Source organism: Phyllobates terribilis, unplaced genomic scaffold (assembly GCF_046119375.1).
Source record: "Phyllobates terribilis strain yellow unplaced genomic scaffold, ASM4611937v1 Scaffold_9__5_contigs__length_417890890, whole genome shotgun sequence".
NCBI lineage: Eukaryota > Metazoa > Chordata > Amphibia > Anura > Dendrobatidae > Phyllobates > Phyllobates terribilis.
The window spans coordinates 182,653,899-182,798,077 of NW_027362769.1; the positions used below are offsets into that span (position 1 = coordinate 182,653,899).

Consider the following 144,179-nt stretch of genomic DNA (forward strand, 5'->3'; position numbering starts at 1 on the left):
GAGGTGATTGACAGGATGATTGCAGCGTTTGTCGCAGAGCTCAGATACCGCCGTAGCTGCTATATCGGGCTCCACAGACAGATGCATCTCAGCAGATGATTCATAATGGAAGAAGCTTCTGCAATCTTCAAGAAAGAATAAACTGGAAACTCTGTGACTCCTGCGACTCGCTAAGTCCATGTTCACACGTTCAGTATCTGGTCAGTATTTTACATCAGTATTTTTAAGCCAAAACCAGGTGAGGAACAATCGGAGGTAAAGTATAACAGAAACTCGTCACCAATTCTGCATTTATCACCCACTCCTGGTTTTGACTTATAAATACTGATGTAAAATACTGACCGAATACTGAACGTGTGAACGTGGCTTAAGTCTTGTTGGATTTTTCTGACTCTGCTCTAACGCTCCAGCAGAGGTTTCGTCACTTGTATTAATGGGAAATGGCTTTCCGGCAGATACAAAGAACGTTCTGGGCGATCTCCATGTATCTATTCCAGGGCGGTGAGAATGTGGAGACGTCTCTGGGAGTCACATATCATTACATGTGATTATTTCCGCAGCTCGCTCGTCCTCCTCTGATACGGACGTTACAGAAGCGGATCATCCGTCCCTCGGGGGCTTCACTGTTACATCTGATCGGAATTCATCTTGACGTCTTAACCCTCAGCAAAAGAAAGAAGGAAGATCCTGCGGTGCTGACACAGGATCAGAGATTGTGCTTTTCACAGGTCTCACTCCTGAATCACTAATTAACGGAGAAGGGAAAAGTAACTAGAACTCAGTCCCTGAGGAAAAGACAAACTCACTGTCTATCTATTACCTATCTAAAAACTGCACAAAGAATCATTCCCTCCTGAGCCAGAACCTTGCCACCTGTTCACATGGGCCAATAAATGCATCAGTTTTTTTGTATTGAGCTTGTGTAGTGCTGCTTACTTTTCTTGCTATTTCATGTACCATAGGTTGGACGGTTGGCTCCTATTCCTCCTATTCCTGCAGTTTTGCTTGTTCTCCTCTATCTATCTATCTATCTATCTATCTATCTATCTATCTATCTATCTACCAGATATGGAGAAAAGTATGTGCCCCCACATCCATGAAGTCGCTCCTTTACAGGAATAATGGGTCCCGCTCTTCTGGCAAGGATTTCTAAAAGATTTTGGAGGTGTCTGTGGGGATCTTTGCCCCTTCATTTGACCCTGAACACGTCTCCTCCAGAGCCCAGTGGTGGCAGCTTTACACCACTCCATCGGACCTTCGACATTGTGCTTGGTGATGTACGGCTGCAGGCAGCAGCTCGGTCATGAAGCTCCCGGCGGGGGGCGCAGTGTTTATACCAGAGGAGGTCTGGACTCTGCAGTTATGGGGTCAGCAGATCGGTGGGGACTTTTCTGCTCCTCATCACTCGGCCCCCCGCTCTGTAATGTAACGATCTGGCATTGGTGTGGGATACATAATGTATGGACTTAGTCTAAGCCGAATGTCATTGCAGAAAGTCATAAATAGCCAAAATTAAAAGTGACTGCCATTAAAATGATCTCTGATTGCCTTTTCAATGTAAAAATGAAATCATTTGTCCCTGGATGGAAGCGTTTGAGCTCAGATCTGATTTTCCTTTCTTTGGCGCTTTGCTCTCCGCATTTCCCCGCTGATCTGGCTGCTGCCGGGGATTTTACATCGGTGATACATCATATTAAGCTTTGTTCTAGGAGAAATAGATCCAGACAATTATGTATTTAACAGAATGAACAGGCGCTAAATTATAATTAAAATATTACAGGAGTTTCCCTCCCAGATCCATAAAATGTGTTTATCGCTTGGCATTCATCTTATCTCCTGTGACATTGTTACATTGTAGCCATAAAGAGATCGTTCCGGGGAGGAGATGTATCTGCGAGGAAATACGGCTGCAGCCGCTCGTCTATAAGTAGAAAGTGGCGCAGCCCGGGCTGCCTCGGACAAGGCAAGTAATGCGCCCTAATAATGAAAAAGTAATAATGCCAAATTGTGTCACCCCAAAATAAAACAAGGTTTGTACTCATCTGATCCGATCCCCTCTGGCCTCTTCTGCACACAGAGGAGACGTTCTTGCTCCGCTGCACAGACGCTGATTTCTTGCAGACGTTGCCCTACAGGACGGAGCGTGGTCGGATTTTCTACTTCAGGATCCAACAATACGGACATAATACTGACGCAGATACAGGTCAAAGTGGTGATTAATGAAGATAGGGGGCACCTAAACAGCCGATGGGGGCATGAGTACTGCCCCACATCTTCTGCACTAAAGATATCTTTTTTTTAAGGGTTCAAAATATCAAAAGAAAAAAGTTGTACTTTCTTTAAAAAAAAAATTGCACCCATAAAAATGTCGAGCATGAAGCAATCATCCCTGTGACCTTCTCCACACCACCACCACCACCACCACCACTGCAAGCAAAGACTGGAAATTAGCAGCCATCTTCTTATTGGAATTATTAAACAATTCACATTATACTCCAGAGCTGCATTCGTAATTCTGCAAAAAGAAATCTCCCAGCATTTATTTCCTTCTTGTTCAGTGTCTACACAGATAATGTTCTGGTGATTTGCATGCTGGGAATTGTGGTGTTTATATCAGACACTTTATAGTCATCCGCTACAGGCAAATATCCTCCCATCCTTTTATTATAGGAGCTCCACTAAGCTGTTGTGTCTATCTGCAACCTTGCTGACTGTTTCTAAACCAAATCAACAGCTTCGAAAAATGCGATTAAGATTGTAAGATTAAAAAATATTGATTTCAATGAGGGGGGATGCCACGTTGTTTTTATCATTTATTTATTTATTTAATAATAAAAAGCTGTAGAATAAGCCCCACAGGGTGCAATTTTAAATATGTCGGGGGTTGTGCAATTATATGTCCATCTATTATCTATCTATCAATCTATTTATCTATCTATCTATCTATCCTGTTATCTGTCTTTATAGCATTCACTGCTGTCGAAAAACGCTAGAAAACCGCAGGTGAAAAAATGCAGCAAAACCGCACGTTCTTTCCCTTGTATTTTTCCTGCCAAGAGATGCAGAAATGATGCAGACATTTCTGCATCCAAATACTAAATGTGTGCACTTACCCTAAATGTCTATAAAAACGGACACTCTGAGGAACGCAACCTTCACAACAAGACGTACACAATAGAATTAAAAAGAGGCTTTATAATAATAGGTGAATTCCTTATTTTTACAAACACTTTGCAGTTCCAACCATTTAAGAACTTGAGACAAGACTAGGTCCAAGATGGGCAAGAAGCATGGCGCACCCTCTACTTTATGGTCCCTTTCCTCCTAGGCTCCTGGCTTTATGCATTACCCATAATAGATCTGCGGTGCGCGGACTTGTCATGAAGAATCAGTCTCTTCCAGATTATTGTAAACTTTGCTTTATTTCAGTCATCAAGATGAAATGTGTCTTTGGCGGCTTATTGCCAGGAGCAGCCCCCAGGATGTCTTCCCACCCCACAGTGACCACTGACAAGCAGTGATGAGCGAGCATGCTCGCTACTGCTCGGTACTCGCCCGGATATCTCACTGCTCAAGATGCTCGGCGCTCACCGAGTATTTCTGGGTTGCTCGGCGGGAGCTCGGGTCCCCTCTTTGCATGTTTGCCGCTCTTTACAGAGCCTGCCACTCACTGTAATGCCGCAGCCATGTTGGTTGTGGCATTACAGTGATTGGCTGGCCGCACAGCGTCATCAGGTGTATATCATACCTGGCGCCGCCATGCTTGTCACAGTCACTCCGGATCAGACAGTGTAGGGAGAGCTGCTGTTGCATCAGGGAGAGATTTGCTCGTTTCTAGGTAGTGTAGGTGTACAGACTATATTAGAGTCACATATCCATCTCAACAAACAGTCCTTCTGAGGACTAATCCATCTGCAGAGATATCAGGCAGGCAGTGTATATAGACAGGCAGGCAGGGTATATAGGCAGGCAGGCAGTGTATATAGGCAGGCAGGCAGTGTATATAGGCAGGCAGTGTATATAGCAGACTGCAGTGCATATAGCACAAGAGGCTCCATTCCAGTTCTGCCTCCTGCTGCTGTTAGATATTTCTATACAGAGGCCCAGGTCTCAGGGGCCAGGAATACTTTTCTTTGGATCTTAATCCTCATTATTTGCTTAAAAACCAATCCAGAGAACACCGTTTTTCTGCGCCATTTGCTTGTTGGCACTGCAGAATACAACCAGGTCCTTTCCATATTACAGCGCTAAAAATCCAGCTATTTAAAACTGTGGTTTGTCCGTCACACGGATCACATATAAGTTCGCTCCAAATTCAGCCATTTGTAGTGAGCGTGGAAGATACTGTCCTCCATTTAAAATGGGCAAGGCACGTGGCAAGGGACGGGAAACTGGACGTGATGGTGATGGTGCATGCAGAGGCCGAGGCCATGGGCAAGCTGAAATTGTGCAACAACAAACACCCACATCTTCTCGCTCGACCTTCCTGTCCCAATTCCCAGGGGAACGCAGAACACCACTATTGAACCCAGAGCAGTGTCAAAAGGTTGCTGGTGGGATAGCAGATAATGCTTCCAGTCACTTAGCCACCACCATCACCACCCTCTCTTCCACACGGTCAAGTCTCAGTAGCTGCTAGTCTGGACCGCATATTCCTCACCCTGATCCTCCTTCCAACCCACCATGCCGAGTACCCAGAGACAACTGATCCCACACTTGGACACTCCGAAGAACTGTTCACTTTTCCATTTATGGGTTCGGGCCTTTTGCCCAGTCCACTTGAAGCGGGGCAAGAGGAGATCGCATGTAGCGATGCCCAAATATTTGAACAGCCACAATACCACGAAGGCGATGTTGGGAAAGTGTCACAAGTCAGAGGTGGACAATGATGAGACACAATTGCCAGAAAGTCAGTAGGAGGACCAGGGTGCGGAAGTGGAAGACGAGGTGGTGGATGACATAGTAACTGACCCAACCTGGCAGGAGGACATGCAGAGCAAGGACAGCAGCACACAGTGGGGGAGGGAGCCTGAGCACCACAAAAGGCAGGAAGAAGCAGTGTGGTGGCCGCAGACAGTAGGAAGGCAACCGTTCCCCGTAACACCAACACGAAGGAAGTGGCCAGTACAACTGTTAGGTCTTCCTAAGTCTGGTTGTTTTTTAAAGACTCTGCCGATAACCCCAAAAAGCCATTTGCACCACCTGCCAGGCCAGCATTAACAGGGGTAGCAAAACTAGCAGCCTGATCACCACCAGCATGATCAGGCATATGGGAGCAAAGTACCCGACTTTGTGTGCCGAACACCAGGGTCCAGGAACAGTGTCTGTGGGTGGCACCATTGCTTCTTCCGCTGTTGTGCATGCAAGCCGATCCCCTGTCCAATGTGCATGCAAAAACGCCTCCTGCCCTGCACCTGTCGTTGCACACTCTCAAGTAGCAGCATCAGGAAGCACGTCCACGTCCTTTTCCCAGCGCAGCGTTCAGTTGTCCATACCCCAGTCCTTGGAACGCAAGCGCAAATACGCAGCCAAAGCCCCACAGGCCACACTAATAAATTCCCACATTTCGAGACTTCTTGCGCCCAAAATGTTTCCTTTTAGGATCATGGAGACGGAAGCATTCCGCAAACTGATGGCGGAGGCCGTCCCTCGGTATTCGATCCCCAGCCGCCACTATTTTTCCCAGTGTGCCGTCCCCGCAGTTACTGGGAAAGTCCACCTAACCACTGACATGTGGACAAGTACTTGTGGGCAGGGATGGTACATCTCTCCGACGGTACACTGGGTTAACATAGTGGAAGCCGGGACCCAGTCAGACCTTGGGACGGAACACGTCCTCCTGATGTCAAGGATTGTGGGCCCTAGGTCAATCAGGGTTGCCCCCATGGTCTACAGCTCCTGCACCTCATCCTCCTCAGCCTCCTCCTCCTCTTCAGCCTCCATCTCTGAAATGACCACATCAGTCACAAGCTGGAAGTTCTGCAGCACTGCCTCGGCCAAGCGGCAACAGGCTGTGCTGAAGCTAATATGCTTAGGAGACAAACCGCACAATGCTGAAGAGTTGTGGACAGCTCTGAAAGAGCAGGCAGATCTGTGGCTGAGACCGCTGAACCTACAGTCAGGCATGGTCATGTGTGACAATGGCCGGAACCTGGTGGTGGCTATGAGGTGAAGCGAGCTCACACACGTACCATGCCTGACCCATGTGCTTAACCTCGTGGTTCAGTGGTTCAGCGGTTTTTCAAGTCCTGCCTGGAGCTGCCGGATCTGCTTGTGTGCCCATTTTAGAAAGTCATTTACAGCTTCTGCCGCCCTTGCAGTGTTTCAGCAGCGTTTGCAGCTTCCGGCTCACAGACTAGTGTGTGATGTCCCCACGCATTGGAACTCTACACTGCAGATGTTGGGAAGGATTTTGAGCAGAAGAGGGTAGTTGTTCAGTACCAGCATCAACAAGGCCATCAGTATTCATTTCAGGCACCACACATAAGACCTCAAGAGTGGACATGGATGTCAGACATATGTACCATCCTCCAAAACTTTGAGGACTCCACCAAGATGGTGAGCGGCGATGACGCCATAATTAGCATCACCATCCCGCTTCTCTGTCTTCTGAAACGCTCTCTGCTCACAATCAAAGAGGATGCATTGCAGGCGGAGCACGATGAGATGGAGCAAGGAACCATACAGGGTGATTACACACAGCCCAGCCTCATCTCATCCCAACGTGGATTGGGTAACAATGAGGAAGAGGAGGAGGAGGAAGGACAGGAGCTAGTTTCCTATGCTACAGACGGTACTACCTGCACAGCTGTCATACTGTCTGTTCAGCGTGGATGGCCAGAGGACAAAGAGGAGGAGGAGGAGAGCATGGTCAGTCATCCTCTTCGTGAGGACACGGAAGTCTTGCCTGTTAGTAGTCTGGCACACATGGCTGAATTTATGTTACGCTGCCTTTCCCATGACCCTCGCGTTCTCAAAATTTTGTGTGACAGTCATTATTGGTTGGTTACACTTCTAGACCCACGCTACAAGAAAAACTTTACATCTCTTATTCCTGAGGCGGACAGGTCTACAAAAAGGGGGCTGTACCAGAAGGCCCGTGTTGTGGAACCATTAAAAAAATTCCCATCTGAAAACGCTGGCGGCAGAGGGCACACTTCGTTGGACAGCAAAGGAGTACAGGCGAGAGAGACACAACTTCAATCCAGCAGAGGCAGGGGAACACTGTCAAAGTTCTGGGAGAGTTTTCTCAGACCCTCCCATCGCCCAGGCCCTGAGGCGCAGGGTACTCTCACAAGGAGTGCAAAGTTTGGGAAGATGGTTAGGAAGTACCTTGCCGACCGTACCAAGGTCCTCCGTGATTCCTCTGTGTCTTATAATTATTGGGTATCCAAGCTGGATACGTGGAATGAACTGGCTCTCTACGCCTTGGAGGTCCTGGCCTGCCCTGCCGCCAGCGTTTTATCAGAGCGGGTTTTTAGTGCCGCTGGTGGAATTATAACTGATAAGCGCATCCGCCTGTCAACTGAAAATGCTGACAGGCTGACTCTTATAAAAATGAACAAGGGCTGGATTGGGCCAGACTTCTCAACACCACCGAATGATAGCAGCGTAACATAAACTCAAATCCAGTGTCTTTTCTTGAGAGGTGTATTCCCATGCACCTTTTCACATCCACACATGGGTATACGCTTCCTGATTTTGGATATTTGCTCTTGTCCTCTTCCTTCTCCTCATCCTCCACCGCGATATCACCAGGGTGACCGTGGTCCGTGATGCAACACCCACATAATTTTTTAAAGGGTGTTTATGATGCCCGGAAAAAAAAAATTTTATACAGTATGTTCATGTATGCTCCCCAGGGGTAAATGTTTGTCAGCCCATACACTTAGTGCATGGGCATTACAAGTATAGGAGGCCCTCTCCTTTCTAATGGGAACATTTTTTTATGAGGCCTTCCTCTATTTCTCTTCCAAGGGGCATTGGAGTTCCTCCCAATTTTTGGCAGCCCTTTCATTCACTACATAGGCAGACACAATGGGAGACCGACTATCTAATAATGGGAACATTGTTTTCAGGAGGCCCTCCTCTAAGGCTCTTCAAAGGGGTATTGGGGTACGTCCAAATTTTCAAAGAGGTATTAGGATGTGTCTAAATTTTGGGCAGACCTGCCACTCATTGCATACACAATAACAGTATAGGAGACCCACTCTTTAGTAATGAGAACAATAAAACATAGCCGGCTGATGACTCTCTAAGAATAGTGAGGGCCGACTGCTGGCTCTTTAAGAATAATAAAGGCCGCCTGATGGCCCTATAAAAATAGGCTTTGTGACTTTCAGAGTCCCTCCTTTATAAATGAAACACGATGTGTCTGATGATGTGTCACACACCACATGGGCAGATAAGGTTGTAAAATGTTAAAATGACATTTCCCGGTGAAGGCATTTGTCTTGGTTGAAAGAAATGCAAAAGTGCAAAAACGCATCAAAAATGCTACATGTGAACATAGCCCAAGGTGTGGAGGAGTATTTTGTTTAGGGTTATTTATTTTGCCTTATATACAAGTCATTACCCTGGAAAGGATGTTCCTTAACATATTTCCCAGGAAAATCCATTTTGATTTAGTTTTTGTATGTTTTATTGTGAGTCCGTAAAAGTGGTGTAATACTCTGACAACGTTGTTGACAGCAGTGACCTGGGAGTCAGAAATGCTTCCAGGGGTCTTCCCCATGCTGTCCCCATGTCATTTGAGCACTGTTCCCATCGATTTGGGTAATTTTTAGGCCTCTGCAGACCACCGGGGGGAGCCGCCTGAAAAATGTTCGAGTTTCCCATAGACTTACATTGGGCTCGTTGCTCGGGTCGAGCACCCGAGTATTCCAATGTGCTCGACCCGAGCATCGAGCACCCAAGCATTTTATTGCTCGCCCATCACTACTGACAAGTTACATCTAATTATGGAGCATAATTCAGGATTCTCCTTCACATTCAGTCTGTTCCCAGTGCAGCACAAATGGTGGTGGGATAAGGGCTATTATCTTATATCCCGCCGCCTCTGGAGGATGAGATGGAGGGAATCTGCAATTTACCATCTGCTATACAGGGCCATTAAATAACTCACTGCGCAGTAATACAGCCTGAGTCTATTCTGTATCACAGGAAGGTAAGCAGGAGACATGGAGGCCCCCATGCTGGAAAAGACGAGTTTCTGGAGGGAGTGTGCTGAAACGATTACAGGAAAATCTTGAAGAAACAATGTTTTTCTTCTAGTAATTTGCTCAAACTTCCTCCGTGTTTTGCTCAATGCCCAAATTCAGTCTTTTCCATAAAACTGTTTAAGATGTTGCAAAAGTTTTGCACAACTGGTAGTTGTTGTGTTAAAATGTTCCAACTTTTGCTGTTTTTGTAGCACCGATTTTTTAAAAATCGGACGTGCTTTCGTAGGAAGGAGACATGGCCAAGCAGTGACAAGAAATTCATCATAACTTACACCTCAAAATGGTCTAAAAAAATGACAGAGATGTTCTGCCAAACAACCCCGGTCCAGCTGTCTTCTATGGTTCGGTCACAGGGCCAACGTCAGTCTCTTCTGTATCCCCTGCGCTGACTACACTGCAAGATCATGGCGTCACATCTAGTCAATGCTGTTGCTGCTAAAGATGCCAAAAACACTGAGGATGCCAAGTGACGACCAAACCAGTGTGCAGACGGAAGGAGACAACCGGACTGGAGAGGGGCTGCCTGGACAGGTGAGGAACAGGAGAGTATAGATGTATATTCAATTAAAAAAAAAGAGATGGACAGGCACATCCAACAATGAAAAATCTTCAAGCTTTATTCCAAATACATATCTTTAAAAATCCATACACCGATGATGTGGTTCAGGAACCGCTCTGATGCGTTTCTGGCGCCTACTGCACCCTTAGTCATTGAGCATGCGCTATGGATGTGCCTGTACACCTCTTTTTTGCATTGGATATTTCTGGTCAGTCGGCAGCAATCCGGAAAATTAAGACAGGTGTGTCCTAAATGTGAGAACAATAGAAATTTTCTCTTCCGTTTTTATATTGATGTATATTATTTTTTACATTTTTATATGCGTTTATTATTCTTTGGGGTCTGAATGTTTAATTAAATATTTATTTAGAATCAAATAGATCTGATGGAATTTAGAATTTTCTGGCCAAATTCAATCAAACTGTTGAAGGACAGCAAGAAGAACAAATAAATCAATCTTGGAACAAACCAAGCCAGGCATGTCACTGGAAGCGAGGATCACCAAGCTACGACTGTGGACACATCATATGAAGAGAGCGATCACTGGAGAAGGACATGATGGTGGGAAGAATAGAAGGAACAAGTCAAGAGGAAGACCAGCAACCCGATGGCTCAATACTATCCAGATAACGGCGGAGAAGACCCTGGTGACCGATCGATCTTCATAGAGAGTGTTCATCCATCAAGTCGCCATGGCTCCAGATCGCGACGAAGACCATTAAATAAGTTTAAAAAAATGTGTTGCTCACTATTTATTAGTAATTAACACGAGTGCTTGTTATGCTTCATAGTGGTTACAATATGGCGGATTCCTATTATTTTTAGAAATGTTACACCTAAAGAAAAAATAAATAAATAAGTAAACAGGAAAATAAATAAATATAAAGAACCCAAGCTCCTCACTGCCTCAATCATCTACGACAGACAGATGTCACTTAGCAGCACTTCAGTTCATTCCAGGAAAATAGTCTAACACTTCACTAAAAGCTCATCTGCGAGAAGACTTGACACCAGCTCTGTTTTATGGCAAACATGAGTCACATCATCATTTACACTCAGATTCCATTTTTCTCCTTGTTTATAGAGATGGCCGCTCCTTGGTAACCTCCGCAGCTTACTGAATAAATTCCCAGATGCGGTGATAACAGCGGTGACGGTGTCATCTCAGAAAATGGAATGGAAAAGAGTAAAATAATATAAAGAATGGAATATCAGATGACATGGTAAGAGATGCTGAGGATCGGATTGTGTCAGTGTCAAGAGATAAACAGATAAGACCATGATTCAGGGACTCGCTGGATGGAAAATGAATCACGTAAGTAGCAAGTTGTCAACTCGCACTGAAAACAAAGTAACAATTTACTGAATACAACACTGAAGCAAACAAACAATATTCCTTTTTCCATTCTGACATTTTCCAATTGTTCTTCTGGTCGTTTTACAATTTAGTTCAAGAAGCAAAAACCTAAAGAAACCGGAAAAAATAAAAGCAATAAAGTGGATGAAGGCACAATGTGAATGTCTACAACACGTCAAAATTCAGTGGGGAAAATAAGTATTTGATCCACTGCCGATTTTGCAAGTGTTCCCACCTACAAAGAATGGGGAGGTCTGCAACTTGTATCGTAGGTCGCTTCAACTGTGAGAGACAGAATCTAAAAATAAAAAACAGAAAATCACATTGTAGGATTGTTACATAATTAATTTACATTTTATTGCATGAAATAAGTATTTGATACAATAGAAAAACAGAACTTAATAACTTAATATTTGGTCCAGAAACCTTTCTTTGCAATTACAGACATCAGACATTTCCTGTAGCTCTTGACCAGGTTTGCTCACACTGCAGCAGGGATTTTGGCCCCCTCCTCCATACAGATCTTCTCCAGATCTGTACATGACCCCATCCATCCTCCCTTCAATACAGTGCCGTCGTCCTGTCCCCTTTGCAGAAAAACACACCCAAAGTATGATGTTTCCCCCACCATGCTTCACGGTTGGGACAGTGTTCTTGGGGTTGTACTTCTTCTTCCTCCAAACATGGTGAGTGGAGTTGATACCAAAAAGTTCTATTTTGGTCTCATCTGACCACATGACCTTCTCCCATGACTCCTCTGGATCATCAAGATGGTGAACTTCAAACGTACCTGAACATGTACTGGCATGAGCAGGGGGACCTTGCGTGACCTGCAGGATTTTAATCCATGATGGCGTAGTGTGTTACTAATGGTAATGCTTGAGACTGTGGTCCCAGCTCTCTTCAGGTCATTGACCAGTTTCTACCGTGTAGTTCTGGGCTGATTCCGGACCTTTCTCAGAATCATCCATACTATTGATGAACGAGCGTGCTCGTTTAACCCTTTAAACGAGCACACTCAGGTACTCGCCTAGTAGTTTCGGCATGCTCGGCATTTCAGTTTCAGCCGCCGCGGCTGTTACACAGCTGTGACACATGTAGGGATTGCCTGTTTGTCAGTTTCTCAGGCAATCCCTACATGTGTCACAGCTGTGTAACAGCCGCGACACATGCAGCCGCGGCGGCTGAAACTGAAATGCCGAGCACGTCGAAACTACTCGGCAAGTACCCGAGCATGCTCATTTAAAGGGTTAAACAAGCACGCTTGCTCAAGACTAATCCTTACCCCACAAGGCAAGATCCTGCATGGAGCCCCAGACCAAGGAAGATTGACAGTCATCTTTTGTTTATTCCATTTTCTAATAATTGTGCCATCAGTTGTTGCCTTCTCACCAAGTTGCTTGCCTACTGTCATGTAGCCCATCCCAGCCTTGTGCAGGTCTACAATTTTGTCCCTGGTGTCCTTAGACAGCTCTTTGGTCTTGGCCATGGTGGAGAGGTTGGAGTGTGATTGAGTGTGTGGACAGGTGTCTTTTATACAGGTAACGAGTTCAAACAGGTGCAATTATACAGGTAATGAGTGCAGAGTAGGAGGCTGCTTAAAGAAAAACTAACAGGTCTGTGAGGGCCAGAATTCTTGCTGCTTGGTCAGTGATCAAATACTTATTTTCCCCACTGTATATCATACTAAGATATTAGTGAGAATCGCCATTAAGAGGGATGTTATTGGTTGATCGGGATTTACCAGGATGTTAATTTTTGTTTCTTTTTAATGTCTGCACATTTTAACATTAATTTCATAAAGTTTATAATTGTAACATTTGTCTTTCCGTTCTATAACATCACGGAAACGTTTTCTATGCATTAGTGATAATTATGGAAGAGGCAGAACTTCAGTGGAGAGATAAAATCATTTCAGAGTCTTCATTCTATGTAGAAGAAATAACGTAAAATATCTAATTTTATCCCATAAACCTGTTATTATATCTGAGATAATAGGATGTTAATGAGAACAGTCAATGAGGATGAACTCACGGGTTTATTAGAAGCGACCGCGAGGTTAATATCATTTGTGTCAATTGTAATGTGTAACTTTTTACATTGTTACAAGTTTGAAATTGCAACTTTCTGTTCTGTAATAAATCCAGGAAATGTTTTACTTTGTGCTTTTTTTTAATTAAAGGGATTGTCCAGGATTTAAAAAAAGAAAAAAATACATGTCCGCTTGATTAAAAAAAAATGACATCTCTACCTCTGACCGTGGGTTGTGTCTGATATTGTACTGTATTAATGTGAATGTAGTTAACCTGTAATACCACACACAGCCAATGGTCAGGGGTGGCGCCGTTATTGTAAGAAAGATGAAAAACTGATAAGAATAAAATAAATCAGTTTCTATTAGGATTATGTCCCTCATACATATGGCTCTCATGAAACACTATGAGCTACAGTGGGGGAAAAAAGGATTTAGTCAGCCATCAATTGTGCACATCTCCCACTTAATAAGATGAGGTCGGCCTGTAATTAACATCATAGGTCGACCTCAACTATGAGAGACAAAATGAGAAAACAAATCCTGAAAATCACATTGTCTGATTAGGAAAGAAATTTTTTTCAAATTTTGGTGGAAAATAAGTATTTGGTCAATTACAAAAGTTCATCTGAATACTTTGTTATATTTCCATTGTTGGCAATGACAGAGGTGAAACGTTTTCTGTAAGTCTTCACAAGGTTGGCACACGCTGTTGCCGGTATGTCAGCCCATTACTCCATGCAGATCTCCTCTAGAGCATTGATGTTTTGGGACTGTCGCTGGGCAACACGGACTTTCAACTCCCTCCAAAGGTTTTCTATAGGGTTTAGATCTGGAGACTGGCTAGGCCACTCCAGGACCTTGAAATGCTTCTTACGAAGCCGCTCCTTCATTGCCCTGGCGGTGTGCTTGGGATCATTGTCATGCTGAAAGATCCAGCCACGTTTCATCTTCAATGCCCTTGCTAATGGAAGGAGGTTTGTACTCAAAATCTCACGATACATGGCCCCATTCATTCTTTCATATACACGGATCAGTTGTCCTGGACCCTTGGCAGAGAAACAGTCCCAAAGCATGATGTTGCCACCCCTATGCTTCACAGTAGGTATGGTGTTCTTTGGATGCAGCTCAGCATTCTTTCTCCTCCAAACACGACAAGTTGTGTTTCTACCAAACAGTTCTACTTTGGTTTCATCTGACCATATGACATTCTCCCAATACTCTTCTGGATCATCCAAATTCTCTCTGGCAAACTTCAGATGGGCCCGGACATGTAATGACTAGTGTTGAGCATTCCGATACTGAAATATCGGGTATCGGCCGATATTCGCGGTATCGGAATTCCGATACTTAATTCCGATACTTTTACAATATCGAATACCGGAATCGGAAGTTCCCATAATGCCTGCGCTCTGCAGTGTCTCTGAACGATGACAAGCTGGATGGCAGCTCTCAGCTGCGATCCAGCCTGTCATCAGAATGCCATCCCAGCGTGGGAGAATTCTCCTGATCGTTTAAAAGCCGGCGGGCGGTAAAAAGCCGCCGGCTTTTAAACAATCACAGCCCCATTCTGCTTCCCCGCAGCCTCCCACCCCGATCCTCCGCTCCCCTCGCCACCTCCCATCCTGATCGTAAGTTAGGACCGGGCGGGGAGCGCAGCACCAAGGAGCGGGGAGCGAAGGACCCGGGCGGGGAAGCCAGCAGTGAAAAGACTTTCCCGTTCTGTGCTGCGCTTTCCTGCTGGTTATTTCAAATGAACAGCTGAGGTATCAGGTGATGCCGATCAGCTGTTCATTTGAAGTAGCCGCGGTGCCCTCGGAGGGTTCATGTGAGTTCATGCTTGACTGCATTGCATGAACTCACATGAACTTTCCCACGGTCGCACAGGTCAGCCACACCCCCCAGACCATCAGCCCGTCATGATTGGTGTGCGGGGTGTCTGTGCGATGTCTGCGGGTGTGCGCGGTGTCTGTGTGATGTCTGCGGGTGTGTGCGGTGTCTGTGCGATGTCTGCGGGTGTGCGCGGTGTCTGTGCGATGTCTGCGGGTGTGTGCGGTGTCTGTGCGATGTCTGCGGGTGTGTGCGGTGTCTGTGCGATGTGTGCGGGTGTGTGCGTGCAGGCAGACATAGGCCGATGTGACACTACTACTCCCATCGGCCTATGTCTGTCCCCCGTCCACTCGTGCCAGCAGGATCAGCTCGATGGGAGCAGTAGTTCCCATCAGCCTGATCCTGCTATTTAAATTGCCCTACTGTGTCCCCAATAAATGTTAAATACATGTCATTGGTGGCCAGTGGTTGCCTACAATAAATTAGTTTATACATTACCTGTCCCCGCCGATCGCCACCTAAAATAAAGTAAAAAATAAAAAACGACACCTATACTCACCTAGACACCTAATTCCCCGAAGCCATCGATCTCCTGTAATAAAATATAAAATAATAAACCACAACCTTATCCTTACCTCTCCGTAGTAGTCCACGAGTGTCCCACGAAGATCTCCAGTTCAGAGCAGCCACATAGAATGTGACCGCTCTGAACCGCTGCCGCCGCTAGAATGATGGGGCCGTAAAGCAGCCCCGTCATTGCATAAGCGGGTTCGCCGGAGTTCAGGCAGCGCTGCTCCGGTCAGCTCCTTTACGGCCCTGCTGTATCGTGAGAAATTCCCACGGTACAGCAGTGCCGTAAAGTGACTGAATGCACTCCGGTGACCTCAGTCAGGGGCTCCTGCTGCCGGGAGCGGACGTGTTCCCGGCAGCGTGAGCTTACAGCAGCCATGCACAGCTGTCACCATCTCCAGATGTGACAGCTGTGCATGGGAGATCAGCGCAGGAACGTGGACAGGTAACTATTTTTTTTAGTAAACTAAGAATTAAATAAAATGGTGTGTTTTATTTCAAATAAATTATTTTTTTCTGGGTGTAGTGTGTTTTTTCTTTTTAACACTTTGTAGGTTAGTAATGGGGGTGTCCCCATTTTAATAGCTAGTAAAGGCTAGGTATTCAGCTGGGGGCTGATATTAGTAGCCTGGGAAGCTCCGTGGGTATTACCCCCTTCCCAGGCTTCAAACATCTGCCCCAGCCGTCTGCTTAACCTCCGCTAGAGCCTAAAATTATGGGGGATCCCACGCCAATTTTTTTTTAAATAAATCCTTTATTTTAACACTAAATGACATTTGAGGAGTTAATAAAGATGCAGTCCCTAAATTATTATTTATTTTTTAATTAATTTTTCCAAAAAATTTTGACGTGGGCTTCGCCATATTTTTGTATGCCAGCCAGGTACAGCATCCAGCTTCTATGAACGCGCCATTTTCCGGGGCGGCTGCGGACTGCAATTTGCAGCGGGTGGGGCCCAGAAAGCTTGGGCCTCCCTGCGCTGCGGATTACAGCCCCCAGCTGCCTAGTTGTACCTGGCTGGACACACAAATAGGGAGAAGCCCCACGTATTTTTTTTTTTAATTATTTCACGAAATTCATGAAATAATAAAGAAAAAAAGGGCTTCCCTATATTGTTGTGTCCGGCCAGGTACAAATAGGCAGCTGGTGGTTGGGGGCAGCCCGTTCCTGCCTGCTGTACCTGGCTGGACACAAATATAGTGAGAAGCCCCACGTCAATTTTTTTTTAATTATTTCATGAATTTCATGAAATAATTAAAAAAAAAAATACGTGGGGCTTCTCCCTATTTGTGTGTCCAGCCAGGTACAACTAGGCAGCTGGGGGCTGTAATCCGCAGCGCAGGGAGGCCCAAGCTTTCTGGGCCCCACCCGCTGCAAATTGCAGTCCGCAGCCGCCCCGGAAAATGGCGCGTTCATAGAAGCGCCATCTTCTGGCGCTGTACCCAACTCATCCAGGGCCCTGGTGCGGTGGCTCACTGGGTAATAAAGGGGTTAGGGCCAGCTTGGCATTATCAGCTGGCCCTAAGCCCGAAATTCATGGGGTCACGCCAATATTAGACATGACCGCCATGAATTTCTAGTAAAGTATTTAAAAAAAACACAACACCCAGAATAAAGTCCTTTAATTGAAATAAAGACACAATTCTTTATTGTTCTAAATTAAACCATACTTACCATCACGCCCATTCCAGCTGAAGCCAACGATCTCCTGCAATAAAAGAAAAATAATAAAGCAACCTCATCCTTACCTTTCCATGGTTCCCACGATGGCTCCAGCTCTGCTACATCGAGATGACAGGCTGGATCGCAGCAGTCCTTTATTTCAATTAAAGGACTTTATTCTGGGTGTTTGTGTTTTTTTTAACTTTGACTATGGGGTTAGTAATGGGGGTGTCTTATAGACGCCTCTCCATTACTAACCTGGGCTTGATGTCAGCTGGCATTATAAGCTGACATCAACCCCAGCCCTATTACCCCACTGCCACCGCTACAGGGCAGTAGGAAGAGCGAGGCTAAGTGCCAGAATTGGCGCATCCTGTGGATGCGCCATTTCTGGGGCGGCTGACGGCTGGTGTTTCTAGCCTGGGAGGGGGCCAATATTCATGGCACCCTTCCTGGGCTATTAATATCAGCCCCCAGCTGTCTGCCTAGCCTTTGCTAGCTATTAAATTAGGGGGGACACCACGTCATTTTTTTGGGGGGGTCCCCCATTTTAATAGCTAGTAAAGGCTAGGTATTCAGCTGGGGGCTCATATTAGTAGCCTGGGAAGCTCCGTGGGTATTACCCCCTTCCCAGGCTTCAAACATCTGCCCCAGCTGTCTGCTTAACCTCAGCTAGAGACTAAAATTAAGGGGAACCCCACGCCAATTTTTTTTTAAATAAATCCTTTATTTTAACACTAAATGACAAGTACAGTAACCAACACTGTCACTGTGCTTCATATATATGTGACTGACATGTTTCTATCTATCTAATCTATGTATGATTCTCTATTCCTTCTATTCTAAATTGTCGGGTACAGATGCTGAATTGCCGGCCGGCTTTTTTAAAGAGACAGTGCATGAAAACACTATTATTTTTTTAAATAAATCCTTTACACTAAATGACAAGTACAGTAATCAACACTATCACTGTACTTCATATATATGTGACTGACATGTTTCTATCTATCTAATCTATGTGTGAAGCTCTATTCTTTCTGTTATAAATTGTCGGGTACCGGTGTATGCGCTGCTGATGAATTGCCGGCTTTTCGCATAATACATTCTACATTATTCTTAGTTGTTTTACTTCATGTAGAATTAACCTACAAGGAAAGAAAGGGTTTATTTTCATTCCGATATTAGTGTCCCATTGACTTGCATTGGTTTCCGGTATCGGAATCGGAAATATCCGATACTTTTTGGGTATCGGTCCGATCCAATCCGATACGATATTTCCTGATATCGGAAGGTATCGCTCAACACTAGTAATGACTTAATCAGGGGGACACGTCTGGCACTGCAGGATCTGAGTCCCTGGCGGCGTAGTGTGTTACTAATGGTAGCCTGTGTAACGTTGGTCCCAGCTCTCTGCAGGTCATTCACTAGTTCCCCCCGTGTGGTTTTCGGATTTTTGCTCTCCATTCTTGAGATCATTTTGACCCCACGGGGTGAGATCTTGTGTGGAGCCCCAGATCGAGGGAGATTATCAGTGGTCTTGCATGTCTTCCATCCTCTAATTATTGCTCACACAGTTGTTTTCTCACACCAAGCTGCTCGCCTATTGCAGATTCAGTCTTCCCAGCCTGGTGCAGGGCTACAGTTTTGTTTCTGGTGTCCTTCGACAGCTCTTTGGTCTTCACCATGGTGGAGTTTGGAGTGTGACTGTTTGAGGTTGTGGACAGGTGTCTTTTATACAGATAACAAGTTCTAACAGGTGCGAGAACTACAGGTAATGAGTGGAGGACAGAGGAGCCAGTACTACAGGTAATGAGTGGAGGACAGAGGAGCCAGCACTACAGGTAATGAGTGGAGGACAGAGGAGCCAGTACTACAGGTAATGAGTGGAGGACAGAGGAGCCAGTACTACAGGTAATGAGTGGAGGACAGAGGAGCCAGCACTACAGGTAATGAGTGGAGGACAGAGGAGCCAGTACTACAGGTAATGAGTGGAGGACAGAGGAGCCAGTACTACAGGTAATGAGTGGAGGACAGAGGAGCCAGCACTACAGGTAATGAGTGGAGGACAGAGGAGCCAGTACTACAGGTAATGAGTGGAGGACAGAGGAGCCAGTACTACAGGTAATGAGTGGAGGACAGAGGAGCCAGTACTACAGGTAATGAGTGGAGGACAGAGGAGCCAGCACTACAGGTAATGAGTGGAGGACAGAGGAGCCAGCACTACAGGTAATGAGTGGAGGACAGAGGAGCCAGTACTACAGGTAATGAGTGGAGGACAGAGGAGCCACTACTACAGGTAATGAGTGGAGGACAGAGGAGCCAGTACTACAGGTAATGAGTGGAGGACAGAGGAGCCAGTACTACAGGTAATGAGTGGAGGACAGAGGAGCCAGCACTACAGGTAATGAGTGGAGGACAGAGGAGCCAGTACTACAGGTAATGAGTGGAGGACAGAGGAGCCAGTACTACAGGTAATGAGTGGAGGACAGAGGAGCCAGTACTACAGGTAATGAGTGGAGGACAGAGGAGCCAGTACTACAGGTAATGAGTGGAGGACAGAGGAGCCAGTACTACAGGTAATGAGTGGAGGACAGAGGAGCCAGTACTACAGGTAATGAGTGGAGGACAGAGGAGCCAGCACTACAGGTAATGAGTGGAGGACAGAGGAGCCAGTAATACAGGTAATGAGTGGAGGACAGAGGAGCCAGTACTACAGGTAATGAGTGGAGGACAGAGAAGCCAGCACTACAGGTAATGAGTGGAGGACAGAGGAGCCAGTACTACAGGTAATGAGTGGAGGACAGAGGAGCCAGTACTACAGGTAATGAGTGGAGGACAGAGAAGCCAGTACTACAGGTAATGAGTGGAGGACAGAGGAGCCAGTACTACAGGTAATGAGTGGAGGACAGAGGAGCCAGTACTACAGGTAATGAGTGGAGGACAGAGGAGCCAGTACTACAGGTAATGAGTGGAGGACAGAGGAGCCAGTACTACAGGTAATGAGTGGAGGACAGAGGAGCCAGTACTACAGGTAATGAGTGGAGGACAGAGGAGCCAGCACTACAGGTAATGAGTGGAGGACAGAGGAGCCAGTAATACAGGTAATGAGTGGAGGACAGAGGAGCCAGTACTACAGGTAATGAGTGGAGGACAGAGAAGCCAGCACTACAGGTAATGAGTGGAGGACAGAGGAGCCAGTACTACAGGTAATGAGTGGAGGACAGAGGAGCCAGTACTACAGGTAATGAGTGGAGGACAGAGAAGCCAGTACTACAAGTAATGAGTGGAGGACAGAGGAGCCAGTACTACAGGTAATGAGTGGAGGACAGAGGAGCCAGCACTACAGGTAATGAGTGGAGGACAGAGGAGCCAGCACTACAGGTAATGAGTGGAGGACAGAGGAGCCAGTACTACAGGTAATGAGTGGAGGACAGAGGAGCCAGTACTACAGGTAATGAGTGGAGGACAGAGGAGCCAGTACTACAGGTAATGAGTGGAGGACAGAGGAGCCAGTACTACAGGTAATGAGTGGAGGACAGAGGAGCCAGTACTACAGGTAATGAGTGGAGGACAGAGGAGCCAGTACTACAGGTAATGAGTGGAGGACAGAGGAGCCAGCACTACAGGTAATGAGTGGAGGACAGAGGAGCCAGCACTACAGGTAATGAGTGGAGGACAGAGGAGCCAGTACTACAGGTAATGAGTGGAGGACAGAGGAGCCAGTACTACAGGTAATGAGTGGAGGACAGAGGAGCCAGTACTACAGGTAATGAGTGGAGGACAGAGGAGCCAGTACTACAGGTAATGAGTGGAGGACAGAGGAGCCAGCACTACAGGTAATGAGTGGAGGACAGAGGAGCCAGTACTACAGGTAATGAGTGGAGGACAGAGGAGCCAGTACTACAGGTAATGAGTGGAGGACAGAGGAGCCAGTACTACAGGTAATGAGTGGAGGACAGAGGAGCCAGTACTACAGGTAATGAGTGGAGGACAGAGGAGCCAGTACTACAGGTAATGAGTGGAGGACAGAGGAGCCAGTACTACAGGTAATGAGTGGACGACAGAGGAGCCAGTACTACAGGTAATGAGTGGACGACAGAGGAGCCAGTACTACAGGTAATGAGTGGACGACAGAGGAGCCAGTACTACAGGTAATGAGTGGAGGACAGAGGAGCCAGTACTACAGGTAATGAGTGGAGGACAGAGGAGCCAGTACTACAGGTAATGAGTGGAGGACAGAGGAGCCAGTACTACAGGTAATGAGTGGAGGACAGAGGAGCCAGTACTACAGGTAATGAGCGGAGGACAGAGGAGCCAGTACTACAGGTAATGAGCGGAGGACAGAGGAGCCTCTTAAAGAAGAAGTTACAGGTCTGTGAGAGACAGAAATCTCGCTTGTTTGTAATTGACCAAATACTTACTGTATTTTCCACCAAAATTTGAAAAAAAATGTCTTATCCAAATCAGAGAATGTGATTTTCAGGATTTGTTTTATCATTTTGTCTCTCATAGTTGAGGTCTACCTGATGTCAATTACAGGCCTCTGTCATCTTTTTAAATGGGAGAACTTGCACAATTGGTGGCTGACTAAATACTTTTTTTCCCCACTGCATTTGGTGTGGAAAGCAGAAAAAGCGCTCCGGCCAGAGACAGAAGAGCTAAGGCCTATGCGCAGCACTCGGAATTAGACACATTCTTATATAAATTACCTGCAGTTTTTCTTCTGAAATCTTTCTCCTCTCTTAGGGTGTGTGCACACAGAATGATTTTGCGGAGTTTTGAGAAACACCATGTTTTTGAGGAGTTTGCAGTTTTTTAGGAGGATTTGGACAGTTTCTGCTCCAAACAGACTCAGTGTGAACGCATCCTTACCGGAATGTAGTGACAGCAGAATCTAATTTTCTGACCAAATTAAATTATTTAACTCTGGAATGGGGTGAAGCCTTATGTTAAGAACTGGGGGTAATAATCCACTCTTAGCCCCACTCTTTGCACCGGGCCGGATCCACATATATGTAATGTAAATCTGTCTTTTGTATCATATCTCATTTGTGATTCCAGGAGACCGAGATTTGATTATAGCAACAAAATCACCAATGTTTCTCCCGACTGCAGAGATGTGAATTGCCCGGCAGTGCCGATATCCGCACCGGTAACCGCCGCAGTCACTAACCCGGTGATGGAGACCGGTGTAATGAGACGCGTCTGACTGCCGCTTATCCTGCACTAACTGCTTCTTCAGCTCAGCGGAAATCTGATGAAAGTGTAGCAGGACTCAACGAGGGAACGGACGCGGCAATTAACGTTTTTTCCTGAACTGCGGTGATAAAGGATTGTGCGGTACATTAGGTAGCGTCGCTTCTTGGGCTTTCATTGGCCTCGTGGAGGTTCAGCCTCACTGTACAGTCCGTGACAAGGACTGACACATGGTTACGTGCACCTGATCTGCACCATCATCATCATACAGACATAGGTAAACGAGGAAGTCGGTGATGTCATATCCTGACCTTACTAAGGATATTGTGTATATTAAAGGGAGTGCACCAGCCCAAACTGACCGTATATACTAAGCACCTCGTTTTGTAGGGTATATCGCCCCTATTAAACTGCCCATCATCCATTGAGTGCATTACTGTATAGGAGAAATTTGAAAGTGTAACAATAACTTCTTTGTAGCGCCTTAAAAACTCTGTAGAACAGTGGGGGGTCTGGCTGCTGAGACCCCACCAATCTATCAAACCTTAGAGCAGAAATGCTGAGACCCTGTAGACTTCTATAGAGCATGAGCATTACTGTGCATGCGCCTGTGAAGATGATGATCTCTACTGCCCTGTGGTTTGAGGTCTCAGGACCCGGGCCACACTCATCTACAAAGGTCATTCATTGTAACAAAAAAGTTCTGAAGGATTAGTTCTATTTCCAAAAGACTTTGTTCTAAACAAAATAAGTCTTTAGGTTCCTCCATGCTCTTGAGTTTTTTTTAGGGTAGTTTTACTTCTGAAATATCATGTAGTGCTTCAATTTATTTAAAATGAAAAAATAGAAAAATATAGCTAATAGTTTTCTTTAAAACCCCAAACAATTTTGTATCTACAGATCTTCTATATAACTATGTATCTCCATGGTAACAGACTACAGGAAACTAGCTTGTAGTCAGATGCTGAAGTCATATCCCCTTCATTTATCCAAATTTCCTGCAAATTGACTGAACATATGTGACATGTAGCAGTGCCAGAATCACGGGAAGAGATAACTCTGGACATCACTTTCCCATAGGATGATGGCGGCGTCAAGGATGGATTTACACTGGAAAAATTTGCGTTAAATTCTTTTAGGTCCATCCTTAGATTTCACTTTACACAAATTCATTTACATCCTGATCCTATTTCTGTATTTTAATATTTTATGTACAGCCAGTGCAGACAATGATAGGAGGAAAAGGAAAGTTCCTAATTAAACTGCCAGAGCCTCATAAACAATCACCACATGGAATGGCTCTAATGGGACGGGGGACCCCACGGAGGCGCGAGGGTCTACATCACAAGGCACAAATACATTGTGTCACTGGTAGATTAATTGCCCATGTTCTCGGTTTAATACTCCAGACTTTGGTGTTAAATAATTTTCATAGAAGTTGTAAATTCTCCTGCTCAATGAAATGTATAATTGTGCAGTAAAATGTGTGTGTGGCTCCTCGTATTCCGGTCAGATTCCTCCGCTTAATTAAAATATTGTATTCTATTTGTATGGGTCCATTTATCATCACAACTCCGAGGCTCCCGGAGCCAGAAAATCTCTATCTAGAGTATAAGGCTTGGATGAACGTACCGAGACCGGTGTATGGAGAGAGCCGCAGCGCCATCCTTGAGCAGGAAAGGAAATCACTTGTGCTAATTCAACATAAAGATAAATCTTATAGTCAGGAGCTTCAGACTCGATGAAACAAAGACAAATCTGAAGAGTTTAAATGGACGGAATTTCTGCAGAGGTGTAAACAAGAACACACAACATCGGATAGAAAGATACAATGTTTCATCCAATCTATACAAGACAGAACATGATACAATGGACTCTGAGCACAACACATATGGAGGTCCACTCCAAAATCATGGAGGTCCACATTACTCTACTGCAAAATCATGATGCAAAATCCATCAATGCGTTATCTAATACCAACCATAAACCAACTGCGAGCACCGGCCGATACTCTCAGCAGGGATGGACATATCGCCGGTGAAGCCAGTGCAGCTACACCGGGGCCCGGAGGTGGAGGACCGAGGACGCACATTCAGCGGAAATGTAATGCGGTGCAGAGACCCGCCGGCTCCCTGCAGAACAATACATGCTGCCGACCAATCAGAGGCTGGCAGATAATGTCGGCATGGGCATGACTGGGGGTGCATTGCAGTGACGTCACGCGCCATGATGGGGACACCAGAGTCAGCTGCTGGCTCCCGCGCTGGCTGTAGAAGAGGACCCTGCGAGGCGGTGAAGGTGAGCTGTATCATTTGTTTTTAATGTATTACAAAATAGGACACATTATACCAGGATGGGAAACATATATACGAGGATGTGGCACATATATACCTGGATGGGGGACATTATAAGAGGATGGGGGACATGTATACCTGGATGGGGGACATTATAAGTGGATGGGGGACATGTATACCTGGATGGGGGACATTATAAGAGGATGGGGGACATGTATACCTGGATGGGGGACATTATAAGTGGATGGGGGACATGTATACCTGGATGGGGGACATTATAAGAGGATGGGGGACATGTATACCTGGATGGAGGACATTAAAAGAGGATGGGGGACATGTATACCTGGATGGAGGACATTATAAGAGGATGGGGGACATGTATACCTGGATGGGGGACATTATAAGAGGATGGGGGACATGTATACCTGGATGGAGGACATTATAAGAGGATGGGGGACATGTATACCTGGATGGGGGACATTATAAGAGGATGGGGGACATGTATACCTGGATGGGGGACATTATAAGAGGATGGGGGACATGTATATCTGGATGGGGGACATTATAAAAGGATGGGGAACATGTATACCTGGATGGGGGACATTATAAGAGGATGGGGGACATGTATACCTGGAGGGAGGACATTATAAGAGGATGAGAGACATGTATACCTGGATGGGGGACATTATAAGAGGATGGGGGACATGTATACCTGGATGGGGGACATTATAAGAGGATGGGGGACATGTATACCTGGATGGGGGACATTATAAGAGGATGGGGAACATGTATACCTGGATGGGGGACATTATAAGAGGATGGGGGACATGTATACCTGGATGGGGGACATTATAAGAGGATGGAGGACATATATACAAGGATATATACAAGGATGGGAGACATTATAAGAGGAGGGGAGACATTATACCAGGATGGGAAACATATATACAAGGATGGGGGACATTATACCAGGATGTGGGACATATATACCAGGATGAGGCACATTATACCAGGATAGGGCACAGTATAGCAGAATGGGGGACATATATACGAGGATGGGGTACATTATACAAGGATGGGGGACATTATACCAGGATGGGGCACACTATATCAGAATGGGGACATATATACGAGAATGGGGCACAATATACCAGGATGGGGCACATTATAGCAGGATGTGAAGAAAGAGAAATGAAAGAGAAAAGGAAAAAAAGAAGAAATAAAACAAGAAGAAAAGAAAGTGAAGAAAAACAAAGAAGTACATGACGCTGCAGAGGAGAAACAGCAAAAGGTTGAAGAAAATGAAAATAACTAGAAATGGAGGAGAAAATAAAAATGAGAAAGAAGCAGAAGTAAATGAAAAAAAAAAAGATGAAGCAGGAGAAGCAAGAAATGAAAAAATATTTCCAGGGGCAAAATACTATAACAAGATGCTCACAGTCCAGCGCGGCGCTCGCTGCATACGCTGTCTCTTACCTGATCCTTTTAGCTAACGAGATTGCACCTAAAATCACAGTTTTCCATTTACTTGTTTTTTTCTTCTTAATTTGCACCTTCAATGACCTTGTTACCCAAAACCTGTGAATGACAGAGGTTTCACTAAACGTCTCTCTGCCAAGTAAAAAGACTGAGAAGAAAAGAAACATTGTACACAGCGATGTCGGTCTGTAACAAATGAATCTCACTGTAGATAAATGAGGGAAATGACAGGAAGATTCTGTTCATCAGTCAGAACATGGAGTCACCACTGAGATCATCTGACAGATGGACCCGAACTAGATTCAGATCTCTTCAGTTCAAGATTACTTTTAAAATGTTTTGAAGAAGACAACCCAACCATGAAGGGGGACATTGGGTCAGGAAGGATGTTATTAGGTGTCCTACTAAAGACATTGTCTCCTCCTTCAAATGCAAAAGAATTGTGAAAACTAGTAAGTTTGCAATTTACTTAAAGGGGTTTTCCCATTAACGATAGTTTATTTTAATTATTAGATCTTGGAATGATAATCATTTCCACAATTGGATGTGATTAAATAAAATGTTGCTGTGATGAGATAATCTTATAAATGTTCCCTGCTGTGAACTGTGTAATGACTGTGTAATGGCTGTGTCTGACCGTGCAGGGACATGGTCTGATCATACCACAGCTCCTGGACAGGGGAGGACGCAGAAGAATATACAGACAGGACGGCCGGGGAGCGCAGAGGATTCTTTCTGTGAGATAAAACATTTCACTGTCTGTTTTTAAACAATGTTTTACTTCAAAGAAAGAATCAACTGTGATCCCCCGCTATAATGTCTGTGTATTCTTCTGCGTCCTCCCCTGTCCAGGAGATGTGGTATGATCAGACCATGTCCCTGCAGGGTCAGGACACAGCCATTACACAGTACACAGCAGGGACACATGTATAAGATTATCTCAGCACAGGAACATTGTATCTAAACACATCCAATTGTGGAAATTATTATTATTCCAAGATCTATTGACTAAAATGAACTTTTGTTTCTGGGACAACCCCTTTAAAGTAATAATCCTCTACTTCTCAAGAAAGCAAGGATGTAAAATTCTGGACTTTATGGCTATATTCCTAGGTAACTGACTTTCACACGTGGCCACTTTCCTGGGAAAGGAACGCCGAGCTTACCAGCTCTTTTCTATAGAGCACTGCTCTGAAACTGACCGGATTGCTGGGTACGACCAGCTTATGTCCCCCTCTGCTCCTCTTAAGCTTCAGGGGCAGATTGTATTTGCAACATTGGAAAATGCAGAGTTTGGGCAGGAACCACGACCAATGCCGCCAGTCTGCACTGTCAATCTTCAGGAGCGAATAACCCCCCAGCATGCAGGAACGTGTGCTCCTGAAGATAGAAGATGATAAAAACCTCTTTAAGACATTTTTTTTCAGGGGGTGGGGGGGCTAAGTGTTCGGACAGGTGGGGTCCGAGGTGAGAATAATTTTTTCAACCCCTTTAGGATCCAGCACAAACTCAGACGTAGGTAAGTGAATACTAAACCAAACGGATTCAATTAGAAACAAACTGCTCATTTCTAATATATAAATGAATCAATCTCTAACATGTGTACACATATATATATATATATATATATATATATATATATATATATATAGTATTCCAGCTCATAATCATTTTATAACATACATGCAATTCCCTTGCTAACGTCAGTGAATTGCATAGCCCAGCAGAAATTAAAGCCACCTCCATGATTGGCTGAGACCCTCGGGGTCCTATCATATGGGATCTGCCATTGGGACTGCAGTCCATTATTACAGGAAATAGTCTGAAACCTTAAAATGTAAAATTACAGATTCTTCCAAATACGAAAAGTTATTTTACCAAGGACACATCGATTGGATCACCAGGGGCCGCGCCAGCGACAGATGGGAATACGAATGCATTTATTATGTCAAGGTTAGAAGAACTGTGTATGAAGAGCATGAGGACGGTACGAGAGGATGGCATGTGATAATGGACTCATGTCAGCAGTCACTGTTTCCATCTGGGACATTTTTATTCTTCAGAAAACTGAAAACGTAAAGATATAAGGGAAAGAGGAAAAACTGTTAACTCCATAGAAACCAGTACATATTGGCCATCAGAGGATATAAAATGGAGGTCTTATATATGAAGACGGCCGCGGTCATTTACTTATGTCGTCGGAGCAGAGAGCAGATCCTGTGATTGGACATTATCCATGCAGGAGACATCAGGGCGAGATCACAGCTGCGGCTCCTGTCTGAAGGCGGCTGAATTCTCCTCCAAGAAAAGACTTTTCCACTGTAATTATTTATTGTAAGGTTCCTCAGAATTTAGATGTGGACTGCCTCTAAATCTTACCTGTTGTGTTCTGGCATTTATATGACTAGTGCATTTTTCATCAATTTTCTCTTTATGGACAATATATCTGATTTTCATTTGTCTCTGAGCTAGTGGGTGTGGACCAGCAGTTCTGATGTTTTCCATATGTAAGGGGGGCTGACCGGAACGGTCATGCGCCTCTTCCCTCCTTGTGCACGTTGTAATATACTCTGTTTATTATATGTATTTGAACATGCATGTGACAGTTGTCGGACGTGTTAACTACAGGGTCAGTTTAGGTAGACAAGATTGGGGTAGTGCAGAGGCGGGCACTTTAAGATAGGAGATAGTTAAGTTAGTAAATAGTTAAACAATTAGGAGCTGCTCGGTGTGGGAGGAGCAGGATAGTGGAGACTGGGGGAAGTTCCTACTTGAGGGCAGTTGTTGCAGGACCAGGAGAACAGCAGGAGCATGGTCTGTCGAGCAGCAGAGAAACGTCGATCTGTAAATCTGACACAGGCTGTCCCATAGCGTTCGGGACCTACGGTCCACAAGAGGTAGCAGTTAAGCTTCCTCAAAACCTCCCAGAGCGGAGGATTAGTCGGACAGGGATTAGTCCAGAGAAGACTGTGCGGAACTCACAAGGCTGCAAGTGTCTCAAGCATCTCAAAGGCCAAAGCGGCCAACTAAGAAAGGGATAGCTCAGGACGGACGGTAAATTAAGAACATGTGCTGTGTAAAGAACTGCACAACGTAACTGACCATCCTTGTATGCTCTGCTACGTTGAATTGAAAACTGAAAGTAAAGTTGTTTTTTTACAAAAAGGAGTGGAAGTCCTTTAGTGTGCAGGTAGCGGTCCCTGAAGGAAAAGGATCACGGATTGAGAAGACCTGCAACTAAAATGTAAGTGCCATGCATCACAAGCACAACATGGGAAGATTGGGACATTTGTCTTTGTCTAGGAGTCGGGGTGAAGGAACACAGCGTTCCCTCGCCATCACAGTCACCCTAGGTCCCTTACACATACACAGCACACACAGACATGAGGGATTCCTGCTATTCTGTCTCGATGTAGAACATGTCAAGAAGCATGGAGGACATTACACGGCAGTACTGAGCAGGGTAGCTGTGAACCAAGCTCTAGTGTAAAATAAAATACTTACCAGAAAGCAGCAGCATGGATGACAGTTTACAGTATAGTACTGAGCAATGTAGATGCTTATCCTTCTTCTGGGGTTAGACAGAACACTTACTACAAAGCAGCAGGGAGGACATTATACTGCAGTACTGAGCAGTGTAGCTGTGAAGAAAGCTCTAGAGTAGAATAAAACTCTTACTAGAAAGCAGCAACATGGTTGACAATTTACAGTAGTACTGAGTACTTTAGATGTTATTCCGTCTTCTTGGGTCGAATAGAACAGTTACTAGAAAGAAGCAGCATGGAAGTAGCATTATACTGTAGTCGTGAGCAGTGTAGCTGTGAACCATTCTCTAGGGTAAAATAAAATATTCCTCTCCATAGACTTCAATGAGCAGCTGTAATCTGATCCCTCAAAGCAATGGCCTTCAGTTTTCTTTTGAACAGGACGAATTTTAGCTGTTTTGCTTTTCAAAGTTTATATGATTTTTGCAAACTATCTGTTAGTTCAGAAATCCCTATCAAAGTAAGCACAAGTCGTTGTTAGGGAGTCCGGCACTAGGAGGAGCTACGTCTTTGAACACAATGAAAGACCGAAACGCATCTGCATGTCATTTTAACTGGAAAGTGAATTTTTTATGGAACTTATTTAATAAAGACAGGATTTTAAGATTTTTTTTTTATGTTTCCTTAGAGTTTTCATTCCAAAGTAGGATTTGATCAAACAACTCTAAAATGGATTTATTTCTTTATTCACGCAGGAAGTTGATTAAAAATGACATGATTTTATGTGTATAACATTTTAAAATAATAACAATATAACTAATTGGACTATATTATGCGTAACACTTATTAATTAATTCTTTTGTGCTGCTAATATTTTCTATGGTGTTTGTGCTTTATAACTAAAGTAACTTACAGCATGACGTGTGACAGCTGCGGCCTTTGAACTTTGAGCAAATAATAGAATCCCATTCATTCTATTTTCAGCTGACGTAACTTAAAACCTGGCAGCCAGTAAAAAAAGAACCTAAGACATTTCTATTTATGCAAGTCAAGAGCATTTTTTCCAAGCGTCCTAAATTTCTGGAAAATCTTATATTATATTATATGTACTTGGGGAAATATTCAAAGAAATATTAATTATATTTCTATAGTAGTTTACAATGCATTGTTAAATAGGATACAAAAAAATTGGGTTAAATATACTGTATATATATCTATAACTTCATATGTAGAATGTTTGAATTGAACGAATCTGTGACAGTCAGAGTGAAATGTGATGAATGTGAGCAGCTGCTAACTGAATGCTGGGAAAAGAAACGTTTCTTTATGTGAAGGTACAAAAATATACGTAATTCTGAGAAAATTATAATACATAATTAATTATTATCTACATAATATATCTATTTATATTATTAAACACACATCGACCAACATACATAACATCATGGATAGGAGATATAGAAGAGATACAGCTTATACTCCATAACCATGGAAAGTTGCCTACTCAAAAGTAAATACAAAAACTGGAGGAAACTGAGTACATGGCATCAAATAGAAAAAACTTTATTAAGAATAGAAGAGTCACATTAAAAGGATACATGTCTCAAGTACATGTGAGTTGCAGAACATGTCAAGGTAGAAAGGCATATGAAAAAATGGTCATAGTCATGCTTAAGCCAGAAGAAAGTACCTATACAAATAAGTACTCATAAAAAAATCCTGATACAAACACCAAGTCAAAAGGTCTTCCCAAAGCACAAGGCTAGCCAAGTCTCTATAAATAGTAAGACATTGGGGTGGGAGCAAAGAGTATGTTACTCTAAGAGTCAATGGCAATCTGGAAATGCAATGTGTATCTACTATATAACTGTCTTATCCCGTCTGTCTGTCTGTCTGTCCAGGAAATCCCGCGTCGCTAATTGGTCCGGCAGCGGCCAATCAGCGCCGTGGGATTTCAGAAAAAATATGGCGGCCGTTAGCGGGTCATCTGGCGGACGGAGGTCAGCGGCGTTGCAGCCGGGAGATGAGCGCCGCGAGGCGCTCATCTCCCGGCCGGTACCAGCAGAAGGACCCCGACCGCCGGACCCATCTGCGGGACGGAGATGCAGCCGGGAGATGAGCAGCGCAAGGCGCTCATGTCCCGGCCGGTAGCAGCGGAAGGACCACCGGCGCCGCTGACCTCCATGCGGAAGGGAGGACCGGGGAGCGGCGCTGCGGGTCGGGATACTTCTGCTGCGAGCGCCCGCTATGTCCCGGGTTCTCGCAGCGGAAGTACCCGCACAGGCAGCGGCGCTCCCCGGTCCTCACCAAGACGATTCGATGATTGGTCGCGGTCTTAGGACCCGACCAATCACTGATCTTAGCGCAAAAGTTAAATACCGCTGTGCTGATTGGTCGTGGACGCTGCCCGCGACCAATCACCGATTTGGGCGCCAAATTTAAATATCGGCCGCGACCAATCAGTACAGCAGTGGTTAACTTTAGCCGCAAGATCAGTGATTGGTCGCGGGCCAAGACCGCGACCAATCACCGATTTGTGCGGCACATTTAAATAGCGGCCGCGACCAATTGGATGTCAGCGCCGCTCCCCGGTCCTCCCTTCACACCCTTGCCGCATGGATGTCAGCGGCGCTGCCTGTGCAAATACTTCCGCTGCGAGAAGCCGGGACATGAGCGGGCGCTCGCAGCAGAAGTATCCCGACCCGCAGCGCCGCTCCCTGGTCCTACCTTCACACCCTTGCCGCATGGATGTCAGCGGCGCTGCCTGTGCGGATACTTCCGCTGCGAGAAGCCGGGACATGAGCGACTGCTCGCAGCAGAAGTATCCCGACCCGCAGCGCCGCTCCCTGGTCCTACCTTCACACCCTAGCCGCATGGATGTCAGCGGCGCTGCCTGTGCGGATACTTCCGCTGCGAGAAGCCGGGACATGAGCGACTGCTCGCAGCAGAAGTATCCCGACCCGCAGCGCCGCTCCCCGGTCCTCCGTTCACACCCTTGCCGCATGGATGTCAGCGGCGCTGCCTTTGCGGATACTTCCGCTGCAAGAAGCCGGGACATAAGCGGGCGCTCGCAGCAGAAGTATCCCGACCCGCAGCGCCGCTCCCCGGTCCTACCTTCACACCCTTGCCGCATGGATGTCAGCGGCGCTGCCTGTGCGGATACTTCCACTGCGAGAACCTGGGACATGAGCGACTGCTCGCAGCAGAAGTATCCCGACCCGCAGCGCCGCTCCCCGGTCCTCCGTTCACACCCTTGCCGCATGGATGTCAGCGGCGCTGCCTTTGCGGATACTTCCGCTGCAAGAAGCCGGGACATGAGCGGGCGCTCGCAGCAGAAGTATCCCGACCCGCAGCGCCGCTCCCCGGTCCTACCTTCACACCCTTGCCGCATGGATGTCAGCGGCGCTGCCTGTGCGGATACTTCCACTGCGAGAACCTGGGACATGAGCGACTGCTCGCAGCAGAAGTATCCCGACCCGCAGCGCCGCTCCCCGGTCCTCCCTTCACACCCTAGCCGCTGATGTCCCCACAGTATCCGCATGGTGTTACAAAGATCCGGACATTTGTGTTAAAAATCGCTGATTGGTCGCTGGCGGTGCCCGCGACCAATCACCGATTTGGGCGCCAAATTTAAATATCGGCCGCGACCAATCACCGATCTTGGCTCCACATTTAAACACCGCTGTACTGATTGGTCGCGGACACTATTTAAATGTGGCGCCAAAATCGGTGATTGGTCGCGCCCAGCGTCGGCGACCAATCAGCACAGCGGTGTTTAAATGTGGAGCCAAGATCGGTGATTGGTCGCGGCCGATATTTAAATTTGGCGCCCAAATTGGTGCTTGGTCGCGGGCAGCGCCAGCGACCAATCAGCGATTTTTAACACAAATGTCCGGACCTTTGTAACACCATGCGGATACTGTGGGGACATCAGCAGCTAGGGTGTGAAGGGAGGACCGGGGAGCGGCGCTGCGGGTCAGGATACTTCTGCTGCGAGCAGTCGCTCATGTCCCAGGTTCTCGCAGCGGAAGTATTCGCACAGGCGCTCCCCGGTCCTCACTAATACGATTCGCTGTGATCAGTGATCTTGGTGCTAAAGTTAAACACCGCTCTGCTGATTGGTCGCTGCCTCTGCCCCCGACCAATCACCGATTAGGGCGCCACATTTAAATAGCGGCCGGGACCAATCACCGATCTTGCCGCCACATTTAAACACTGCTGTGCTAATTGGTCGCGGACGCCAGCCGCGACAAACCAGCGAGCTTGGCGCCAAATTTAAACAACGCTCTGCTGATTGGTCGCGGCCGGCGACCAATCAGCGATTTTGACGCCAAATTTAAACCCCACTCTGCATCGCTCTGCTGATTGGTCGCGGTCGCCAGCCGCGACCAATCAGCAGTATTGTCGCCAAATTTAAACACCTCTTTGCTGATGGGTCGCGGTCGCGACTAATCAGCGATTTTGGTGGCAAATTTAAACACGCTCTCCATTCCTCACTAACACGGTTCGCTGATTGGTTGCGGCCGCCGCCCATGACCAATCAGCGATTTTGGCGCCAAATTTAAACACCGCTCTGCTGATTGGTCGCGGCCGCCATCCGCGACCAATCAGCGAGATTGGCGCCAAATTTAAACAACACTCTGCTGATTGGTCGAGGCCGGCGACCGCGACCAATCAGCAGAGCGATGCAGAGCGGGGTTTAAATTTGGCCCCAAAGTCGCTGATTAGTCGCGTCTGACGGCCGCGACCAATCAGCAGAGCGTTGTTTAAATTTTGCGCCAAAATCGCTGATTGGTCGCGACCGACGGCCACGACCAATCAGCGATTTTGGTGCCAAATTTAAACACCGCTCTGTATCGCTCTGCTGATTGGTCGCGATCGGCGGCCGCGACCAATCAGCAGTATTGGCGCCAAATTTAAACACCGCTCTGCTGATTGGTCGTAACTAATCAGCGATTTTGGTTCCAACTTTTAACACGCTCTCCAGTCCTCACTAACACGGTTAGCAGATTGGTCGCGGCCGCCGCCCGCGACCAATCACCGATATTGCCGCCAAATTTAAACACCGCTTTGCTGATTGGTCGCGGTTGCCGAACGCGACCAATCAGCGATTTGGGCTCCAAATTTAAACGCCGCTCTGCTAATTGCGCCCCGTCGGCCGCATACCTATTCTACAATACCTGATGCGTTCGAATTGGGCCACCATCTAGTAGTAGTTATATTCTTGTACATAGGGGCAGTATTATAGTAGTTATATTCTTGTACATAGGGAGCAGTATTATAGTAGTTATATTCTTGTACATAGGGACAGTATTATAGTAGTTATATTCTTGTACATAGGGGGCAGTATTATAGTAGTTATATTCTTGTACATAGGGGCAGTATTATAATAGTTATATTCTTGTACATAGGGGACAGTATTATAGTAGTTATATTCTTGTACATAGGGGGCAGTATTATAGTAGTTATATTCTTGTACATAGGGGGCAGTATTATATAAGTTATATTCTTGTACATAGGAGCAGTATTATAGTAGTTATATTCTTGTACATAGGAGCAGTATTATAGTAGTTATATTCCTGTACATAGGGGCAGTATTATAGTAGTTATATTCTTCTACATAGGAGCAGTATTATAGTAGTTATATTCTTGTACATAGGGGGCACTATTATAGTAGTTATATTCTTGTCATAGGAGCAGTATTATAGTAGTTATATTCTTGTATATAGGGGGCAGTATTATAGTAGTTATATTCTTGTACATAGGAGGCAGTATTATAGTAGTTATATTCATGTACATAGCAGCAGTATTATAGTAGTTATATTCTTGTACATAGGGGGCAGTATTATAGTAGTTATATTCTTGTACATAGGAGGCAGTATTATAGTAGTTATATTCTTGTACATAGGGGCTGTATTATAGTAGTTATATTCTTGTACATAGGAGCAGTATTATAGTAGTTATATTCTTGTACATAAGGGGCAGAATTATAGTAGTTATATTCTTGTACATAGGGGGCAATATTATAGTAGTTATATTCTTCTACATAGGAGGCAGTATTATAGTAGTTATATTCTTGTAGATAGGGGCAGTATCATAGTAGTTATATTCTTGTACATAGAGGCAGTATTATAGTAGTTATATTCTTGTACATAGGGAGCAGCATTAGAGTAGTTATATTCATGTACATAGGAGCAGTATTATAGTAGTTATATTCTTGTACATAGGGGGCAGTATTATAGTAGTCATATTCTTGTACATAGGGGCTGTATTATAGTAGTTATATTCTTGTATATAGAGGCAGTATTATAGTAGTTATATTCTTGTACATAGGGGGCAGTATTATAGTAGTTATATTCTTGTATATAGAGGCAGTATTATAGTAGGTATATTCCTGTACATAGGAGCAGTATTATAGTAGTTATATTCTTGTACTTAGGATCAGTATTATAGTAGTTATATTCTTGTACATAGGGGGCAGTATTATAATAGTTATATTCTTGTACATAGGGGGCAGTATTATAGTAGTTATATTCTTGTACATAGGGGGCAGTATTATAGTAGTTATATTCTAGTACATAGGAGCAGTATTATAGTAGTTATATTCTTGTACATAGGGGCAGTATTATAGTAGTTATATTCATGTACATAGCAGCAGTATTATAGTAGTTATATTCTTGTACATAGGGGGCAGTATTATAGTAGTTATATTCTTGTACATAGGGGCTGTATTATAGTAGTTATATTCTTGTACATAGGGGTCAGTATTATAGTAGTTATATTCTTGTACATAGGGGGCAGTATTATAGTAGTTATATTCTTGTACATAGGGGGCAGTATTATAGTAGTTATATTCTTGTACATGGGGGCAGTATTATAGTAGTTATATTCTTGTACATAGGGGCGGTATTATAGTAGTTATATTCTTGTACATGGGGGCAGTATTATAGTAGTTATATTCTTGTACATAGGGGCAGTGTTATAGTAGTTATATTCTTGTACATAGGAGCAGTATTATAGTAGTTATATTCTTGTACATAGGGGCAGTATTATAGTAGTTATATTCTTGTACATAGGGGGCAGTATTATAGTAGTTATATTCTTGTACATAGGAGCAGTATTATAGTAGTTATATTCTTGTACATAGGAGCAGTATTATAGTAGTTATATTCTTGTACAAAGGGGCAGTATTATAGTAGTTATATTCTTGTACATAGGGGCAGTATTATAGTAGTTATATTCTTGTACATAGGGGGCAGTATTATAGTAGTTATATTTTTGTACATAGGGGACAGTATTATAGTAGTTATATTCTTGTACATAGGGGGCAGTATTATAGTAGTTATATTTTTGTACATAGGGGACAGTATTATAGTAGTTATATTCTTGTACATAGGGGCAGTATTATAGTAGTTATATTCTTGTACATAGGAGCAGTATTATAGTAGTTATATTCTTGTACATAGGAGCAGTATTATAGTAGTTATATTCTTGTGCATAGGGGGCAGTATTGTAGTAGTTATATTCTTGTACATAGGAGCAGTATTATAGTAGTTATATTCTTGTACATAGGGGGCAGTATTATAGTAGTTATATTCTTGTACATAGGAGCAGTATTATAGTAGTTATATTCTTGTACATAGGAGCAGTATTATAGTAGTTATATTCTTGTACATAGGAGCAGTATTATAGTAGTTATATTCTTGTACATAGGAGCAGTATTATAGTAGTTATATTCTTGTACATAGGAGCAGTATTATAGTAGTTATATTCTTGTACATAGGAGCAGTATTATAGTAGTTATATTCTTGTACATAGGAGCAGTATTATAGTAGTTATATTCTTGTGCATAGGGGGCAGTATTATAGTAGTTATATTCTTGTACATAGGAGCAGTATTATAGTAGTTATATTCTTGTACATAGGGGCAGTATTATAGTAGTTATATTCTTGTACATAGGAGGCAGTATTATAGTAGTTATATTCTTGTACATAGGGGGCAGTATTATAGTAGTTATATTCTTGTACATAGGGGCAGTATTATAGTAGTTATATTCTTGTACATAGGAGGCAGTATTATAGTAGTTATATTCTTGTACATAGGGGGCAGTATTATAGTAGTTATATTCTTGTACATAGGGGGCAGTATTATAGTAGTTATATTCTTGTACATAGGGGCTGTATTATAGTAGTTATATTCTTGTATATAGAGGCAGTATTATAGTAGTTATATTCTTGTACATAGGGGGCAGTATTATAGTAGTTATATTCTTGTATATAGAGGCAGTATTATAGTAGGTATATTCCTGTACATAGGAGCAGTATTATAGTAGTTATATTCTTGTACTTAGGATCAGTATTATAGTAGTTATATTCTTGTACATAGGGGGCAGTATTATAGTAGTTATATTCTTGTACATAGGGGGCAGTATTATAGTAGTTATATTCTTGTACATAGGGGGCAGTATTATAGTAGTTATATTCTAGTACATAGGAGCAGTATTATAGTAGTTATATTCTTGTACATAGGGGCAGTATTATAGTAGTTATATTCATGTACATAGCAGCAGTATTATAGTAGTTATATTCTTGTACATAGGGGGCAGTATTATAGTAGTTATATTCTTGTACATAGGGGCTGTATTATAGTAGTTATATTCTTGTACATAGGGGTCAGTATTATAGTAGTTATATTCTTGTACATAGGGGGCAGTATTATAGTAGTTATATTCTTGTACATAGGGGGCAGTATTATAGTAGTTATATTCTTGTACATGGGGGCAGTATTATAGTAGTTATATTCTTGTACATAGGGGCGGTATTATAGTAGTTATATTCTTGTACATGGGGGCAGTATTATAGTAGTTATATTCTTGTACATAGGGGCAGTATTATAGTAGTTATATTCTTGTACATAGGAGCAGTATTATAGTAGTTATATTCTTGTACATAGGGGCAGTATTATAGTAGTTATATTCTTGTACATAGGGGGCAGTATTATAGTAGTTATATTCTTGTACATAGGAGCAGTATTATAGTAGTTATATTCTTGTACATAGGAGCAGTATTATAGTAGTTATATTCTTGTACAAAGGGGCAGTATTATAGTAGTTATATTCTTGTACATAGGGGCAGTATTATAGTAGTTATATTCTTGTACATAGGGGGCAGTATTATAGTAGTTATATTTTTGTACATAGGGGACAGTATTATAGTAGTTATATTCTTGTACATAGGGGGCAGTATTATAGTAGTTATATTCTTGTACATAGGAGCAGTATTATAGTAGTTATATTCTTGTACATAGGGGCAGTATTATAGTAGTTATATTCTTGTAAATAGGAGCAGTATTATAGTAGTTATATTCATGTACATAGGGGGCAGTATTATAGTAATTATATTCTTGTACATAGGAGCAGTATTATAGCAGTTATATTCTTGTAAATAGGAGCAGTATTATAGTAGTTATATTCTTGTACATAGGGGGCAGTATTATACTAGTTATATTTTTGTACATAGGAGCAGTATTATAGTAGTTATATACAGTATACAGTTGTCATTATCATCATCATTTATTCTGATATAAATCTGACATCTTACTCTAATAGAATAAATAAAATGAATCTTTTCTGTATCCTTAGATATAATGGAAGGGAGAACCAGAATAAAGTTCTTCGATATTTAGCATTTTGCTTCTCAGTTTAAACTTGAGAATTACGTACATTATTTCAACACCTGTTCAAATGCAAATTCTTAAAATGTGGAAAATGTAATGACTTCTTAAAGCCTGAATCTCCAATCTTTGTAAGCTTCAAGTCCCAGGAGGTCTTAAGATATGCGGATTCCTCACAGTGTGAGCAGAAATACTCGAGATCTTAATAACTGCTTGATCCGTAGGACATAATTTCTACAAAAGTTAGAAACTTAAAATCGTTTCTAAAATGATTTTTGTGCAAATTTACAATGACATTAACACCTTGGTGACATTTCCCGTACATGTATGATGGAAGAAAGTACTGCGAATCTGAGGCCGCTGCTTATACAAGGTCAACTGTTGCAATCATAGTGCAGCAAATTAAACTCTTAGATGTCAATCATGACAATTAAAAAAAAAAATATTAAATATTTTTAAAAATATAACCCTTCCTCCCCACATACACAAATGTAATGGTTTGTATTACCTCCCTTTTTCCCAGAACATAAAAAACTAATTACGGTATAAAAAATAATAAAAAAAATATTGGTCTTATAACCTGAATAGAAGATCAAACCATTAATATATCATATTACTTATCCCATGCTGCGAACTCTGAAACAAAAAAGAATGGCAATGACAAATTCACAGTTTTTCTGTCTCATTGTTGCTGCAAAGGGAACGTCATAAAAACATAACCCAGAAAAACAATAGCGAAATTACATCCTGCCTAAAAAAATTTCCAGGTTTTTCAGTAATTGATGCGGTAATATGATGTTTTATTCACAACAATAACTTATCCCAAAAAAGCTCATTCTCATATAGATATGTCGACAAAAAATAAAAAACTTAGAATTTTCAGAAAGGAAACATAAAAAACAGGGAAAATAAAAAAAATTAATTAATTTCCTAGGGATTAAATTTGTTCTACCACAATTAAAATAAATCCCCTATACATACTGTCACGAACAGCCCTCTGCTGCCCCCTATCGTCAGGACAATTACACAATTGACCGACAATTAACAGAGGAGGCTGTGACTGCTTCCACTAATAGGTCGATTCTTGGGGAACTCACAGTGAGCGTATGGTATATACACCTCCAATTTGAACACATGGGATATATACATACCCCGGTACAGTCTCTGCTAACTTCACAATAACACAAGAAAGATTATTAGCTGCCACCACCAATCATTTTCCTGCTGATTGGATGCCATTTCATGTAGCGTATGGCTTCGAGGCACGGTTTACAGAACAAAAGAAACAGAAGTTTTAAATTAAAATCTCTAAACCTGACGTCACTGCAATGGCTTCAGATTTATGAGGTACTCCAGAAAGAAAACGGACAGGACCCACAGTTAGCGCCACCTCCAAGGACTGACAAGGAGCAAAATTTGGCATTTGCCTTTTATTAACACAAGTTACCTCCCCTCTGGTGACTCATAACAGGGCAGGTCATGGGATGTGGCTTCAGTATCAAAAAATTATGAGATTTCCAACTTCCAGGATATCTCTGCCCCTGGAGGACACAGGCAGTAGATATTATAGTCATCTTCCCTATCACGATTTTATCTGTTCATAGATAGGAAACATGGCATGGCTATTGTCAGCTATCTGTCAATATTAACTTGGGACTGAGAGGCATGTCTTACAGTTATGAAAAAATATTCATGTTCTTCCCCTCTTAGTCCTGAAGTTGAAAATTTATATCACATCAATATCGGATTGATACGGAACTCAATATTCCTATCTGGACAATGGAGCCGGGCTAGCTACCACCGCTTCTTTCATGAACGGAAGCTCATCCTGGAGAACACAATTCTCCTCCCTGGAACAGAGGAGCCCCTGCTTCTTGAATATACAAAATTATTTTCCCGCAATAATCACCTGTCCACGGCAGGGAATCCTGGCTTCAATGGGTGTTTTTATGAATTTATCTTTCTTCCTAGCTACACATAATTTACTCTCTGCCCAATATTTCCAATGTGGTCTATTTCAAAGAGGTTGAAGTGTTAGCTCTTGTCCTACTACCAAAATGGGTTTGGATTGTCAGCTCCTTTTCCTCCTGGAGATGTCTGATGGTTTTTCATTTTTCTATGACACATACGACAGGAGATATCTTATTGATCACTGAGGGTTCGATCTCTGAGATCCCTAGTGATTCCGAGCACAATGCTATGGATCCCAAGGACGGAGCTATGGATCACAAATACGGGGCTACGGATCCTAAGGATGGGGCTATGGATCCCAAGGACAGGGATATGGATCCCTAGAACAGGGCTATGGATCCTAAGGAAGGGGCTATGGATCCCTAGAACAGGGCTATGGATCCTAAGGATGGGCTATAGATCCCTAGAACAGGGCTATGGATCCCAAGGATGGGGCTATGGATCCCAAGGACTGGGCTATGGATCTTAAGGACAGGGCTATGGATCCCAAGGATGAGGCTATGGATCCTAAGGACCGGGCTATGGATCTTAAGGATGGGGCTATGGATTCCTAGAATAGGGCTATGGATCCTAAGGATGGGGCTATGGATCCCAAGGCTGGTGCTATGGATCTTAAGGACAGGTCTATGGATCCCAAGGATGGGGCTATGGATCCTAAAGATGGGGCTATGGATCTTAAGGATGGGGCTATGGATCCCTGGAGCAGGGCTATGGATCCCAAGTACGGGGCTATGGATCCCTAGAACAGTGCTATGGATCCCAAGGCCTGGTTCCTAAGGATGGGGCTATGGATCCCTAGAACAGGGCTATGGATCCCAAGGACGGGGCTCTGTGGAGTCCAGTCTTGAATAGAGCTGACATGTGCATCCTTCACCTCCACTACACACACTGTCTACAGGACTGCCGAAGAAAGCTGAGTACTGCGATATCATTAAGTTAAGGACATGAAGTCAGTGCTGGACATCTGCAGGTGCCTGACATGTCTGAATTATTGCAGTGATTAAGCGGCATTAAATTCTGTTCTTCGGTCTATAAATCATCCTGGAGGCTCACAAGCTGCTTCTATTTATCTGCCAGAATGAACAGCTTCAATCTCCATATAATGTTGGGTAACTCACATCTTTTGCTTTTCTTATATTTCATTGTTCTTGAGTTCAGTTATTCCTTTTACTCTAATGTCCTCCGGAGCTGCATTTGGAATTCTGCTTCTACTTCCCTTTTGTTAGGAATCACAGGTATCTATTTTGAAATGTTAGGGATTGATGTTTTTACATCTACATTGTGTGATATCTGCATCCTTCTATTATATATGTATCCTGCCCTCTGGGTCCTATGATGGACATCGGATAATATGGCTGATGGGCTTCCTGTATTGCTTTTAGGGTTTTTTTGTATTGTCTTGATAGGTTTGTCCATGTGCTTTCGATGGTTTTTGTGTATTATCATGTAATGATATAATAACATTAACTTTTCTCGATACTTTGTGCATTTCGTTTAAGGGAGATGACTTTTAGGTTTATAGAATCGAGGCAGATTTTGACGTTCCCTTTGGTCCTGGCATTGATGAGGTCAACAGTGACGCTGTCCGTGGTGCTGATCCTCGGTTTCTGCAGTTCTCCGGTTGCAGTGAAGCAGAGGGTTCGGTCCTAAATAATGTTTCCACACCTGAATGACTCTAAGAAAAGTGAGTCAGTCTAGTGTTCAACGCTTGATCCTAATGGCATCAGACAGGTATGACAAGAGCTTGTTTAAAGTTCATATCCCATTAGATTTTACCCCGGGACATTATGCATGGATTCTTTATAGACTGACAGTCAGGATTGTACGTTGTATCCGCTCCTCTCCACAGAGAATAATTGTGTGTTCTTCAGACAGAACAATTTCTATGTCGTACGTTTCATCTTCTGATGTAAGACGAGCTGCAGACGGACGTGACCGTTGCCTCCTTACTTGACACTCAGTGGCCCCGGCTAGTGATAACTTTTCAGTAAGAGAAATTAAAGAACTTGGACAACTTATTGAATCCACTGGAAACTAAAACGGTCAATGATCCAATATCTATAAAGCCTGAAAAAACAGCAGTTACATTGTAATATTTCTGCCTCTGTTCTTCATGAAGTATCTCTATGTCATGTACACCCATTATGGAGTATCTCTATGTCATGTATGCCCATCATGGAGTATCTCTATATCATGTACGCCCGTCATGAAGTATCTCTATGTCATGTACGCCCGTCATGGAGTATCTCTATGTCATGTATGCACGTCATGGAGTATCTCTATGTCATGTACGCCCGTCATGGAGTATCTGTATGTCATGTATGCACGTCATGGAGTATCTGTATGTCATGTATGCACGTCATGGAGTATCTGTATGTCATGTACACCCATTATGGAGTATCTCTATGTCATGTACGCCCATCATAGAGTATCTCTATGTCATGTACACCCACCATGGAGTATCTCTATGTCATATACGCTCATCATGGCGTATCTCTATGTCATGTACTCCCATTATGGAGTAGCTCTATGTCATGTACGCCCGTCATGGAGTATCTGTATGTCATGTATGCCCATCATGAAGTATTTCTATGTCATGTACACCCATTATGGAGTATCTCTATGTCATGTACGCCCATCATAGAGTATCTCTATGTCATGTACACCCACCATGGAGTATCTCTATGTCATATACGCTCATCATGGCGTATCTCTATGTCATGTACTCCCATTATGGAGTAGCTCTATGTCATGTACGCCCATCATGAAGGATCTGTATGTCATGTACGCCCGTCACGGAGTATCTCTATGTCATGTACACCTGCCATGGAGTATCTCTATGTCATGTACACCCATTATGGAGTATCTGTATGTCATGTACACCCTTCATGGAGTATCTCTTTGTCATGTACGCCCTTCATGGAGTATCTCTATGTCATGTACATCCGTCATGGATTATCTCTACGTTATGTACGCCCGTCATGAAGTATCTCTATGTCATGTACGCCCATCATGGAGTATCTCTATGTCATGTATGCCCATCATGGAGTATCTCTATGTCATGTATGCCCATCATGGAGTATCTCTATGTCATGTATGCCTATCATAGAGTATCTCTATGTCATGTACGTTCGTCATGAAGTATCTCTATGTCATGTACGCCCATCATGGAGTATCTCTATGTCATGTACGCCCATCATGGAGTATCTCTATGTCATGTACGCCCATCATGGAGTATCTCTATGTCTTGTATGCCCATTATGGAGTATCTCTATGTCATGTACGCCCATCATGAAGTATCTCTATGCCATGTACGATCATCATGGAGTATCGCTATGTCATGTACCCCCATCATGGAGTATTTCTATGTCATGTACGTCCATCATGGAGTTTCTGTATGTCTTGTATACCCATCATGGAGTATCTCTACGCCATGTACGATCATCATGGAGTATCTCTATGTTTTGTACGCCCATTATGGAGTTTCTCTATGTCAAGTAATCACTTCCTTCCTATTGGGTCTGATATTACAGTACATACAAGGGATAGAATAGAAACGTGTGTAAAAAATGTTTCTTTGTATATAGAGTGTGAACTGGGGCCTATGTAGATACATTGTGATTAGTGATGAGCGAGCATGCTCGCCACTGCTCGGTACTCGCCCGAGCATCTCAGTACTCGAGATGCTCTGAGCTCGCCGAGTACTTGCGCGATGCTCGGGCGGGAGCTCGGGTCCCCGTCCTGCATGTCTGGCGCTATTTAGAGCACCAATCATGCAGGGATTGTCTGCAACTCACTGTAATGCCACAGCCATGGTGGTTGTGGCATTACAGTGATTGCCCAAATCGATGGGAACAGTGCCAACAGTGAAATATGAAAAGCCGGCAATTCATCAGCGGCATACACTGGTACCCGACAATTTAGAACAGAAATAATAGAGCATCACACATAGATTAGATAAATAGAAACATGTCAGTCACATATATATGAAGTACAGTGATAGTGTTGGTTACTGTACTTGTCATTTAGTGTTAAAATAAAGGATTTATTAAAAAAAAAATTGGCGTGGGGTTCCCCATAATTTTAGTCTCTAGCGGAGGCTAAGCAGACGGCTGGGGCAGATGTTTGAAGCCTGGGAAGGGGGTAATACCCACGGAGCTTCCCCCAGCAGCAGCACACGGCCTCTACCTCTTCTTTGGCCGGGCCAGCACTGCACCTGTTAACTTCCCTGTGCTGGCCCGGCCGCACCACAGATAGGAGACACGGCCCTGTGTGCGGCTGTGTCTGCTAGTGTGACGTCACGCAGTGCGCGCCCTGCACTGATACTTACCACCGGAGAGGAGCCTGACGACGGGAGCCAGGGGATGGTGAGTGTGTGAGAGTGTGTGTGTGAGAGTGTGTGTGTGATTGAGTGAGTGTGTGTGTGTGTGTGTGTGTGTGCAGGCAGATAACATTGTGTGAGGTCTGTTTATATGTATTTTTGAGTTTCAAATGTGTTTATGCATGTATGTATATGTCTGTATATATTTGTGTGTGCGTGACTACGTGAGGCCTCCCGCTGTCTCTGGGGGGGTGCCATGCGGCCTCCCGCTGTGCATAGATGATGCCGTACGGCCTCCCGCTGTGTATAGATGGCTACGTGCGGCCTCCTGCTGTGTATAGATGGCGCCGTGCGGCCTCCCGCTCTGTATAGATGGCTACGTGCGGCCTCCTGCTGTGTATAGATGGCGCTATGTATAGAAGACGCCGTGCGGCCTACCGCTGTGTATAGATGGCACCGTATGGCCTCCCGCTGTGTATAGATGGCTACGTGCGGCATTCTGCTGTGTATAGATGGTTACGTGCGGCCTCCCGCTGTGTATAGATGGCTACGTTCGGCATCCTGCTGTGTATAGATGGCACTGTACGGCTCCCTGCTGTGTATAGATGGCACTGTGCGGCCTCCTGCTGTGTATAGATGGTGCCGTGCTGCCTCCCGCTGTGTATAGATGGCGCCGTGCGGCCTCCCGCTGTGTATAGATGGCGCCGTGTGGCCTCCTGCTGTGTATAGGTGGCTACGTGCGGCCTCCCGCTGTGTATAGATGGCTACGTGCAGCCTCCCGCTGTATATAGATGGCTACGTGCGGCCTCCCGCTGTATATAGATGGCTACGTGCGGCCTCCCGCTGTATATAGATGGCTACGTGCGGCCTCCTGCTGTGTATAGATGGCTACGTGCAGCCTCCCGCTGTATATAGATGGCTACGTGCAGCCTCCCGCTGTATATAGATGGCTACGTGCGGCCTCCTGCTGTGTATAGATGGCACCGTGCGGCCTCCCGCTGTGTATAGATGGCTACGTGCGGCCTCCTGCTGTGTATAGATGGCACCATGCGGCCTCATGCTGTGTATAGATGGCTACGTGCGGCCCCCTGCTGTGTATAGATGGCTACGTGTGGCCTCCTGCTGTGTATAGATGGCTATTTGCGGCATCCTGCTGTGTATAGATGGCTACGTGCGGCCTCCCCCTTTCTATAGATGTCTAAGTGCAGCCTCCCGCTGTGTTCACATGGTTACGTGCGTCCTCCCGCTGTGTATAGATGGCTACGTGCGGCCTCCCACTGTCTATAGATAGCTACGTGCGGCCTCCCGCTGTGTATACTTGGTTACATGCGGCCTTCCGCTGTGTATAGATGGCTACGTGCGGCCTTCCGCTGTGTATAGATGGCTACGTGCGGCCTTCTGCTGTGTATAGATGGCTATGTGCGGCCTCCTGCTGTGTATAGATGGCTACGTGCGGCCTCCCGCTGTGTATAAATGGTGCCGTGACGCCTCCTGCTGTGTATAGATGGCTACGTGCGGCCTCCTGCTGTGTATAGATGGCACCATGCGGCCTCATGCTGTGTATAGATGGCTACGTGCGGCCCCCTGCTGTGTATAGATGGCTACGTGTGGCCTCCTGCTGTGTATAGATGGCTATTTGCGGCATCCTGCTGTGTATAGATGGCTACGTGCGGCCTCCCCCTTTCTATAGATGTCTAAGTGCAGCCTCCCGCTGTGTTCACATGGTTACGTGCGTCCTCCCGCTGTGTATAGATGGCTACGTGCGGCCTCCCACTGTCTATAGATAGCTACGTGCGGCCTCCCGCTGTGTATACTTGGCTACATGCGGCCTCCCGCTGTGTATAGATGGCTACGTGCGGCCTTCCGCTGTGTATAGATGGCTACGTGCGGCCTTCTGCTGTGTATAGATGGCTATGTGCGGCCTCCTGCTGTGTATAGATGGCTACGTGCGGCCTCCCGCTGTGTATAAATGGTGCCGTGACGCCTCCTGCTGTGTATAGATGGCACCGTGCGGCCTCCTGCTGTGTATAGATGGCTACGTGCGGCCTCCCGCTGTGTATAGATGGCGCCATGCGGCCTCCTGCTGTGTATAGATGGCTACGTGCTGCCTCCCACTGTATATAGATGGTGCCGTGCGGCCTCTTGCTGTATATAGATGGCTATGTGCGGCCTCCCGCTGTGTATAGATGGCGCCGTGCGGCCTCCTGCTGTGTATAGATAGCTACGTGCGGCCTCCCCCTATGTATAGATGGCTACATGCGGCCTCCTGCTGTGTATAGATAGCTACGTGCGGCCTCCAGCCTTGTATAGATGGCTACGTGCAGCCTCCTGCCGTGTATAGATTGCCACGTGTGGCCTCCCGCTGTGTATAGATGGCTACGTGCGGCCTCCTGCTGTGTATAGATGGCGCCGTGCGGCCTCCTGCTGTGTATAGATGGCTACGTGCGGCCTCCCCCTATGTATAGATGGCTACGTGTGGCCTCCCGCTGTGTATAGATGGCTACGTGTGGCCTCCTGCCATGTATAGATGGCTACGTGTGGCCTCCTGCTGTGTATAGATGGCTACGTGCGGCCTCCCGCTGTGTATAGATGGCTACGTGCAGCCTCCCGCTGTATATAGATGGCTACGTGCGGCCTCCCGCTGTATATAGATGGCTACATGTGGCCTCCCGCTGTGTATAGATGGCTACGTGCGGCCTCCTGCTGTGTATAGATGGCTACGTGCAGCCTCCCGCTGTATATAGATGGCTACGTGCAGCCTCCCGATGTATATAGATGGCTACGTGCGGCCTCCCGCTGTGTATAGATGGCTATGTGCGGCCTCCTGCTGTGTATAGATGGCACCGTGCGGCCTCCCGCTGTGTATAGATGGCTACGTGCGGCCTCCTGCTGTGTATAAATGGCACCGTGCGGCCTCCCGCTGTGTATAGATGGCTACGTGCCGCCTCCTGCTGTGTATAGATGGCACCGTGCGGCCTCCTGCTGTGTATAGATGGCTACGTGTGGCCCCCTGCTGTGTATAGATGACTACGTGTGGCCTCCTGCTGTGTATAGATGGCTATGTGCGGCATCCTGCTGTGTATAGATGGCTACTTGCGGCCTCCCCCTTTCTATAGATGTCTAAGTGCAGCCTCCCGCTGTGTTTACATGGTTACGTGCATCCTCCCGCTGTGTATAGATGGCTATGTGTGGCCTCCCACTGTCTATAGATAGCTACGTGCGGCCTCCCGCTGTGTATACTTGGCTACATGCGGCCTCCCGCTGTGTATAGATGGCTACGTGCGGCCTCCCGCTGTGTATAGATGGCTACGTGCGGCCTTCTGCTGTGTATAGATGGCTACATGCGGCCTCCTGCTGTGTATAGATGGCTACGTGCGGCCTCCTGCTGTGTATAGATGGCTACGTGCGGCCTCCCGCTGTGTATAAATGGTGCCGTGACGCCTCCTGCTGTGTATAGATGGCACCGTGCGGCCTCCTGCTGTGTATAGATGGCTACGTGCGGCCTCCCGCTGTGTATAGATGGCGCCATGCGGCCTCCTGCTGTGTATAGATGGCTACGTGCGGCCTCCCGCTGTATATAGATGGTGCCGTGCGGCCTCCTGCTGTATATAGATGGCTATGTGTGGCATCCTGCTGTGTACAGATGGCGCCGTGTGGCCTCCCGCTGTGTATAGATGGCTACGTGCGGCCTCCCCCTATGTATAGATGGCTACATGCGGCCTCCTGCTGTGTATAGATGGCTACGTGCGGCCTGCGGCCTTGTATAGATGGCTACGTGCGGCCTCCTGCCGTGTATAGATGGCCACGTGTGGTCTCCCGCTGTGTATAAATGGCTACGTGCGGCCTCCTGCTGTGTATAGATGGCGCCGTGCGGCCTCCTGCTGTGTATAGATGGCTACGTGCGGCCTCCCCTATGTATAGATGGCTACGTGCGGCCTCCTGCTGTGTATAGATGGCTACGTGCGGCCTCCCGCCTTGTATAGATGGCTACGTGCGGCCTGCTGCCGTGTATAGATGGCTACGTGCGGCCTCCCGCTGTGTATAGATGGATACGTGCAGCCTCCTGCTGTGTATAGATGGCGCCGTGCGGCCTCCTGCTGTGCATAGATGGCTACGCGCGGCCTCCCCCTATGTATAGATGGCTACGTGCGGCCTCCTGCTGTGTATAGATGGCTACGTGCGGCCTCCCGCTATATATAGATGGTGCCGTGCGGCCTCCTGCTGTATATAGATGGCTATGTGCGGCCTCCTGCTGTGTATAGATGGCTACGTGTGTCCTCCTGCCGTGTATAGATGGCTACGTGTGGGCTCCCGCTGTGTATAGATGGCTACGTGTGGCCTCCTGCCATGTATAGATGGCTACGTGCGGCCTCCCGCTGTGTATAGATGGATACGTGCGGCCTCCTGCTGTGTATAGATGGCTACGTGCGGCCTCCTGCCGTGTATAGATGGCTACGTGTGGCCTCCCGCTGTGTATAGATGGCTACGTGTGGCCTCCTGCCGTGTATAGATGGCTACGTGTGGCCTCCTGCTGTGTATAGATCGCTACTTGCGGCCTCCCGCTGTGTATAGATGGCTACATGCAGCCTCCCGCTGTATATAGATGGCTACGTGCGGCCTCCCGCTGTATATAGATGGCTACATGTGGCCTCCCGCTGTGTATAGATGGCTACGTGCGGCCTCCTGCTGTGTACAGATGGCTACGTGCAGCCTCCCGCTGTATATAGATGGCTAAGTGCAGCCTCCCGATGTATATAGATGGCTACGTGCGGCCTCCCGCTGTGTATAGATGGCTATGTGCGGCCGCCTGCTGTGTATAGATGGCACCGTGCGGCCTCCCGCTGTGTATAGATGGCTACGTGCGGCCTCCTGCTGTGTATAAATGGCACCGTGCGGCCTCCCGCTGTGTATAGATGGCTACGTGCCGCCTCCTGCTGTGTATAGATGGCACCGTGCGGCCTCCTGCTGTGTATAGATGGCTACGTGTGGCCCCCTGCTGTGTATAGATGGCTACGTGTGGCCCCCTGCTGTGTATAGATGGCTATGTGCGGCATCCTGCTGTGTATAGATGGCTACTTGCGGCCTCCCCCTTTCTATAGATGTCTAAGTGCAGCCTCCCGCTGTGTTTACATGGTTACGTGCATCCTCCCGCTGTGTATAGATGGCTACATGCAGCCTCCTGCTGTGTATAGATGGCACCGTGCGGCCTCCTGCTGTGTATAGATGGCTACGTGTGGCCCCCTGCTGTGTATAGATGGCTACGTGTGGCCTCCTGCTGTGTATAGATGGCTATGTGTGGCATCCTGCTGTGTATAGATGGCTACATGCGGCCTCCCACTGTCTATAGATAGCTACGTGCGGCCTCCCGCTGTGTATACTTGGCTACATGCGGCCTCCCGCTGTGTATAGATGGCTACGTGCGGCCTCCCGCTGTGTATAGATGGCTACGTGCGGCCTTCTGCTGTGTATAGATGGCTACATGCGGCCTCCTGCTGTGTATAGATGGCTACGTGCGGCCTCCTGCTGTGTATAGATGGCTACGTGCGGCCTCCCGCTGTGTATAAATGGTGCCGTGACGCCTCCTGCTGTGTATAGATGGCACCGTGCGGCCTCCTGCTGTGTATAGATGGCTACATGCGGCCTCCCGCTGTGTATAGATGGCGCCATGCGGCCTCCTGCTGTGTATAGATGGCTACGTGCGGCCTCCCGCTGTATATAGATGGTGCCGTGCGGCCTCCTGCTGTGTATAGATGGCTATGTGTGGCCTCCTGCTGTGTATAGATGGCGCCGTGCGGCCTCCTGCTGTGTATAGATGGCTACGTGCGGCCTCCCCCTATGTATAGATGGCTACATGTGGCCTCCTGCTGTGTATAGATGGCTACGTGCGGCCTGCGGCCTTGTATAGATGGCTACGTGCGGCCTCCTGCCGTGTATAGATGGCCACGTGTGGTCTCCCGCTGTGTATAGATGGCTACGTGCGGCCCCCTGCTGTGTATAGATGGCGCCGTGCGGCCTCCTGCTGTGTATAGATGGCTACGTGCGGCCTCCCCCTATGTATAGATGGCTACGTGCGGCCTCCTGCTGTGTATAGATGGCTACGTGCGGCCTCCCGCCTTGTATAGATGGCTACGTGCGGCCTGCTGCCGTGTATAGATGGCTACGTGTGGCCTCCCGCTGTGTATAGATGGATACGTGCAGCCTCCTGCTGTGTATAGATGGCGCCGTGCGGCCTCCTGCTGTGCATAGATGGCTACGCGCGGCCTCCCCCTATGTATAGATGGCTACGTGCGGCCTCCTGCTGTGTATAGATGGCTACGTGCGGCCTCCCGCTATATATAGATGGTGCCGTGCGGCCTCCTGCTGTGTATAGATGGCTATGTGCAGCCTCCTGCTGTGTATAGATGGCTACGTGTGTCCTCCTGCCGTGTATAGATGGCTACGTGTGGCCTCCCGCTGTGTATAGATGGCTACGTGTGGCCTCCTGTCATGTATAGATGGCTACGTGCGGCCTCCCGCTGTGAATAGATGGCTACGTGTGCTCAATATTGAGTCATACAATTAATGTAAGGCTATGTGTCCACGATGCAGAAATGCTCCGGATTTTTTTTGAGCGTTTCTGCATCTCCCTGGCAGAAAAAACGCATGCGGATTGTACATGCGGGTTGTACATGCGGATTGTACATGCGGATTGTGCATGCGGATTGTACATGCGGATTGTACATGCGGATTGTACATGCGTTTTTCCTGCCAGGGACATGCGGATGTGAAGCGTTCTTCACTTACATTTCCGCATGCGGGTTGACAAGCGATTTTAGCATCACTTGGAAAGTGCTTGATAACTTGGTCACACTATATAAATCCATGCAACCGGCATATATAGTGTGACCGTAAAAGAATGGTAAAAACTAAAAAATAAATATATACTTACCTTCTAATGGCCTGCCGACGTAAGCGGTCGCGTGACCCGTCACATGACTAAATGACGTCACGGCAGGTCCTTTTCAGACCATTGCGAGCTGCCAGGACGCATTGGATAAAGACACCGGGGGCCATCAGAAGGTAAGTATGATATTTATTTTTTATTTTATTCTTTTTTTACAGGTTCTATGGTACCCGGGTCCGGAGGAGAGTCTCCTCTTCTCCACACCCGGGTACCATCCGCACATTGAAACGCATGGATTCCGCATGTACAGATGCAGTGATGCGGATTCCATGTGATCCAATGCAAGTCAATGGCGGTGAAAACGCCGCGCTTCCGCAAAATAATTGGTGGTGCTGCGGATTTTTCCGCAATGATAATCCGCAGCGGAAATTTCTGCAGCATGTGCACAGCACATGCGGATTATCATTGGGGACATGGCAGACCTTCTACCAAGCGTTTTTTAAGCGTTTCTGCAGCGGAATTGCTTAAAAAACGCATAGTGGGCACACAGCCTAAAAAAAATTATTATAATTAATATTGTGCCAAATTAATTTCACGTGAACTATCACATGATCTATCACAGGGGATCATGTGACATGTGATACATCAGGTGTGGGGGGGGGGGCGCGCCTTCTAAACTGCCCGGGGCCCTTGCTGCTCTTAATCCACCCCTGATTGTGATGTATTCGTGGATACATTCCTAGGATACATACAGTCACATGTAAAAGTTTATGCACCCCTGGTCAAAATTACCGTTATTGTGAACAGTGAAGCAAGTTGAAGATGAAATGAACTAAAAGGCCTAAAGTTACAGATCACACATTTCCTTTGTGAGCCATGCTTGTGCAGTGTGTAATTTGTAGCCATGCTTGCGCATTGTCCATCGGCGATCCGCGCATGCGCCGTGACAAGCGGCTCCACACACATGCGCAGTGAAGCTGTGTTTAGTTCCCAGCCTCACTGACTGTATGCACGTGCACTCCCTATTGCGTGCACTGCTCATAGACTGTGACGCGCAGCGGCTCCGGCGCATGTGCACACAGATAGTGAAGCTGAAAAAGAGACAGCAAATATGTTTCTAGTACTATGTGCAAATATCAAATAGGACCCAAAACCATAATATAGGACCAACATGCTGATTGCATAAATATACACAATATATCAATAAGAATATCGATTTTAAAAGTATTACTTACAAAAATATGAACGGAATAACTCCATTAAAGTGATAAGTGTTTCTTTTGAATATAGTAGGTGAAAGGAACTCATGGAATCACCAGGAAGATCCTGAAGAAGAAGGGTCACAGCTGTCCACAAGGGTGAGTACTCAAAAAACGTGCCCCCAAAAAAACGGTCTTTTATGGCTGTTGACACGTTAGAGAAGTGTTGTTGGATCCTACGTCTTAATTCCTGGGTCTTCTGTCCTACATGAATGGCACCATGCTCCTGATTTCCTGTAGACAATGGCCGGACGCGATGCAGCTGACGATGTCTTGTTAATATACACATTTCCCTTTAATTTAAATTTTGCCTTTTTTTGTTGTTTTTTACTGGGAAGATAAAATATCACGACGATCATTACCCTGATAAATATTTTAATTTTGCAGTAAGAGGTCATATAATAAACTCCAGGATTCGGTGCCGACAACAGAGAAAAATCATATCGGCTTATTTGAGCCGGTGATGAACGTAGTGTATTATTCCAGGGCCGCAGGAATGAACGAGACACAAAGTAACAAAACATAAAGTATATTCTAAAACTCGCAGGGTTAAGATTCCTGCAGCCACAGAAAACAAAGAGACGAGAGTCCGAGAGCGACAATATCACCGATAAATAGATCCAAGCGCCCCAGGAATTGCTGCAGTAATGAGGTCCCATCAATCTGCTATTGTAAGCGCGGAGGAAACCTCGAGGAAACCAGGGGTAACTTCAGCCATTAAATCTCACTCCGGCCTCGTTACTTATCTCCATGAATCCAGAACTGATTACATTATACTTTCTTCTCACCATCTTCAGGATTACTGCTTGTAAGTAAATGAAAACATTAATATTCAGATTGAAGATGAAAATCCTCTAGAGACTCAAAACTTCACGCAGCTGTGTTTGTTACAATGTATCAGTGCAGTAAATTGTATTGTACAGACTTTTTAGCTCACAGAAGATCATCCAGCTGTAAAAGGTGAGGATTGTGAGAATTATTACATCTCTACAGGTTTTCATCTCCTGAAGTAGAAATACGAATCTTCTGACATGTGTTTCGTCCAGATTTGCACAATTTGGCCGGTTTATTTGATTTGCTCCAAATTAAATCGGCACAAGTGGAAAGTGTCCCAAAGAGTCGATTATTATATGGTGGAGTCTGAGGAGACTTCAGAGCTAAATACATAGAAGGGAGAGAAGGGGTTAAAAAGTAACACCACTCCTCTATCTTAGACCTGGATCTCAACTTTCTTAGTTCGAGTTAGGCCCAGCCCTCATCTGTCCTAGGCCTGGCCCTCACTGGTCTTCTGCCCATCCCTCACATTTTCTAGGCCCGAAACTCAGCTCTTCTAGGCCCGACCCTCACCTGTTCTAGGCCTGGCCCTCACTTGTCCTCTGCCTGTCCCTCACCTCTTCTGGGCCCAGCCCTCACCTGTCCTGGGCCCAGCCCTCACCTGTCCTGGGCCCTGCTCTCACCTGTCCTGGGCCTGGCCCTCACCTGTCCTGGGCCCAGCCCTCACCTGTCCTGGGCCCGGCCCTCACCTGTCCTGGCCCTCATCTATCCTAGGCCTGGCCCTCACCTATCTTATGCCCGGCCCTCTCCTTTTTCCGGGCCCGGCCCTCACCTGTCCTAGGCCCAACCCTCACCTGTCCTGGGCCCATCCCTCACATGTTCTGGGCCCAGTCCTCCACTATCCTGGACCTGGCCCTCACCTGTCCTGGGCCCTTCTTTCACCTGTTCGGGGCCCGTCCCTTACCTGTTCTGGGCCCGGCGCTCAACTGTCCTGGGTCCAGCCCTCACCAATCCTAGTCCTGGCCCTCACCTATCCTAGGCCTGGCCCTCACCTGTCCTGGCCCTCACCTATCCTAGGCCTGGCCCTCTCCTATCCTAGTCTTGGCCCTCTCCTGTGCCGGGCCCTGCCCTCACCTGTCCTAGGTCTGGCCCTCCCTTGTCCTGTGCCCAACCCTCACCTGTCCTGCGCCGATCCCTCTCCTGTTCTGGGCTCAGTCCTACAATGTCCTGGGCCCGGCCCTCACCTGTCCTGGGTCCGGCCCTCTCCTGTCCTGGGCCTGACCGTCACCTGTCCTGGGTCCAGCCCTCACCTATCCTAGTCCTGGCCTTCACCTATCCTAGGCCTGGCCCTCAGCTGTCCTGGGCCTGGCCCTCACCTGTCCTGGACCCAACCCTCATCTGTCCTCAGCCCGTCCCTCACCGATTCTGGGCCCGTCCCTCACCTGTACTGGGCCCGTCCCTCACCTGTCCTAGGCCTGGTCCTCACCTGTCCTAGGCCCGATCCTCACCTGTACTATGCTTGGCCCTCACCTGTCCTGGCCTTGACCCTCACCTGTCCAGGGCCCGGCCCTCACCTGTTCTGGGGCCATCCCTCACCTGTTCTGGGCCCGGCCCTCACCTGTCCTGGGCCTGACCCTCACCTGTCCTGGGCCTGACACTCACCTGTCATGGGCCCTCACCTGTCCTGGACCCAGCCCTTACCTGTCCTGGGCCCATCTCTCACGAGTTCTGGGCCCAGTCCTCCACTGTCTTGGGCCCAGCCCTCGCCTGTTCTGGGCCCATCCCTCACCTGTCCTGGGCCCGGGCTTCACCTGTCCTAGGCCTGGCCCTCACCTGTACCAGGCCCGACCCTTACCTGTCCTAGGCCCGACCCTCACCTGTTCTGGGCCATCCCTCACCTGTTCTGGGCTGGGCTCTCACATGTCCTGGGCCCGACCCTCACCTGTTTTGGGCCCGGCCCTCACATGTCCTCAGCCTTGCCCTCATCTGTTTTGGGCCCATCCCTCACCTGTTCTGGGCTCGGCCCTCACATGTCCTCAGCCTGGCCCTCATCTGTTTTGGGCCCATCCCTCACCTGTTCTGGGCTCGGCCCTCACATGTCCTCAGCCTGGCCCTCATCTGTTTTGGGCCCGGCCCTCAGATCTCTTGGGCCCATCCCTCACCTGTTCTGGGCCTGGCCCTCACCTGTCCTGCTGCTGCAGGTCTCCTAATCTTTGAGCACTCCCGTCTGGTGCAGGAGCTTGTGATTGCCCACACGTGGTCACTTAGTGCCTGAAGATCCAAAGACCAGCGGCGGGGCATCAAGGAGCTGCTGGTGCAACATAAGGACATGTTGGGGGGCGGACATAGGACAGGTGAATATATAATGTATGTTATTATTTAACACTTTCTCAGCCCTCTATAGAAGTAATCGAAGTTTACACTTTCTGGCCAATATTTTTCTATATTTTTGCAAATAAAATTACAAAGATTTCACATTCACCAGAAACTGAAATATTTGGGAAATTGCATAATGAATTTGAAATTTTACAAATCAATGTGCTCATCTCTAGTCTGGATATAAGGATTCTAGATGGGAATTTATCTAGGGTTTTACACAAGTTTTCAAGCATAAAAAAGTCATCAATTTAACACAGATAACTTTGCACTTGATTGATAGCAGCATTTAAGGGGTTAACAGCAGTGATTGTAGCTTGCTACAACTGCTGCTTCAAGAGATGGTTGCTGGCATCTGCAGTGTGTGGAGCAGCCTCAGGTTACCGCCACCTGAGCCCACGGCATACACCCACACCTGAGCCCACGGCATACACCCACACCTGAGCCCACGGCATACACCCACACCTGAGCCCACGGCATACACCCACACCTGAGCCCACGGCATACACCCACACCTGAGCCTGCGGCATATACCCACACCTGAGCCTGCAGCACATATGCACACCTGAGCCAGCAGCATGCACCTGAGCCTGCGACATATACCCACAGCTGAGTCCGCGTCACACACCTGCATCTGAGCCTGCGACATACACCTCCACCTGACCCCACTGCACACACTCACACCTGAGCGCACGGCATACATTTGTACCTGAGCCCGTGGTAGTTACACACCTGAGTCCACAGCACACACACCTTAGCCCATAGTATACACCTGCACCTGAACCCCTGGCAGACACCTGCTCCTGAGCCCGCAGCACACATGTGTGGCGCCCCTGAGGGTTGGGTCGCCACAGAGGTACTGCACCTCACCCAGAGATGTGGTGTCTCTCTTCTCTCAGGTAAGGAGGGAATGCTGCCTGGAACCCCAACACCCACATTCAACACTACACTGCTCCAGGCAGGCTGGAAGGGCAAGATGCACTGTGTTCCTGCTGAGCCCTGTCCCTGGCTGGAGTGGGGGGAACCAAAGGTAGGGGTAACCAGTAGTGGGTGTGGGTGGAGGATGTAGAGTAGGGGAGCACCATTGCAGTTGGTATATAAAGGGAAGCCATCATAGGGTGGCAGGTCAGTGAGTGAGGACAGTCAGTCAGGGAGCAGAGTCTCTTTAGGAGCTCTGCTCCACAAGTGGGGCCTAGTGATAGAGGTCCAGGAGGGGAGCAGAGGAGAAAGGCTCCATTCTATAGAAGGGATCCCAGGGGGTACGGCGAGTGCAGGACGGCACCTGTACGCCCCGAATCGAAGGGGACCGGCCCCTGGACCAGCCGTGTTACTCCAGGTCTCGGCTGGAAAAACCGGAAGCTTCTGCACTTCCATGGTGCAGTCACCACAGTCTCATCCTAGTCACCGTGAGGGTCAAGCAGGTCCGGGAACTCCAGGTTGCCCATAGGGACTTCAGAGCACCCGAGCGGGACTGAGTGTGGGAAGCGCAGGGCAGGAGGGAGAAGACCCGGCGCGGGAAGTCGGTCTAGTTAGGAACATAAAGGAAGCGGGGTTCCGTCAAGCGCTCCTGACACATCTGAGGATGAGCTGAACCCCTGGTCTGGTAGACGCAGTGCGACGCGGAGGCGGACACCCGTACAGTGTACCTGAGAACCTTGTACAAGAACTGTGAGTAAAAATCGGATGACTGCACTGTACTGCCTCAGTCAATTATTTCAGCTGCGCCATCCATCCCGCCTGCACTACAAGTCTCAGCACCACCCACCATCAAACTCCACACTGCCCCGGGTGCCCGCTACACCTGTGGGGAGCAGAAACACCTCAGCTGTCATCCCAACACCCCCAGAGGTCTGAAGCAGCGCTGGTAATCATTACCAGGTACCACAGGTGGCGTCACAAACTGTTTATTTATTTTATCCAAGTTCCAATCCCCTTTTTCAAGAGTGACCCCAGGGTACGGGCCCGGGAGCCGACCACCGCGATATCCCCAAAACCTGGCAAAGGCCCGGGTACCGAGTCGTCCCCATCCCCTGGATGCGACCCATGCACACCTAAGCCTTCAGCATACACCTCCACTTGATCCTAGGGCATACACCCACACCTGAGCCTGTGACACACACCTGCACCTGAGCCTGTGACACACACCTGCACCTGAGCCCGCGGCATACAGCTCGACCTGAGCCCGAGGCATACACCCACACCTGAGCCTGCAGCATACACCTGCACCTGAGCCTGCGACATACACCCACACCTGAGCCCGCAGCACACACACACCTGAGCCCGCAGCACACACACACCTGAGCCTGCAGTATACACCTGCACCTGAGCCCGCAGCACACGCGTACACCTAAGCCCTCAGCATACACCTCCACCTGAGCCGTAGCACACACACGCACCTGAGCCCATGGCACACCCACCCCTGAGCCTGTGGCACAGACCTACATCTGAGCCTGCAGCATACACCTGCACCTGAGCCCGTGGAACACACCTACATCTGAGCCCGCAGCATACACCTGCACCTGAGCCCGGGGCACACCCACACCTGAGCCCATGGCACACACCTATATCTGAGCCGGCAGAATACACCTCCACCTGAGCCTGCAGCATACACCTGTGTGACATGAAGTAATTAGTGATGAGCGAGTATGTTCAGTTAACCCTTTCACCGAGCACCGAGTATTTATAGAATGTTCGGGCTTTAAGTTTTTGTCACTCCGTGAACATGATTTGCGACTGTTTGACAGATTTAATACATGTGAGGAATGCTGGAAAAACAGGCATTCCTCACATGTATTATATCTGTCAAACAGTCGCAAATCATGTTCACGGAGCGACGAAAACTTAAAGCCCGAACATTCTATAAATACTCGGTGCTCGGCCGAGTATACTCTGCGAAAGGGTTAACCGAACATACTCGCTCATCACTAGAAGTAATCTAGTTACTGTTCTGGCTGGAGCCATAGAGAAAGGTGGTGTGTGATCTGTATCTCACAGAAGACAAGGGAACAGAATTCAGGTCAGGAGGGAAGCTAAACACAGGTCAGATAGACTCCCTGAACTAACAGTGCAGAGTATTATCGGGCTGAAAGATAAGGACTGGAAGGAATTGTGTCACAGGGATCATCTCCCTCATCAAACCCTCCCCCCTCCATCTCCATGCAGGATAAACAATGCTGTGTACTAGTGAGTCCTTGTGAAGGAAAAGCCTGTGGTTGTGTATGCATAGAAGTGTGCTGCTAAGAGATCTAATCTATGCTGAATTATGCCACTGAAGAGACTGTAATACTGTGCCTGCTTTATGAGACTGCACTGTAATGAAGATTGTTGCTGTAATATCCCTCAATTGCACTGGCCGTTCTTCAGATTAAATTCCACTGTTAAACTGTTGAAAAGACTCTTGTCAGATGTGTCTGGTCAGCAACTGAATTTATCGTGTGCCTCAGAGAAGCTGCAGCCTATGATCGCCCTGAGTAATGGTTCCTCCAGGATTCCAAAGAATTCATGAAACCCGTCTCACCCCTATCTGAACCTAGCGGCGTGCGTGTAACACCTGCAACTGAGCCCTTCACACACCCACACCTTTTACATTGATGCCCTACCCTTGGGATAGGGCATCAATGTCTGATCGTCTGGGGTCCGACACCCGGCACCCCTGCAAATCAGCTGTAATTGGTCGCGGATGCCTGCCGAAAGTACTTGTAGTACTACTACTACTTGTATTGCCAGATGAGTGCTACAGTTCGGCTAAAGAGTTGTGGTCCTCACATTTCTCTTGGGCGTCCAAGTTTCATATGTGGGAAGTGATAATAAAAGCCGCTCCATTTCGGCCTCTGATAGACTGCAGTGCTCATGTGGCATAACAATATCATGGGTGACCAGGTGCTGACATCGCTGAGCGCTGCCGGTGTGGGAGCTGAGTATCTATTTTTTTTAATTTTACACTGGGGAATATAGCATTTGAAGTGGATGTCCAAGTAGTGGCCAATCCCTTTATGCAGGTATCTGCAACGTTAGGTGTGTGATGGAGTCCAGACCATCTTAGCACTGTCACTGGCACAATCTGGAGGTGATAGAGGAGCTCTGGAGCACCACATCGACTGTTTTACACTCAACCTATCACCCCTGGACCGCAGAGAGCCGGTGACGTGATCCACGGTTATAGGAATTTTCGCCCCCAGCAGTTCGCCCCCAGCAATTTGCCCCCAGCAGTTCGCCCCCATCTGTTCGCCCCCAGATACATTTTGCCCCCTATCATTACACCCCTATCATTTCGCCCCCAGGAAGATTCGCCCTCGCACATTTCGCCCCCGCACGTTTCGCCTCCGGACGGGGACGAAATGTGCGGGGGTGAGAAGTGGGGGGGCAAAACATCCTGGGGGCCAAATGCTGGGGACAAAATGTGAGGGGACGAAATGTACCCGGGGGCGAACTGCTGGGGGCGAAACATCCAATTCCCATGATCCACATCCCTCGACTTCTTATGAACGTCCTTGTGTTGTAGCCGCTGCGACTGTTTCCATTCTCTTCATCAGAGAGGGATAAAGACTGGAGAGTTACAAAACATCCAAAAATTAGCTAATTCAACAAAGCTGCTGCAGATGACACTTTCTGACACCTTTTTATCGCACTCCATTTATTTCTCGCTTCCTTTGTCTTTAACCTTGGTTTGTATGTTCAGCCGGGGCTCATTTGCTGTGATGTACAGGTATCTGCCGTCAGCAGGATGTTACAATGTATCATTGTGCCGCTGACACAGATTCTACGCATCAATGCATTATAAAATCATTGTACACAAAAACACTGCAAATTACTGAAATGGATCTTTTGACACCGAGCAATCTGATACGAGAATCGCGTTCAAGGTGAAACACTGCGGCAGCGTTTATAGTAAGTGCTAATATACAGCAGCGCGGCCGCCCGAGGCTTTTATATGGATATAATCACAGGGGAACATTTTTCATTACGGGTTTCTATGGCTGAATCTGTTCATAAAATAAACATTTGGGTTTTACATCTTCTCTATGGAAAGAAGAGAAACGTCGGACAGTAATGTGAGTAACGCTCATCTCATGGAAGTCACTCTCCAATATAACCTTCTCACCTCAGAGAAAACTTCTGCTCTGTGCTTCGTCCTACTGAGAAATGAATGTCAGCACTTAATAAAAGGTCTGAGGAGAAAGGAGCCGCGAGACTTCAAGATTATCCGCAGATGCTGGACATTTATTAGCAACTCACAAAGATATTGTCAAAGGAGGAGGACCAGTTTCCCGTTAGATAATGATTATTAATGTCTGGAGCCTCAGCCCTGGGAGATTTTATGGATTTCTCTGGGAAGCGTCTGACAGTCGAATATTGGAGACTTTAGTAAAATGTAAATGTTTCCTTCTTTGATGTTTGTGAGACATCACAATGCCCATCGCTCCATCGCCCATCATTCCATCGCTCCATCGCCCATCGCTGCATCGCCCATCGCTCCATTGCTCATCACTCCATCGCCCATCGCTCCATCGCTGCATCGCCCATCACTCCATTGCTCATCACTCCATCGCCCATCACCCCATCGCTCCATCGCCCTTCGCTCCATTGCCCATCACTCCATTGCCCAACACTCATTGCTCCATCGCCCATCACTCCATCACCCATCGCTCCATCGTCCATCGCACCATCGCCCATCTCTTATTGCTCCATCGCCCATCACTCCATCACCCATCGCTCCATCATCCATCGCACCATCGCCCATCTCTTGTTGCTCCATCGCCCATCACTCCATCATGCATCACTCCATCGCCCATCGCTTCATCGCCCATCACTGCATTGCTCCATCGCCCGTCGCTCCATCTCCCATCGCTCCATCACCTATCTCTTATTTCTCCATCGCCCATCACTCCATCATCCATCACTCCATCGCCCATCGCTCCATCGCTCCATCACTCCATCATCCATCGCTCCATTGCTCGTTGCTCCATCGCTCATTGCTCCATTGCCCATCGCCCCATCGTACACATTATTTTACATGTTCTTGTTTATCTTCATTTTTTATAGAAAGCAGATTTGTAAAAAACATTCATCAACTTCTGCATGTAAGCCTCTGCTTTGTTGATCCAGAAGAAGTATAAAAATATAGATATAAAAAAATAAAGCCTGATAACTGGGTCTGCATACAGAACTGCAAAAGTATTAGGCTGATGAGGAAAAATGCTGCAGTGTAAGATGCTGACATAAATAGAAGAGTTAATACTTTATTTTTATCGATTAACAAAATACAAAATGAAAGAAGGAACGAGAAGTGTAAATCCCATAATTATCTGCTAATCGCCAGTCACCCCCATCATCAGTATTTGTTTGAGCACCTGTTGCCTCCATCATCAGTATCTGGTGACAGCCAATCACCTCCATCATCAGTGTCTTGTGACCGCCCGTCGCCTCCATCATCAGTATCTAGTGACCGCCCGTCACCTCTATCATCAGTATCTGGCGACCACCCGTCACCTCCATCATCAGTATCTGGTGACCACCCGTCACCTCCATCATCAGTATCTGGTGACCACCCGTCACCTCCATCATCAGTATCTGGTGACTACTTTGCCCCCTAAATAATGTGCACATTTCCTAAATGTCACTGGCTGAAGAGCTACTTTAATAATAATCCAATCAGACATATTACTGGCATCAATTCCGTGCGCTCATGGAGGAAAGCCGCAGATTAATCTGGATACAAAGGCATCTTGGAGGAAGTGGGAGACAGTCCGTGTATCTTACACATGTAAATGCATTAATTCCATCTGCCACGAGGCTTCATGATCAGACATCGCCCGCGGTCAGTAGACACCGCTCAGATCCTGCTCCATCCATCTCTAAGAGGATGAAATCTGCTCCACGAAGCTCCAAAGTCGTTCACTTCTAAGTGGCGTCTGTTCTCCAGAGATAAAACTGCAAAGTCAAAGACGTCTATGAAGATCTTCTGCTTTCTGATGGTGTTAGGAGCTGTAGACTCTCGGTGGTAGAAATGTCCACACACGTCCTGTAATTAGACGCCTTTTAATGAGATATTAGGAGAAGTGCATCCAGCAGAAAGCTGGAAAACAGTAAGGATACTGAAGGAAGAATCCATTGAAGGGTATTCCACAACTGAAACTCATTCATTATAGTCATGGCCTCCAACCTGAGGCTCAGCAACTGCTGGGGAACTATAACTGTCAGCATGCCCTGACAGCAGCAGTCAGAGAATGAGGACTACACAGATACAGGGCTTGTTACAGTTACAGTACAGGCGTTCAGGAATCATCACTAACAGAAAACTATGAAGGTTCAGATTCATTCAGTGGTTACAACCAGAGATGTTGAAAGATGTGAGGATCCAACGCACAAAGGCCCCGATTCAGCAATGTCTTTGTACATTTTTTTGGGGTGTAACAATTGTTCTAATAGGGAGTTTTTTATTTCTGCTTCATTATTTCATTTTCATTTTTTTAAGTTACCTTTACTTGCTTTCACCTGCTTTTTTTTTGTTCACCATTATGGGGCAGTTTTCCTTATCCAGATGTTTTTGTCTCATTCATCATTTGCAACATTTCAAAATGGCTCAGCATTATTGGCTAATTGAACTCCAGAATCTTAATGGAGTCTAAAATCTGTGTCATTTTATTATATTGCGGCAGGTGAAGACTAACATGCGACATTTTAATGGACGATGTGACTTTTTGCTCTATAAAGACACAAAAACAGGTAAAAGACAGAAAACAGTATCTTTGAAGAACTTTCTGCAAAAAAAAAAATAGGAAAGAAATATCATGAGCCAAAAATGAAAAGTGACAAAAATGGCAAATGATAAATCTGGGCTAAAATATGTTAGAGATGAAGAACTTTTCATTATGATCAAAATAAGCTTCATGAATCAAAAAAATCCTCTAATTTGTAAGGAATGGGAAATTTATTGCTGCATTCTGGGTTACTAGGCCCCGTCATGTCATGACATGCCTTGTGCCACAATGTTGCAGGGTCTAGTAAGCACAACAGGCGCCCAGGATGCCAGACTGAAGATGCCGCCCCTAGAAGTGAAGACTGCCCTCATCCAGCTGCCATGGAGGACCGGAAGTGACGGCGAACTGACACCAGACCTGACACCGGACCTGACACCGGACCATGGCAGGGCGAATCTTTTTTCTCAATTTTAATAGAAAATGTAAAAATATTTGTCCCTTTGTGGGTGAAAATCCTGAGAGAAGGAGATCAGGAGTGTGGAGGATTTCTCTGATGGCGTGTGGCCTACAACAATGTTTCCGTGTGAGATCTCCAATTAGCAGAAGCATTAGAGATGCAGGAAATCCCTTGATACAATGTGACGACTGCGGCAGGAGTGGAGGAAAGTCTCCTGGATTCTGCCTCTCGCTCTTGACACCAGTTTGCTGCTAATCATTTATGTTCACGTCTTGTTCACGCCGCTGAGTAAACCCTTTAAGGAAAACTCTTCAGTGGTCTGTGAAATGTGCTAAATGCCGAGATGGAGACACGCGATGGTTTAGGAATATTTGATGTGATGAAGGTTATTTACTTGGTTTTAGAAAACAGCTGCTTGGACGAGATCCAGACGACGAGCTCAGAAGAAGAGGAAAATGAGCAGAATTGTCTGCAAATAACTTAGTGTATCAGGAATGGGGACAATAATGAATAATGGAAGAGGAAAGGGCAGGAAATGTGACAACAGAACGGATCTGATCCCTTCAAGGTGAAGTTACAACGATGACAAGTTTCATGGACGACATCTCCAAAATTATTCTAATTATAAAACAAACCCTGTCACTTGTAACTTGTCTCTTTTTAGCATACACATAAATGATGTTCCATCTAAGGAGGTCCCGCTCTGCGGCTGGTGGTCTCCACTCCAGCCATTGCTAGGGCGGTACTTATGAGGCCACGTAGCAAACTTTGTAAAGAAGTCGGCATCCTGACAGCCAATAGTAACAAGTGAGTTCAGAAAACCAAAGGATTTAAGGCCTAGTGCCCACGAAGAAGGAATGCTGCATACTTTTTCCGCTTCTCCCTGGCAGGAAAAATGCATGCGGATTTTACATGCGTTTTCTCTGCCAGGTAGAAGCGTTTATCAAGCGTTTTTGTATGCATTTCCGCATGCGGGTTATTATGCGCTTTTCCAAGCGATTTTAGCATCACTTGGAAAGTGCTTGACAACTCGGTCACACAATATACTGTAAAGCCATGCAACCGGCTTGGATTTTATATAGTGTGACCAAGTTACGATGCTGCAAATGCAGCATCAATAGTAAAAAAAAAAAGAATAAAAATGTTGAAAAATAAAAGAAAACATTAAACTCACCTTCCAATGTCCCCCGGCCTCCACTATGGTGTGTCCGGTGTCTTTGGCGGCTCAGGGTGGTGTAAAAGGACCTTCCATGACGTCACATGACTAAATTACGTCATGGGAGGTCCTTTTACACCACTGCTCGCAGCTGAAGAGCCAGCAGTGCTGCCGGGAGCACACAGGGGCCATCAGAAGGTAAGTATATGTTTATTTTTTATTTTAATTCTTTTTTAACTACAGGTACTATGGTACCCGGGTCTGGATGAGAGTCTCCACTTCTCCAAACCCAGGTACCATCCGCGCATTGAATCGCATAATATCCGCATGTGTACGTGTAGTCATGCGAATGTTATGCAGTCCAATGCAAGTCAATGGTGGCGATTTCGCCGCGCTTCCGCAAAATGAATGGTAGTGCTGCGGATTTTTTCGCAATGATAATCCGCAGCGGAAATTTCTGCAGCATGTGCACAGCACATGCGGATTATCATTGGGAAACATGGCAGACAACTTAACATGCATTTTTAATGCATTTTCAAGGCGGAAACGGCGCAGTGGAAACGCATTAAATCTGCATCGTGGGCACAAAGCCTAAAACATGCAAAAACGAAATAAAAATGTTTCCCTGTGAAATATGTTAAGGAACTTCCTTTCCAGGGTAATGACTTGTATATAAGGCAAAATAAAAAACCAAAAGCAAAAAATACTCCTCCACATCTTGGGCTATGTTCACACGTAGCGTTTTTTATGCGTTTTTGCACTTTTGCATTGCTTTCAACCGTGACAAATGCATTCACCGGGAAATGTAATTTTAACATTTTACAACCTTATCTGGCAATGTGGTGTGTGACACATCATCAGACACATCGTGCTTTATTTATGATGGAGGGACTCTGAAAGTCAAAAATGTATTTTTATAGGGCCATCAGGCGGCCTTTACTATTCTTAAAGGGCCAGCAGTCGGCCCTCACTATTGTTAGAGAGCCATCAGCCGGCTATGGTTTGTTGTTCCCATTATTAACGAGTGGGTCTCCTATACCGTTATTGCGTATCCAGTGACTGCAAGGGCTGCCAAAAATTTGGAAGAACTCCAATGCCCCTTGCAACAGACGTAGAGGTCAGAGAGCCTCCTAAAAACAATGTTCCCATTATTAGGAAGTAGGTCTCCCATAGTGTTTGCATACGCAGTGACTGCAAGGGCTGCCTAAAATTTGGAGGAACTCCAGTGCCCCTTGCAAGAGACGTAGATATGGTGATATGGTGGTGGTGGATGAGGATGCGGAGAAGGAGGAGGAGAAGAGCAAATAGACAAAATCAGGAAGCGTATACCCATGTCTGGGTGTGAAGACAGAGGTTCATGGGAATAAAGATAGACCTCCCCAAAAAAGGCACTGTATTTGAGTTTATGTTACTCTGCTATCATTCGGTGGTGATGAGAAGTCTGGCCCAATCCAGCCCTTGTTCATTTTTATAAGAGTCAGCCTGTCAGCATTTTCAGTTGACAGGCGGATGCGCTTATCAGTTATAATTCCACCAGCGGCACTAAAAACCCGCTCTGATAAAACGCTGGCGGCAGTGCAGGCCAGGACCTCCAAGGCATAGAGAGCCAGTTCATTCCACGTATCCAGGTTGGATACCCAATAATTATAAGGCACAGCGGAATCACGGAGGACGTTGGTACGGTCGGCAAGGTACTCCCTCAGCATATTCCCAAACTTTGCACTCCTTGTGAGAGTACCCCGCGCCTCAGGGCCTGTCCGATGGGAGGGTCTGAGAAAACTCTCCCAGAACTTTGACAGTGTTCCCCTGCCTCTGCTGGATTGAAGTTGTGTCTCTGTCGCCTGTACTCCTTGGTTGTCCAACGAACTGTGACCTCTGCCGCCAGCGTTTTCAGATGGGAATTTTTTCACTAATTACACAACAAGGACCTTCTGGTACAGCCCCATTTTATTAGGGCTGTCTGCCTCAGGAATAAGAGACATAAAGTTCTCCTTGCAGCGTGGGTCTAGAAGTGTCACCAACCAGTAATGACTGTCACCCAAAATTTGGACAACGCGAGGGTCACGGCAAAGGCAGCGTAACATAAACTCAGCCATGCGTGCCAGACTACTAACAGGCAAGACTTCCGTGTCCTCACCAAGAGGAGGGCTGACCATGCCCAATACCCATACCTTCAAGCCACAAGCCTCCTCCTCTTCCTCCTCCTCCCTGTCCTCAAGCTAGTGTGGCGCCCCGAGGGTTCGGTTGCCACAGGGGTATTGCACCTCAACCAGAGGTGTGATATTCCACTCCCAGGTAAGGATGGAGTGTGGACCAGGGCTCAGTTAGCTGCATACACACACTCACCCCATTTCCGGGGGACAGCTCGACGGTGCTCCCATTTATGCAGGCACAACTGACCATGTCCCTGGCTGGAGTGATGAGGGGGGAGAGAACCCAGTGATGTAGGAGCAGTAGGGGACGGTTTCTGGAGCATAGGAAGGAGCTCATTGGGTGCTGGTCACCTGAGCTCAGACACAGAGAAGCAGATAAAAGGTGGGAGCCATCTTAGAAGTTCAGTTCAGAGAAGCAGAGTAAAGGAGTAGAGAGCTGACAGGGAGCCGAGGCTCAGCCTGAGCTCAGCTCCGCGAAGCAGGCCTGGAGAGAAGGCCGGGGCCAGAGAGGAGAAGAGGAGAAGGAGAAGGAAGGAAAGAGGAGAGACAGAGGAGTAGAAAGGCTCCAGAAACAAGAAGGCAGAAGGGACCCTAAGAGAGCAGAACGGACAGCAACCGTTGCAAGCCCGCGTTATATAGGGTGAAGGGTCAGGCCGCGGAAGGGTACCGGATTCCCAAGTTGGTGGAGGTAAATCATCCCTCAGCCAAGAACCGGAGGTCGTGATCATTTATTGGGGTGACCCCTTGCTACACCCGCTAGGAAGGCACCACATAGGGTCAGGGAAACTGGCGCCAAGTTTTACCAGAGAAGGCCCTAGGCAGCCGGATAGAAGCGTGGTCACTGGTGGGGCACGAGAGGCCAGAGAAAGGATAGAAGGGGGTCCTGTGCCACACTCCTGAGTTGTCTGAGGGTTGACCGAGCCCCTCACCTGGTGGACGCAGCACGGCTTGGGCAGTCATTGCTGACAGAGGTGACTTGGATATCAACTGTGAGTACAAGGCCTGAACTGCACCATTGGACTCTGTGTGATTTATGCTGCGCCTGCACCATCACCCCCAGCATCCACCTACATTGCCCTGAGGCTACACTCTTCCCATGGGGAGTTATCCTATCCCTGTGCTGCACACCAACACCAGCCTCAGCGGTCTGCCTTGCAGCGGCGGTCATCCCTGACCGCAATCCACGGGTGGAGTAGTCGGACATTCAAAACACTGATAAATAGACTGCCACAATTTGGTCTGACCACCCTGAGCCACGGGATCGGGTTGCCACTACTACCCCCATCAGCACCGTACACCAGAAGGCCCGGTTCCGGGTACCCCACGGCCCTGGGGGCGAGTCACTAGCCACGCTGAACAGACTGTATGGCAGTTGTGCAGGAAGTACCATCAATAGTGCAGGAAACTAGCTCCTGTTCTTCCTCCTCCTCCTCCTCTTCCTCATTGTCCCCCAATCCACGTTGGGATGAGATGAGGCTGGGCTGTGTGTAATCACCCTGTATGGTTCCTTGCTCCATCTCATCGTGCTCCGCCTGCAATGCATCCTCTTTGATTGTGAACAGAGAGCATTTCAGAAGACAGAGAAGCGGGATGGTGACGCTAACTATGGCGTCATCGCCGCTCACCATCTTGGTGGAGTCCTCAAAGTTTTGGAAGATGGTACATATGTCTAACATCCATGTCCACTCCTGAGGTCTTATGTGTGGAGTCTGAACTGAATACCGATGGCCTTGTTGATGCTGGTACTCAACAACTGCCCTCTTCTGCTCACAAATCCTTTGCAACATCTGCAGTGTAGAGTTCCAACGCGTGGGGACATCACATACCAGTCGGTGAGCCGGAAGCTGCAAACGCTGCTGAAATACAAGGGCGGCAGAAGCTGTAGGTGACTCTCTAAAATGGACACACAGGCTTCGTACTTTGACAAGCAGATCCGACAGATCCGGGTAGGTTTTGAGAAACCACTGGACCACAAGATTAAGCACATGGGCCAGGCATGGTACGTGTGTGAGCTCACCCCAGAGCCACCACTAGGTTCCGGCCATTGTCACACATGACCATGCCTGGCTGTAGGTTCAGCGGTGTGAGCCACAGATCTGCCTGCTCTTTCAGAGCCGTCTACAATTCTTCAGCGTTGTGTGGTTTGTCACCTAAGCATATTAGCTTCAGCGCAGCCTGTTGCCGCTTGGCCGAGGCAGTGCTGCAGTGCTTCCAGCTTGTGACTGATGTGGTAATTTCAGAGGTGGAGGCTGAAGAGGAGGAGGAGGCTGAGGAGGATGAGGTGCAGGAGCTGTAGACTGTGGGGGCAACCCTGACTGACCTAGGGCCCGCAATCCTCGGCGTCGGGAGGACCTGTTCTGTCCCAAGGTCTGACTGGGTCCCGGCTTCCACTATGTTAACCCAGTGTGCTGTCAGTGAGATGTACCGTCTCTGCCCACAAGCACTTGTCCACGTGTCCGTGGTTAGGTGGACTTTCCCAGTAACTGCATTGTTGAGGGCTAATGTTTTGGGACACGTGCTTGTGTTATGCGGGGACGGCACACCGGGAGAAATAGTGGCGGCTGGGGACCGAGTACCGAGGGACGGCCGCCGCCATCAGGTTGCGGAAAGCTTCCACCTCCATGAGCCTAAAAGGCAACATTTCAAGCGCAAGCAGTCATGAAATGTGAGAATTTAGTAATGTGGCCTATGGGGCGTTGGTTGCGTATTTGCCCTAGCGTTCCAAGGACTGGGGTATGGACAACTGAACGCTGCGCTGGGACAAGGACGAGAACGTGCTTTCTGATGCTGCTACTTGAGAGTGTGCAACGACAGGTGCAGCGCAGGAGGCATCTTGGCATGCACTATGGACAGGGGATTGGCTTGCAGGCACAACAGCAGAAGAAGCAATGGTGGCACCTGCAGACACTGTTCCTGGACCCTGGGGTTCGGCCCACAAAGTCGGGTGCTTTGCTGCCATGTGTGGTGGTCAGGCTGGTCGTTTTGCCACCTCTGCTGATTCTGGCCTGGCAGGTGGTGCAAATAAGAAGGACTCAGAAGGACTGCTAGTTCAGATGGATATATATTTATATGTTGTGGTACACCTATACTAATTATGAAGAAGCAAATCTCTCCCTAGCTCAGCAGCACCTCTCCCTACACTGTTTGAGGGGAGTCTTATAGGAGGATGTCCCTGCAGTGTATCTAGTTTTCGGACCGCCCTTTTAGTGATTAAAGTAGCCATGTGAGAATAAATTTACTTAAACAGCGCTACACTTATGTAATGGACAAACGTGGCATTGCAACCTAGTCTGATTTTTCCTTTTTATTGAAAAGTTGAGTTACTCTCTCACTTTTCTTTCACTAAAGTCACAATTGTCAAAGATTCTAATCAGTTATTTCCATTCAGCATTTCTACATCACTGAAGAGCAAGTCAGGAACATTTTTTTGCACAAATGCATGTATTTGTGGCTATAAATAATTAGTGCTGTTTGGCTTCATTAAGATTTTTGCACTCTTTGCCTTCCACAGCCTCTCTGTCAGCGGCGGTCACACACAGAAAAGGGCCCCTGTGCAATAACAGTATATGGGCCCTTTGCAGTCCAATAGTTGTGCCATGACAGAAGCTCCTTGTTGCTTTGGAGGTAGATGTGGCCCCTGAACATTTCGGCCCCTGTGCAGCTGTGGAGGCTGCACCATTGATAAATCCACCCCTGCTCTGTGTTACATTGTCTATTGCAGGTTGCAGAATGAGTTAACTGAAAATCAGTCATCATCACATTGATAGGGAGACCGATCACTCAAGAAGTGGTCAGAACTTGTCCGGAGACCCTCCGGAGTGATATGGAGCTGATACAAGAGGATGGACGCAGGTTTATACTTGTGTAGTGTGACAATGACTTTATTCTTTAGTTACAATGTAGCAGCTTTAAGCGCCGTCTTCTGAACCAGTGTTTCTGTCCACACAAGATGAAGGAGGCGAAACGCAGTCATCTCCGGCCGCTCTAATAACAGATACGACCGCGGCTCTGCCTGTAACTAACAGAATTATCTCTGGCCTCCAGAAGTCATTAGAGTCTCTGAAAACCCATGGTTTCTGTACAAATGTATTGATATTCTCAGTATGAATAAAATATAACGTCCTTTCTGCTCACAACTAATTGTATCATTTAAAATCCCAAATGAGGAAGGAGGACCGTGTCCGCAGCGGCGCTCACATAGACGGAGCAGAGGCGAGAAGTCCCTCAGGCCAACATGGAAGACGTAAGAACTGCTGCCATTGGTCCACTGGGCTGAACATAAAAAAAGGGATGGAAATTGGCAGAAACGCGCTGGAAATTCTGTCGTCTTGGGAAATTTAAACTGCTAACAAACCTAGAAAGTATCCGAGGTCGCTGTGAGGACAGAAGCAGAAATACACCCGTGAAGGTGGTAGCTGTATCCTCCGTCAGCTGTGTGCATTTCACACTGAATACATTACCTGAGCACTCAGGAGAGGAGCGTCAACCTGACAACGCGTTTCACAGGCACACATAAAATGTTTGGTAATAAAATAAAAACCGTCAGAAACAGCAATTAATGAACTGTGAATGGACAGAGAATGAAGAATTAATTAGAAATGTACAGACAAGGAATAAATGGAATCATTTGTGTTTCTAATTGTATAATTTTATTCTAATTTCCCAGGTGTTTAATATACAAAGTCCATCTACAGACTGGCTATAGCGCGGATATCTGGTGAGAAAACAATTTATTGACTTCTATGGGAAACAGTATGTATAATAATGGACACCGAAAGGGAGGAGGAAGTGAACTGTCCTCAATGCCTATAGTCAATGCTAGCTATACCTGGTGACTGCAGACAGGATCTTATCATGTATCTCTGTATACAGGGAGCTCCCCCTAGTGGTGGCTGCAGACAGGATATCATCATGTATCTCTGCATACAGGGAGTTCCCCCTAGTGGTGGCTGCAGACAGAATCTTATCATGTATCTCTGTATACAGGGAGCTCCCCCTAGTGGTGGCTGCAGACAGAATCTTACCATGTATCTCTGTATACAGGGATCTCCCTCTAGTGGTGGCTGCAGACAGAATCTTATCATGTATCTCTGTATACAGGGAGCTCCCCCTAGTGGTGGCTGCAGACAGAATCTTATCATGTATCTCTGTATACAGGGAGCTCCCTCTAGTGGTGGCTGCAGAGACAATCTTATCATGTATCTCTGTATACAGGGAGCTCCCCCTAGTGGCGGCTGCAGACAGGATCTTATCATGTATCTCTGTATACAGGGAACTCCCCCTAGTGGTGGCTGCAGACAGAATCTTATCATGTATCTCTGTATACAGGGAGCTCCCCCTAGTGGTGGCTGCAGACAGGATCTTATCATGTATCTCTGTATACAGGGAACTCCCCCTAGTGGTGGCTGCAGACAGGATCTTATCATGTATCTCTGTATACAGGTAGCTCCCCCTAGTGGTAGCTGCAGACAGGATCTTATCATGTATGTCTGTATACAGGGAGCTCCCCCTAGTGGTGGCTGCAGACAGAATCTTATCATGTATCTCTGTATACAGGGAGCTCCCCCTAGTGGTGGCTCCAGACAGGATCTTATCATGTATCTCTGTATACAGGGAGCTCCCCCTAGTGGTGGCTGCAGACAGGATCTTATCATGTATCTCTGTATACAGGGAGCTCCCCCTAGTGATGGCTGCAGACTGAATCTTATCATGTATCTCTGTATACAGGGAGCTCCCCCTAGTGGTGGCTGCAGACAGAATCTTATCATGCATCTCTGTATACAGGGAGCTCCTCCTAGTGGTGGCTGCAGACAGAATCTTATCATGTATCTCTGTACACAGGGAGCTCCCCCTAGTGGTGGCTGCAGACAGGATCTTATCATGTATCTCTGTATACAGGGAGCTCCCCCTAGTGGTGGCTGCAGACAGGATCTTATCATGTATGTCTGTATACAGGGAGCTCCCCCTAGTGGTAGCTGCAGACAGGATCTTATCCTGTATGTCTGTATACAGGGAGCTCCCCCTAGTGGTGGCTGCAGACAGAATCTTATCAGGTATCTCTGTATACAGGGAGCTCCCCCTAGTGGTGGCTGCAGACAGAATCTTATCATGTATCTCTGTATACAGGGAGCTCCCCCTAGTGGTGGCTCCAGACAGGATCTTATCATGTATCTCTGTATACAGGTAGCTCCCCCTAGTGGTGGCTGCAGACAGGATCTTATCATGTATGTCTGTATACAGGGAGCTCCCCCTAGTGGTAGCTGCAGACAGGATCTTATCCTGTATGTCTGTATACAGGGAGCTCCCCCTAGTGGTGGCTGCAGACAGAATCTTATCAGGTATCTCTGTATACAGGGAGCTCCCTCTAGTGATAGCTGCAGACAGAATCTTATCATGTATCTCTGTATACAGGGAGCTCCCCCTAGTGGTGGCTGCAGACAGAATCTTATCATGTATCTCTGTATACAGGGAGCTCCCCCTAGTGGTGGCTGCAGACAGTATCTTATCATGTATCTCTGTATACAGGTAGCTCCCCCTAGTGGTGGCTGCAGACAGGATCTTATCATGTATGTCTGTATACAGGGAGCTCCCCCTTGTGGTGGCTGCAGACAGGATCTTATCCTGTATGTCTGTATACAGGGAGCTCCCCCTAGTGGTGGCTGCAGACAGAATCTTATCATGTATCTCTGCATACAGGAAGCTCCCCCTAGTGGTGGCTGCAGACATAATCTTATCATGTATATCTGTATACAGGGAGCTCCCTCTAGTGGTGGCTGCAGACAGAATCTTATCATGTATATCTGTATACAGGGAGCTCCGTCTAGTGGTGGCTGCAGACACAATCTTATCATGTATATCTGTATACAGGGAGCTCACCCTAGTGGTGGCTGCAGACAGAATCTTATCATGTATCTCTGTATACAGGGAGCTCCCTCTAGTGATAGCTGCAGACAGAATCTTATCATGTATATGTGTATGCAGGGAGCTCCCTCTAGTGATAGCTGCAGACAGAATCTTATCATGTATCTCTGTATACAGGAAGCTCCCCCTAGTGGTGGCTGCAGACAGGATCTTATCATGTATATCTGTAAACAGGGAGCTCCCTCTAGTGGTGGCTGCAGACACAATCTTATCATGTATCTCTGTATACAGGGAGCTCCCCCTAGTGGTGGCTGCAAACAGAATATTATCATGTATCTCTGTATACAGGGAGCTCCCCCTAGTGGTGACTGCAGACATGATCTTATCATGTATCTCTGTATACAGGGAGCTCCCCCTAGTGGTGGCTGCAGACAGAATCTTATCATATATCTCTGTATACAGGGAGCTCCACCTAGTGGTGGCTGCAGACAGGATCTTATCATGTATATCTGTATACAGCGAGCTCCCCCTAGTGGTGGCTGCAGACAGAATCTTATCATGTATCTCTGTATACTGGAAGCTCCCCCTAGTGGTGGCTGCAAACAGAATATTATCATGTATCTCTGAATACAGGGAGCTCCCCCTAGTGGTGGCTGCAGACAGAATCTTATCATGTATCTCTGTATACAGGAAGCTCCCCCTAGTGGTGGCTGCAAACAGAATATTATCATGTATCTCTGCATACAGGGAGCTCCCCCTAGTGGTGGCTGAAAACAGAATATTATCATGTATCTCTGTATACAGGGAGCTCCCCCTAGTGGTGGCTGCAGACAGAATCTTATCATGTATCTGTATACAGGGAGCTCCCCCTAGTGTTGGCTGCAGACAGAATCTTATCACGTATCTCTATATACAGGGAGCTCCCCCTAGTGGTGGCTGCAGACAGGATCTTATCATGTATCTCTGTATACAGGAAGCTCCCCCTAGTGGTGGCTTCAGACAGAATCTTATCATGTATCTCTGTATACAGGGAGGTCCCCCTAGTGTTGGCTGCAGGCAGGATCTTATCATGTATCTTAGTGTAAGGGGAGCTCCCCCTAGTGGTGTCTGCATACAGCATCTTATCATGTATCTCTGTATACAGGGAGCTCTCCCTAGTGGTGGCTGTAGACAGATTCTTATCATGTATCTCTGTATACAGGAAGCTCCCCCTAGTGTTGGCTGCAGGCAGGATCTTATCATGTATCTTAGTGTAAGGGGAGCTCCCCCTAGTGGTGTCTGCATACAGCATCTTATCATGTATCTCTGTATACAGGGAGCTCTCCCTAGTGGTGGCTGTAGACAGATTCTTATCATGTATCTCTGTATACAGGGAGCTCCCCCTAGTGGTGGCTGCAAACAGAATGTTATCATGTATCTCTGTATACAGGGAGCTCCCCCTAGTGGTGGCTGCAGACAGAATCTTATCATGTATCTCTGTATACAGGGAGCTCCCCCTAGTGGTGGCTCCAGACAGGATCTTATCATGTATCTCTGTATACAGGTAGCTCCCCCTAGTGGTGGCTGCAGACAGGATCTTATCATGTATGTCTGTATACAGGGAGCTCCCCCTAGTGGTAGCTGCAGACAGGATCTTATCCTGTATGTCTGTATACAGGGAGCTCCCCCTAGTGGTGGCTGCAGACAGAATCTTATCAGGTATCTCTGTATACAGGGAGCTCCCCCTAGTGGTGGCTCCAGACAGGATCTTATCATGTATCTCTGTATACAGGCAGCTCCCCCTAGTGGTGGCTGCAGACAGAATCTTATCATGTATCTCTGTATACAGGGAGCTCCCCCTAGTGGTGGCTCCAGACAGGATCTTATCATGTATCTCTGTATACAGGTAGCTCCCCCTAGTGGTGGCTGCAGACAGGATCTTATCATGTATGTCTGTATACAGGGAGCTCCCCCTAGTGGTAGCTGCAGACAGGATCTTATCCTGTATGTCTGTATACAGGGAGCTCCCCCTAGTGGTGGCTGCAGACAGAATCTTATCAGGTATCTCTGTATACAGGGAGCTCCCTCTAGTGATAGCTGCAGACAGAATCTTATCATGTATCTCTGTATACAGGGAGCTCCCCCTAGTGGTGGCTGCAGACAGAATCTTATCATGTATCTCTGTATACAGGGAGCTCCCCCTAGTGGTGGCTGCAGACGGTATCTTATCATGTATCTCTGTATACAGGTAGCTCCCCCTAGTGGTGGCTGCAGACAGGATCTTATCATGTATGTCTGTATACAGGGAGCTCCCCCTTGTGGTGGCTGCAGACAGGATCTTATCCTGTATGTCTGTATACAGGGAGCTCCCCCTAGTGGTGGCTGCAGACAGAATCTTATCATGTATCTCTGCATACAGGAAGCTCCCCCTAGTGGTGGCTGCAGACATAATCTTATCATGTATATCTGTATACAGGGAGCTCCCTCTAGTGGTGGCTGCAGACAGAATCTTATCATGTATATCTGTATACAGGGAGCTCCGTCTAGTGGTGGCTGCAGACACAATCTTATCATGTATATCTGTATACAGGGAGCTCACCCTAGTGGTGGCTGCAGACAGAATCTTATCATGTATCTCTGTATACAGGGAGCTCCCTCTAGTGATAGCTGCAGACAGAATCTTATCATGTATATGTGTATGCAGGGAGCTCCCTCTAGTGATAGCTGCAGACAGAATCTTATCATGTATCTCTGTATACAGGAAGCTCCCCCTAGTGGTGGCTGCAGACAGGATCTTATCATGTATATCTGTAAACAGGGAGCTCCCTCTAGTGGTGGCTGCAGACACAATCTTATCATGTATCTCTGTATACAGGGAGCTCCCCCTAGTGGTGGCTGCAAACAGAATATTATCATGTATCTCTGTATACAGGGAGCTCCCCCTAGTGGTGACTGCAGACATGATCTTATCATGTATCTCTGTATACAGGGAGCTCCCCCTAGTGGTGGCTGCAGACAGAATCTTATCATATATCTCTGTATACAGGGAGCTCCACCTAGTGGTGGCTGCAGACAGGATCTTATCATGTATATCTGTATACAGCGAGCTCCCCCTAGTGGTGGCTGCAGACAGAATCTTATCATGTATCTCTGTATACTGGAAGCTCCCCCTAGTGGTGGCTGCAAACAGAATATTATCATGTATCTCTGAATACAGGGAGCTCCCCCTAGTGGTGGCTGCAGACAGAATCTTATCATGTATCTCTGTATACAGGAAGCTCCCCCTAGTGGTGGCTGCAAACAGAATATTATCATGTATCTCTGCATACAGGGAGCTCCCCCTAGTGGTGGCTGAAAACAGAATATTATCATGTATCTCTGTATACAGGGAGCTCCCCCTAGTGGTGGCTGCAGACAGAATCTTATCATGTATCTGTATACAGGGAGCTCCCCCTAGTGTTGGCTGCAGACAGAATCTTATCACGTATCTCTATATACAGGGAGCTCCCCCTAGTGGTGGCTGCAGACAGGATCTTATCATGTATCTCTGTATACAGGAAGCTCCCCCTAGTGGTGGCTTCAGACAGAATCTTATCATGTATCTCTGTATACAGGGAGGTCCCCCTAGTGTTGGCTGCAGGCAGGATCTTATCATGTATCTTAGTGTAAGGGGAGCTCCCCCTAGTGGTGTCTGCATACAGCATCTTATCATGTATCTCTGTATACAGGGAGCTCTCCCTAGTGGTGGCTGTAGACAGATTCTTATCATGTATCTCTGTATACAGGAAGCTCCCCCTAGTGTTGGCTGCAGGCAGGATCTTATCATGTATCTTAGTGTAAGGGGAGCTCCCCCTAGTGGTGTCTGCATACAGCATCTTATCATGTATCTCTGTATACAGGGAGCTCTCCCTAGTGGTGGCTGTAGACAGATTCTTATCATGTATCTCTGTATACAGGGAGCTCCCCCTAGTGGTGGCTGCAAACAGAATGTTATCATGTATCTCTGTATACAGGGAGCTCCCCCTAGTGGTGGCTGCAGACAGGATCTTATCATGTATCTCTGCATACAGGGAGCTCCCCTTAGTGGTGACTGGAGGCAGAATCTTATCATATATCTCTGTATACAGGGAGCTCCCCCTAGTGGTGGCTGCAGACAGGATCTTATCATGTATCTCTGCATACAGGGAGCTCCCCTTAGTGGTGACTGGAGGCAGAATCTTATCATGTGTCTCTGTATACAGGGAGCTCCCCCTAGTGGTGAATGCAGACAGGATCTTATCATGCATCTGTTTATACAAGGAGCTCCCCCTAGTGATGGCTGCAGACAGATTCTTATCATGTATCTCTGTATACAGGGAGCTCCCCCTAGTGGTGGCTGCAGACAGAATCTTATCATGTATCTCTGTAAATAGGGAGCTCCCCCTAGTGTTGGCAGCAGACAGGATCTTATCATGTATCTCTGTATACAGGGAGCTCCCCCTAGTGGTGGCTGCAGACAGGATCTTATCATGCATCTGTATACAGGGAGCTCCTCCTAGTGGTGACTGTAGACAGATTCTTATCATGTATCTCTGTATACAGGGCGCTCCCCCTAGTGGTGGCTGCAGACAGAATGTTATGTATCTCTGTATAGAGGGAGCTCCCCCCTAGTGGTGACCACAGACAGGATCTCATCATGTATCTCTGTATACAGGGAGCTCCCCCTAGTGGTGACTGCATACAGTATCGTATCATGTATCTCTGCATACAGGGAGCTCCCCCTAGTGTTGGCAGCAGACAGGATCTTATCATGTATCTCTGTATACAGGGAGCTCCCCCTTGTGGTGGCTGCAGACAGGATCTTATCATGTATCTCTGTATACAGGGAGCTCCCCCTAGTGTTGGCAGCAGACAGGATCTTATCATGTATCTCTGTATACAGGGAGCTCCTCCTAGTGGTGACTGTAGACAGATTCTTATCATGTATCTCTGTATACAGGGAGCTCCCCCTAGTGGTGGCTGTAGACAGATTCTTATCATGTATCTCTGTATACAGGGCGCTCCCCCTAGTGGTGGCTGCAGACAGGATCTTATCATGTATCTCTGTATACAGGGAGCTCCCCCTAGTGGTGGCTGCAGACAGGATCTTATCATGTATCTCTGTGTACAGGGCGCTCCCCCTAGTGGTGGCTGCAGACAGAATCTTATCATGTATCTCTGTATACAGGGAGCTCCCCCTAGTGGTGGCTGCAGATAGAATCTTATCATGTTTCTCTGTATACAGGGAGCCCCCCCTAGTGGTGACTGCAGACAGGATCTTATCATGTATCTCTGTATACAGGGAGCTCCTCCTAGTGGTGACTGTAGACAGATTCTTATCATGTATCTCTGTATACAGGGCGCTCCTCCTAGTGGTGGCTGCAGTCAGATATATTTTATCATATTCCTGCATTAGGCAACTGAATTATGCTCTATAGTTACTACAATATATTATAAATGGTCAATAAACGTAACTGATGTCCCCCCATTCTGATCTCTCCATACTCACTGGGTAGGTGGAAATTTCCTAGCAAGATTTGGATTTTGATATCTGTAAATAATCATGTAAATGTTCTTCTTTCTTCGTCTTCCTTGTTAGGATCATAAATCTATTTGCCTTAGAAATTCCCTTAAGGCTGAACCAGAAGCAGAGTGAATAGGAGATTAATGATCCACGAATATTAAACAGGAAAGTTCTATATCTAGATGTTTATTTCATTCCGTCTACAAAGACACCGGGGAGTCCGAGTCTCTGCTCCTCTCATCTTCCATCACTGCAATGAAATAGGATTTATCACCATTTACTGCAACTAATAATCGACATAACAATGACAAGTCTAATGTTAATCATTTCTTTTACTCTCCTGTGCCTAAAGGGGTCACCCAGTCCCCCAAAATCCCACTCCGGTATGGCACCCTACGAATAAGAGATATGTAGGATCTGTAGATGCTTGATGAGAAACATGGAGCATTATACTGTCTAATCATACTTTGGTTACATTTTGGTTCAATTTCTTCCATGTGGGTTCTGATATCCGACATTTTGGTTATTCTTCGCCTGCTTTTTAATATGATACAACAAGTAGATCTGAAATGTGTGACATCAAATTGTGCCATAATTATGGTGCACATAGTAAACCAGCACCAGTATATTAACAATAAAAATCTGTCACATCTAATAAATTGCAAAATTTCAATCCAAATTTCAATATGTGATATCAATAGACAGGAATAACTGGTAAACTCATCTCTAGGTACAATTTTTACAAACAAAACTGGTTGTAGATTATTATTTATCTATTGCTTATTTCTGGTTCATCTTTTATGTTTGTGTTTTACTTTAAATTCCACTATATTTATTATGTATATTACATTACTGACCCTGTACTGATCCTGAGTTACATCCTGTATTATACCCCAGAGCTGCACTCACTATTCTGCTGGTGCAGTCACTGTCTACATACATTACATTACTGATCCTGAGTTACATCCTGTATTATACCCCAGAGCTGCACTGACTATTCTGCTGGTGCAGTCACTGTGTACATACATTACATTACTGATCCCGAGTTACATCCTGTATTATACCCCAGAGCTGCACTCACTATTCTGCTGGTGCAGTCACTGTGTACATACATTACATTACTGATCCTGAGTTACATCCTGTATTATACCCCAGAGCTGCACTCACTATTCTGCTGGTGCAGTCACTGTGTACATACATTACATTACTGATCCTGAGTTACACCCTGTATTATACTCCAGAGCTGCACTCACTATTCTGCTGGTGCAGTCACTGTCTACATACATTACATTACTGATCCTGAGTTACATCCTGTATTATACTCCAGAGCTGCACTCACTATTCTGCTGGTGCAGTCACTGTGTACATACATTACATTACTGATCCTGAGTTACATCCTGTATTATACTCCAGAGCTGCACTCACTATTCTGCTGGTGCAGTCACTGTCTACATACATTACATTACTGATCCTGAGTTACATCCTGTATTATACTCCAGAGCTGCACTCATTATTCTGCTGGTGCAGTCACTGTGTACATACATTACATTACTGATCCTGAGTTACACCCTGTATTATACTCCAGAGCTGCACTCACTATTCTGCTGGTGCAGTCACTGTGTACATACATTACATTACTGATCCTGAGTTACATCCTGTATTATACTCCAGAGCTGCACTCATTATTCTGCTGGTGCAGTCACTGTGTACATACATTACATTACTGATCCTGAGTTACATCCTGTATTATACTCCAGAGCTGCAATCACTCTTCTGCTGGTGCAGTCACTGTGTACATACATTACATTACTGATCCTGAGTTACATTCTGTATTATATTCCAGAGCTGCTCTCATTATTCTGCTGGTGCAGTCACTGTGTACATACATTACATTACTGATCCTGAGTTACATCCTGTATTATACTCCAGAGCTGCACTCACTATTCTGCTGGTGCAGTCACTGTGTACATACATTACATTACTGATCCTGAGTTACATCCTGTATTATACTCCAGAGCTGCACTCACTATTCTGCTGGTGCAGTCACTGTGTACATACATTACATTACTGATCCTGAGTTACATCCTGTATTATACTCCAGAGCTGCACTCACTATTCTGCTGGTGCAGTCACTGTGTACATACATTACATTACTGATCCTGAGTTACATCCTGTATTATACTCCAGAGCTGCACTCACTATTCTGCTGGTGCAGTCACTGTGTACATACATTACATTACTGATCCTGAGTTACATCCTGTATTATACTCCAGAGCTGCACTCACTATTCTGCTGGTGCAGTCACTGTGTACATACATTACATTACTGATCCTGAGTTACATCCTGTATTATACTCCAGAGCTGCACTCACTATTCTGCTGGTGCAGTCACTGTGTACATACATTACATTACTGATCCTGAGTTACATCCTGTATTATACTCCAGAGCTGCACTCACTATTCTGCTGGTGCAGTCACTGTGTACATACATTACATTACTGATCCTGAGTTACATCCTGTATTATACTCCAGAGCTGCACTCACTATTCTGCTGGTGCAGTCACTGTGTACATTCATTACATTACTGATCCTGAGTTACCTCCTGTATTATACTGCAGAGCTGCACTCACTATTCTGCTGGTGCAGTCACTGTGTACATACATTACATTACTGATCCTGAGTTACATCCTGTATTATACTCCAGAGCTGCACTCACTATTCTGCTGGTGCAATCACTGTGTACATAAATTACATTACTGATCCTGAGTTACATCCTGTATTATACTCCAGAGCTGCACTCACTATTCTGCTGGTGCAGTCACTGTGTATATACATTACATTACTGATCCTGAGTTACATCCTGTATTATACTCCAGAGCTGCACTCACTATTCTGCTGGTGCAGTCACTGTGTACATTCATTACATTACTGATCCTGAGTTACCTCCTGTATTATACTGCAGAGCTGCACTCACTATTCTGCTGGTGCAGTCACTGTGTACATACATTACATTACTGATCCTGAGTTACATCCTGTATTATACTCCAGAGCTGCACTCACTATTCTGCTGGTGCAATCACTGTGTACATAAATTACATTACTGATCCTGAGTTACATCCTGTATTATACTCCAGAGCTGCACTCACTATTCTGCTGGTGCAGTCACTGTGTATATACATTACATTACTGATCCTGAGTTACATCCTGTATAATACCCCAGAGCTGCACTCACTATTCTGCTGGTGCAGTCACTGTGTACATACATTACATTACTGATCCTGAGTTATATCCTGTAGATCTTTTATTATAAAAATGAAAAACATAACAATAATAATAACAGAAACATAACAAAATTAATAACCAGAAAATAAACAATGTAATGAACTGGTCCAGCCGCTCACTCTCTCCTCACACACATATTATACATATATACACAATAATAACTACCTACACCATGACATCTGGTCCGGTTACCAAACAAAAAATAACAATATAATAAACAATAACCGACAAATTATATACAAACTAATATATACATTCTTTTTTTTTTTTTTTTTTAAATAAATAAAATAAATGCTAACTATACAAATATATACAAGACAAAACAAAACCCCCCACACTCGAGCCCACCAGTCCGTCCCCGGCACTGACCTGAGAGCTGGTCCTGCGTCTCATGCCTCAGTCCATGTCCAACGTCCATAGGACAGATCAGGCAGTGCCAGTTTTTCACCCAAATAACCAGTGTCCCACAAGATGAACCCACCTCCCCCCTTTTCCCTCCACCCAACCTAACACCTACACCCAAACCCATATATACAATATATACAGAAACAAACAATACAATAACCACAACTGACAAAGCCCAAGTTCGGCGCCTGCAGCCCTACATCACTGTCTACTGATCAATAAAACAAAAATCTATGGTGTCAGCAGCAGCCCACCACCAGGAGAGGAGACGACCAGACTAGGGCACACTAAAAGAAAAGCCCCTCCAGAGGAGAGCGGCCCTCCGTGTACCCAGTCTCTCATACTCCAGAGAACGCACCTTCACCAGGTCACCGAGTATGGTCCTAAACACATCGTCCACTGGGAGGATTTTCCGCTGCGTCGATACTAAGCACCGTGCGTTCCACGTGTGATACCTAACCACTGCGCTAACTAGAAATAAGGTGCAGCGGTCCCGACCACCCAGGTCCCCGAATGCTCCATAGGCCCATTCCGCATAAGAGAGACCGGCCAGCCGGGGCCAGCCAATGGAGGCGCCCACCCTGTTGTACACCTCTGTGTTAAAGGGACAACAAAGCAGGAAGTGGTCCATGCTTTCAAGCATGGTACCACAATGCTCCCGAGGACAGTTCCTGTCCTCAGAGCTCCTACACTTCAGATTGTCCCTCACACACAGTTTCCCATGGAAGCAGCGCCAAGCCAAGTCCCAAACCTTCGAGGGGATCCTGATAGAATTCAAAAGATGCAGACCCACCCCAAGATCCCGACTTGGGCAATCCCTGAGCGCCAGAGGCCTCTGAAAATGGGTCAACAGAACCCTTTTGTCAAGGAGCTTCCTTGGCAGAGTCCTGACCTCCCACATTCCCAGACCCCACCGGCGAATTACCTTCAGAACCACGGTAGCGTAAGCCGGGAGATGTCCATGCGGTGTGCGGAGATCCTTCACTTGCCCTCCTGTCTCCCATTCCTGGAAGAAAGGCTGAAACGATCCCTTACAGGTGAATACCCACGGAGGAGCCCTCTCTTTCCAGAGGTTTGCAATATTGATCTTAATGAAGGTATTCACAAGGAATACCACAGGGTTGACCATACCCAACCCTCCTAGTCTCCTCGTACGGTAAGTAACCTCCCTCTTGACCAGGTTCAGTCTGTTCCCCCATAACAGTTGAAAGAACAAACTGTAGACCCGAGTCCAGAGAGGCTCTGGCAAGATGCACACACTGCCCAGATAGATCAGCAAAGGGAGCAGGTAAGTTTTGATCAGGTTTACCCTTTCCCTTAGGGTCAAAGACCAACCCTTCCATTGGTTCACCTTCTGAGTGGCGATCTCTAGCCTGCTGTCCCAATTTTGTTTGGGGTAATCCCCCTGGCCAAATTCGATGCCAAGAACTTTTGCAGAGACTTTGGGTTCTGGAAAGGTGTCCGGGAGATCAAAACCAGGATCTCCTCCTCCCAGCCAGAGACTCTCACACTTATCCCGGTTGATCTTAGACCCGGATGCCTCCGAGTAGCGATTTACCTCTGACATCAGCCATTCTGCCTCCCCATCAGAGGAAACAAAAACGGTGACGTCATCGGCATACGTCACCACTCTCAGAGTGGCTTCCGGTGCTGCCCGGTCCATCCCGATCCCAGCTAACGGTCCACGCTCCACCCTCCTAAGAAGTGGGTCAATCGAAAACGCGTACAGTAGCGGGCTCAAGGGACAACCCTGGCGAACACCACACCCAACCTCAAAAGAGCTGCCAATCCAACCGTTCACAAGCGGGAAACTCTCTGCCCCAGCGTACAAGGTTTTAAGCCAATCAACGAACCCCCCCCGGCAGGCCATACCTCAGAAGGACAGACCAGAGGTACTCATGATTAACCCGATCAAACGCTTTTGCCTGGTCCAATGACAGCATGTACCCCTTCCAGTGGCCAGCCCTACCCTGCTCCACCGCCTCTCGGACACAGAGTACAGCACTAATTGTACTGCGGCCCGGAACAGAGCAATGCTGGGCCCCCGAAAGGAGCTGGGGTGCAAATTTCACCAGCCGATTAAACAGCACCTTTGCCAAAACCTTCCTGTCTGCATTGAGAAGTGCTATGGGACGCCAATTCTCAATGCAAGATGGGTCCTTACCCTTTGACAAGATGATCAGGGCAGACCTCCTCATTGACTTTGGCAGAGTGCCCAAGGAAAGACACTCATTGAATACCTCAGTCAAGAGGGGAACCAAGGCGTCCTTAAAGGTCTTATAGAATTCAGATGTTAAGCCATCCGGACTGGGAGATTTCTTCAGGGCAAGCCCTTCAATCGCCAACTTAACTTCCTCTTCCCTGATCATCTCTGTCAAAACGCCAAGAGAGGGGTCTACCCCTGGTTCGGGGACAGCTTCAGCCAGAAAAGCCGACATCTCATCCCAATCCAGATCCCTCTTCCCCAAGAGGTGCGAGTAGAAGGATCTGACGACCTCCAGGATCCCCGATCTGGATCTTTTCAGGGACCCCGCAGTGTCAACCAGTCCTGTAACAACTTTACTATTCACTGACATCTTGCAGTTTCTGTAAGGGTCGGGCGAGCGGTACTTCCCGTAATCCCTCTCAAAAACCAAAGATGCGTGTCTATCATACTGACACCTCATTAGCAAAGATTTCACTCTGGAGATCTCCTCGCGGCTACCTCCAGTTGAGACAAGATGTTTGAGTTTCCTCCTCAGGCCCTGATACAGGCGATACCTGTCCAGGCTCCTGAGGCTCGAGAGCTGGCGGAAGAATCTCGCCACCCTTTTCTTAAACATCTCCCACCACTCTGACTTACTACTACAAAGATCCAGTAAGGGTACCTGGCTCTGAAGAAAATCCTCAAAGCACTGTCTTATCTCCGCTTCTTCCAAGAGAGACGAATTGAGCCTCCAAAAGCCTCTTCCCATCCGGGGGGTCTCTGTAACATTCAGGGAAAACAAAATCATACAGTGATCGGAGAACTCCACCTCAACAACAGATACTGCTGAAGAGACGGCTTCCTCCTTTAAATAAAACCTGTCTATCCTGGACCTACAGTTACCTCTATGATAGGTGAACCCCTCGTGGCCTGGGGTGTGCCGGATGTGGACATCCACCAGGCGAGCCTCACTAGCTATACTATTAAGGGCGACGCTATCATAAGTCAGCTTGTCTCTGGAACCTCCTCTATCCCGGGGCCTCGTGACAGTGTTGAAGTCCCCTCCAAAGACGACCTGCCGACTCGTAAAAAGGTAGGGCTTGATCCTCGTAAAGAGACACTTCCGGTCCCACTTAGATTGGGGACCATAAATGTTAATGAGCCGAAGCTCCTGTCCCTTCATGAGGACATCTAATATCAGGCACCTCCCCATTTCTAACTCAATAACCCGTCGGCATTCTACTGGTGCGGTAAAAAGGACCGCCACTCCGCTATACGGCTCGGCCGCAAGAGACCAATAGGAGGGCCCGAGTCTCCACTCCCTCTTAGCTATAAACACTTCTGCCATATTTGGCAGCCTGGTCTCTTGCAAAAAGAAAATGTCAGCTTCAACCCGGCTGAGAAAATCAAAGGCCGCAAATCTAGCCATATTTGACTTAATGCTGGCGACATTAATGGAAGCCAGCGTCAACGGAGTGGGTACCGCCATCATTGGTGATTGAGTTAGATGGCTTTCTTCTTCCCACTCCCCTTACCCTCTGCCTCAGAGGAGGAATCCTTCCCCCTCTTTAATGACACAGAGGTGTCCATTCCAGCATTTTTCCTTCTTTTTTCGTCCTCGTCTCCGGACTCTGGGCCAGTACCTCCCCCCAAGGACCTTGCATCCCCAGGAGAAGGAGACTCGGCGCCCCCTGTAAGCTCCGCTGAAGCCGGAACCTCACCCTCGGCCTCCTCCTCAGAGGAAGAGATGTTATCAAGGGCTTGGAACCGGTTAGAAAGACCAACCAGAGGGGAGTCAGTTTTACCTTCCTTAGGTACCTTGGTCAGAGCGGGAGAAGATGTTTTATCTCCCTTCTTTCTCTTCTTTTTGGTGCCGAGCTTACGCTTGTTCTCTAGCCACCGCTTATTATCCTCATCCATACTTTCATAATGGGAGGATTCTGAGGCAGAGGCGGTTTCCTCCCTGTGTATCCTCCTGACCTCCTCATCCAACTCATCATCCCTCGGGGCCTCAGCAGCAAGACTGGCATCCAGGACAGGGGCTGCCCCGGTAGTCTGGGGCTCGCCCCGCTCCCTCTCCTGTCTGCGCTTGTCTAGACGCCTCAGCTGGGCAGGCGTCTTTTTTTTGCTTTTCTTCCCTGGCCCCTCGGCTCCCCCACCCCTGCTAGTCCCCTCCCCAGCAGAATCGGCCTCACGGCTTACTCCCACCGGGGTCTCGACTGCATTAGCGAAGGAGCGAGGACAACGGCTGGATGGGTGACCTAACTCACCACACAGGTGGCACCTAATCTCCACACAAGAGGCTGCAAGATGGCCGACACCCCCACACAACGTGCATTTCTGCACGGTGCAGTTTGCACTGAAGTGTGTGGGGTCGCCGCACCTGTGACAGAACTTCGGTTGCCCCTGGTAGAAGACCAGGATACGATCCCTACCCAGGAAGGCAGACGATGGAATGTGGGCAACCGTACCACCTGAACGCTTAAGTTTTACCATAAACGTCCAGGCCCCTGACCAGATACCAAACTCGTCGCGGTTTTTCTTTGGCATCTCCACCACCTCTCCATACCGACCAAGCCACGTCAAGATGTCATAGCAAGAAAGCGACTCGTTACGAGTCATCACGGTCACTTTCTTGATCTGGTTTTGGCGAGACACTGCCTGAACGGCAAAGTCTCGCCAGCCGGGCTCATTTTTTGCCAGCTCATAATTCGCCCAGAAGAGCTCAAGCCCCTCCGGCCGAACAAAGCTGATATCAAACTCAGGCGTGGAATAGGGATGTATCAAGGCGTAGATGTCAATCGCCTTGAAGCCCATCCTCAGCAGGAGCTCCACAACTTTAGACCTTGGAGGACATGCATCACTGCCCCTCCACCGAAGACGGACCACATTCCTACGCACACTGCCTGGCCCGGCTGTTGGGAGGGACCACACTGTATCCCCCCCTTTTTGCTCTCGGAAGGCCCCGAGGCCATGCCTCTCTATCCAGAAGGATAGATCAACCTCTCGACCCTCTACCATTAGTGATCTCTCCCCCTTCTTTAGAGCCTCCAGAAGGCGCCGTTGCAACATGCCGTCCCCAAAGCCCGGAGACAAGGAGGATGCCCTATTTGCCCCGGAGGTGACACTGGCATAACTCTGGACAGGTGTTGCCACCCCCGGGGGGGCAACCGGACCAGTGACCATATCAGCCCGAACAGCAACACCATTACCCACCTCCATCTCACCCTCCACCAAACCAGCAACCACACCACTAGACAATGAATTAGCCTCATTCACCCCCACCACCACATTCATTCCTGCTGGACCAGTAACAATGGCGGATGACATTTTGACCTCTGCATCAGGCACAAGGGGCTCAGTCACCTCCATAGAACTGGAGGCGACCTCACCCCTGGTCTTATGTGTGCCCTCCACATCATTGGTCGGTAATTTCCGCTGTTTGGCATTCGGAATAATGTGCCGCTGATCTTTAGATGCTGTTAGGCGCCGCTGATCTTTAGCATCAGGATCTTCCAGACCAGCGACGCCAACACAAAATAGCACTTTCGTGGGAGGACCGGAACGCTCAGCCCCGACAGCCCCCTCACACTGCCGTCGCTTCTCAACTAAGTGATCAGCGGCAACAGCATTCAGAGGCGCCGAGGCTACCGGAGCTGCCCCCGACACCGGGCTGCTCCCCCCTCCCACTGAGGAGCGCACCACAGCATCGTGGCCTGATGGAACGCCCGCCGCCGGGCCGCCCTCACTGTCCAGCCTCTCGGCTGATGCACCTCCTGCTGCGTCCCCGCTACTACAAGCAGAGAGGGAGCTCTGCGCCTCACTACCGCGCTCTGTAATCTCCCCGCGCCTTTGCACCGGATCCACAGCAGAACCCGGGCTGGGCTGGGCAACGGGGCTTATACAGCGAGCTGAGCCTGCCGCCGACTCAGGGGGTACAGGGAGGGGGGCATATACGTATCTTACCGCTTCCTGCAGCTTTGGCTTGGTCTTCTTTGCCTTTTTGTGGCCCCCAGGTGCCTCTTCTGGTAGATCGTCACCAAGATGGAAGTTTTGGAGGCACACTGGGGACTCCAGGAGCTTAATCTCCCCCATTAGCGCCCCTCCCTGGCCGCTGCTGTCACTGTCCTCCCCAGAGCCGGCAGAACTGCGACCGGATGTCACTGTCGCCTGTCCTGCAGGGAGCTCGCTGCACGTGGCCTGCGGGTGACTTTGCAGGCTGCCAGGTGGGGCTTCCTGCTGGTCATCATCACTCTCATCATCCACCTGGCTCTCAGGCTGCAGCCCCATCTGCCTTTGCTCTCTGGTATCAGCCATTTCTCTAAAGCGGTCTTCATTTATTAGTTTTTCTTTGAAATGACCACTCTGCTCCCTGATGGTGGCTTTCCTAAGTTCCAGGCGTTGAATCTCGCTGGTCAGTCTTTTTACCTCGGCTTGGAGTTTTGCCTTCCTTGGTTTGGAGGCCCCCGCAGCTTTGGCACTTGTGCAGCGCAGCTCCTCCCGGAGCCTCCTGATGAGCTTACTGGCATCTTCATACTCACGGAGGTGGATCATGACCCGGGAGGCATAGGTGGACACAGACTCCCGGGGTCCCTGCAGCGCCCATTCCCCCTCAGGGAGGTCGGCCTCACCTCCGTGAGCACTCAGCTTTCCTCCGGAAGGAGCGCCATCTTGCACGCCGCTGTCAGGCTTTTCCTCCATGCTGGAAGCCTTGCGGCTTCTGGGGGTCTCCACAATCCCGGGGGGAGTAGGAGCCACATTGCTGCGACTCCTGGTGCAGCGTCTCACCCCCGAGTCCTCTGATGTGCAGGCCGGTTGCTGGTTTCTTCTGCCCCCCGCCGGCCTGGTTCGGGAAGCAGAAGCCTGGGACTTGGCTCCATCACTCATCCCAGAAACCAGCTCTCCCTCCGGGAAAGAGAGAGAGCAGGTCCCCAGGTGGAGAGGTGTTGGTTTCTCAGAGATCAGGAGCTCACAGCAGGATCTGCATCCACCACACCCGTAATCACCACACTGACTAGCAGCTGATCAGAGCTGCACCCAGTATGCTGCTGGTGCAGTCACTGTGTACATACATTACATTACTGATCCTGAGTTACATCCTGTATTACACCCCAGAGCTGCACTCACTATTCTGCTGGTGCAGCCACTGTGTACATACATTACATTACTGATCTTGAGTTACATCCTGTATTATACTGCAGAGCTGCACTCACTATTCTGCTGGTGCAGTCACTGTGTACATACATTACATTACTGATCCTGGGTTACATCCTGTATTATACTCTAGAGCTGCACTCACTATTCTGCTGGTGCAGTCACTGTCTACATACATTACATTACTGATCCTGTACTGATCCTGAGCTACATCCTGTATTATACCCCAGAGCTGCATTCACTATTCTGCTGGTGCAGTCACTGTCTACATACATTACATTACTGATCCTGAGTTACATCCTGTATTATACTCCAGAGCTGCACTCATTATTCTGCTGGTGCAGTCACTGTGTGCATACATTACATTACTGATCCTGAGTTACATCCTGTATTATACTCCAGAGCTGCCCTCATTATTCTGCTGGTGCAGTCACTGTGTACATACATTACATTACTGATCCTGAGTTACATCCTGTATTATACTCCAGAGCTGCCCTCATTATTCTGCTGGTGCAGTCATTGTGTACATACATTACATTACTGATCTTGAGTTACATCCTGTATTATACTCCAGAGCTGCACTCACTCTTCTGCTGGTGCAGTCACTGTGTACATACATTACATTACTGATCCTGAGTTACATCCTGTATTATACTCCAGAGCTGCACTCACTATTCTGCTGGTGCAGTCACTGTGTACATACATTACATTACTGATCCTGAGTTACCTTCTGTATTATACTCCAGAGCTGCACTCACTATTCTGCTGGTGCAGTCACTGTCTACATACATTACATTACTGATCCTGAGTTACATTCTGTATTATACTCCAGAGCTGCACTCACTCTTCTGCTGGTGCAGTCACTGTGTACATACATTACATTACTGATCCTGAGTTACATCCTGTATTATACTCCAGAGCAGCACTCACTATTCTGCTGGTGCAGTCACTGTGTACATACATTACATTACTGATCCTGAGTTACATCCTGTATTATACTCCAGAGCTGCACTCACTCTTCTGCTGGTGCAGTCACTGTGTACATACATTACATTACTGATCCTGAGTTACATCCTGTATTATACTCCAGAGCTGCACTCACTATTCTGCTGGTGCAGTCACTGTGTACATACATTACATTACTTATCCTGAGTTACCTCCTGTATTATACTCCAGAGCTGCACTCACTATTCTGCTGGTGCAGTCACTGTGTACATAAATTACATTACTGATCCTGAGTTACATCCTTTATTATACCCCAGAGCTGCACTCACTATTCTGCTGGTGCAGTCAATGTGTACATACATTACATTACTGATCCTGAGTTACATCCTGTATTATACTCCAGAGCTGCACTCACTATTCTGCTGGTGCAGTCACTGTCTACATACATTACATTACTGATCCTGAGTTACATCCTGTATTATACTCCAGAGCTGCACTCACTATTTTGCTGGTGCAGTCACTGTGTACATACATTACATTACTGATCCTGAGTTACATCCAGTTTTATACTCCAGAGCTGCACTCACTATTCTGCTGGTGCAGTCACTGTGTACATACATTACATTACTGATCCTGAGTTACATCCAGTATTATACTCCAGAGCTGCACTCACTATTCTGCTGGTGCACTCATTGTGTACATACATTACATTACTGATCCTGAGTTACCTCCTGTATTATACCCCAGAGCTGCACTCACTATTCTGCTGGTGCAGTCACTGTGTACATACATTACATTACTGATCCTGAGTTACATCCTGTATTATACTCCAGAGCTGCACTCACTATTCTGCTGGTGCAGTCACTGTCTATATACATTACATCACTGATCCTGAGTTACATCCTGTATTATACTCCAGAGCTGCACTCACTATTCTGCTGGTGCAGTCACTGTGTACATACATTACATTACTGATCCTGAGTTACATCCAGTATTATACTCCAGAGCTGCGCTCACTATTCTGCAGGATGGTTACAAATGTAAGTGGAATTCTCCTTATGAATAACATTTCGGTTCCATCTACAACTCATTAATTAATAAATTACTTCTACAAAAAATATTGTATTGGATGGAGGAACTAATCGGCTGCTGATCCCTTTGTTTAGATGATATTTGTAGTGTAGGAGAGGCCATGTTCTCCCTCCAGTAGTTCCCCGTGTAATCCTACATAAGGCCGACTTAACAAAGAGCAAGTTATGGATTTCCTGGAATTAGATTTAATACCTGTGCGCCATTTAATTCGTCATTTTAATAACATCAACATTAGTTTGACAATCAAAACATGTAGACAATTATACGGCCGCTGATTGTTGCATCCAATCCTGTTCCTCGCGGCTCCGGCAGCGACGGCTCTGACTCCGCTCTGACTCCGCTGCTCCGAGTCCAGGAGATGAGAATATTTATATCTCACAAATGCAAGTGAAAAATTACTCATCCGAGCTGCAGCAACACAACCCGGGAAAGAAGGCAAATCTTGGTAGTTTTGCGGGTTTTTTTTTTTTTTTGCAGATTGTATGGCGCCCCTGCAGGTCCAGTCGCCACAGAGGTACTGCATCTCAGCCAGAGGTGCGGTACCCCACTCTCAGGTAAGGAGGGAGCGCTACCTGGGACCCAACCACTCACATCCAACACCACATCACTCCAGTAGGGAAGGGCGAGATTGCTCCTGGGGGAGAGCACAGTCCCGGTCCCTGTCTGGAGGGGGGAACTAGGTAGAGGAGGTGGGTGGAGGAAGTAGTTTAGGGGAGCACTGACGGAAGGACTGAAGGTAGAAGGGACCACGTAGAGTGACAGTTGGCGACGTGGGTCACATGACAGGTAGTATAAAAGGAAAGGTAGAAAGATCTAGAAAGGCAGTTAGTCGGTCAGAGCAGTTGGTGACAGGAGTCTGTCACAGGGAGTGAAGAGAGAAGACCGGAGCAGTGAGGAGGGCTCCAGAGAAAGAAAGGATCTTAGGGGCACGGGAAGTGCGGAGTCCACCCATGCGCCCGAGTTCACGCCGACCGTGAAGGGATCAGGTCACAGTAGAGGACCGGCCCCAGACTAGTGGAGGACTACAAGACTCAGCTAGCAAACCGCAGGCTGCGGTATCTCTAAGTGCCGTAGCCAAAACCACACACATTCGCTGAAAAGGTGGCCATATAGGACCAAGGGGACAGACCGGACGTCACCCGACAAGGCCCGCGGCCACTGGCTCGGGACACTGTGTGTGAGGCGCAGGGCAGGAGGGCGAGAGCCAGCGCAGAGAGACAACCAGGGAAGGTACACAAGAAGGGGGTCCCGATCAAGTGCACCCAAATTGTCTGAGAGTTGGCTGGATCACTTCCCCGGAGGACACAGGACTCAGTGGGCTGTTATAACCTGCTGGCAGATGTAACCTGGAACATCATAAGAACTGTGAGTAAACACTTGAAGACTGCACCCCACTGTGTCCTTCACTTAATTGCTGCGTCACCTGTCTTGCACCACAACACCAACATCTAGAAAAATCACCTATTTAACTGCCCTGGGGCTTAGCTCTACCCATGGAGAGCTGAACCATCTCTGCTGCATCACCAACGGCCCCAGTGGATCTGAACAGCAGCCGTGGCCCCCTACAGCCGCATACCACTGGTGGCGTCACGAAACTTTATCCCCCAAAACTTTATTCCCCTCTTTTCTTTATTTATTGACCGCCGTGGGCCACGGACCGGGTCACGCCACCGTGACTACCCCAAAAGAACCAACCGGCCCGGCTACCGAGTACCCCACGTCAATTGTATCATTTTTTTTTACAAATAAACCAATATTTTTGCGAAGAAGACATCTAGAATCACTGGTACATCCACAAACAAAACATAGAAACTGTAACATACCTGGCGGCATCCTTGCATGGTGGTCCATCTCCCACTGTGCAAGAGGGCGCACTTGATCTCCTGTCCAGAATGTCTCTCTGGCTTCCCTCCATGCTGTCTGTTTGTGTCTGTTTCTGCTGCTTAAGGGCGGCGCCCGATCACTTCCTGCCTTTTGTACCTGCTGTGGGTCACACCCCTTGTGCGTCCTCAGCCTATTGCTGTCTGTCACTTGGTATATAGCTCAGCAGCTCCCTTCTATCCCTGCCTGAGCATAGTGTTTCCTTCAGTGTGTGCTTGCACTCTGAAGGTGCCAGGTCCCGTCTCTTGTCTCCTGCTTTTTGTATCAGTTCCCGTGTCTGAACTGTGTCCTGTATGTCTCCTGCTTTGCGGTATCAGCTCCCGTGTCTGAACTGAGTCCTGTATGTCTCCTGCTTTGCGGTATCAGCTCCCGTGTCTGAACTGAGTCCTGTATGTCTCCTGCTTTTCGGTATTAGTTCCCGTGTCTGAACTGATTCCTTTCTGTGTTCTCTTGTCTGTCCTGTCTGAACACGCTCCTAGCCTGTTCCTCCCGCCTTCTAGGGGCCGATTACCTAGACCCGCTCCTGTATCTTGTCTGTCCTGTCTGAACACGCTCCTTGCCTGTTCTTCCTGCCTCTCTGGGGGCCGTATTCCCAGACCCGCTCCTGTATCCCGCTGCAGTGTCGGTCTCCTCCGTACACTCAGTTCCAGTCTGAACTCTCTCCTATCCTTTACCTGTTTTGCCTCTATGTCCGTTCCCTTCCTTTTTCTGCAGAGTCTGAACTCGTACCTAACTCCTGCCAGTTGTCTCTGTACTCCCGTTTGTGAGTTTGTGGTCCACTCGCTACTTCACTGCAAGTACCCTGTGGGTGTCTGGCTCTGTCTTTCCCTTCCTGTCTGTTCCGTGTGAACAGAGCCCTGTCCTCCCTGCTCAGCCTTGTCTGCACTCTAGCTGTGCTTGCCTCTAACCCTCTGCCTGTATTGTTCCTGAGTCCCGGTGTGTACTGGGTCCTATCCCGCCTGTGTTCCTACCTGCTAGTGCCTCCCTGTCTGCACTCTAGCTGTGCTTGCCTTTACCCCCCTGCCTGCATACCCGCCTGCCTGCATACCAGTCGTGCCTGCCTATACCCACCAGTCTGTGTGCCAGCCTACCAGCCTGTTCCTGTATTCCCCTGTGTGGGTCAACAGCCGTGTCCGGGGTCTGTCCTGGAGTAGCACCTGGTCCCTCTGCTCGGTTCCTCCTTGGTGCACTGGCGTCGTATGCCGTCGTGCGACCCTGGTCGGATCGGGTGAATACTTAGTCACGCCCCTCCAGGCATTCACTCTCCGGCATGGTCCAGTGGAATCACTACCAATCACACGCACACGCCGCTTAGCCCGGGCGTGTGCATAACAGCATGCTCAGGCCATGGTTCCCGTTGAGCCCCACGGCCTTCGCTCTTTGAGAAGTTTTTCCAGTGAATACATGCATTAAAATAAATAAATAAATTTTTTTCCCCCCTTTAGCTGAGTTCCAGGCGAATTACGCACCCGTCCAGATGGATCTATCAGCTCTCGTTCCTGCGGATCCGCCACGTTACTATGGGGATCCAAGACAGTGTCGTGCATTTGTGGAGCAATGCATGCTACACTTTAAGGCCTACCCTCTCTATTTTCCTTCCGATTGGGCTAAAGTGGCCTTTATGATTGACTACCTAGCGGGTGATGCCTTGAAATGGGTCACCCCCCTATGGGAAGCATGGGATCCTGTCATCCTTGACCTGCAGGCCTTCCTGGTGGCCTTTCATATGGTCTTCGAGGACCCTAACTCTGAAGCCCCTGCTGAAGCTTCACTCCCCAATATCCCGGAGCAGCCCCGACGGGTAATGTGTGTGGGTAGCGCAATAGTCCTCTAGCCCAATGAGACTACTGCCCACCCAGAATCCTCACAGGGTGACTACGCTTTCCGGAATACTTCTCTCAACCTCAAGAGGCAGTCCAGACGTGCTAGACTTAGAGGCAAGCCGTCACGCCAGGGTCTGTCCTCCCTGAGACCTCCTGACCCCAACCTTGAAGTCCCTACTGAAGCTTCATCTCCCTGTATCCCGGAGAAACCCCAATGGGTGATGTGCGTGGGTAGTGCACCAGTTCTCCTGCCCGAAGAGACTTCTGCCCATCCAGACTCCACACAGGAGAACTTCCTGCACCCGGCATCAGATGCTTCTTTCTCTTTAACCGGTGTGCATGTCCAAGGATGCTCCAAAGCTGTGGTTACCTCAGAGTCTGTGCACCTCTACTACCTGGCGGAGGATCCCCTGTTGCCTCCTGAACCCTCCGGGATACCACTCGATGACAAATGGAGAGAGACTTCTCTACACCCGGTACTCAATACTTTGTCCGCTTCGTCCTGTGAGCCTGACAATGGGTACCCCAAAGTGGTAGTTACCTCCGAGTCTCTACACCCCTCCGACCAGGCGGAGGATCTCCAGTTGTCTCCTGAACCCTTCGGGGTGCTACCTGGTAGCGAAAGGACAGAGACTCTCCTATACTCTGTACCTGATACCTCGCTCGCTTCGTCCAGTGAGTCCAACCTAGTGTACTCCGAAGCAGAGGTTACTCCTGAGTCTCTACACCCCTCCGACCAGGCGGAGGACCTCCAGTTGTGTTCAGAATCCTTCGGGGTGCCACCTGGTGGTGAATGGACAGAGACTTTCCTATATCCTGGATCTGATACCTCGCTTGCTTCGTCCAGTGAGTCCGACCTAGAGTACTCTGAAGCAGAGGTTACCCGTGAGTCTCTACACCCCTCTGACCAGGCGGAGGACCGCCAGCTGTCTCCAGAACCCTTCGGGGTGCCACCTGGTGGTGAATGGACAGAGACTTTCCTATTCTCGGTACCCGATACCTCGCCTGCTTCCTCCAGTGAGTCCGACCTAGTGTACTCTGAAGCAGAGGTTACCCGTGAGTCTCTACACCCCTCTGACCAGGCGGAGGACCGCCAGCTGTCTCCAGAACCCTTCGGGGTGCCACCTGGTGGTGAATGGACAGAGACTTTCCTATACTCGGTACCCGATACCTCGCCTGCTTCCTCCAGTGAGTCCGACCTAGTGTACTCTGAAGCAGTTGTTTTCTCTGAGCCTCTGCACTCTTCTGACCCGGCGGAGGACCTCCAGTTGTTTCCTGAATCCTCCGGGATACCACCAGATAACAAAGAGACAGTGACTTTTCCTCATTATGTACCTGATAACCCGTCTATTTCTTCCTGTGAGCTTGACAAGATGTACCTCGAAGCAGAGATTACCCTTAAGTCTCTGTCCCCCTCCAACCCAGTGAACGACTGGTCCTCGAATTCCCTGCGGAAGATTCTGGCAGGCCTGAAGAAGAGGGGGCGTAAGGGGGGAGGTACTGTAACATACCTGGCGGCGTCCTTGCATGGTGGTCCATCTCCCACTGTGCAAGAGGGCGCACTTGATCTCCTGTCCAGAATGTCTCTCTGGCTTCCCTCCATGCTGTCTGTTTGTGTCTGTTTCTGCTGCTTAAGGGCGGCGCCCGATCACTTCCTGCCTTTTGTACCTGCTGTGGGTCACACCCCTTGTGCGTCCTCAGCCTATTGCTGTCTGTCACTTGGTATATAGCTCAGCAGCTCCCTTCTATCCCTGCCTGAGCATAGTGTTTCCTTCAGTGTGTGCTTGCACTCTGAAGGTGCCAGGTCCCGTCTCTTGTCTCCTGCTTTTTGTATCAGTTCCCGTGTCTGAACTGTGTCGTGTATGTCTCCTGCTTTGCGGTATCAGCTCCCGTGTCTGAACTGAGTCCTGTATGTCTCCTGCTTTGCGGTATCAGCTCCCGTGTCTGAACTGAGTCCTGTATGTCTCCTGCTTTTCGGTATTAGTTCCCGTGTCTGAACTGAGTCCTTTCTGTGTTCTCTTGTCTGTCCTGTCTGAACACGCTCCTAGCCTGTTCCTCCCGCCTTCTAGGGGCCGATTACCTAGACCCGCTCCTGTATCTTGTCTGTCCTGTCTGAACACGCTCCTTGCCTGTTCGTCCTGCCTCTCTGGGGGCCGTATTCCCAGACCCGCTCCTGTATCCCGCTGCAGTGTCGGTCTCCTCCGTACACTCAGTTCCAGTCTGAACTCTCTCCTATCCTTTACCTGTTTTGCCTCTATGTCCGTTCCCTTCCTTTTTCTGCAGAGTCTGAACTCGTACCTAACTCCTGCCAGTTGTCTCTGTACTCCCGTTTGTGAGTTTGTGGTCCACTCGCTACTTCACTGCAAGTACCCTGTGGGTGTCTGGCTCTGTCTTTCCCTTCCTGTCTGTTCCGTGTGAACAGAGCCCTGTCCTCCCTGCTCAGCCTTGTCTGCACTCTAGCCGTGCTTGCCTGTAACCCTCTGCCTGTATTGTTCCTGAGTCCCGGTGTGTACTGGGTCCTATCCCGCCTGTGTTCCTACCTGCTAGTGCCTCCCTGTCTGCACTCTAGCTGTGCTTGCCTTTACCCCCCTGCCTGCATACCCGCCTGCCTGCATACCAGTCGTGCCTGCCTATACCCACCAGTCTGTGTGCCAGCCTACCAGCCTGTTCCTGTATTCCCCTGTGTGGGTCAACAGCCGTGTCCGGGGTCTGTCCTGGAGTAGCACCTGGTCCCTCTGCTCGGTTCCTCCTTGGTGCACTGGCGTCGTATGCCGTCGTGCGACCCTGGTCGGATCGGGTGAATACTTAGTCACGCCCCTCCAGGCATTCACTCTCCGGCACGGTCCAGTGGAATCACTACCAATCACACGCACACGCCGCTTAGCCCGGGCGTGTGCATAACAGAAACAATCAGAGGCCAAACAATGTACAAAATCCAGGAATCTTCAATATTTAATGTGTAACAATATAAAAACAACACAAGAAGAAGAAAAAGTCTGTGTGAGCACATGGAATCCTAGGTGAAATAATATAGAACAAATTCTCAATGAAAATAATCACAAACATGATTAATAATGTGATATCGACAAAAAGCTTAAAGTAGCAAATAAGCAGGTTGTGATTCACTATTGCATTTTTTGTTTAGTTTTTCTTTTTTATGCTGTTGGTTTTTTTTTTGCACCAATCTTTTTAAGTTATTTTGATGTTTATTTCCTACTTGTACGCCGTTTTTTTTAGCCATTCACCATTGTGGGCCTGGCTTTGTATTCCAGATTGTTGCAGCTAATTTTTTATTTTGCAACTTTTTAAAATGATGCAAAACGTGGGCGCAAATGTACTTTGGTCCCTACACCAATCCCTCAAACTGATTTTTCTTTTGTGCAGAGAAATACTCTTGCAAGTGTTAGAGTTGTATGCGATATTTTACATCTTTATATGACTTTTTATTCTAAAAAAGGCACAAAAAAAGGTAAAAGACAAAAAAACGCATCTTTGATTTTACGCAAAATTCAGCAACCCAACAAATATGGCAATGAATAGCACAAAACAAAATGTCACGTAAAAAAAAGATGATGAATTGGGTCTAAAGACTTATAAATATACAGGCAAAGATCGGAATCTGTGCAAAAATAAATGTCTGCATTACAAATGGGGTGACAAAGACAAAAACAGTGCAGAGAGAAGTGGAGTAAATAGAAATGACAGCACAGGAAAAAAGGGAAATACCAGGGGGTCAAGATTCAGACCAAAACTATCCCAATGTGCGTTTCGCATTTGCTTCCTCAGGGGGCTCAATGTGTAATTTTTTTAATTTGTAATTTTAATAATATAAACATTTAATCTGACAAGCAAAAGATGGAGAAAATTATACTGCTGCTGATTTTCACATCCAATCTTGTTCCTCAGTGGCTCTCCTGCAGGCAATGGGTCTGATTCTGCTCTTCAGAGTCCAGGTTTCGGGAGTATTTATTCCTCACAAATACAATATTATTCATCCGAGCTGCCAGAAACACAAACCCAGGAACGAAGGCAAAACCTAATAATTTTGCGACTTTTTTTTTTCCTGCTGATTGCATCTATTCTACAAATGTGCATTTTTGTTCCTTTTTTAGCAATCTTATGAATTAAACTTCTCTTGCTTAGGTTTCGCTCACAATTTTTGTTTTACAATTCTTTCATATTCATTTTGAAAGCTATTTGATTCATACTAGTACTGAAATGTTCATTGTAGTCGCAGTGTGCATTTATTAAAAAAAGGTTCCTGTTGCTCTATTTACAGCAGATTGCATCAGTCTCAGAAGCCTCACAGACCTCTGATGTAGCGGCACTGGCCTCCCCAAAATGTCTTGCAGCTATCGCATCACATGGTATAGCACAGCCAATCAGGAGGGACTATCACAGGATGTATGCAAACCGTGGCAGGGAATGCAGCAGCCCTTATGTAGTGAATCTGGATAGTAGGAGAACGTCACAGCTGAGCAATAGAAATAGAGAAGGAAGGCCTTAAAAAAACTAAATTAACTGTGCAGAAAATGTGTGACAGCACACCAGTGATCAATAGCTATTATCTGTTTACTCACAGCCGTATGCAGTGGGGAAAATAAATATTGTATGCACTTCCAATTTTGCACGTTTTCTCGCCTACAGAGAATGGAGAGGTCTGTAATTTTTATCGTAGGTCACTTCACCTGTGAGAGACAGAATCTAAAAATAAAAACCAGAAAATCGCATTGTAGGATTTTTTACATAATTAAATTACATTTTATTGCATGAAATTAGTATTTGATCACCGACCAACCAGCAAGAATTCTGCCTCTCACAGACCTGTTAGTTTTTATTTAAGAAGCCTCCTACTCTGCACTCATTACCTGTATTACTTGCTCTTGTTTGAACTCATTACCTTTATAAAAGACACCTGTCCACACACTCAATCAATCACACTCCAACCTCTCCACCATGGCCAAGACCAAAGAGCTGTCTAAGAATAACAGGGACAACATTGTAGACCAGCACAAGGCTGGGATGGGCTGCAGGACAATAGGCAGCAGCTTGGTGAGAAGCCACAACTGTTGGCGCAATTATTAGAAAATGGAAGAAACACAAGATGACTGTCAATCTTCCTTGGTCTGGGGCTCCATGCGAGATCTCGCCTCGTGGGGTAAGGATGATTCTGAGAAAGGTCAGGAATCAGCCCAGAACTACACAGGAGGACCTGGTCAATGACCTGAAGAGAGCTGGGACCACAGTCTCAAACATTATCATTAGTAACACATTATATCGCCATGGATTAAAATCCTGCAGGGCACGCAAGGTCCCCCTGCTCACACCAGCACATGCCCAGGACCATATGAAGTTCGCCAATGCAATGACCACCTGACTGATCCAGAGGAGCCCTGGGAGAAGGTCATGTAGTCAGATAAGACCAAAATATAACTTTTTGGTATCAACTCTACTCACTGTGTTTAGAGGAAGAAGAAGGACGAGTACAACCCCAAGAACACTGTCCCAACCGAGATGCATGGTGGGGGAAACATCATACTTTGGAGGTGCTTTTCTGCCAAGGGGACAGAATGACTGGATCGTATTGAAGGGAGGATGGATGAGGTCATGTATCGCGAGATTTTGGCCAACAGCCTCCTTCCCTCAGTGAGAGCATTGAAGATGGGTCGTGGCTGGGTCTTCCAGCATGACAATGACCCGAAACACACAGCCAGGGCAACTAATGAGTGGCTCCGTAAGAAGCATCTCAAGGTCCTGGAGTGGCCTAGCCAGTCTCCAGACCTGAACCCAAGAGAAAATCTTTGGAGGGAGCTGAAAGTCAATGTTGCCCAGCGACAGCCCCGAAACCTGGAAGATCTGGAGAAGATCTGTATGGAGGAGGGGGCCAAATCCCTGCTGCAGTGTGTGCAGACCTGGTCAAGAGCTACGGGAAACGTCTGACCTCTGTAATTGTAACAAAGGTTTCTGGACCAAATATTAAATTCTGTTATTCTATTGTATCAAATACTTATTTCATGCAATAAAATGCAAATTAATTATGTAACAATCATACAATGTGATTTTCTGGATTTTGTTTATAGTTTCTGTCTCTCACAGGCGAAGTGTAACTACGATAAAAATTACAGACCTCTCCATTCTTTCTAGGTGGGAAAACTTGCAAAATCGGCAGTGTATCGAATACTTATTTTCCCTACTGCATGTTAAGGTCAGTTGGACATTACTAAGGCTGTGTTTGCATTGAAGAGCTTGAAATGAGTTGGATTCAGTCATAGGAGACCTCAGAGTGTTACACATGTCTTAATCATTGAATTTAGGTTTTTCCTTCAGTCCCCTTGTCCTTTGTGTATAATATTTGGCCCCATCGCCCCCTGGTGTATAACTTCCAGTCCCCACATGCCGCCTTTACTACCATGTGACTGGTCGGCCGGTGGTGTAGAGCTCCCTGATACCAGCGCGGTCCTGTAATAGGAGCCACCGGGGGAACAAGTCCGTCCATGACATTTCTTCCTCTTGGATCTTCCCCCATCACCTGTGAGTGATATTATTGAGAAGAGGAAGGAACCGTAGCAACCGTGTGCAATTGAAGACTAACGTGCGACATTTTAAGAGATTTTGGACTCGATTCATCATTCTTGCCTTTATAAGTCAGTTTTATTATTTATCTTGGGATATTAATTGCTGTTTTTGCTCCCAATTCTTCAAAATGGCCCACGGTTGATGAATTTTATGAGCGAAATAAAATGCTACTTTGTTTCTGTCTTTAACTTTTTTAGAGCTTAAAATCACACACAAGCTGAACTGGATGGACGCTTGTCTTTTTTTCGGCCTTATAAACTATGTAAACTATGTAACTATGTAACTATGTAACTATGTAACTAAGTCTAACACTTGCGCATAAATTTCTGTGGAGCAAAAAAAATTCATTCTGGGGCGAGGAGGACAGGAGCACATTAGTTCAAAGGTTTTGCAACTTTTTTAAAAAATCACAGTGAATTGGCAGAAAATATCTGGAAAAGGAAAATTTTGAATAGAGGGAAAAAAGATGAAGATCAAGTAGTAAAACAATGTGGCAAAAAAACAGCTTTAAAATGACAAAACATAAGCAAAAATGCAATAATGAATTGAGTGCTCTCACTGTCATCCCTATTGCTCTGATGACTTGTGCTGGTGGTAACGCATCATTACCACATGAAGCCAACAGAAAGCGAGAGCGACTCTGGGAGGATGAGTTTACTGTGCACCTGACCAGGGATTACATATAATCGGTGAAAATGTTTACCGTCTTGCTTTTCGCTTTCATCAGTGCAGCAGATGCTTGCGTAGTATTAATCTTGGAAAGGCACAGCGGCGGTGCCCAGTGGCGTGTACGGTAATGCTGCGCTACATGCTAATTGTTTTACCTCCTTGCTTGGCAAATCTTCTAATGCTAAGAATAAATACACCCACTTAGTCCCTTTAAAAATGTCTGTGTACATCAAGGCAGCACATCTACAGCCCAATGTACAGCCAAGGCTCGTCCCCCCACTGCTCCTTTATGCCTTGCGCTCCGGCAGGGAAATAAATGTTTCTTTTTTCTTTTATTTTTATTTTCCATGTTGTCAGTGTAATCAATTTGAGTATTTAAACCAATTGCTACAATGTATCACCGAGCGTCATATAGTCAGCAACTACGCTACCGGCTCAAGTGTTCCTTAATGAGCAGCGGCGGCACCGGGCGCTTCACAAAGGAAAGAAACGCGCGGATTATATTTTTTTTTTTGTGTTGGCCGCTGTGAATGCCTAAAAGTTAAAAAGAAATGTTACGCAAGAATCTTATATAACGCGATAATTTGTGAGTGTTTTGTGCCCTGTGTTTCTGCGGTCAGCAGGAAAGCGCGGCTCACACAGACCTCCTGCTGGGGTAATATTACAATTCATGTCTGTAAGACGCCAGGAGTCCGTGTAACTATACGGCTTGTGCTGTTATCACAGGAATAAGAGTGAATGGAGGGAGGGACACATTGGATTTGGGGGTCACAGCTTCTAGACGACTTACGCCCTTATTGAGACCACGCTGGTTACGCTAAGGTCAGATGTAGCAGTTTATGATTGACTTAATATAAAGAGGTCGTCCTATTTTGTTAAATGGGTAAAAGATGCAAAGTGCTTGTAAAAAAAACAAGCCAATTTGTAACGTGAACTTACCACTTATCAAAAATACTCTTTGTTCCTAAAAACAGAGGGAATTTTAATTCTGTAGTTTACAGCTCATTGCCAAGGTTACAGACCACCCCTGCAGTCTATCAGCAGTGGTCTCTTACACGCCTTAACAATTTGTTTCTTCTTGCATGCATTGATGTGATGCTGTCCGGGTCGCTAGATCATTGTATCAGCGCCCTGTGCTCCTGCGATGCTGCAGAGGTAAAGCCGCCTCTGTCTGCAGAATGGGAGCTCACGCGTTTCAGACCAGCGGTGCAACTTTGTCATTGTCAATCAACAGGAGTGCACCATCAGCAGTAAGCAAGAAACCGAGAGACCGAGGGACTCTTTCTACTGAACGAAGAACATAAGAAGACCGACCCCTTCAAGTGTAACCATGTTGTAACTGAAAACTCCAGTGCATGGACCAGCACAGTGATCATTGTCCTAAAGGGGTTTTTTTGAGATTGATGTAAATAAAGCTTTATTATCATAAAAGGAAAGGTTCAGCAAATTCCTAGTAGACTTTACTCTCTACTATCTCACAGTTCTCAATATCTCTGCCTGCAAAGAATGAATAGAATCCTTTGTGTCCACGTCCGGGACCGAAGAGCGCAGCGGACACAGCTGCCTGGTAGACGATACTATTTACACCAATATGTGGCGGAAAAGCTGTGAAAATGGCCGAGGAGAACATATCTGTGCAAGGGAGAAATACATTGTAACAAGAACTGCCCCTGTGTCCGGGGGGGATTTCAGGCCCTGGGTGTGAAGACGGCAGTTTCCATTCAGTGACTGCGATCAGAGATGTTTCCTGCTGCTTCTCTGTATAATCACCTCCCATTCATTCATAGCTGCTGTTCTTGTGAGTAATGGGGACCCCATAAATATACAGGGGTGAGAAGTAATCCCAGGATTCAGTACGAAGCAATATATGGAGGTGATCTAAGAGCACATGACATCCGTCACTTTATATGCACTCTGTTCTCTCTCCCCCGACCCTCCTGTCATTATGTACACAGCGCCCCCTCCTCCGGCCCAGTGCCCCCTATCCCTCCTCTCATTCTGTACACAGCGCCCCCTCCTCCGGCCCAGTGCCCCCTATCCCTCCTCTCATTCTGTACACAGCACCCCCTCCTCCAGCCCAGTGCCCCCGATCCCTCATCTCATTATGTACACAGCACCCCTCCCAGGCCTGGTGCCCCCGATCCCCCCCTCTCATTATGCACACAGCGCCCCCTCCTCCGGCCCGGTGCCCCCCATCCCTCCTCTCATTATGTACACAGCGCCCCCTCCCCCGGCCCGGTGACCCCATCCCTCCTTTCATTATGTACACAGCGCCCCCTCCCCCGGCCAAGTGCCCCCAATCCCTCCTCTCATTATGTAGACAGCGCTCCCTCCCCCGGCCCGGTGCCCCCAATCCCTCCTCTCATTATGTACACAGCGTCCCCTCCTCCGGCCTGATGCCCCCGACCCCTCCTCTCATTATGTACACAGTGCCCCCTCCCCTGGCCCGGTGCCCCCCATCCCTCCTGTCATTATGTACACAGCGTCCCCTTCTCCGTCCCGGTGCCCCCCATCCCTCCTTTCATTATTTACACATCGCTCCCTCCCCCGACCCAGTGCCCCCTATCCCTCCTCTCATTATGTACACAGCGCCCCCTCGTTCAGCCCGGTCCCCCCCATTCCTCCTCTCATTGTGTACACAGCGCCCCCTCCTCCGGCCCAGTGTCCCCCATCCCTCCTCTCATTATGTACACAGCGCCCCCTCCTCTGGCTCGGTGCCCCCCATCGCTCCTCTCGTTATGTACACAGCGCCCCCTCCCCCAGCCCGGTGCCCCCGATCCCTCCTCTCATTATGTACACAGCGCCCCCTCCTCTGGCCCGGAGCCCCGAATCCCTCCTCTCGTTGTGTACACAGCGCCCCCTCCTCTGGTCCGGTGCCCCCATCCCTCCTCTCATTATGTACACAGCGCCCCCTCCCCCGGCCAAGTGCCCCCAATCCCTCCTCTCATTATGTACACAGCGTCCCCTCCTCCGGCCCGGTGCCCCCGAACCCTCCTCTCATTATGTACACAGCGCCCCTCTTCCGGCCCGGTGCCCCCGATCCTCCTCTCATTATGTACACAGCGCCCCCTCCCCCGGCCAAGTGCCCCAATCCCTCCTCTCATTATGTACACAGCGCCCCCTCCACCGGCCCGGTGCCCCCCATACCTCATCTCATTATGTACACAGCACCCCCTCTTCCGGCACGGTGCCCCCGATCCCTCCTCTCATAATGTACATAGCGCCCCCTCCCCCGGCAAAGTGCCCCCAATCCCTCCTCTCATTATGTACACAGCGCCCCCTCCCTTGGCCAAGTGCCCTAAATCCCTCCTCTTATTATGTACACAGCGCCCCCTCCTCTGGCCCGGTGCCTCCGACCCCTCCTCTCATTATGTACACAGCTCTCCCTCCCCCGACCCGGTGCCCCCAATCCCTCCTCTTATTATGTACACAGCACCCCGTCCTCCGACCCAGTGCCCCCAATCCCTCCTCTCATTATGTACACAGCGCCCCCTCCTCCGGCCCGGTGCCCCCCATCCCTCAACTCATTATGTAAACAGCACCCCCTCTTCCGGCACGGTGCCCCCGATCCCTCCTCTCATTAAGTACACAGCGCCCCCTCCCCCGGCCAAGTGCCCCCAATCCCTCCTCTCATTATGTACACAGCGCCCCCTCCTCCGGCCTGGTGCCCCTGACCCCTCCTCTCATTATGTACACAGCGCACCCTCCCCCAGCCAAGTGCCCCCGACCCCTCTCATTATGTACACAGCACCCCCTCCTCCGGCCCGGTGGCCCCGACCCCTCCTCTCATTATGTACACAGCGCCCCCTCCTCCGGCCCGGGCCCCCAATCCCTCCTCTCATTATGTACACAGCGCCCCCCTCCCCCGGCCCGGTGCCCCCCATCCCTCCTCTCATTATGTACACAGCGTCCCCTCCTCCGGCCCAGTGCCCCCCATCCCTCTTCTCATTATATATACAGCGCCCCCTCCTCCGGCCCGGTGCCCCCGACCCCTCCTCTCATTATGTACACAGCGCCCCCTCCTCCGGCCAAGTGTCCCCAATCACTCCTCTTATTATGTACACAGCGTCCCCTCCCCCGGCCAAGTGCCCCCAATCCCTCCTCTTATTATGTACACAGCGTCCCCTCCCCCGGCCAAGTACCCCCAATCCCTCCTCTTATTATGTACACAGTGCCCCCTCCTCCGGCCCGGTGCCCCCGACCCCTCCTCTCATTATGTACACAGCGCCCCCTCCCCCGGCCAAGTGCCCCCAATCCCTCCTCTCATCATGTACACAGCGTCCCCTCCCCCGGCCAAGTGCCCCCAATCCCTCCTCTCATCATGTACACAGCGTCCCCTCCCCCGGCCAAGTGCCCCCAATTCCTCCTCTCATTATGTACACAGCGCGCATTCCTCCGGCCCGATGCCCCCAATCCCTCCTCTCATCATGTACACAGCACCCCCTCCCCCGGCCCGGTGCCCCCAATCCCTCCTCTCATCATGTACACAGCGCCCCCTCCTCCGGCCCAGTGCCCCCAATCCCTCCTCTCATTATGTACACAGCGCCCCCTCCTCCGGCCCGGTGCCCTCAATCCCTCCTCTCATTATGTACACAGCGCCCCCTCCTCCAACCCAGTGCCCCCCATCCCTCCTCTCATCATGTACACAGCGCAACCTCCTCCGGCCCAGTGCCCCCCATCCCTCCTCTCATATGTACACAGCGCCCCCTCCTCTGCCCTGGTGCCCCCCATCCCTCCTCTCATTGTGAACATAGCGCCCCCTCCCCCGGACCGGTGCCCCCCATCCCTCCTCTCATGTACACAGCGTCCCCTGCTCCGGCCCGGAGCCCCCTGTCCCTCCTCTCATTGTGTACACAGTAACCCCCTTCCCAGCCCGGTGCCCACCATCCCACATCTCATTATGTAAACAGCGCTCCCTCCTCCAGCCCAGTACCCCCGATCTCTCATCTCATTATGTACACAGCTCCCCCTCCCCCTTTCCAGTGCCCCCGATCCCTCATCTCATTATGTACACAGAGCCCCCACCTCCGGTCCAGTGCCCCCCATCCCTCCTCTCATTATGTACACAGAGCCCCCTCCTCCGGCCCGGTGCCCCCCCATCCCTCCTCTCATTGTGAACATAGCGCCCCCTCCTCCGGCCCGGTGCCCCCGACACCTCCTCTCATTATGTACACAGCGTCCCCTCTTCCGGCCCGGTGCCCCCGACCCCTCCTCTCATTATGTACACAGCGTCCCCTCCTCCGGCCCGGTGCCCCCCATCCCTCCTCTCATTCTGTACACAGCACTCCCACCTCCAGCCCAGTGCCCCCGATCCCTCATCTCATTATGTACACAGCATCCCTCCCGGGCCTGGTGCCCCCGATCGCCTCTCTCATTATGTACACAGCGCCCCCTCCCCCGAACCGCTGCCCCCCATCCCTCCTTTCATTATGTACACAGCGCTCCCTCCCCCGGCCCGGTGCCCCCAATCCCTCCTCTCATTATGTACACAGCGCCCCCTCCCCCGGCCCGGTGCCCCCCATCCCTACTCTCATTATGTACACAGCGCCCCCTCCTCCGGCCCAGTGCCCCCCATCCCTCCTCTCATTATGTACACAGCGCCCCCTCCTCTGGCCCGGTGCCCCCAATCCCTCCTCTCATTATGTACACAGAGCCCCCTCCTCCGGCCCAGTGCCCTCCATCCCTCCTCTCATTCTGTACACAGCACCCCCTCCTCCAGCCCAGTGCCCCCGATCCCTCATCTCATTATGTACACAGCACCCCTCCCCGGCCTGGTGCCCCCGATCCCCCCCTCTCATTATGCACACAGCGCCCCCTCCTCTGGCCCGGTGCCCCCCATCCCTCCTCTCATTATGTACACAGCGCCCCCTCCCCCGGCCCGGTGACCCCATCCCTCCTTTCATTATTTACACAGCGTCCCCTCCCCCGGTCAAGTGCCCCCAATCCCTCCTCTCATTATGTAGACAGCGCTCCCTCCCCCGGTCCGCTGCCCCCAATCCCTACTCTCATTATGTACACAGCGTTCCCTCCTCCGGCCCGATGCCCCCGACCCCTCCTCTCATTATGTACACAGCGCCCCCTCTTCCGGCCCGGTGCCCCCCATCCCTCCTTTCATTATGTACACATCGCTCCCTCCCCCGACCCAGTGCCCCCGATCCCTCCTCTCATTATGTACACAGCGCCCCCTCCTCCAGCCCGGTCCCCCCCATCCCTCCTCTCATTGTGTACCCAGCGCCCCCTCCTCCGGCCCAGTGTCCCCCATCCCTCCTTTTATTATGTACACAGGGCCTCCTCCTCTGGCTCGGTGCCCCCCATCCCTCCTCTCGTTATGTACACAGCGCCCCCTCCTCTGGCCCGGTGCCCCGCATCCCTCCTCTCGTTGTGTACACAGCGCCCCCTCCTCTGGTCCGGTGCCCCCCACCCCTCCTCTCATTATGTACACAGCGCCCCCTCTTCCGGCCCAGTGCCCCCCATCCCTCCTTTCATTATGTACACATCGCTCCCTCCCCCGACCCAGTGCCCCCTATCCCTCCTCTCATTATGTACACAGCGCCCCCTCCTCCAGCCCGGTCCCCCCCATCCCTCCTCTCATTGTGTACCCAGCGCCCCCTCCTCCGGCCCAGTGTCCCCCATCCCTCCTCTCATTATGTACACAGGGCCCCCTCCTCTGGCTCGGTGCCCCCCATCCCTCCTCTTGTTATGTACACAGCGCCCCCTCCTCTGGCCCGGTGCCCCTCATCCCTCCTCTCGTTGTGTACACAGCGCCCCCTCCTCTGGTCCGGTGCACCCGATCCCTCCTCTCATTATGTACACAGTGCCCCCTCCCCCGGCCAAGTGCCCCCAATCCCTCCTCTCATTATGTACACAGCGTCCCCTCCTCCGGCCCGGTGCCCCCGACCCCTCCTCTCATTATGTACACAGCGACCCCTCTTCCGGCCCGGTGCCCCCGATCCCTCCTCTCATTATGTACATAGCGCCCCCTCCCCCGGCCAAGTGCCCCCAATCCCTCCTCTCATTATGTACACAGCACCCCCTCCTCCGGCCCAGTGCCCCCAATCCCTCCTCTCATTATGTATGCAGCGCCCCCTCCTCCGGCCCGGTGCCCCCCATCCCTCATCTCATTATGTACACAGCACCCCCTCTTCCGGCACGGTGCCCCCGATCCCTCCTCTCATTAAGTACACAGCGCCCGCTCCCCTGGCCAAGTGCCCCCAATCCCTCCTCTCATTATGTACACAGTGCCCCCTCCTCCGCCCCGGTGCCCCTGACCCCTCCTCTCATTATGTACACAGCGCCCCCTCCCCCGGCCAAGTGCCCCCGACCCCTCCTCTCATTATGTACACAGCGCCCCCTCCTCCGGCCCGGGCCCCCAATCCCTCCTCTCATTATGTACACAGTGCCCCCTCCCCCGGCCCGGTGCCCCCCATCCCTCCTCTCATTATGTACACAGCGTCCACTCCTCTGGCCCAGTGCCCCCATCCCTCTTCTCATTATATATACAGCGCCTCCTCCTCCGGCCCGGTGCCCCCGACCCCTCCTCTCATTATGTACACAGCGCCCCCTCCTCCGGCCAAGTGTCCCCAATCCCTCCTCTCATTATGTACACAGCGCCCCCTCCTCCGGCCCGGTGCCCCCAATCCCTCCTCTCATTATGTACACAGAGCCCCCTCCTCCGGCCCAGTGCCCCCCATCCCTCCTCTCATTCTGTACACAGCACCCGCTCCTCCAGCCCAGTGCCCCCGATCCCTCATCTCATTATGTACACAGCACCCCTCCCCGGCCTGGTGCCCCCGATCCCCCCCTCTCATTATGCACACAGCGCCCCCTCCTCCGGCCCGGTGCCCCCCATCCCTCCTCTCATTATGTACACAGCGCCCCCTCCCCCGGCCCGGTGACCCCATCCCTCCTTTCATTATGTACACAGCGCCCCCTCCCCCGGCCAAGTGCCCCCAATCCCTCCTCTCATTACGTACACAGCGCTCCCTCCCCCGGCCCGCTGCCCCCAATCCCTCCTCTCATTATGTACACAGCGTTCCCTCCTCCGGCCCGATGCCCCCGACCCCTCCTCTCATTATGTACACAGCGCCCCCTCTTCCGGCCCGGTGCCCCCCATCCCTCCTTTCATTATGTACACATCGCTCCCTCCCCCGACCTAGTGCCCCCTATCCCTCCTCTCATTATGTACACAGCGCCCCCTCCTCCAGCCCGGTCCCCCCCATCCCTCCTCTCATTGTGTACCCAGCGCCCCCTCCTCTGGCCCAGTGTCCCCCATCCCTCCTCTCATTATATACACAGGGCCCCCTCCTCTAGCTCGGTGCCCCCCATCCCTCCTCTCGTTATGTACACAGCGCCCCCTCCTCTGGCCCGGTGCCTCGCATCCCTCCTCTCGCTGTGTACACAGCGCCCCCTCCTCTGGTCCGGTGCCCCCCACCCCTCCTCTCATTATGTACACAGCGTCCCCTCTTCCGGCCCGGTGCCCCCGATCCCTCCTCTCATTATGTACACAGCGCCCCCTCCCCCGGCCAAGTGCCCCCAATCCCTCCTCACATTATGTACACAGCGTCCCCTCCTCCGGCCCTGTGCCCCCGACCTCTCCTCTCGTTATGTACACAGCGCCCCTCTTCCGGCCCGGTGCCCCCGATCCCTCCTCTCATTATGTACACAGCGCCCCCTCCCCCGGCCAAGTGCCCCAAATCCCTCCTCTCATTATGTTCACAGCGCCCCCTCCTCCGGCCCGGTGCTCCCCATCCCTCATCTCATTATGTACACAGCACCCCCTCTTCCGGCACGGTGCCCCCGATCCCTCCTCTCATTATGTACATAGCGCCCCCTCCCCCGGCCAAGTACCCCCAATCCCTCCTCTCATTATGTACACAGCACCCCCTCCTCCGGCCCAGTGCCCCCAATCCCTCCTCTCATTATGTATGCAGCGCCCCCTCCTCCGGCCCGGTGCCCCCCATCCCTCATCTCATTATGTACACAGCACCCCCTCTTCCGGCACGGTGCCCCCGATCCCTCCTCTCATTAAGTACACAGCGCCCCCTCCCCCGGCCAAGTGCCCCCAATCCCTCCTCTCATCATGTACACAGCGTCCCCTCCCCCGGCCAAGTGCCCCAAATCCCTCCTCTCATTATGTACACAGCGCCCATTCCTCCGGCCCAATGCCCCCTATCCCTCCTCTCATCATGTACACAGCACCCCCTCCCCCGGCCTGGTGCCCCCAATCCCTTCTCTCGTCATGTACACAGCGTCCCCTCCTCCGGCCCGGTGCCCCCAATCCCTCCTCTCATTATGTACACAGCGCACGTTCCCCCGGCCCGGTGCCCCCAATCCCTCCTCTCATTATGTACACAGCGCCCCCTCCCCCGGCCCGCAGCCCCCAATCCCTCCTCTCATCATGTACACAGCGCCCCCTCCCCCGGCCTGGTGCCCCCCATCCCTCCTCTCATTATGTACACAGCGCCCCCTCCTCCGGCCCAGTGCCCCCCATCCCTCCTCTCATTATGTACATAGCGCCCCCTCCTCCGGCCCCGTGCCCCCAATCCCTCCTCTCATTATGTACACAGAGCCCCCTCCTCCAGCCCAGTGCCCCCCATCCCTCCTCTCATCATGTACACAGCGCCCCCTCCTCCGGCCCAGTGCCCCCCATCCCTCCTCTCATTAAGTACACAGCGCCCCCTCCTCCGGCCCGGTGCCCCGACCCCTTCTCTCATCATGTACACAGCACCCCCTCCTCCGGCCCGGTGCCCCCCATCCCTCCTCTCATTATGTACACAGCGCCCCCTCCTCCGGCCCAGTGCCCCGACCCCTCCTCTCATTATGTACACAGCGCCCCCTCCTTCGGCCCGGTGCCCCGACCCATCCTCTCATTATGTACACAGCGCCCCCTCCTCCGGCCCGGTGCCTCCAATCCCTCCTCTCATTATGTACACAGCGCCCCCTCCTCCGGCCTGGTACCCCCGACCCCTCCTCTCATCATGTACAGCGCCCCCTCCTCCGGCCCAGTGCCCCCCATCCCTCCTCTCATCATGTACACATCGCCCCCTCCTCCTGCCCAGTGCCCCCCATCCCTCCTCTCATTATGTACACAGTGCCCCCTCCTCCCGCCCAGTGCCCCCCATCCCTCCTCTCATTATGTACACAGCGCCCCCTCCTCCGGCCCGGTGCCCCGACCCCTTCTCTCATCATGTACACAGCGCCCCCTCCTCCAGCCCAGTGCCCCCCATCCCTCCTCTCATTATGTACACATCGCTCCCTCCCCCGACCCAGTGCCCCCTATCCCACCTCTCATTATGTACACAGCGCCCCCTCCTCCAGCCCGATCTCCCCCATCCCTCCTCTCATTGTGCTCCCAGCGCCCCCTCCTCTGGCCCAGTGTCCCCCATCCCTCCTTTTATTATGTACACAGGGCCTCCTCCTCTGGCTCGGTGCCCCCCATCCCTCCTCTCGTTATGTACACAGCGCCCCCTCCTCTGGCCCGGTGCCCCGCATCCCTCCTCTCATTGTGAACACAGCGCCCCCTCCTCTGGTCCGGTGCCCCCCACCCCTCCTCTCATTATGTACACAGCGCCCCCTGTTCCGGCCCGGTGCCCCCCATCCCTCCTTTCATTATGTACACATCGCTCCCTCCCCCGACCCAGTGCCCCCTATCCCTCCTCTCATTATGTACACAGCGCCCCCTCCTCCAGTCCGGTCCCCCCCATCCCTCCTCTCATTGTGTACCCAGCGCCCCCTCCTCCGGCCCAGTGTCCCCCATCCCTCCTCTCATTATGTACACAGGGCCCCCTCCTCTGGCTCGGTGCCCCCCATCCCTCCTCTCGTTATGTACACAGCGCCCCCTCCTCTGGCCCGGTGCCCCGCATCCCTCCTCTCGTTGTGTACACAGCGCCCCCTCCTCTGGTCCGGTGCCCCCGATCCCTCCTCTCATTATGTACACAGTGCCCCCTCCCCCGGCCAAGTGCCCCCAATCCCTCCTCTCATTATGTACACAGCGTCCCCTCCTCCGGCCCGGTGCCCCCGACCCCTCCTCTCATTATGTACACAGCGACCCCTCTTCCGGCCCGGTGCCCCCTATCCCTCCTCTCATTATGTACATAGCGCCCCCTCCCCCGGCCAAGTGCTCCCAATCCCTCCTCTCATTATGTACACAGCACCCCCTCCTCCGGCCCAGTGCCCCCAATCCCTCCTCTCATTATGTATGTGTGGCACCCCAGGGGTCTGGTTTCCACAGTAATGTAATGTTATGTCTGAGAGCAGGTGGGAGGTCCTTTGGTCAGGGATCCTGTGCATGCCACACCTCCTGCCCAGTCTGGGAGGGGAAGAACTTCCCCTATATAAACCCGGGGCTGAGGCAGGGTTAGGAGTCAAGGAGAGTAGAGACGAGAAACAGTCATAGGAAGAAACAGCAGAAGCTCAGTGGGAGCAATACTACTACGAGTCAGGGGCTGGCAGCTGCAGAGCTCGCCCTGACTGAGAAGCTTTCTTACCGGACCCGGAGTCCGAGGCTGTGGGGACTAACTCTTACCCAGCAGCAGAAGCCGACCGGCAGGGGATTTCAGGTCCTCAGGCCCAGAAACCCGAAGGCAAGGTCACACGCGTGGGACCAGCACCGCCATCGTGGAGCGGAAGCCATTAGAAGGCCCCGAGTCACCGGCCATACGGGTGAGCACCACACGGCACACTCAAGGACGTGGGCTACTTATATCCGCTTCTAGCAAGGTAGCCAGAAGAGTACAGTCAGTTTGGGAGGCCTACAACTCCGCCTGGCCAGGGGAGATCCCATCTGCTCAAGGACTGACCAGGCCCCGTTCGCTAGCAAGTACTCCGGGAGGGTCTATCGTTGTTACCAGTAAAGACCCTGAATTACACCGCACCGTCTCTGAGTGGTTCCTGCTACCCCCATCTTCCACGTCGGCTGCCCTGAGGCCATACCCCTCCCGTTGGGGGTTATACTATCACGCTGCACAATTCTACACCGGCCTCAGCGGTCTGCCCTGCAGCGGCAGCTCCATAGCTGCAAATCAACGGGTGGCGTAGTCGACACTCAAATAACACCTATCAAGACTGCCACACACTGAGTTTGACTCCCTGGGCACGGACCGGGTCCCCGCCACTCGGAGACTACAACCCTCATCTGATCCGGTTCCGGGTAAGCCCCCCCGTGCGCGAGACGCTGCGCGACACAGCAGGCCCAGGGGCGCGTCAACTTTTGGCGTAGTCGGCAGGATTTCGTGCCCGCAACCACAGGGTACTGCGTGCCTGAAAAGCAAAGACTGTTCAAACTTACCAGTGGTGAGGTTTCCCGCCATCCGGCGCCATCTTCGGCCTTCTTCCCGCCATCCGTGGAGTTTTCCCGCCATTGGACGCCATCTTGAGGACGCCGCGCGGGAAGAAGAGGGGCGTGGACTCCGAAAGCGCGCGAGAACTGAAGCCCCGCCTCACGTCCGGACGTTGCGTAAGGTCCTGGAAGGAGCCCAGCAGACGCCGACGTCACCGGAGCGCGACGGAAGGTCCTCAACCCTGACGATCTACTGCGGAGCCGCGGCCTACGGAACAGGATCATCGCAAGGTAGGCCACGGTCCACTAGGGGGGAGGAAGATGTCGGATGCGGAGGAGAGCTTCACTGCCTCAACCCCCGCCAGCGCCACCGCTGCTGCAGTTATGCCCTTCACCATGCCCTTTATCCCGGGAGCAGCTTGGCTACCCCAGTACTCAGGGGAGTCACATACCCTGTATGACTTTAGAGAAAAGCTGGATAGCCTCTTCCAGGTGTACCCCCTCACAGAAGAGCAAAAAGTGAGCATCCTGGTGGCCCAACTAACCGGGGCAGCCAAAAGGGAAGTAAAATCCTGGCCACCTGGGAGGAAGACTGTCGCTGGGATACTAACCCGGCTGAAGGATACCTTTGATACCCGCACCTCAGCCGAGATTAAGCTTAGATTCTACGGGTGCAAGCAGCGAGCGCATGAGAGTATAAGAGACTATGCACTAAACCTACAAGAGGCCCTGAGGGCCATTAAGCAGACCGACCCTGATGGAGTGGGAAACGAGGACAGGCTGTTGACCGAACAATTTATAGAGGGACTATATTGTAATGCCCACCGAACCCAGTTGCGGGCGATAGCCTTACAGGATCCCCATCTGGGCTTTGCACAGTTCAAGGACAGAGCCATCCGGGTGCTCCGAGAACCGGCACCGGGTGGCGTTGTGACCCACAGGCGCCCAGCTATCACTTACCACCAGGAGGCGGCGCCCTTGTCGGCAGGGCCTGTGGGAGCTGGTGCGCAGGCTTTGGACAATGACCCGGCTCCAGACCTACACCATCAGGTCCAAGAGCTAGCTAAGAGCGTTGCTGCGCTAACCCGAACTGTGCAGTCTTTACAGGTTTCCACCCCAGGGAAGATCCAGCTGGCATCCGGACCGGAGGACATCCCGTGGCGTCGACCAAGGAGGACCCCACCGGCCAGAGGAAGACCCAGTGACCGATACAGCGAAGACGGACGACCCATCTGCCGCCGCTGCAATCAACCCGGACATATGGCAAGGTACTGTTCTTTAAACGGGCACAACCTGGGGTAGAGGGCCCACCCCCAGGAAAAAGATCACCAGGCCCATCGAACTGGCGCGACAGATATGTGGGAGGACGTCCAGTCTTGCCTGTGGTACTGGATGGCATTCCCATGAGTGGACACCGGGTCACAGGTCACCACCATCCCGTACGTGCTCTTTAAGCAGTACTGGAATGACTCGGATATTACCCGCTACCCTGACGACGACTTGAGTATCATCGCCAGCAATGGCCAGCCCGTGCCACAGATCGGATTTAAAGAGGTGACCATCAAAATCGGTAGAGTCGAACTGGCAGCACAGGGACTGATCATTGTAGATATTGACAAACATGAGAGTCACCCAAAAATAACTCTAGGAACTAATGTAATTGAAAATTGTCTTGCAGAGGTGATTTTCCTTTTACAGCAGGTTGCCAAGAACGCCAGCTCCGGCGAGCAGCGGGTGCTCCAGAAAGAGATCCGGGCACTGATGCGACGGCAACAGGTGGAACTCTCCGGCGGTGAGATTGGTAGCGTAAGAATGTGTGACCCTTTTCCTATTGCCATGCCCCCAAAAAGTGAAATGATGATTTGGTGCCGGGCAGCTATTGGTCTGAGAGGTAGGGATTACCAGGCAATGGTAGAACCAGTTTACTCGGACAGTAGGCCCACCATTTTGACAGCACGGGGGGTGGTTGATGTACGCCATGGGAGGGTGCCCGTTCGCATAATAAATATCGGGGAGAGGGAAGTGTACCTGCCCCGGTATGCCACGCTAGCCAAATTATATACCATTAACCAAAATTCTATACAATCTGTGGAACCCTTGCCTCCATCTCACCCGGAGGAAGGTAACGGCTCTAAGAAAAACATGGAGGACTGGTGTCAGCAACTACATCTGGGTACTGACTCCACTCCCGCACACCAGAAACAAGGAGTCTATCGGGTGGTTCAAGAGTACGAGAGAGTGTTCAGTAAACACCCGTTAGACTTCGGGCGAGTCAAGGGGGTAGAACACCACATCCCCACGGGAGACCATCCTCCTATAAAAGAGAGGTATCGACCCGTACCCCCTGCCCACTACCAACACGCCAAGGGGATGCTTAGAGACATGAAGGAGGCTGGGGTGATCAGGGATAGCTGTAGCCCCTGGGCAGCTCCACTAGTCTTAGTCAGAAAAAAAGACAACACCATGAGGATGTGTGTAGATTACCGGAAAATCAACCGTATCACACACAAGGATGCGTACCCCTTACCAAGGATAGAGGAGTCATTGGCTGCTTTAAGATCTGCTAACTTCTTCTCTACCTTGGATCTCACTAGCGGGTACTGGCAGGTTCCTGTAGCAGAGGCGGACCGGGAGAAGACCGCATTCACCACCCCGATGGGACTTAGCGAGTTCACCTGCATGCCGTTCGGACTCTGCAACGCACCAGGAACCTTCCAACGACTAATGGAGTGTTGTCTGGGCCACAGAAACTTCCAGACGGTCCTGTTGTACCTGGACGATGTCATCGTATATTCCAAGACGTATGAGGACCACCTGAAACACCTGGCGGAAGTGTTCGAAGCTCTGGCGAGTTACGGCCTAAAGGTGGAACCCTCCAAGTGTCACCTCCTGAAACCAAAGGTGCAGTACCTGGGACACGTGGTGAGCGCTGACGGAGTGGCTCCCGACCCTGATAAGATCACCGCAATTAAGGAATGGCCAAGCCCCTCCAGCGTAAAAGAAGTGCGGCAGTTCCTCGGGTTGGTAGGCTACTACCGAAGGTTTATTCCCGGTTTCACCAAAAAGGCAGCACCTATGCAGGACCTCCTGATAGGCCAGTCCCGGAAGGCCAAGAACCAGAAGCCACCCTTCAAATGGGAGGAGCTGGAAGAAGAGTCCTTCCGCCAGCTGAAGATGGCCCTCACGGGGGACGAAATCCTGGCGTACCCGGATTATAGCCAGCCCTTTATCCTCTACACCGACGCCAGTAACATCGGGCTAGGAGCCGTACTGTCCCAGATCCAGCAGGGGAAGGAACGAGTAATCGCCTACGCCAGCCGAAAGCTGCGACCCACCGAAAGGAACCCCGAGAATTACAGCTCATTTAAGCTAGAGTTCCTGGCCGTAGTATGGGCTGTCACCGAGCGCTTTAAGCATTACCTCGCTTCTTCCCGGTTCACCGTGTACACGGATAACAACCCGTTGACACACCTGGACACGGCAAGACTCGGTGCCCTGGAACAGAGGTGGATGGCCCGTCTGTCCAACTACGAGTTCACAATCAAATACCGGGCCGGACGCTCCAATACCAACGCGGACGCCCTGTCCAGGATGCCCAACCTGCCGGACGAAGGAGAAGATCCGGAGGGACTGGAAGAAGTTGAACTCCCTGCGTTCCACCGTCATGGGACTATCCAGTATTCCCACCGGGTAAGGAGTAAGCAGGCTGCTACGTTGAACCCCTTACCTCACTACAACTGGGCGGAAACGCAAGACAGCGACCCTGCCGTCCGACTGGTGAAGGAGATGCTGACTCGCCCGGAGGCTTGCCTTGAACCAGACGCTCCGGAGGAAGCCAAACAACTATGGGCAGAGAGGAGTCGACTGTTCCTTTACAAGGGGAAGTTGTGCCGCAGAATGGTTAACTCCCGGACGCATGAACTACTCTGGCAAGTAGTGGTGCCACGAAGAGACGCAGCCATGGTGATGGAGGCATACCACGACGGAGCTGGACACTTCGGGTGGAAGAAGCTGGAGTTCCTGCTGCGCGAGCGATTCCACTGGGTAGGCATGAGGGGAACCATTGAGAAGTGGTGCAGAGACTGTGGCCCGTGCAACCTGAGAAGGAAGGACCGTGCCAGCCAGAAGACTCCCCTGCAGTCCATCGTCACCCGGCAACCGTTGGAACTGGTAGCCTTGGATCATGTAAAACTGACCCCAAGCAGAAGTGGCTACGTCTACGCGTTAACCATCGTGGATCATTACTCCCGGTTCTTGGTTGTCATCCCCGTCAAGGACTTAACGGCTCAAACAGCAGCTAGAGCCTTCCAGCAGCACTTCTGCCGTCCACACGGGTACCCGGACCAAGTGCTGACGGACCAGGGACCTGCCTTTGAAGCGGAGGTCTTCCAGGAATTCTGCAATCTGTATGGCTGCCGGAAGATAAGGACGACACCCTACCATCCGCAAACTAATGGACTTTGTGAGAAAATGAACCAGGTGGTAATGGATCTTCTAAAAACGTTGCCCCTGGAAGAACGTAGTCTGTGGCCTGAGAAGTTGCCCGATCTGGTGGACCTATACAACCACATCCCGGTAGGTTCCACCAACTGTACCCCGGCTTACCTAATGAGGGCAAGACCTGGTAAATTACCTGTTGACCTGGAAATGGGAGTCCTGACACCCGAGGACACTTCACCAGAAGCAGACTGGGACACAGAGAGGCAGCAGCAGTACCGGAGAGTACAGGAGAGCGTGGAGCGAAGTCTCTGTCAGGCTAGGGAAAGACAAGAGAAAACTTACAACCAGTATGCTCCCGCTGTTCCCCTGGTACCCGGAGAGCAGGTCTTGAAGAGGAAGAGACGGCTCCACAAGTTGGACGACCAGTGGGAGAAGGACCCGTACACCGTACTGCCCTCAAGCCACGAGAACCCGAAGGTTTGTACCATCAGTAAAGACGGAGGGGAAACCACAGCCATTGTATCCCGGGACCACCTGAAGAAGTGTCCCGAACAACTGAGGAACCCTGAAGAGGAACAAGAAGACCATCGACCCGTAGAGGAAAGGGAAGATATGGTTAGTACTGTGCTCGGGGACTTCCCTCGGTCTTGGACTCAAGTCAATGGTGCAGTTGTGGTACCCGTACTCACCTTCCTCCAACCAGCATCCCAAGCACCTACGGAGCAACAGGTAGAGCTGGAAGAACAGCCGGTCCAGGAGGCAGAAGACCCCACACCCGCAGACCAGGAGGATCAACCCTCTGCTTGCAGTGAGCCTGCCATATCCCTAGTGAGCCAAAGAGCCGGTAGACAGCTGCCCAGTTTACCCTTGACAGCTCCTACACCCTGTAGTTCAGGGCTAGACAGTCAGCTCCGTAGGTCCACTAGGGCCACTAGAGGCCAGTTACCCGCACGTTGGAGGATTTGAAGTGTATAAATTGTTTTATTTATGTTTACCTGTGTATTGTTGCTTGTGTATAATTTTGTGTTTCTAGTTATTTGTAGGAGTCCTTGGTGGATTTACCGGGAATCCTTTGTACATAGTTGGAGCGTAACCCAGGACGGACTAAAGACTGTTAAGGACTCGGGGCAGGACAAACCCCTACCTGGTTACGTCTCCCTGTTATGGTGAAATGGACACCTTGCTTTTCTTCAAAGACTGCACCCGGTTACGGACATGCCGTGACCACCTTTATGTGTTTCTTCTTATTGTACTATTATTGTTGTTATATCTTGTTATGTTTTTCTAAAATATGTTTAGTCCCGGAGTACTAAATTTCACTAGGGGGGAATGTGGCACCCCAGGGGTCTGGTTTCCACAGTAATGTAATGTTATGTCTGAGAGCAGGTGGGAGGTCCTTTGGTCAGGGATCCTGTGCATGCCACACCTCCTGCCCAGTCTTGGGAGGGGAAGAACTTCCCCTATATAAACCCGGGGCTGAGGCAGGGTTAGGAGTCAAGGAGAGTAGAGACGAGAAACAGTCATAGGAAGAAACAGCAGAAGCTCAGTGGGAGCAATACTACTACGAGTCAGGGGCTGGCAGCTGCAGAGCTCGCCCTGACTGAGAAGTTATCACCGGACCCGGAGTCCGAGGCTGTGGGGACTAACTCTTACCCAGCAGCAGAAGCCGACCGGCAGGGGATTTCAGGTCCTCAGGCCCAGAAACCCGAAGGCAAGGTCACACGCGTGGGACCAGCACCGCCATCGTGGAGCGGAAGCCATTAGAAGGCCCCGAGTCATCGGCCATACGGGTGAGCACCACACGGCACACTCAGGGACGTGGGCTACTTATATCCGCTTCTAGCAAGGTAGCCAGAAGAGTACAGTCAGTTTGGGAGGCCTACAACTCCGCCTGGCCAGGGGAGATCCCATCTGCTCAAGGACTGACCAGGCCCCGTTCGCTAGCAAGTACTCCGGGAGGGTCTATCGTTGTTACCAGTAAAGACCCTGAATTACACCGCACCGTGTCTGAGTGGTTCCTGCTACCCCCATCTTCCACGTCGGCTGCCCTGAGGCCATACCCCTCCCGTTGGGGGTTATACTATCACGCTGCACAATTCTACACCGGCCTCAGCGGTCTGCCCTGCAGCGGCAGCTCCATAGCTGCAAATCAACGGGTGGCGTAGTCGACACTCAAATAACACCTATCAAGACTGCCACACACTGAGTTTGACTCCCTGGGCACGGACCGGGTCCCCGCCACTCGGAGACTACAACCCTCATCTGATCCGGTTCCGGGTAAGCCCCCCCGTGCGCGAGACGCTGCGCGACACAGCAGGCCCAGGGGCGCGTCATATGCAGCGCCCCCTCCTCTGGGCCCAGTGCCCCCCATCCCTCATCTCATTATGTACACAGCACCCCCTCTTCCGGCACGGTGCCCCCGATCCCTCCTCTCATTAAGTACACAGCGCCCCCTCCCCTGGCCAAGTGCCCCCAAGTCCTCCTCTCATTATGTACACAGCGCCCCCTCCCCCGGCCAAGTGCCCCCGACCCCTCCTCTCATTATGTACACAGCGCCCCCTCCTCCGGCCCGGGCCCCCAATCCCTCCTCTCATTATGTACACAGTGCCCCCTACCCCGGCCTGGTGCCCCCCATCCCTCCTCTCATTATGTACACAGCGTCCACTCCTCTGGCCCAGTGCCCCCCATCCCTCTTCTCATTATATATACAGCGCCTCCTCCTCCGGCCCGGTGCCCCCGACCCCTCCTCTCATTATGTACACAGCGCCCCCTCCTCCGGCCAAGTGTCCCCAATCCCTCCTCTCATTATGTACACAGCGCCCCCTCCTCCGGCCCGGTGCCCCCAATCCCTCCTCTCATTATGTACACAGAGCCCCCTCCTCCGGCCCAGTGCCCCCCATCCCTCCTCTCATTCTGTACACAGCACCCCCTCTTCCGGCCCGGTGCTCCCCATCCCTCCTTTCATTATGTACACATCGCTCCCTCCCCCGACCCAGTGCCCCCTATCCCTCCTCTCATTATGTACACAGCGCCCCCTCCTCCAGCCCGGTCCCCCCCATCCCTCCTCTCATTGTGTACCCAGTGCCCCCTCCTCTGGCCCAGTGTCCCCCATCCCTCCTCTCATTATGTACACAGGGCCCCCTCCTCTAGCTCGGTGCCCCCCATCCCTCCTCTCGTTATGTACACAGCGCCCCCTCCTCTGGCCCGGTGCCCCGCATCCCTCCTTTCGCTGTGTACACAACGCCCCCTCCTCTGGTCCGGTGCCCCCCACCCCTCCTCTCATTATGTACACAGCGTCCCCTCTTCCGGCCCGGTGCCCCCGATCCCTCCTCTCATTATGTACACAGCGCCCCTTCCCCCGGCCAGGTGCCCCCAATCCCTCCTCTCATTATGTACACAGCGTCCCCTCCTCCGGCCCTGTGCCCCCGACCTCTCCTCTCATTATGTACACAGCGCCCCTCTTCCGGCGCGGTGCCCCCGATCCCTCCTCTCATTATGTACACAGCGCCCCTTCCCCCGGCCAAGTGCCCCAAATCCCTCCTCTCATTATGTTCACAGCGCCCCCTCCTCCGGCCCGGTGCCCCCAATCCCTCCTCTCATTATGTATGCAGCGCCCCCTCCTCCGGCCCGGTGCCCCCCATCCCTCATCTCATTATGTACACAGCACCCCCTCTTCCGGCACGGTGCCCCCGATCCCTCCTCTCATTAAGTACACAGCGCCCACTCCCCCGGCCAAGTGCCCCCAATCCCTCCTTTCATCATGTACACAGCGTCCCCTCCCCCGGCCAAGTGCCCCAAATCCCTCCTCTCATTATGTACACAGCGCCCATTCCTCCGGCCCGGTGCCCCCCATCCCTCATCTCATTATGTACACAGCACCCCCTCTTCCGGCACGGTGCCCCCGATCCCTCCTCTCATTAAGTACACAGCGCCCCCTCCCCCGGCCAAGTGCCCCCAATCCCTCCTTTCATCATGTACACAGCGTCCCCTCCCCCGGCCAAGTGCCCCAAATCCCTCCTCTCATTATGTACACAGCGCCCATTCCTCCGGCCCAATGCCCCCTATCCCTCCTCTCATCATGTACACAGCACCCCCTCCCCCGGCCTGGTGCCCCCAATCCCTTCTCTCGTCATGTACACAGCGTCCCCTCCTCCAGCCCGGTGCCCCCAATCCCTCCTCTCATTATGTACACAGCGCCCGCTCCCCCGGCCCGGTGCCCCCAAACCCTCCTCTCATTATGTACACAGGGCCCCCTCCTCCGGCCCGCTGCCCCAAATCCCTCCTCTCATCATGTACACAGCGCCCCCTCCCCCGGCCTGGTGCCCCCCATCCCTCCTCTCATTATGTACACAGCGCCCCCTCCTCCGGCCCAGTGCCCCCCATCCCTCCTCTCATTATGTACATAGCGCCCCCTCCTCCGGCCCAGTGCCCCCAATCCCTCCTCTCATTATGTACACAGAGCCCCCTCCTCCGGCCCAGTGCCCCCCATCCCTCCTCTCATCATGTACACAGCGCCCCCTCCTCCGGCCCAGTGCCCCCCATCCCTCCTCTCATTAAGTACACAGCGCCCCCTCCTCCGGCCCGGTGCCCCGACCCCTTCTCTCATCATGTACACAGCACCCCCTCTTCCGGCCCAGTGCCCCCCATCCCTCTCATTATGTACACAGCGCCCCCTCCTCCGGCCCAGTGCCCCGACCCCTCCTCTCATTATGTACACAGCGCCCCCTCCTCCGGCCCGGTGCCCCGACCCATCCTCTCATTATGTACACAGCGCCCCCTCCTCCGGCCCGGTGCCTCCAATCCCTCCTCTCATTATGTACACAGCGCCCCCTCCTCCGGCCTGGTACCCCCGACCCCTCCTCTCATCATGTACAGCGCCCCCTCCTCCGGCCCAGTGCCCCCCATCCCTCCTCTCATCATGTACACAGCGCCCCCTCCTCTGGCCCGCTGCCCCCAACCCCTCCTCTCATCATGTACACAGCGTCCCCTCCTCCGGCTCGGGGCCCCCGATCCCTCCTCTCATTATGTACACAGCGCCCCCTCCTCCGGCCCGGTGCCCCTGACCCCTCCTCTCATCATGTACACAGCGCCCCCTCCCCCGGCCAAGTGCCCCCAATCCCTCCTCTCATTATGTACACAGCGCCCCCTCCTCTGGCCCGGTGCCCCGATCCCTCCTCTCATCATGTACACAGCACCCCCTCCTCCGGCCCAGTGCCCCCCATCCTTCCTCTCATTATGTACACAGAGCCCCCTCCTCCGGCCCGGTGCCCCTGACCCCTCCTCTCATCATGTACACAGCGCCCCCTCCTCCGGCCAAGTGCCCCCGACCCCTCCTCTCATCATGTACACAGCGCCCCCTCCTCCGGCCCGGTGCCCCCGACCCCTCCTCTCATCATGTACACAGCGCCCCCTCCTCCGGCCCGGTGCCCCCGACCCCTCCTCTCATCATGTACACAGCGCCCCCTCCTCCGGCCCGGTGGCCCCGACCCCTCCTCTCATCATGTACACAGCACCCCCTCCTCCGGCCCGGTGCCCCCCATCCCTCCTCTCATTATGTACACAGCGCCCCCTCCTCCGGCCCGGTGCCCCCGACCCCTCCTCTCATTATGTACACAGTGCCCCCTCCTCCGGCCCGGTGCCCCCGACCCCTCCTCTCATTATGTACACAGCGCCCCCTCCTCCGGCCCGGTGCCCCCAATCCCTCCTCTCTTTATGTACACAGCACCCCCTCCTCCGGCCCGGTGCCCCTGACCCCTCCTCTCTTCATGTACACAGCGCCCCTTCCTCCGGCCCGGTGCCCCCAATCCCTCCTCTCATTATGTACACAGCGCCCCCTCCTCCGGCCCGGTGCCCCCAATCCCTCCTCTCTTTATGTACACAGCACCCCCTCCTCCGGCCCGGTGCCCCTGACCCCTCCTCTCATCATGTACACAGCGCCCCCTCCTCCGGCCCAGTGCCCCCTATCCCTTCTCTCATCATGTATACAGCGCCCCCTCCTCCCGGTAGGCGCAGCGCCACATATCTCCCAATTACAATACGGCAGCAGAGCAGTTTACTGCGATCTGTTCAGCGCAGAAGTCGCCTATAATAAGAAAATAAATATTATTTTATTACATTATCGCGCTGAACGTGCAGAAATGAGAAAAATGACCGGGACGAGTGACTCACTGATTTCATTCTGACAGAGGCGACAGAGCGACCCGGGAACAATTACCGGGTGATAAAAGAAAATCACTTCACTCGGCTCCGTACGTGTCACCGGCAGAAGAAGCGAATATCAGACAGCGGAGCACAGCAGCCAGAAGCGGCACAGCTGTGCGACCAGAGGAGACACATGGGAGACGGCTATCACAATGTATCTCCACCTTACACCACCTTTATTAACGGGAATCTGTCTCTTTTATGTAATCTGAGAGCAGCAGGATGTAGGAGCAGAGACTCTGATTCCAGTGATGTGTCACTTACTGGGCTACTTGCGGTCATTTTGATAAAATTCCTGTTTGCTGCAGATCCAGCAGTTCTCTGAATGCTGAGCCTTGTATAACCCCGCCCACACCAATGATTGACACTTTTCTGTATACACTGTGAATAGGCAGAAAGCAGCCAATCTGTGGTGGGGGTGGGGTCACACAGAACAGGAGGACCAGATGTCTTGTGACAATTAATCCTAGAGTGATAATCTCCTGCTGGTAAAAAACTGATTGTATTGAAACCACTGCAAGCAGCCCAGTAAGTGACATCACTGGAATCAGGGTCTCTGCCCCTATATTATGCTGCTATCAGATTACATAGCAAAAACCTGCTGGGAGATTCCACTTAATAGCACCACCACAGCTACTACAACTACATCTCCTATCACTACTGCTACAAATACTACTACCATTTATAATCATCTTGGTATCTAATTTAGAAGAAAGTTGCAATGTTGCCACTAGATCCACTTATCTGTGCACTAAAGGAACAAAATACCAAAACTAACCACAGGGGCACCAGGAATACAGGACCCAACAGAGCGCAGGAAGGCAGCCCGCTGGAACAATAAGGGCGAATTCACACCCAGCAGAGAAGCGGTTTAAATATCATGCCCAGCAGAGATACAAGTAAGATGTTGGTGAATCTCAACGACCTGCTGCAGAATCTTTTCTGGATGTAGAGGACATACATGTCGATACGTCATCAATGGAGGTCAATCCTTTCTAGACCTAAGTCCTGATTCATCAAAGTGTTTTCACCTTGATAAGTCACATTTTTACGCACATTCATGTTGAGCAAAAATCTTGTGACTTTTGGTATTCTCACGCCAGTTTCTCCTAGCTCTGCCAACATTGGCGGCACTGGGGTGGAACGGAGACGTAATGGGTGCGAAGCCGGCAGCCGACATCGGCGTGTCAGTCACACACAAAGCATAGCAGTGACATCAGCCGTCAACCAAGCGCGGGCACAAAAAGATCAGCTGCCAGACTCTGCCCAGGCTATAGAACAGGACGCCACATGGCGTGGGAGCGGGGGAAGGTGAGAAGAGTTGTTTTACGGTTCTTTTTCACGTTTTAGAGAACAGGGATAGGATGGAAACATTATTATAGGATGGGGGGACATATATTACTGGAAGGGGCCCAAGAAGGGAGACATTATACCAGGAAGGGGCATAGGATGGTGGATGTTATGGAGAAAATTAAAATGCTTATGGAGATGAGAGAAGAGAGCTTGCACTATACTCTATGCAGCTGACTCCTCCTTTGGAATTAGGTAACCAAGGAAACCTTCCAGTGGCTAACAGATATGAGGTCCTGCTTCCGGAATGTGGATTAGATTTACAATCGAGATAAGAGTTTTAAAAAAACGTAAATATCTGGGATCCTTTGGCTGCTTACTAGAAATTAAGAAGGGAGGTTTGCACGAACTGCGTTTATCCAATAGATAGGAAAATAATATTTTCGGAAAAGTGAGGAAGTGGATAATGCAAAGCATAGTTTCAAGTCGCTGAACGGTGACCAGAATCCTTTCAATTGAATACAGATCTGATAGAGGAGGCTACACCTGGCATATTTGGTCTCTATGTAAAGAAAAAATCATGATAAAAAATATATCGAGCACATGTGACTCTCCGGAGCAAAGATATAGTCAAGTTAGGGAATCTTATAATTTTCTGAATCTGAAGTCACATCCCAAGTCCTACACTCTAAGGAGTCATGAAGGGGAGGTATGTGGGTGTAACTGGAGCTAATATCAGTACTTGGAGGCACAATTTACTGTGGGTGCTGTCCATTTTCCCTGGAGAGCCTCACTCCCTGAATCTGAAGCCATTGCTGTGATGACAGGTTTAGTAAATTTCCTTGGTTTATCCTTTTATTTTATATAACTGTATATGCTGTATTGTTTTATCCCCTTTGTAAAATCTTTTGTATATTTTTTTATAAACACTGCCTATCTTTCTGGATTAAATATAAATTGTAATAGTTCTGTTCCTTTTGTTCTGTAAACTGCGCTTCGAAGCCAAAATGCTACCAGAACCAGAACCATTCCTCCAGTCGGCCTGTATAAAACTCGACTGGTGGTGGCAGCTAATAATCTTTGTTGTATTATCGTGGAGTTAGCAGTGATCTGAAGGGGGGTATATTCATATATTCCATTTGTTGGAATCCGGAGGTGTATATACCCTACACTCACTGTTTGTTTTCCAATAACTGGCCTGTTAGTGAGAACAGCCTGCGGACTCCTATGTTAGTCTTCGGCCAATCATGTAATTGTCCGGGCGATAGGAGGCAGCAGAGAGCTGTTCGACACAAAGATCACAGCGGGCGGGTTAAGTGACGACCCCACCTGGCTGCGATCCTGACAGGGGACATTTCAGCAGGAAGGGGCTCAGGATTGAGGATATTATTACTGGAAGTTGCACAGGATGGGGGACATTTTACCAGGAAGGGGCTCAGGAGGGAGGATATTATTGCTGAACGTGACCTGGATGGGGGATATTATAGCAGGAAGGGGCCCAGAATGTTTGACATTCCTACATTATGGAATACATATGTATTTATAGAATTTATAACACCACAAGTGCTAATACATCTAACATATAGGTGGGGGCCCATGTCCAAATTTTGCACTGGGTCTCATCAGACTCAAGTTACGCCACTGGATGTGACGCCCACTTGGCTAATTCATGATGCATTGTCATAAATTAGATGATTCAGGTGCCTCTGACTCCAGCATATGCCTTCATCAAGATGGGAGAGAACATTGCTAGTCTTGATGAATCGGGGCACAAGTGTCCCTATGTATGTAACATACATGTTCTCCTCGTGTTTGCGGGGGTTTCCTCCAGGTTCTCTGATTTCCTTCCACGCGCCAAACACTGATAGGGAATGTAGATTGTGAGCTCCAATGGGGACTGCGATGATGACGTCTGTACAGTGCTACAGAATATGACGGCGCTATGTAATTAAAATAAATGCCTGCAGATACAACGGCTCAGGAGCCAAATCTGCCAGAAAAGTAGTAATGAATGAATGTTAATGTGGAATACGTGAGTGGTATCCTGGAGAGACGTAACAGCGGCAGATTTTATGTATTTAGGGTTATTCTTGCATTTGATTCCAGAGTGTATACATGTATAAATGTAACATGAGGTTTTTCCATTTTACATTCAGGAAATGAGAATTCACCGGCAGGAAGCGTCGTCTCTTCACATTCATACGTTGTAACCATTAATAATGTGGAGTTGTACAACTGTCTGGTATTAAACACTCGTCTTATAAAATGTTACTGCGAATAATATGTTTTATTAACGACCCCATTAACTGACATCATGAAAATTGAAGCTGAAGTTTCCAAGAAAATAAACATTAACTGACTCCTCTGGATTCAGTACAGTAACGCACTGCGCAAATCTGCAATAAATGCTTTCCAAACTTTGTAAAACTTTTATTCACTTATCAGTTTTCCCATAATTCCACGCACTTCTGCGATCTTCTCTACAGCAGTTATCAGAAGATTTGTTCATCCTGAGGGTCCTTGTTCATGAATAGAATGCAAGAACTATATTAAAGACTGACACTAACAGGCAGAGCAGTATAAGAGAGGGAGCTGGTTGGAGCTGGGATGGGAAATGTAATTCTACATTTGTGACAGCATCTATGTACCCTACACAGGGGTGTAATGATCGCGATCGAAGAGGAAGGGGGGCCCACTGACAACAGTACATATTTCAGCACAGAGACCCACCGAGTCCCTGCACTGCAATACTCGCTGCCGGCCAATCAGAGGCTGGCATCTGATGTCAGCGTGCAATTCACCGGCAGCACATGGCAGTGACCTCATGTCCCGCCCATTGCTTGCACGCTGAAGTCAGGTGTCAGCTCCAGCGCTGGCTATAGAAAAGGACGCCGCATATCATGAGAGCGGGGGAAAGTGAGAAGAATTGTTTATTCTTTTTACATTTGTTGGAGCAGAACCGCAGAACAAGGATATTATTACTGGAAGGGGCCAGGATGGGGCACATTATACCAGGAAGGGGCCCAAGATGGAGAACATTATAACAGGAAGGGGCCCAGGATGGGGACATTATACCAGGAAGGCATCCAGGATGGAGGATATCATACCAGGAAGGGACCCAGGATGGGGGACATTATACCAGGAAGGGACCCAGGATGGAGAACATTATAACAGGAAGGGGCCCAGGATAGAGAACATTATAACAGGAAGGGGCCCAGGATGGGGGACATTATACCAGGAAGGGACCCAGGATGGAGAACATTATACCAGAAAGGGGCCCAGGATGGGGCACATTATACCTGGAAGGGGCCCAAGATAGAGAACAATATAACAGGAAGGGGCCCAGGATGGGGACATTATACCAGGAAGGCATCCAGGATGGAGGATATCATACCAGGAAGGGACCCAGGATGGAGGACATTATACCAGGAAGGGGCCCAAGATGGGGGATATTATACCAGGAAGGGACCCAGGATGGAGGATATTATACCAGGAAGGGGCCCTGGATGGAGGATATTATACCAGGAAGGGGCCCTGGATGGGGGACATTATACCAGGAAGGGGATCTACAACCGTTGTCACTCCCACAATGCTGCATAACCTTGCAAACGCTTTGCCTTCCCTATTTATTACAGGTCTTGAAATACAACATACACGTGAGCAAAATGATCTGTAACGAGTCAAATTCAATATGAAACTCACAAAATGTTAGATTCTTGCGAATGTAAAATGTCACCTGTCCTTATGCCACCTCCTGCTCTGGTCTTCTGTCTCTCTGCACTTTCCTCCCAGCACTAAACCAGTAATTGGTGTCACACAGTCACGTGGGTGTTTCATATCATTTTCGTTAATGATGTTTGTGTCCCCCCATGTAACATATAAGACCAATCACTGGACTCAGCGCTATGAGGGAGAGCACAGGACCGAGCGCTGCAGAGGAAAAGTGAAGACAGGAGAAAATAAAGGATTATACATGGAAAGAGCAAGTGTTTCCTTCTGGAACAGCGCTACATCTGTCCACAGGCTGTGAGCGGTACTGCAGCTACAGTAAGTTCTACTCAGGACAAAATAGGAATGCCGCTGTTTCTGTAACACTATAAAAACAAGTTCCGTACAACCCTTTAAAAGTGGATTTTTCCTATATTCCCATCATCTGCCTCCTATTACCCGTGAAATGCTTCTCTCCACAGATTCCTCCCATATTAATAATGCTCGTCCAGGGATAAATCATAAAGGATAAATATAATCGTGTCACGTAGCGGCGGTGGCGGCGGCGGCAGAGAGTGCCGCTTAACCTCCATAGTTTGCATGGCAGATCCCTGCGGAGTCTGGAAAGTTTGTGAGAGATGCACAATGTAATATATGATTGCTCCATACGCTGATAAATATCCGCAGACGTTACACCGCTCGGTTTATGTCGACAGCAGCGAGAATTTATGAGCCAGAGATTTCATGTGAATAAATTACAATAATTCATGAGCCGGATGCCATAAACCCGAGCGGTTATCGGGAGCACGTACATGGTGAGATTACGCTCCGCAGCAGCGTCTCCCGGGACAGCATCTTCTATATCTGCCTAAACTGCGAGCTCTGCGCTGGAGGGAGTCACCGGCAACATGCAAATGTCTGGGAATATTACAGCGTCTCATTGTTCTGTCATTGCTGAAGAGTCTGTGCAAAGAGGGAACGTTCTACATATCCGGGGAGAGGGCCATCCAAAACTACATTCCTAAAGGGAAACTTTGGTCCCGAGTGTACTGAAGATATGTGAGATGATAGGAAAGATAGATAATCCAAAGATTGAAGTGATATAAGGAGGTGCTGGACCTGCAGAGTCAGTGTGACGGTGAATTGATTGATCTGTGATTGCCTGCAGTAACAGCACCTTGAAACAGTTTAATAAACCTTTGTGCTAATTTTTGCTTGTGAAGAAAAAATCCTGAAATCTAGGCTTGTGAGTCATTCTGAGAATAGTCTGTTGTGGATAAAAAAAAAGGGATAATTTTTTCACTCCTAGTTGATGAACCCATTGCTTTTTTATATTGAAGACAGAACTCCTGTTTGGCGTTCATAAATAAAGGGATAATTTTTGGACACCTTAGGAAAATCTATCATTTATCATAGAACAAAGTTATTGATAATTGGCCAACAGGGATTTTTACACTCCTCCTGCGAAAAAGCCAAGGCCTCATTTGTTTGCACCGCCTGTTTAAAAAAAACACCCGCAAGGCGGGTTTCTACCTCCCAAAAGGGGGATAATTTTTGGACCATTTTACAATTTAAGTAGCTGCAGTGTGTTGTTAAATAGGCTGTTATTTATCACCAGTTACCATCTGTTTACCCAGTGTCAGACAGGGTTGAGCAGGGCCCACCAGTAACCTGAAAATATTACATTACCCTCATTTTCCAAATATACCTATCCTATACTTCTTTATAATAATACATTGGGTCATTTGTTAAATTTTTGATGAGCTGCTGCTTTTGTCTGTACATACAAGTCTGTAAAACGTTAATCAAGTTTATTGCAACAACTATTGTTCACATACGGATTGTTGGGTCGCTCTGGCAGAAGGAGCCAACAGGGCATCCACTTGTTCCGTAATGGGATAGGAGTGCTCTTCTGGCTGTTATAACCTGCTGCTAATGTGATACAGAGCCAGACAATCGCTTCTGGTCGCATTCCTGAGAAATCTTAGCCCGCTACTTTTGGGCAATGACCTCCAGGTCACTAGTAAGATTCCTCAGCAACACTGCCATAAACTGGTGTCTGGTGATGCATCATGCCTGCATCAGGTGATAACAGCCAGAAGGGCTCTACTAAGCACTAAAGATGCTGGTCATGAAGGGGTGAATAATTCTGAAAATGCAGGAGTCAATAAAAGTGGCATGTTGTAGTGAATTTGGAGAAACAACTTGTTACATGAGTTGTATTCAGCGATTTACATTGTTCTTGTCACATTGGTATATTGCAAAAAGCTAATGAACCAGATTTACAATGGGAGTGGATACTTTTGAATTAAACTGTAGATAGACAGACAGACAGAATGGAGTGTGACCCAAGACCTTGGGGAGGTGCAGAGTTTTGTGTTACTTTGTATCAAGAGTGTGAAATCAAATAAAAAGTTTTGTAGTTATTTACAGTATCATGATTGATGTGCAGGTAAAAGCCTCTGGTCGGGTCTCTAAATGGGTAATTGTATAAAGCCCCTTGAGAAGGTCGTCGTGTCCGTAAATTCCAATTTCCTTTCCCTGTACCGTCTCTGCTCTTATAAAGGCTTCTGATCTCGGAGATGAGCTTATGCAGCGTTGGATCTGGTTATAGAGCTGATTTTACTGCATGCGGCATACGTGAGCTTGGAGTCGTGTGATGCAGCAAATCAGAGGCTTCCAGCGTTTTTTTTTTTTTTTTATTATTATTAGTGCACTGAGCATTTATTAATATGATCAACACTTGATTCCCAATGAGCCTAGAAGCCTCTTCTATGTGGACCAGAAATTAGTTTCTCAGTGCAATCCTATGATCCTTGCTCTGAGTGTTAAAGATTTGCATTGAGAACATGATCCAGCTGGTGAGAATAGTGTTCATGTGGTGCAGAAGAAATCCGGAACAAAGCTCAGAACAGAAGGCGGCGATCGGTCAGTAAATTAATGCATGGACTGTGCGCATAATAAGTGTGGCTATGGGGGTAGATAATAAAAATTGCCAGATTGCTACTTTGAATTTCTGAAAAATCCTGGGTTCAAACATATAAATGAGAGACAATGCGGCAACTCAGAATTCTGATCCAAGGGTAAAAATGTTAATGCACAAATGTAAATCTATGTAAAATAAGTGCATGATACGGAGGCATCCACCGCTCAAGATATGAGACCTGCGCAAGGTCCCATGGACCCATTGCTTCTCCAATGACCTGGTGCTGTAGATCTACAAGGAAGCTCAATACGCTTTATCTTCCGTTATCTTCCACTTCGCAGTCCACCATGTTCCTTTTCTCCCAAAATACCCTCCCAGCACTATCTGCCGCAATAATCAGGAATCAGTTATAAATGGTCGGGCAGGTTTTTATTTAGAATAGCAGAGATGAGTGGAGATCAGTGATGACAATGGTGGCAGGCCACACAGTTGCTATGAGGCCCATGAGACGGGGGGAGGCGGTTCCACTTGTCATGGCACGTTCAACTGAATTGGCATACTGGATTACGATACAGCTGAAAGCAATGATGGAGGAGGGAGCGTCTCTCTCCTCCACCATTCTTCCTCTGCGCCTGACGGCTCAGTGCAGCGGGAGCGATGACATCACTACAAGGTGCCCACTGCGCTGAGATGTACGGGCTCCTCAGAACGTTCGCTGCACAGACTGGAGCAGCGGGGGAATGAGAAGGAGAGGTGAGAAGTGTATTTTTTTTTTAAATAAGTAAAAACATTGTGGTGCCTATAATACTATATGGAGGACTATGGGGAGTGCATTATCTGTATGGAGGACTATGGGGAGTGCATTATACTATATGGACGACTATAGGTGCATTATACTATATGGAGGATTATGGGGAGTGCATTATGCTGTATGGAGGACTATAGGGGGCATTATACTATATGGAGGACTATGGGGAGTGCAGTATACTATATGGAGGATTATGGGTGCATTATACAATATGGAAGACTATGAGGAGTGCATTATACTATATGGATGACTATAGGTGCATTATACTATATGGAGGATTATGGGTGCATTATAATATATGGAAGACTATGAGGAGTGCATTATACTATATGGAGGACTATGGGGAGTGCAATATACTATATGGAAGACTATGGGGTGAATTATACTATATGGAGGATCATGGGGAGTACATTATTCTATATGGAGGACTATGGGGAATGCATTATACAATATGGAGGACTATGAGGAGTGCAGTATACTGTATGGAGGACTATAGGGGGCATTATACTATATGGAGGACTATGGGGATGCATTATACTATATGGAGGACTATGGGGAGTGCATTATACTGTATGGAGGACTATGAGGAGTGCATTATTCCATATGGAGGATTATGGGGAGTGCAGTATACTATATGGACAACTATGGGCACAATATACTATATGGAGGACTATGAGGAGTGTATTATACTATATGGAGAACTATGGGGAGTGTATTATACTATATTGAGTATTGTGGGGAGTGCATCATACTATATGGAGGACTATGAGGAGTGCAGTATATTATATGATGGACTATGGGGAGTGCATTATACTGTATGGAAGACTATGGGGTGAATTATACTATATGGAGGATCATGGGGAGTGCATTATACAAAATGGAGAACTATGGGAGTGCATTATACAATATAGAGGACTATGGGGTACATTATACTTTTTTTCGGGGTGGGGGGGCAGATAGAACTTCTGCTATAGAGCGCCATGATTTCTATGTACACCCATGATTGCAATCATTCAGGCTTTATAGTCCAAAACCTCAAAATGAAGAGAAGAGCCTGATAAATAAAATATACAGTGAGCAAAGACATTAAAGGTCAACAGCGAGGCCGCAAAGGAGGATCTGTAATATCACAATGTATCCCTGCAGATATCTGCTACACTTATTGAAAAACCTTCCCTTGTGACAGGTATATACTCCCCATACTGTATATTGTTGCATTATACTGTAGTGTAATAACTATATATCCAACAGTGTTGGTCTCATATTATATTGTCACTATCAGTTTCCTTTAGACATTTACGAGTTGTTCCGTTCACATTGAAATGGTAAATAAATATTCAGAAATTAAATCTATAAGGCCATGGTCACACGGTCAGTATTTGGTCAGTATTTTACATCAGTGTTTGTAAGATAAAACCAGGAGTGGGTGATAAATACAGAAGTGGTGACGAGTTTCGATTATACTTTTCCTGTGATTGTTCCACTCCTGGTTTTGACTTACAAATACTGATGTAAAATACTGACCAAATACTGAACATGTGTACGCGGCCTTAAAGCTGAAAACCGCGCACGAGGCTCGAATAGACCTGAATGTACAACCGACTGTACTGCAAGACAAAAACTAAACATAAAATGTGTTGACCCGACCCAAAATATCAAAAATATGGACAAAAAAGCTAACATAAAATATCAACGTGTAAAGTATTATAGAACATACAGGGCATCGCCTGGGTATAATTATGTATGTACAGCTGGTATAACCTGGGCATCTCCTGTATATAATTATACATGTACAGCTGGTATAACCTGGGCATCTCCTGTATATAATTATATATGTACAGCTGGTATAACCTGGGCATCTCCTGTATATAATTATACATGTACAGCTGGTATAACCTGGGCATCTCCTGTATATAATTCTATATGTACAGCTGGTATAACCTGGGCATCTCCTGTATATAATTCTATATGTACAGCTGGTATAACCTGGGCATCTCCTGTATATAATTCTATATGTACAGCTGGTATAACCTGGGCATCTCCTGTATATAATTCTATATGTACAGCTGGTATAACCTGGGCATCTCCTGTATATAATTCTATATGTACAGCTGGTATAACCTGGGCATCTCCTGTATATAATTCTATATGTACAGCTGGTATAACCTGGGCATCTCCTGTATATAATTCTATATGTACAGCTGGTATAACCTGGGCATCTCCTGTATATAATTATGTATGTACAGCTGGTATAACCTGGGCATCTCCTGTATATAATTATATATGTACAGCTGGTATAACCTGGGCAACTCCTGTATATAATTATATATGCAGAGCTGGTATAACCTGGGCATCTCCTGTATATAATTATATATGTACAGCTGGTATAACCTGGGCATCTCCTGTATATTATTATATATATACACAGCTGGTATAACCCGAGCATCTCATGTATATAATTATATATGTACAGCTGGTATAACCTGGGCATCTCCTGTATATAATTATATATGCACAGCTGGTATAACCTGGGCATCTCCTGTATATAATTATATATGTACAGCTGGTATAACCTGGACATCTCCTGTATATAATTATATATGTACAGCTGGTATAACCTGGGCATCTCCTGTATATAATTATATATGTACAGCTGGTATAACCTGGGCATCTCCTGTATATAATTATATATGTACGGCCGGTATAACCTGGGCATCTCCTGTGTATAATTATATTTGTACAGCTGGTATAACCTGGACATCTCCTGTATATAATTATATATGTACAGCTGGTATAACCTGGGCATCTCCTGTATATTATTATATATATACACAGCTGGTATAACCCGAGCATCTCCTGTATATAATTATATATGTACAGCTGGTATAACCTGGGCATCTCCTGTATATAATTATATATGCACAGCTGGTATAACCTGGGCATCTCCTGTATATAATTATATATGTACAGCTGGTATAACCTGGACATCTCCTGTATATAATTATATATGTACAGCTGGTATAACCTGGGCATCTCCTGTATATAATTATATATGTACAGCTGGTATAACCTGGGTATCTCCTGTATATGATTATACATGTACAGCTGGTATAACCTGGACATCTCCTGTATATAATTATATATGTATTGCTGGTATAATCTGGGCATCTCCTGTATATAATTATATATGCACAGCTGGTATAACCTGGGCATCTCCTGTATATAATTATATGTGTACAGCTGGTATAACCTGGGCATCTCCTGTATATTATTATATATATACACAGCTGGTATAACCCGAGCATCTCCTGTATATAATTATATATGTACAGCTGGTATAACCTGGGCATCTCCTGTATATAATTATATATGCACAGCCGGTATAACCTGGGCATCTTCTGTATATAATTATATATGTACAGCTGGTATAACCTGGGCATCTCCTGTATATAATTATATATGTACAGCTGGTATAACCTGGGCATCTCCTGTATATTATTATATATATACACAGCTGGTATAACCCGAGCATCTCCTGTATATAATTATATATGTACAGCTGGTATAACCTGGGCATCTCCTGTATATAATTATATATGCACAGCTGGTATAACCTGGGCATCTCCTGTATATAATTATATATGTACAGCTGGTATAACCTGGGCATCTCCTGTATATAATTATATATGTACAGCTGGTATAACCTGGGTATCTCCTGTATATGATTATACATGTACAGCTGGTATAACCTGGGCATCTCCTGTATATGATTATACATGTACAGCTGGTATAACCTGGACATCTCCTGTATATAATTATATATGTACAGCTGGTATAACCTGGGTATCTCCTGTATATGATTATACATGTACAGCTGGTATAACCTGGACATCTCCTGTATATAATTATATATGTACAGCTGGTATAACCTGGGTATCTCCTGTATATGATTATACATGTACAGCTGGTATAACCTGGACATCTCCTGTATATAATTATATATGTACAGCTGGTATAACCTGGGCACCTCCTGTATATAATTATATATGCACAGCTGGTATAACCTGGGCATCTCCTGTATATAATTATATATGTACAGCTGGTATAACCTGGGTATCTCCTGTATATGATTATACATGTACAGCTGGTATAACCTGGACATCTCCTGTATATAATTATATATGTACAGCTGGTATAACCTGGGTATCTCCTGTATATGATTATACATGTACAGCTGGTATAACCTGGACATCTCCTGTATATAATTATATATGTACAGCTGGTATAACCTGGGTATCTCCTGTATATGATTATACATGTACAGCTGGTATAACCTGGACATCTCTTGTATATAATTATATATGTACAGCTGGTATAACCTGGGTATCTCCTGTATATGATTATACATGTACAGCTGGTATAACCTGGACATCTCCTGTATATAATTATATATGTATTGCCAGGGGCGGACACAGACTGTAGTGGGCCCCTGTGCAAGAAATTTTGGGGAGCCCCCCCTGCCCTTCATAAGGCAACAAAGTTATGTAAACATAACCCCCCATGTGCATCTCTCACCCCCCCATGTGCAGCTCTCACCCCCCGTGCATCTCTCATCCCCCCCATGTGCATCTCTCATCCCCCCCATGTGCATCTCTCATCCCCCCCATGTGCATCTCTCATCCCCCCATGTGCATCTCTCATCCCCCCCATGTGCATCTCTCATCCCCCCCATGTGCATCTCTCATCCCCCCCATGTGCATCTCTCATCCCCCCCATGTGCATCTCTCATCCCCCCCATGTGCATCTCTCATCCCCCCATGTGCATCTCTCATCCCCCCCATGTGCATCTCTCATCCCCCCCATGTGCATCTCTCATCCCCCCCATGTGCATCTCTCATCCCCCCCATGTGCATCTCTCATCCCCCCCATGTGCATCTCTCATCCCCCCCATGTGCATCTCTCATCCCCCCCATGTGCATCTCTCATCCCCCCCGTGCATCTCTCCCCCCCCCATGTGCATCTCTCCCCCCCCCATGTGCATCTCTCATCCCCCCCCACTCCTAGTTAATTAATTGTATTTAAGAAAAATAAAACTTGTTATACTTACCCCCATGCGATCCCTGCAGAATCCTGGCGCTCGTCCACGTCGCTGCCACCAGGTTCTCCTGACGTTCGGCCATGTGACGGCGCCACATACATAGTTATCAGCTTTTGTTTTGGCCAAAAGATTTTTAAAGCCGCCACCACGATAAGGTAGACTCTTCTGGGCGGGCCCTACTCTAACCTATTAAAATTTTCTTAAAATATCCAATACTCTTTTTAGATATATTTTTATTTAGTTTTCTTTAAGGGAATGTGTCATATACATTTTTTTTTTAAATGACCAATAATACCACATACAGGGAATACCGCCACACCATGACCAGACCACATATTACCACAACATAGTGACCGAATAATACCACACAGAAGGGAGAAAAACTGCCACACCATGACCAGACCACATATTACCACTACATTACTAATATTACCACCACATTACTAATATTACCATAAGTGTCATTATACACGGGAGCTCTATACATGGTATGTATAACGTAAGTGTCCAGGTAATCTAGTGATCACCAGTGAAATTATACACAGGAGCTCTGTATATAGTGTCAGTGTACAGGTAATACAGTGACATTATACACAGGAGCTCTGTATATAGTGTACAGGTAATACAGTGATCATCAGTGACATTATACACAGGAGCTCTGTATATAGTGTCAGTGTACAGGTAATACAGGGATCACCAGTGACATTATACACAGGAGCTCTGTATATAGTGTCAGTGTACAGGTAATACAGTGATCACCAGTGAAATTATACACAGGAGCTCTGTATATAGTGTCAGTGTACAGGTAATACAGTGATCACCAGTGACATTATACACAGGAGCTCTGTATATAGTGTCAGTGTACAGGTAATACAGTGATCACCAGTGACATTATACACAGTGTACATGTAATAGACTGACTCACCGGTGACGTCTCTAGGTGAAGTCCTTCATCTTCGCTTTTCTCCTTCATCCAGCACAGACCGCCATCACGTCTTCCAGCCAGGACTCGTCTCTGCATAAAATAACACAGTTATCTAGAGCACATTCCCCAACTTCTACATTACGCAGCTGAATACAGACGTGCATCCACCATCAATATATGGTTAGTTATTAGGCAACCTACCATTCCAAATATAAATTGTAATCCACCACTGTGCCCCCATTAACTGTAAATAGGCACTTAATATATAATTTAATTAGAACCTCTACTCTTTCCGCCAATTTGTTACCAGTCACACTCCTGCATCCGCAACGCCCCCTACTCTATACTTCCTGCTCCCCGCATTCAATATTTACATGCACCCCCTGCCCCAATTCATTCTATCATGTCCGTGCTCTCCCCACCCCATCATCATTTATCATTTACTCTCCCCCACCCCACATTCGTTATGTGCAGCTCATTATCCCCCTACTCCCAATTCCCCCATGTGCAGCTCTCAAACCCCCCATGTGCAGCTCTCATCCCCCTCCATGTGCCCCTCTCTCACCCCTCCCCCCCACATGTGCCCCTCTCTCATCCCCCTCCCCCCCACATGTGCCCCTCTCTCATCCCCCTCCCCCACATGTGCCCCTCTCTCATCCCCCTCCCCCACATGTGCCCCTCTCTCATCCCCCTCCCCCACATGTGCCCCTCTCTCATCCCCCTCCCCCACATGTGCCCCTCTCTCATCCCCCTCCCCCACATGTGCCCCTCTCTCATCCCCCTCCCCCACATGTGCCCCTCTCTCATCCCCCTCCACCACATGTGCACCTCTCTCATCCCCCTCCACCACATGTGCACCTCTCTCATCCCCCTCCACCACATGTGCACCTCTCTCATCTCCCCCCACATGTGCATCTCCCATCTCCCCCCCACACATGTGCATCTCCCATCTCCCCCACACATGTGCATCTCCCATCCCCCCCCCCCACACACGTGCATCTCCCATCTCCCCCCCCCCACATGTGCATCTCCCATCCCCCCCCACACACATGTGCATCTCCCATCTCCCCCCCACACACATGTGCATCTCCCATCTCCCCCCCCTACACACATGTGCATCTCCCATCTCCCCCCCCCACACACATGTGCATCTCCCATCTCCCCCCCCACACACATGTGCATCTCCCATCTCCCCCCCCACACACATGTGCATCTCCCATCTCCCCCCCCCACACACATGTGCATCTCCCATCTCCCCCCCCACATACATGTGCATCTCCCATCTCCCCCCCCACACACATGTGCATCTCCCATCTCCCCCCCCACACACATGTGCATCTCCCATCTCCCCCCCCACACACGTGCATCTCCCATCTCCCCCCCCACACACGTGCATCTCCCATCTCCCCCCCCCACACGTGCATCTCCCATCTCCCCCCCCACACACACACATGTGCATCTCCCATCTCCCCCCCCACACACACATGTGCATCTCCCATCTCCCCCCCCACACACATGTGCATCTCCCATCTCCCCCCCCCACACACATGTGCATCTCCCATCTCCCCCCCCCCCACACACATGTGCATCTCCCATCTCCCCCCCCCCACACACATGTGCATCTCCCATCTCCCCCCCCACACACACACATGTGCATCTCCCATCTCCCCCCCCACACACACATGTGCATCTCCCATCTCCCCCCC

At 48.7% G+C, this 144,179-nt stretch overlaps 1 long non-coding RNA gene across 1 annotated transcript; it reads left to right on the plus strand.

Annotated features, from left to right (window-relative positions):
- The first annotated feature begins 28,980 nt into the window (after positions 1-28,980).
- LOC141160904 (uncharacterized) lies at positions 28,981-94,771 on the plus strand. The gene is made up of 4 exons (XR_012250564.1): positions 28,981-29,444; positions 53,823-53,890; positions 73,074-73,124; positions 94,329-94,771. It is a non-coding gene; the product is annotated as an uncharacterized lncRNA (long non-coding RNA).
- The last annotated feature ends 49,408 nt before the right edge of the window (positions 94,772-144,179 follow it).